At 43.7% G+C, this 122,067-nt stretch overlaps 3 protein-coding genes across 7 annotated transcripts; 1 reads left to right on the top strand and 2 right to left on the bottom strand.

Annotated features, from left to right (window-relative positions):
- Window positions 1–792: 792 nt before the first annotated feature.
- LOC141145383 (granzyme A-like) lies at window positions 793–18,692 on the bottom strand. The gene is given in 6 exon segments (XM_073632045.1): window positions 793–1,160; window positions 8,358–8,457; window positions 11,512–11,687; window positions 17,998–18,053; window positions 18,056–18,135; window positions 18,664–18,692. Coding segments are annotated over 6 exon segments (642 nt in total). The 3' UTR covers window positions 793–959.
- Window positions 18,693–39,779: 21,087 nt separating this feature from the next.
- LOC141133271 (uncharacterized) lies at window positions 39,780–81,776 on the top strand. Of its 5 annotated transcripts, XR_012243038.1 has the most exons (5): window positions 39,780–40,472; window positions 43,053–43,154; window positions 44,099–44,216; window positions 72,386–72,448; window positions 79,545–81,776. XR_012243038.1 is itself a non-coding variant. In XM_073622548.1 (3 exons), exons 1-3 carry the CDS (start codon window positions 39,893–39,895, stop codon window positions 44,689–44,691), a joined length of 1,275 nt encoding a protein of 424 aa, XP_073478649.1. In that variant the 5' UTR covers window positions 39,780–39,892; the 3' UTR covers window positions 44,692–45,040. The 5 variants fall into 5 exon arrangements, 1 of the variants encoding a protein (XP_073478649.1); XR_012243036.1 differs by lacking the exon at window positions 79,545–81,776 and having other exon boundaries at window positions 72,386–73,505; XR_012243037.1 differs by lacking the exons at window positions 44,099–44,216; window positions 79,545–81,776 and having other exon boundaries at window positions 72,386–73,505.
- LOC141133291 (granzyme A-like) lies at window positions 46,898–82,165 on the bottom strand. Its single transcript, XM_073622570.1, has 5 exons — window positions 82,028–82,165; window positions 73,118–73,259; window positions 69,997–70,135; window positions 51,974–52,237; window positions 46,898–47,602 (listed from the first exon to the last, which is right to left on the bottom strand). Exons 1-5 carry the CDS (start codon window positions 82,077–82,079, stop codon window positions 47,432–47,434), a joined length of 768 nt encoding a protein of 255 aa, XP_073478671.1. The 5' UTR covers window positions 82,080–82,165; the 3' UTR covers window positions 46,898–47,431.
- Window positions 82,166–122,067: the final 39,902 nt, after the last annotated feature.

Below are 122,067 nucleotides of genomic sequence, written 5' to 3'. Positions count from 1 at the left end.
TGTGGAAAAAAATTTACAACTTCAAAAAACTCACCATGTGACTTACTAAATACCTTGGGATGTCTACTTTCCAAAAAGGGGTCATTTGGGGGGTATTTGTACTTTCCTGGCTTGTTAGTGCCAGTTCACACAGGGGCGACTTGTCAGACGACCTAGTCGCCTGACAAGTCGCCTCCCATTCTGTACAATGGAACCGTTCTAATAGGAGCGACACAAGTTCCTGTACTTCTTTTGGGGCGACTTGAGGCGACTTGCATAGACTTCTATACAGAAGTCGTTTTGCAAGTCGCCGTGGATGTCGTGTGCAGGTCGCCTCGGTGAGGCGACCTGCAAGTCGTGCCGCCCCTAGTGTGAACCGAGCCCTAGTGTCTCAAGAAATGAGATAGGCCTTCAGTACATCAGGTGTGATCAGGTGTGATGAATTTTCAATGACTGGCACCATAGCTTGTAGACTCTATAACTTTCCTAAAGATCAAATAATATACACTAATTAGGGTTATTTTTACCAAAGGTATGTAGCCGTATACATTTTGGCCAAGGTTTATGAAGAAAAATTACTAATTTGCAAACTTTTATGACAGAAACAAAGAAAAAGGCATTTTTTCACCAAATTTTCAGTCTTTTTTTTTATTTATAGCACAAAAAATAAAAAACCCACTAGTGATTAAATACCACCAAAGGAAAGCTCTGTTTGTGTGAAAAAAAGGACGCAAATTTTATTTTGGTAAAGTGTTGCATGACTGAGTAATTGTCATTCAAATTGTGAGAGCGCTGAAAGCTGAAAATTGGTATGGGCCGGAAGGGGGTGAAAGAGCCCTGTAGGCAAGTGGTTAAAATCGTATTATCACTTGATATAATGGGGTCATACATGGGTTAACTTTTAAGCATTAGAAATTCTTATCACTGCCCACAAATATTTTTCAGCTAATTGCAATCTGAATTAAGCACAAGCATGGAGATTACATTATTGTGAAGACTGTGCGCAGGTCTTGGTTGAACATACACTCTATTTTAAATGGTATTTCTGCCTTAATCCAATCAATATATTTTTTTGTCAGAGTGTAGATGCTGGCATTACCAGGAATCCCACAGTGTTCATCTCCATAAGATAGAACTCCACTGAAATCTCCATTGCAGATCAATGGTCCTCCAGAATCACCCTACGAATAATAAGAAAAAAGCAGTTGTTTATATGTGTAGCACCCTCCTAGTGTAGGATGCTAGGCAAGTTTAGTTTTTGGCTTCTTCTATTGTCAGGGGAGCAATGTTTGTCCTGGTCTGTTTAAAGGATATGTTCACCTTTAAAAAAAATAAAAATAAATGCACATTATTTTGCAGGTAATTAATGTGCATTTATTATTTTTTTTACTTGGGGCCTGTAAAGCATTGCACCCGCGATCAGCAGATAAGGCAGTCAGATGCACAGGAGGAGGTGGCTGTAGGACTTCACCGTAAGGGCACTGGTCTGGAGATGGATTGTCTCCCTCACTGGACTGTGTCCAGAAGAAACTAGAAGGTCAGTCATTCTGGGAACTTATGAGTAATCACCCTGAATCATTTTCTGGTGACTGTGTGCTTTGGGATATAAGTGCCAGAGGTACTGGCACATAAGTGGTCAGAGTACAGGCCATTCCCCTGTCCTCAGCAGAACTCTGGAGTGTCAGCCTTGAGAAAAGTGTCCTCCTGTTACTGTGCAAGTGTTTTGTAGTATCTCATGCCCTAACTCCTCTCCTATTTAAAGCAATAAATATCAAAAAGACAGTTACTAATTACTGAGTTATTGAAGTCGGTGTGTATGGACTGTATTTGTGGTGGTGGGTTGCCTCTATACTATTAGGGAAGAACTAGCTATTACCAGGGGCCCCTACAGGGGTAGCACTACATATGTAACTGTAATTGGTTGCAGAACATGCAAAATAGAATTATAGTTGACTTTATAAATATATATTTAATTGAATTGTACATTCTAGAGTAGCATCTTCTGGATTGAATGGTGTCCAGACACCAGCCTCATCCAACCCACTTCCTGTAGGCCCAGGCCATCATAAACACATGGTCTAGGCCAGGGATAGGCAACCTTAAAGAGGTGGAGCTATACCTGAACAACACAGGAGAAGTCAAAGATCACAGGGCACAGTATCACGCCTCCTCACACCTGATTTAAACTTCCCAAATGCTGTACTACCTTGTCGTAATCACGTGCATTGCACGGCAATCATGGGTTTAGATCAGGTGGTGAGGAGGCAACATAGCGCAGTGCATTTGCAACTTTTTGAAAGCGCACCAAACCTGCAGGATCTACAGTATCTCACAAAAGTGAGTACACCCCTCATATTTTTGTAAATATTTTATTATATCTTTTCATGTGACAACACTGAAGAAATTACACTTTGCTACAATGTAAACTAGGGAGTGTACAACTTGTATAACAGTGTAAATTTGCTGTCCCCTCAAAATAACTCAACACACAGCCATGTCTAAACCACTGGCAACAAAAGTGAGTACACCCCCAAATGAAAATGTTCAAATTGGGCCAAAAGTACCAATAGTTTGTGTGGCCACCATTATTTTCCAGCACTGCCTTAACCCTCTTGGGCATGGAGTTCACCAGAGCTGCACAGGTTGCCACTGGAGTCCTCTTCCACTCCTCCATGACGACATTACGGAGCTGGTGGATGTTAGCGACCTTGCGCTCCTCCACCTTCTGTTTGAGGATGCCCCACAGATGCTTAATAGGGTTTAGGTCTGGAGACATGCTTGGCCAGTCCATCACCTTTGCCCTCAGCTTCTTTAGCAAGGCAATGGTCGACTTGGAGGTGTGTTTGGGGTCGTTATCATGTTGGAATACTGCCCTGCGGCCCAGTCTCTGAAGGGAGGGCATCGTGCTCTGCTTCAGTATGTCACAGTACATGTTGGCATTTATGGTTCCCTCAATGAACTGTAGTTCTCCAGTGCCGGCAGCACTTATGCAGCCCCAGACCATGACACTCCCACCACCTTGCTTGACTGTAGGCAAGACACACTTGTCTTTGTACTCCTCACCTGGTTGCCACCACACATGCTTGACACCATCTGAACCAAATAAGTTCATCTTGGTCTCATCAGACCACAGGACATGGTTCTAGTAATCCATGTCTTTAGTCTGCTTGTCTTTAGCAAACTGTTTGCGGACTTTCTTGTGCATCATCTTTAGAAGAGGCTTCCTTCTAGGACGACTGCCGTGCAGACCAATTTGATGCAGTGAGCGCCATATGGTCTGAGCACTGACAGGCTGACCCCCCACCCCTTCAACCTCTGCAGCAATGCTGGCAGCCCTCATACGTCTATTTCCCAAAGACAGCCTCTGGATATGATGCTGAGAACGCTCACTCAACTTCTTTTGATTGACCATGGTGAGGCCTGTTCTGAGTGGAACCTGTCCTGTTAAACCACTGTATGGTCTTGGCCATCGTGCTGCAGCTCAGTTTCAGTGTCTTGGCAATCTTCTTAAAGCCTAGGCCATCTTTATGTAGGGCAACAATTCTTTTTTTCAGATCCTCAGGGAGTTCTTTGCCATGAGGTGCCATGTTGAACTTCCAGTGACCAGTATGAGAGAGTGAGGGCGTTAACACCAAAGTTAACACACCTGCCCCACATTCACACCTGAGACCTTGTAACGCTAATTGGTCACATGACACCGGTGAGGGAAAATGGCTAATTGGGCCCAATTTGGACATTTTCAGTTTGGGGTCAACTCACTTTTGTTGCCAGCAGTTTAGACATTAATGGCTGTGTGTTGAGTTATTTTGAGGGGACAGCAAATTTACACTGTTATACAAGCTGTACACTCATTACTTTACATTGTAGCAAAGTGTCATATTTTAAGTGTTGTCACATGAAAAGATATAAAAAATGTTTTTCAAAAAAGTGAGGAGTGTACTCACTTATGTGAGATACTCTTATATAGCAGTCTATGGCTAAACACAGCAAACCCGCAGGAGAGCTGCAGGTACACTGCACTGCACCTGTGGCGTGGGTAAACTGCAGCACATCAGTGTGAAAGCAACCCTATACTATTATGCCCGATGTATTGCTTTACACTGACCTGAAGATCTCTTCTGCTGGCACCACTCTGGAGACCGCTAGCCGGGACAAGAAGTGGAGTGCAGTTGGTATTACTCCGCATGGGACAGAAGCCAGCACTACAGAGGAGGCATCGGCTTATGCGGCTCTTGCTCCCAGCCACAGCTCTAACTTTACAAGTTCTCCCTCTGCATTGCACTGTTTGATGCTCTGAAATAGTGGGTCAGCGTGCCCAGCCTGCGATCTACCAGGCACCTGTCTGTGATCTACTGCTTGCTGACCCCCAGTCTAGGCTCTGTCAGGAACCTCATGCTGGCTGGCTCATTTTTGTGTGCATAGGTGTTTAACAAGGTGTGCAAGGATGAGAATATGCGTGCGCAAGTGCACGCACACACCAGGGCACAAATGTACACGCACAAGAGCGCTCACAGATGCTGCCAATCCGACGGCCTATTTTAACCTGAGGTCTGCCTAGCATTATCCCTGGATGTATCCTGGTTTTTATTCCTAAAAACCTGCTGATCTTGCTACTGGAACAGCTGCATCGGAAGCATTTTTTCTGATTTTCCTTGCCTCTTATGCCTGCTCTTCATCTGTGTTACTGACTCCGGCCTGGACTTTTGACCGTTTGACTTTGTACCTCACTGCCAGCATATTGCTGACCCTTAACAAACAAATGGCCCCTGCCCCCACCTATAACTGGCCTTCACAGAAAAGAGCACATGGAAGGGCAATCACATGAAAGACAAAAACAGAACATTCCATAGCTCAACTCTCCAACCAGTCTGCGAACTGACCAAATTAACCTGTCCAATAGGGATGGGCTTTATGTTCGGGTCGAACATGAGTTCGACTAAAACATTGGCTGTTTGCCGAACAGCGAACAATTTGGGGTGTTCGCGGCAAATTCGAAAGCCGCGGAACACCCTTTAAAAATCTATAGGAGAAATTAAAAGTGCTAATTTTAAATATATATGCATGGTATTGTCATAAAAAGTGTTTGGGGACCTTGGTCCTGCCCCAGGGGACATGTATCAATGCAAAAAAAAGTTTTAAAAACGGCCGTTTTTTCAGGAGCAGTGATTTTAATAATGCTTAAAGTGAAACAATAAAAGTGTAATATTCCTTTAAATTTCATACCTGGGGGGTGTCTATAGTATGCCTGTAAAGGGGCGCATGTTTCCCGTGTTTAGAACAGTCTGACAGCAAAATGACATTTCTAAAGGAAAAAAAGTCATGTAAAACTATTATCCGGCTATAATGAATTGTCAGTCTGGCAATACACATAAAAGTTCATTGATAAAAATGGCATGGAATTTCCCCACAGGGGAACCCAACCAAAATTAAAAAAAATGCATGGGGGTCCCCCTAAATTCCATACCAGGCCCTTCAGGTCTGGTATGGCTATTAAGGAGAACTCCGCGCCAAAATTTTTTTAAAAAATGGCTTTGGGGTCCCCCTCAAAATCCATACCAGGCCCTTCAGGTCTGATACGGATTTTAAGGGGAACCCCGCACCAATTTTTTTTTTAAAAATGGCGTGGGGTCCCCAAAAAAATCCATACCAGACCCTTATCCGAGCATGCAACCTGGCCCGCAGGAAAAGAGGGGGGATGAGAGAGCACCCCCCTCCTAAACCGTACCAGGCAACATGCCCTTAACATTGGGAGGGTGCTTTGGGGTAGCCCCTCAAAGCACCTTGTCCCCATGTTGATGGGGAGAAGGGCCTCATCCCCACAACCCTTGCTTGGTGGTTGTGGGGGTCTGCGGGCGGGGGCTTATTGGAAACTGGAAGCCCCCTTTAACAAGGGGACCCCCAGATCCCAGCCCCCTGTGTGAATTGGTAATGAGGTACAAATGTACCCCTACCATTTCACAAAAAAAGTGTCAAAAAGGTTAAAAAACACAAGAGACGGTTTTTGACAAGTCCTTTATTAATTTCTTCTTCTTCCATCTTCTTTCTTCTGGTCTTCCTTCTGTGTTCTTCTTCTTCTCCATCTTCTTCTTCTCCATCTTCTTCTTCCTTCCGCTCTTCTCGTTCCGCATCTTTCTCCGGCTTCTTCTCCGCTCCGTCCACACGATCCGCCTCAGTGGGAGTCTTCTGCCGTGTGACGCTTCGGTTCTTCTGACACTTCTTATATAACGGAGGGCGGGGCCACCCGGTGACCCCTCTCTCCTCTGACGCACGGAGACTTCACAGGAACTTCCCTGTGGCTTTCCCCGTGTTGTCAGAGGGGGGCGGGGTCTTCCTAACCGAAGAAATTAATAAAGGACTTGTCAAAAACTGTCTCTTGTGTTTTTTAACCTTTTTGACACTTTTTTTATTTTGTTTTATTTATTTATTTCAGGTACTTATATAGCGCCGTCAATTTACGCAGCGCTTTTACATTATACATTCACATCAGTCCCTACACCCTCAAGGAGCTTACAATCTAAGGTCCCTAACTCACATTCATACATACTAGGGCCAATTTAGACAGGATCCAATTAACCTACCAGCATGTCTTTGGAGTGTGGGAGGAAACCGGAATACCCGGAGGAAACCCACGCAGACACAGGGAGAACATGCAAACTCTAGGCAGGTAGTGTCGTGGTCAGGATTCGAACCAGCGACCCTTCTTACTGCTAGGCGAGAGTGCTACCCACTACACCACTGTGCCCCCCGTTGTGAAATGGTAGGGGTACCAATTCACACAGGGGGGCGGGATCTGGGGGTCCCCTTGTTAAAGGGGGCTTCCAGATACTGATAAGCCCCCCACCCGCAGACCCCCACAACCACTGGGCAAGGGTTGTGGGGATGAAGCCCTTCTCCCATCAACATGGGGACAATGTGCTTTAGGGGGCTACCCCAAAGCACCCTCCCAATGTTGAGGGCATGTGGCCTGGTACAGTTCAGGAGGGGGGCGCTCTCGTCCCCCCCTCATTTCCTGCAGCCTGCCAGGTTGCATGCTGGGATAAGGGTCTGGTATGGATTTTTGGGGGGACCCCACGCCATTTTTTTTTAAATTTTGGCTCGGGGTTCCCCTTAAAATCCATACCAGACCTGAAATTTTAAAATTTTGGGTCGGGTTCCCCTGTGGGGAAATTCCATGCCGTTTTTATCAATGAACTTTTATGTGTATTGCCGGACCGACAATTCATAATAGCCGGCGGCGGCGCTAGCTATAGTAGTTTTACATGACTTTTTTTGAAATGTCATTTTACTGTCAGACTGTTCTAAACACTGGAAACATGCGCCCCTTTACAGGCATACTATAGACACCCCCCAGGTACGAAATTTAAAGGAATATTACACTTCTATTGTTTCACTTTAGGCATTTTTAAAATCACTACTTCTTCAAAAATGTCCATTTTTGCAACTTCTTTTTGCATTGATACATGTCCCCTGGGGCAGGATCAAGGTTCCCAAACACTTTTTATGACAATAACTTGCATATAAGCCTTTAAAATTAGCACTTTTGAATATGCATGTTCGTGTGCCATAGACTTTAATGGTGTTCGCGTGTTCGAACAAATTTTTTGCCTGTTCGCATGTTCTGGACGCGAACTGAACCGGGGGGTGTTCGGCTCATCCCTACTGTCCAACAGTCTGCGTTAAAAACAGGGGTTTAGTTCTCCACAATGGAAGCATATTGCTGACCCTTGCCTGTCCCTGCTCTGGAACCTGAGCTATTGCTGGCTTTCTCTTTAGAAAACTTTGAATGCTTTGCAAATCCAGAATTTTCTTTAAATAATTTTCAAAAAATTGAATAAAAGTGCAAACTACTACAGCTTCATTAGTGTGCGTGTAAAGGTTAGGGGAGGGTTAGGAATTTTGGTCTGCTTTAGGCCCCATTCACATTTCACTTAGCACATTCTTGGTCACATTATTTTGTTGACAATTTACACACATTTCCACATGCCGTGCGAAGGGCAGCCCATTCACTTAAAAAGGCTGCCGTATACACATTTGTCACACAAAGGAAGCTCCTGCACTTATTTGTGCAACAAGCTTCAAGAGATTGTTTTCACGCATGTTTTGCTGCAATTGCCATGCGTTTTTGTCACACAACAATTGCGGAAAAATCACACCGCAATTGGGGTACCATTAAAAATGAATGGCACCCAAACATAAGTCAGGCAATTGACCGCAATTTGGAATCGCGGGCAGAGTCGCGCTGATTCCAAATTGCTAGGAGTGAATGGGCCCCTATTTTTAGAGAAGGGTCAAAGGTGGGTGGTAGAAGATAGTTGTTTTTGGCCCCAGAACTACAGATCTAAATAACAGCGCACCACATTTGTCCACAGCTAACTTACAACACACGTGTCTTTTCCATCTTCGTCCACAAGGGTACACAACATGTTTTTTGTTATTTTTAGGTTCCTCTTTTTCCACATGGCTTTACACTTTTGATTGCTTTGAAGATGGCCAAAAAGTTAGAGGGGTTTTTAAACTAGGCGATGTTGGGGAGGGTCCAGAGACAGTGATAGCCAGCGCGGAAGATATTCCAGAGGGTAGTATTGGGGGCATTAGTGGTAGGTTAACCAAAGCACAAAAACACAAGGTGAGTATAGTAGCAAGTCCAAGTTGCAATCTTGAAACACCCAATACGAGGACAATATGCGACCGGTCTAAACTATGTGGCATGTTCACCAATGCCAGGAGCCTGGCGGACAAGATGGGTGAACTAGAGATACTGTTGTACAAGGAGGATTTGGATTTTGTGGGAATTTCAGAGACCTGGTTCAACAGCTCTCATGATTGGCTGGCAAACATTCAAGGGTATACCCTATACCGCAAGGATAGAGAGGGTAAAAAAGGGGAAGGGGTATGCCTATATATCAAGAATAATGTACAAGTGAATGTGAGAGATGACATCACTGAGGGGGCTAGGGAGGAGGTGGAATCTTTATGGGTAGAGCTCCAAAGGGATGAAGCTAAGGGGAAAATAATACTGGGAGTATGCTATAGGCCCCCTAACCTGAGGGAGGAAGTGGAGACGGATCTCCTATCACAAATTGGATTAGCAGCAAGGATGGGAAGTGTTATCATAATGGGGGATTTTAATTATCCAGACATAGACTGGGCGGAGGGAACCGCGCATTCATTTAAGGCTCGCCAGTTCCTTAGTGTCTTGCAGGACAATTTTATGGGTCAGATGGTAGACGCACCAACTAGAAATAAAACATTACTAGATCTACTGATTACCAACAATACAGACCTGATAACACATGTGGAAATACGGGGCAATTTAGGTAACAGCGATCACAGGTCAATTAGTTTCAGTATAAATCACACAAATAGGAGACATGAAGGGAACACAAAGACACTGAATTTCAAAAGAGCCAACTTCCCTAAACTACAAACCTTGCTAAAAGGCATAAATTGGGATAAAATATTAGGAACAAAGAATACAGAGGAGAGATGGGTTTGCTTTAAGAGCATATTAAATAAGGGCATTAGCCAATGTATCCCATTGGGTAATAAATTTAAAAGAGCGAACAAACATCCTGGATGGCTTAACTCCAATGTAAAAATGCATATAAAAGCAAAGGAGAAGGCCTTCAAAAAATACAGGGTTGAGGGATCATCCACAGCATTCAGAATTTATAAAGAATGCAATAAGAAATGTAAGGGTGCAATTAGGATGGCTAAGATAGAACATGAAAGACACATAGCGGAGAAGAGCAAAAAAAATCCCAAGAAATTCTTTAAGTATGTAAACAGTAAAAAAGGGAGGACAGACCATATTGGCCCCATAAAGAATGAGGAAGGACATCTGGTTACAAAGGATGGGGAGATGGCAAAGGTATTGAATTTATTCTTCTCCTCAGTCTTCACGAGTGAATCGGGGGGCTTCAGTAACCAAAACTGCAGTGTTTATCCTCATGACACAACACAGGAAGCACCTACATGGTTAACAGAGGACGGAATTAAAATTAGACTTGAGAAACTTAACATTAATAAATCACCGGGACCAGATGGCTTGCATCCGAGGGTACTTAGGGAACTCAGTCAGGTGATTGCCAGACCGTTGTTCCTAATTTTTACAGACAGTCTATTGACTGGAATGGTACCAGCTGATTGGAGAAAAGCCAATGTAGCACCAATATTTAAAAAGGGCCCAAAAAACATCCCTGGGAATTACAGACCAGTTAGCCTAACATCAATAGTATGTAAACTCTTGGAGGGGATGATAAGGGACTATATACAAGATTTTAGTAATAAGAATGATATCATTAGCAGTAATCAGCATGGATTCATGAAGAATCGTTCTTGCCAAACCAATCTATTAACCTTCTATGAGGAGGTGAGTTGCCATCTAGATAAAGGAAGGCCTGTAAACATGGTGTATCTGGATTTTGCAAAAGCATTTGACACAGTTCCCCATAAACGTTTACTGTACAAAATAAGGTGCATTGGCATGGACCATAGGGTGAGTACATGGATTGAAAACTGGCTACAAGGGCGTGTTCAGAGGGTGGTGATAAATGGGGAGTACTCAGAATGGTCAGGGGTGGGTAGTGGGGTTCCCCAGGGTTCTGTGCTGGGACCAATCCTATTTAATTTGTTCATAAATGACCTGGAGGATGGGATAAACAGTTCAATCTCTGTATTTGCAGACGATACTAAGCTAAGCAGGGCAATAACTTCTCCGCAGGATGTGGAAATCTTGCAAAAAGACCTGAACAAATTAATGGGGTGGGCGACTACATGGCAAATGAGGTTCAATGTAGAAAAATGTAAAATAATGCATTTGGGTGGCAAAAATATGAATGCAATCTATACACTGGGGGGAGAACCTCTGGGGGAATCTAGGATGGTAGGCTCAGCAATGGCGTGCAATGCCAAGCTGCTGCTAATAAAGCAAACAGAATATTGGCATGCATTAAAAGGGGGATCAACTGCAGAGATAAAACAATAATTCTCCCGCTCTACAAGACTCTGGTCCGCCCGCACCTGGAGTATGCTGTCCAGTTCTGGGCACCAGTCCTCAGGAGGGACGTACTGGAAATGGAGCGAGTACAAAGAAGGGCAACAAAGCTAATAAAGGGTCTGGAGGATCTTAGTTATGAGGAAAGGTTGTGAGCACTGAACTTATTCTCTCTGGAGAAGAGACGCTTGAGAGGGGATATGATTTCAATTTACAAATACTGTATTGGTGACCCCACAATAGGGATAAAACTTTTTCGCAGAAGAGAGTTTAATAAGACTCGTGGCCACTCATTACAATTAGAAGAAAAGAGGTTTAACCTTAAACTACGTAGAGGGTTCTTTACTGTAAGAGCGGCAAGGATGTGGAATTCCCTTCCACAGGCGGTGGTCTCAGCGGGGAGCATTGATAGCTTCAAGAAACTATTAGATAATCACCTGAATGACCGCAATATACAGGGATATGTAATGTAATACTGACACATAATCACACACATAGGTTGGACTTGATGGACTTGTGTCTTTTTTCAACCTCACCTACTATATATTATTGGCACATTCACTTCCATTCGAAATATAGAACTGTATTTATCCTTGTATGAAGTTTTTCCCCATCCAGCTGTCTCACAAACTGTTCCTGGTTTGATGTTTTTAATTTTCTTCGGCAATGGCATACAGTTGACAGATCTGTCCAGTCGGGCTTCTCCAGATAGCTTAAAGCAACAAAAATATTCTTTACTCCTTAGAGCGTGTCAAACTCAAATGCAATAGTGAACCACATTCAGTGGAATTATTCTTTAACCTAATATAGAAGTGGTACAATTATTTTGCATGGAAATTTGGCGTTTTATATCGTAAGCCTGTAATTCTTAGGAATAACTCACTTAAATCTGTCCAAACCAGAGTCTAGTAGACATCCTGGGTATGATAAAGTTTTAAAAACGAAAAAATAAATTATAATATAATAAATAACTATAAATAATTATACCAAATAATAATATAATAAAAATAAAAATTATTCAATAATGTAATCAAATCAAAAACACTGAAATTTGCTCAGTTGCAGAATTGTCACTTTCATTACTTTTCAGTGTTTGATGACGAATCTCCCCACAAATCACTATCGCTCAATTCTGCGAGTGATTCTAATTTATTATCGCTGTTTTCTAGCTGGTCTAAAACCGCTTTTGATGTAAAGGGACGGTTTTGGTTGCTATGGACAATCTCCAGTTTCCAGGCAGAAAGAACTGTTTTTATGATATAAAACTGCATGCAGGGCACTGGACAGACCACTAGGGACAAAAAGGATGTGAAATAATTTCATACAGTAATGTAATCTGTAAGATTACAGTATACTGTATGTATAATGTGTGTTTCACTTTTTGAATTTGGCGCCGTTCTCCATCCCCGTGTGTCTCAACGCTCGCAGGGAATGGAGCCCGGCTCTGTGATGAATCGAGCGGAGGACGAGCCGCTCACACTGCAGGGAGGCATCGCAGGATCCAGGGGACAAGGTAAGTAAGCTCTTCCTGGATCCTGAGATGTAATCCCAAGTCTGGCTCGGGGTTACCGATTTTGGTTCTGAAATTCCACCCTGAGCCAGACTCGGGAATACCGCCAGGGAGGTTAAAGGGCCACATTGGAGGGAATTGATACAGAGGGGTAGATTTACTAAATGAAAATAGTCTGTGAACTTGGCAAAGTGCAAGTGCAGTTGCTCCAAAGCTTAGTATATAAGGTAAAGCTTCAATTTATAAAGAATACCCAATCACAAAAAAGGAAAATAAAAAATAAAAAAAACAACTTTTTTAATTGCATATGATTGGATGAAAGTCAGCAGAGCTACTGCTCATTTACTAAGCTCTGCACTTAAATGTTTAAATAAAACCTTTACTTTTTTGTTACATACCTTTTTATTTAAACACAGTGATGTCATCACTAGGTCTCTGTGATTCTCCGTGATTCTCTGTGCAATACAGGCAGAGGGCCAGTAGGGTGCTGCACATTTCCTAAAAACATCACTGCACATGCCCTAATGGGTAAGTGCCAGTCTGCAGGAGTGTGCATTCCTATGCAAGCAAACCATTCTAGGTAATACCAATATGTGATGCTGAGCCTCCATGAAAAAACTGAAATCCAAATAAGTAACAGGGCAGGCCAGAGGCAGCCAGGCTGGGGGAAAAAAAAGAGTCAGATGATGCTGGATGTCCTCCAGCCAAGACATGAGCGGACGGCCTAATGTATACTGTAAGACGCTTACAGCGTGCAGTGAAATCAGAGTAAACAATTTCAGTAGAGGAGAGGAGCGTGTACAACAAACTGAAGGTATGGCTGGAGTTCAGCTTTAATGCATAAACTATTGTACATAAATAATATTCCAAAACAAATTTTAAACATTTTCACTAAATAATTTTCTCATATTTTACAGTACAGAAGCCTTAAATTGGAACTCCAACCAAAAGGGGAAGTTCCACTTTAAGTCCTCCTCTCCCTCTCTACTCCTATGTTTGGCAAGTAATTTTTTTTTTTGGAGGGGTACCTGGTTTTAACAGGTACCCGCTCCCACTTCCACTTGGATCGCCTCGGATATCCAAGCAGAATTTCCGCCGTTCTTCCTCGCAGTCTTCTGGGAAACATCACAGGTCCCAGAAGACTGTGAGACCATTCACAGAACACAGCACATGTGCAGTAGGCATCTGGTTGTGGAGCCGAAAGCTGCATAGCGGCTACCCCCAGTTAGGATGCCAGTGCCAGGAATCCGAAGTCTAGTGAAGAACTAGCCTGGGTGAGGACATCACTGGATCCCTGGACAGGTGAGTGTCCTTATATTAAAAGTTAGCAGCTACAGTATTTGTAGATGCTGACTTTTTTTTTATTTGCCCAATCTAGACAACCACTTTAAATATTTGTTTGTTCCGATGCATACATCAATGCTGTATGGTTAACCACTTGCTGACCGGTTCAGGCAGATATATGTTGGCAAGGTGGCACGGGTGCGCAAAACAACGTACCCGTACGTCGCTGCGTCATCTGTGGCTAGCGGGCGCACGCCGTCGCGGGTCCCACGGACTCAATGTCCGCCGGTGAACCCGCAATCGTGGCACGGAGAGGCAGAACGGGGGGAGATTCCTATGTAAACAAGGCATTTCCCTGTTTGGCCTAGCAACATGACAGGGATCTACTGCTCCCAGTGATCAGGAGCAATGATTTCTGTCATGTTCTAGTGAGCCCATCCCCCTACAGTTAGAACATGCCGAGGGAACACAGTTAACGCCTTGATCGCCCCCTAGTGTTTAATCCCTTCCCTGCCAGTGACATTTACACAGTAATCAGTGCATTTTTATAGCACTGATTGCTGTATAAATGCCAATGGTCCCAAAATGGTGTCAAAAGTGTCCAATCTGTCCGCCGTAATGTTGCAGTCATGATAAAAATCGCAGATCGCCGCCATTACTAATAAGAAAAAAAAATATTATTAAAAATGCCATAAATCTATCCCCTATTTTGTAGATGCGATAACTTTTGCGCAAACCAATCAATATACGCTTATTGCGATTTTTTTTTTTATGTAGAAGAATACATATTGGCCTGTGGAAGAAATTTGTTTTTTATATATTTTTTGGGGATATTTATTATAGCAAAAAGTAAAAAATATTGCTTTTTTTTCAAAATTGTCATTCTTTTTTTGTTTATAGCACAAAAAATAAAAACCGTAGAGGTGATCAAATACCACCAAAAGAAAGCTCTGTTTGTGGGAAAAAAAGGAAGTCTATTTTGTTTGGGTACAACATCGCATGACCGCTCAGTTGTCAGTTAATTAGACGCAGTGCCGTATCGCAAAAAAGGGCTTGGTCAGGAAGGGGGTAAATCCTTCCGGGGCTGAAGTGGTTAATAACACATGTAAATTTTTGTTTTGTTTTGTAAATATAATGTATTTTTCATTGCAATGGCTGTAATTTGCCAGACCTCCCTGGGAGGATGTTATTATATAGAAGGACTGTTGTAAACTGATTCAATTAGAAAGAAGAGACTGTCAAATTAATAATTAATAAATATTGCAAGGCTCAAAATAATGTGTTTGCTAAATAGTAAAAAAATTATGATATCCAAAATTCTAGTTAGGCAAAGCTTGAAAAAGCCATTGACGAACCTAAGGCTCCATACGCATGGGCGATTAGCGCACCCTGCAATTTCCAGCAGCAAGAATCTGCAGCTGGAATGAGAGGTGTGTGCGAATAGATGCGCCTTAACAAAACAATGACAGGCTGACAGCTGCTGCAGCTATTCATGACTGTTCATAGAGCCAGCAATTACCCGCAGCGATCCTGGCTGGACACATCTTGTGTGCACCAAGCCACAATCACCGCATATGGTGCCACCTCTGGTTACACACTATTGTTGTTTACATGCCAGCCCTGAATGAACTATTCATGTGGCAATGGTATATGTGCAGAATGGCCTCAGTCTTCAGTCATTCAGAATGGTCCAAGGTCAATTTGCGCAGGTGCCGCAGAATGAATGGCTCATTTAGAGGGAGATATGAACATCAATAGTGTGTAATACGTTGCAATGGCACCACATTGTTAATATTTACATGTTGGACTTGAGAAGTGGCTATGGTCAGTGGGGTGCATGTATGCTGTATGCACATAAACGTTAGCACAAATGTGCAGACAACTTTTTACACAGGATCTTGCTGCCAGCAAGATTCTGCATGAACACAATACGCCTGTGTGCATGTGCCCTGGGACTAAGAAATCACTCAAAGGTGTGCTGTCAGGGAAGGCTTTACCATAGGAGAACTGCCATTATGACCATCAAGACTCAGTTCTTCAGAAATGTCTGCAGGTTTGGCCCTTCTACTGAGAAATGGAAAATGCTTGAGACTGCTATTTTACATAACCTGCCATTGCTTATCAGTTAAGGGACTTAGGCTGGCCATACACGGTGCACATTTCTTAGGGGAAAATAGCAGCCGCTAGCGATAATCGCAAGAGAATCCGACAGTCTGGTTGTACCTACCCATTAATGGTTAGAATCTTGGCAGGCCTAAGTGACTAGTATTTTAGCAGTGGTGGCCCATAATGCAGGGCGTAGGCGCACTGCCCCTCTATCCATGCGTCTGACCCCCTAATCTACATGCGGGGCAGTGGACGCATGGATTCCAATGGGTTTGTTTTTTTTGAAGCACGTGATTAGAGCCAGAGGCTCTAATAGGCTTCAAAAAGGGTGGAGTTGTGTGACAATAGCAAATGAATATTTGCTATTATCTTCCGATCCGATTACCCTCCTGGCCAATCAGGAAGTGGGTCTTGAGACCCGTCACCCGATTGGCCGAGGGGAGAAGCGATTCTATTGGCCACCTAGGAGGAGGAGGGAGGAGACCCATGGCGCAAGCTGCCATGATGCAGAGGAGGAGGAGACACAGGGGAAGCAGTCGCCTGGAGGAAGCGTTGCCTGCGACCTAGAAGGGGTAAGTATGGGGCTGGTGACTGACCGACCGGGGGGGTGGCTGTGGGTGCATTGTTTGCAAGAAGCTTGGTGAGAAGGAGACAACTGTTGGAGGGATTATTCACAAATGGAAGAAATAGAAAATAACCATCAATTGCACTCGGTCTAGAACTCCATGCAAGATTTTGCCTCATGGGGTAAAGATGATCATGAAAAAAGTGAGGGATTAGCCCAGAACTACACAGGAGGAGCTTGTGAATAATCTCAAGGCAGTTGGGACTACAGTCACCAAACAAACCATTGGTACCACAATACGCCACCATGGATTGAAATCCTGCAGCGCCCGCAAGGTCCCTCTCCTCAAGAAGCACATGTACAGGCCTGTCTGAAGTTTTAGGGATTGGGAGAAAGTGCTGTGGTCAGATGAGACCAAAATTGAACTCTTTGGCATGAACTTGACTTGCCACGGAGGAAGAAAAATGCTGACTATGATCCTAAGAATACCATCCCTATGGAGGATAGGGATGGAGGTGGAGACATTATGCTTTGGGGCTGTTTTTCTGCTAAAGCTACAGGCCAACTTTGTCACATTGAGGGGCCAATGGACAGGGCCATGTATTGTAAGATTTTGGATGAGAACCTTCTTCCCACAGCCAGAACACTGAAGATGGGTCATGGATGGGTCTTCCAGCATGACAATGACCAAAAACATATCGCCAAGGCAACAAAGCAATGACTTAAGAAGAAGCACATTAAGGTAATGAAGTGGCCTAGCCAGTCTCCAGACCTTAATGCTATAGAAAATGTATGGAGGGACCTGAAACTACGAGTTGCCAAGCAACAGCCAAGAAACCTTAAGGATTTAGAGGAGATCTGTAAAGAAGAGTGGACCAAAATCCCTCCTGAGATGTGTGCAAACCTGGTAACCAACTACAAGAAATGTCTTACCTCTGTGCTTGCCAACAAGGGTTTCCCCACCAAGTACTAAGTCATGTTTTGCTTGGGGATCAAATACTTATTTTATTCACTGAACCGCAACTTAATTTATAACATTTGTATCGTGTTTTTTTTCTCGATTTCTGGTTGATAATCTGTTTCTATCATTTAAAATACACCTATGATAAACATTATAGACCCTCCATTCCTATGTAATGGGCAAACTCACAAAATCTGCAGGAGATCAAATAATTTTTTTCTCCACTGTACATAATTGACAGCTTTTTCTAACACGCACCAACAATAGGGCAGCTGTAAACCCATACTTTAATAGTTAGAGGGCTGGGTTATTCATTCCTTCAGCTCAGATGACCAAGGAAGGGCAATGCACAGCATTATTGGTTGTTCCTTATTTCTAGGGGTGAACCTGAGAAGTTTTGATACAAACGTTTGCGGTTCATGAAATTTGCAAACCCAGTGAATTCACTGAAAACCCATAGTAGCACTGAACCTGAACCTTATCTAAAGCCTAGTATTCTGCATTATCAGATATTTTAATTTCACAGCACATGAATTTCAGTACAATTACTGGGCATGAGATTACATCTAATGTCTGTGGAGGATTAATACACCTACCTCTAAGATCTGGATATCATTATCATTTGTACTTGGATCAATTTTTTTATTAGGAATTTTAAAACATGGAACTTTTGTGTGTCCTTATTTGGTTTTGTCTGTGATAAAGATCCTAAAGTAACTGTCGTAGACAAATCCCTAAGACAGAAAATATGTGTTAAAAGGTTAAAGGCATAGATAGTAATAAACATCTGCTTAAAGTACATATAATTCTTATGAAAGACATGTGGGCCTATCCAGTAAATAAGTGTTTCTTAAACTTTGAGTGAGGAGTCGGACCCAAACTGGATCACAAATATGTTTGTGATGGGTCACCATAGGATTTGTAACAAAGGAAGCCTACTTTGTCAAAGTACAAAATCAGGGGTAAATGATATAGCACATTTTATTTATCTATGTTTCAAATCATATACTATAGTGATCTGAGACATAAACTTTATAAACAATGCAGTTGTAATCACAGAGTGCATTTATTTTAATGAGTTGAACATATAATAGATATTCCTGCACATGACAACACCACCCTTTTCAAAGCCTGTGAAACAGTTAAACCTATATGATTGACAGCACAAAAACATAGAGTCTAGTTTCATACAATTTGCATAATTAAAGCTATGATGGTACAATATTGAAAACAAGCATTTGCACAAATGTATAAAACAATACCCAATCAGCTTGATGCCAAACATGCCCATGCTATAATGTACAGAAGGCTAAGTGGTCACATTAAATCTTTTAGGTTACAGTATATAGACATCCAATTCATGTCATGTTTAGTCTTTATCAAATCATTATTTCATTCTGTTCAATAATCTGTTGGTTATCAGATTGTAAAACTGTGTCTTCTGATGTAACATTAACCACTTCCGGACCGCCCGCCGTACATATACTGTGGCAGGGCCGCCCTGCTGCGCAAAATCACGTACCTGTACGTGATTTTGTGAACGAGGTGTAGGGGGTGCACGCGGGGTGTCCAATCACAGCAGGAGCCAATCAGCAGCGGGTCCGATGGCCGCAATGGCTGCCGTGACCCACCGATCCTTCACAGGAGACACAGAGCAGTGGTGTGCCTATGTAAACAAGGCACACTGCTGATCTTTCAGTGAGGAAAAGAGAGATATTCTATTTCAGCTAAGCTGAAACAGTATGGGGGTTATTTACTAAAGGAAAATCCACTTTGCACTGCAAGTGCACATGAAAGTGCACTAAAAGTGCACTTGGAAGTGCAGTTGCTGTAGATCCGAGGGGGACATGCAAGGAAAATAAAAAACAGCATTTTAGCTTGCACATGATTGGATAATAAAATCAGCAGAGCTTCCCCCCATTTCAGATCTACCCCTTAGATTCAGAGCGACTGCACTTCAAAGTGCACTTTCAGTGCAAAGTGGATTTGCCTTTTGTAAATAACCCCCTATGTCTCTTTTCCTCCAGTGTAACACTCCCCCCCACACAGTTAGAAAGAATCTCCCTAGGACACACTTAACCCTTTGATCGCCCCTAGTGTTAACCCCTTTTCTGCCAGTGTCATTTATACAAGGATCAGTGCATCTTTTTAGCACTAATCACTGTATTGGTGTCACTGGTCCCCAAAAAGTGTCAGATTTGTCCGCCACAATGTCGCAGTCCAGCTAAAAATCGCTGATCGTTGCCATTACTAGTAAAAAAAATAAAATAAAAAAGATAAAAAGAAATGCCATAAATCTAACCCATAGTTTCTAGAGGCTATAACTTTTGTGGAAACCAATCAATAAACGCTTATTGGGAATTATTTTTTACCAAAAATATGTAACAGAATACATATTGGCCTAAAATGATGAAGAAATTTGATTTTTTTAATTATTTTATTGGGAATTTTTTATAGCAGAAAGTAAGGAATCTTGTTTTTTATTCAAAATTGTCAGTCTTTTTTTATTTATAGCGCAAAATATAAAAACCGCAGAGGTGATCAAATACCACCAAAAGAAAGCTCTATTTGTGGGAAAAAGGGACATACATTTTATTTGGGTATAGCATCACATGACCGGGCAATTGTCAGTTAAAGCAACACAGTGCCGTAGCTCAAAAAATGGCCTGGTCAGGAAGTGGGTAAAACCTTCTTACATCAGAACCCTGAGCTCTTTTAATTGGGCGGGGTTTGCTCTGGGGCAACGGTGGCCAACTTGAAAATTATAGAGAACCCCAAGTGTGTCCTTAACTCTTCCAGAGGACTGAACAATTGCAGCAAGTTTTTATGCCTTGAGTTGCATTGCATCAATTAGGCAGCCCATTCAAATTAATGGGCCATAAGGTGCCTCAATGCACAAATATTTTAGCCCTGCTGCATTGTTTGCAGTTTATCACAATGCGCACTTTAGAAGTTGGATTACAATGACCCCAGCATTACTAGTGTCAGTGGCAGTTATTATAACCCCCGGCATTGGTTTTCTTGAATGCAATAATAACTCCCAGCATTGGTGTCGGCAGACAGAATGGTAAACCCCCTTTATAGGTGTCAGTGGACACAATAACAACAGTATTGATGTCAGTGAGTGCAATTATAACCCTCAACATTTGTGTCAGTGGATGCAGTTATAACCCGACAACATTGGTGTCAGTGAACACAACGATAACCCCTCAACACTGGTGTGAGTGGATATAATAATAATCCCCCAACATTCATGTTAGTGGATGCAATAATAACCCCCAGCATTGGTTTCAGTGCATGCAATAATAACCCCCAACATTGGTGTCAGTGATCACAATAATAACTCCCAACATTGGTGTCAGTGAATATAATAATAACCCCCTAACATTGATGTCAGTGGATACAATAATAACCCTCAGCATTGGTGTCAGTGGTGTCATTGGTGTCAGTGGATGCAGAGCTTGCAAAAAATTAACTTGTAGCTTATTTAGCTGCCTGCGGTAGTGATGGGATCAGGAAAATACCACCAACCTTCTACAGGTAGCTTTAGCTGAACACTGTGCAGAGCTCGCACTACACTAACTTGTAGTTTTAGCTGAACACTGTGCAGAGCTCGCAAAAAACTAACTTGTAGCTTATTTAGCTGCCTGCGGTAGTGATAGGATCAGGAAAACACCACCAACCTTCTACAGGTAGCTTTAGGTGAACACTGTGCAGAGCTCACAAAAAACTAACTTGTAGCTTATTTAGCTGCCTGCGGTAGTGATAGGATCAAGAAAACACCACCAACCTTCTACAGGTAGCTTTAGGTGAACACTGTGCAGAGCTCGCACTAAACTAACTTGTAGCCCTTTTAGCTGCCTGCGGTAGTGATAAGATCAGGAAAACACCACCAACCTTCTACAGTAGGGATGAGCCGAACACCCCCCGGTTCAGTTCGCACCAGAACCCGCGAACGGACCGAAAGTTCGCACGAACGTTAGAACCCCATTGACGTCTATGGGACTCGAACGTTCGAAATCAAAAGTGCTCATTTTAAAGGCTAATTTGCATGGTATTGTCCTAAAAAGGGTTTGGGGACCCGGGTCCTACCCCAGGGGACATGTATCAATGCAAAAAAAACTTTTAAAAACGGCCGTTTTTTCGGGAGCAGTGATTTTAATGATGCTTAAAGTAAAAAAAAAAAGTGAAATATTCCTTTAAATATCGTACCTGGGGGGTGTCTATAGTATGCCTGTAAAGTGACGCGTGTTTCCCATGTTTAGAACAGTCCCTGCACCAAATGTCATTTTTAAAGGAAAAAATCTCATTTAAAACTGCTTGCGGGTTTAATGTCATGTCGGGTCATGGCAATATGGATGAAAATCAGTGAGACAAACGGCATGGGTACCCCCCAGTCCATTACCAGGCCCTTTGGGTCTTGTATGGATATTAAGGGGAACCCCGCACCCAAATTAAAATAAGGAAAGGTGTGGGGCCACCAGGCCCTATATACTCTGAACAGCAGTGCAAACAAGACAGGGACTGTAGGTTTGTTGTTAAGTAGAATCTGTTTGTAATTTTGAACATTTTTAACGTGTTTAGCTCCAGCCAAAAAATCTTTTCTAAGCTTTTTGGAAAACATAGGGAAGGGTTATCACCCCTGTGACATTTGTTTTGCTGTCTTTCCTCCTCTTCAGAAGATTTCACCTCACTTTTTTGTCCCAATGAAAAATGTTTTTTGAAAATTTGGGTTTTTTTGTGGAACAAGGATTGGAAAGCATCAGTGGAAAGGAGAAATTGTTTTCCCATATTAACTCTTACAGGAGAGAATTTCCCTTCCTAGGGGTAGATTTCATCTCACTTCCTGTTGTCTCCTTCCGTTTGCAAGTAGGAGTCATTTGTAAGTTAGATGTTTGAAAGTAGGGTCCTGCCCTATATACTCAGCAGAAATTTGGGCCTTAGGTATTGCTGTGGCCACAACACTGTAAGCCCTCACAGGGCCCTGCTGTGAAATATTAGATCAAGAATTGTAATTACATGCCCCTGTTGAACAGGAGCTGAAAAATTAGGCCTTAGGCACTGGTGCTGGTGCCACAACACTGCAACCCCTCACAGACACTCTAGTTGGAACGCAGGAATGAGCCCTGCTGCAAAGTATTGCTTCAAAAATTGTAATTACACGCCCCTGTTAGACAGGGGCAGAAAAATTGGGCCTTAGGCACTGGTGCTGGTGCCACAACACTGCAACCCCTCACAGACACTCTAGTTGGAATGCAGGAACGAGCCCTGCTGCAAAGTATTACATCAAAAATTGTAATTACACGCCCCTGTTAAACAGGGGCTGAAAAATTGTGCCTTAGGCACTGGTGGTGGCGCCCAGAACCAAAAATGTTCTTACAAGCTATCAGCGTGATGATTGAGGAGGAAGAGGATAATTACTCAGGGATAGTCACTCAGCATCAGCATAGGCAGTCTTTGAAGGGATCTGAGATTTCAAAAAAAATTATTCGGTTACATCAGCATCAGGTGCTTGGTAGCTGGTGGTGATCCAAGACTCATTCATTTTTATGAAGGTCAGCCGATCGACCGAGTCGGTGGACAGACGCACCCTGTGATCGGTTACCACGCCTCCAGCAGCACTGAATGTGCGTTCCGAAAGAACGCTGGATGCAGGACAGGCCAGTAGCTCAATTGCATACTGTGCAAGCTCTGGCCAGTGATCCATCCTCAAGACCCAGTAACCCAGAGGATTTTCGGTGGGAAAGGTGTCCAAGTCTGATCTTGCCCCTAGGTATTCCTGCACCATATAAAACAGACGCTGGCGATGGTTGCTGGAACCGATCATACCTTGGGGCTGCGGACCAAAAAATTGTCTGAACGCATCGGTCAGACGGCCACCTTCTCCACCGCTCCTTCTTTGACTGACCGAAGCCTCAGCAACACGTTGTCCAGAAACAGGAGTTTGTAACCTCCCAGTCTCTGGGAACGCGTTGCACAGACCTTTCTGCAAGGCCTCCCGAAGATGTTTCATCCTCTGCTCCCTCTGCGATGGCAAGATAAGGTCCGCAACCTTACCCTTGTAACGTGGATCAAGGAGGGTTGCCAGCCAGTATTGGTCCTTCTCCTTGATACCACGAATACGAGGATCCTTACGCAGGCTTTGCAGGATCAGGGAGGCCATGCAGCGTAGGTTTGCTGAGGCATTCGGTCCGGAGTCCTCTGGGTCACTAAGAACGACATGGTCCGCAGCCACCTCCTCCCAGCCACGTACAAGTCCATGTGTTTCTTGGGACTGATCCCTTAAAGACTGCTGCTGATGCTGAGTGCCAGGCTCCACCTCCATACTGACACAATCTTCCTCCTCCTCCTCTTCCTCCTCGTCCTCTTCCTGTGTGATCGGCGGGCACGCAGGAACACTGTCTGGATAAAGGGGGCCTTGAGAGCTAAGGAAGTCCTCCTCTTCCTGCCTCTGTTCTGCCTCAAGTGCCTTGTCCATTATTCCACGCAGCGTGTGCTCCAACAGGTGGACAAGGGGGACAGTGTCACTGATGCATGCACTGTCACTGCTCACCATCCTCGTGGCCTCCTCGAATGGTGACAGGACAGTGCATGCATCCCTGATCATGGCCCACTGGCGTGGGGAAAAAAAACCAAGCTCCCCTGACCCTGTCCTGGTGCCATAGTCGCACAGGTACTCATTGATGGCCCTCTGCTGCGTGTGCAGCCGCTGCAGCATGGCCAACGTTGAGTTCCACCTGGTGGGCATGTCACAGATTAGGCGGTTCTTGGGCAGGTTAAACTCCTTTTGGAGGTCCGTCAGCCGAGCACTGGCATTATATGACCGGCGGAAATGCACACAGACTTTCCTGGCCTGCCTCAGGACATCCTGTAAGCTCGGGTACCTGCCCAAGAACCGCTGCACCACCAAGTTAAGGACGTGAGCCAAACAGGGCACATGGGTCATTTGTCCCTGTCGGAGGGCAGAGAGGAGGTTGGTGCCATTGTCGCAAACCACCATTCCTGCCTTAAGTTGGCGTGGCGTCAACCACCTCTGAACCTGCCCCTGCAGAGCTGACAAAACCTCTGCCCCAGTGTGGCTCCTGTCCCCCAAGCACACCAGCTCAAGCACCGCATGGCATCTTTTGGCCTGCGTACTTGCGTAGCCCCTTGAACGCCTACGGAGCACCGCTGGTTCCGAGGAAGAGGCCATAGAGGAAGAAGAAGAGGAGGGGGTGGAGGAGAGAGGTGTGTCACAATCAGCATTTTGGAGGCGTGGTGGCGGAACAACCTCCAACACTACTGCACCTTGTCCTGCATCCTTCCCAGCTGCCAGCAGAGTCACCCAATGCGCCGTGAAACTTAGGTAACGTCCCTGTCCATGCCTGCTGGACCATGAGTCAGCGGTAATATGCACCTTACCGCTGACCGCCCTGTCCAGCGAGGCATGGACATTGCCTTCCACATGCCGGTAGAGAGCCGGAATCGCCTTCCGTGAGAAAAAGTGGCGTTTGGGTACCTGCCACTGAGGAACCGCACATTCCACAAACTCACGGAAGGGGGCAGAGTCTACCAACTGAAAAGGCAGCAGTTGAAGTGCTAGCAATTTTGCCAAGCTAGCATTCAACCGCTGGGCATGTGGATGGCTGGGAGCAAACTTCTTTCGGCGGTGCAGCAGCTGGGGCAGGGAAATTTGCCTGGTACAATCTGACGTCGGTGTACCAAAAGCAGATTGCCCACAAGTACTTGGCTGTGACACACCTAATTCTACACCTTCATTCCTCTCACTGCAGGTCTCAGAGAGGACTGAAGGTCTAGTGGGGTTGGAAATCTCAGCTGATGAGGAGCAAGGAGAGATCCTCTTTGTTCTTTGGTGTGGGTCTTTTAGATACGCTTGCCAACGAACTGCATGGCAGGTCAACATATGTCTGGTCAAGCATGTGGTACCCAAGCGGGAGATGTTTTGGCCACGCGAGATACGCTTGAGACATATGTTGCAAATAGCAGCGGTGCGATCTGATGCACTCGTCTCAAAAAAGGCCCACACCAAAGAACTTTTTGAATAACGCGCAGAGACTGCAGCGCCCTGCACATGTGGAGCTTTGGGGTGTGATGCAGTCAATGTGCTGCCCTTAGGCTGGCCCCTGGAGGGCATCCTGCCTCGTTGGTGATGTGCCGACCGCCTCCTCCTCCTCCTCCTCCTCCTCCTCCTCCTCCTCCTCTCTCCTATCAGGCACCCACGTTGAGTCAGTGACCTCATCATCCCCTCCCTCCTCATCACTGGAGCAAACCTGGCAGTATGCTGCAGCAGGGGGAGCATGACTGCCAGATTGCTGTCCTTCTTGGGCACCCCCTCTGTCCGTGCTCATGTTACTGCCTTCATCGAGCTCAGTATCGTCATCAGAGCCTTCCAAACGCTGGGCATCCTCCTGGAGCATGTACCCAACACTGTGGTCAAACAGTTCGAGGGAATCCTCATGAGGACATGGTGGAGCTAGGGAAGGAGTCACTGATGACATTGAGCTGAGGGAAGAGGCCGCTGCTTTGCCAGACAAAGCACCCTGGGCATGGGTGAGAGAGGATGAGGAGGATGAGGACGGCTTGGTCATCCACTCGACCAAGTCTTCCGCATGTTGCGGCTCAACACGGCCAGCTGCCGAAAAAAAGGCCAAGCGTGTCCCATGGCCACGTGCTGATGAGGATGCACCGTCTCCACGACCAGCACTAGACACAGAGCCTGCTTGCCCTCTCTTATTGGCTTGTGACTGTCTGCCTCTCCTTCTTGGCCTTCCAGACATACTAATGGCCTGTAGCTGCACTAAGCTGGGATAGAACACCTGTAATTTTCTTCAAGTAGCTTTATATACTGTAACCAGACAAGCCTGCCTGTCAGTAGGAAGATAACAGGAACGGATCTAGCTGAACACTGTGAGCAGGACGCACTGTACTAAATGTAAATAGTCTAGCTGCCTGACCGTGGTACTAATAGGATCAAATAGAACACCTGTAATTTTCTTCAGGTAGCTTTATATACTGTAACCAGACAAGCCTGCCTGTCAGTAGGAAGATAACAGGAACGGATCTAGCTGTACACTGTGAGCAGGACGCACTGTACTAAATGTAAATAGTCTAGCTGCCTGACCGTGGTACTAATAGGATCAAATAGAACACCTGTAATTTTCTTCAGGTAGCTTTATATACTGTAACCAGACAAGCCTGCCTGTCAGTAGGAAGATAACAGGAACGGATCTAGCTGAACACTGTGAGCAGGACGCACTGTACTAAATGTAAATAGTCTAGCTGCCTGACCGTGGTACTAATAGGATCAAATAGAACACCTGTAATTTTCTTCAGGTAGCTTTATATACTGTAACCAGACAAGCCTGCCTGTCAGTAGGAAGATAACAGGAACGGATCTAGCTGAACACTGTGAGCAGGACGCACTGCACTAAATGTAAATAGCAGGAACGGATCTAGCTGAACACTGTGAGCAGGACGCACTGTACTAAATGTAAATAGTCTAGCTGCCTGACCGTGGTACTAATAGGATCAAATAGAACACCTGTAATTTTCTTCAGGTAGCTTTATATACTGTAACCAGACAAGCCTGCCTGTCAGTAGGAAGATAACAGGAACGGATCTAGCTGAACACTGTGAGCAGGACGCACTGTACTAAATGTAAATAGTCTAGCTGCCTGACCGTGGTACTAATAGGATCAAATAGAACACCTGTAATTTTCTTCAGGTAGCTTTATATACTGTAACCAGACAAGCCTGCCTGTCAGTAGGAAGATAACAGGAACGGATCTAGCTGAACACTGTGAGCAGGACGCACTGCACTAAATGTAAATAGCAGGAACGGATCTAGCTGAACACTGTGAGCAGGACGCACTGCACTAAATGTAAATAGCAGGAACGGATCTAGCTGAACACTGTGAGCAGGACGCACTGCACTAAATGTAAATAGCAGGAACGGATCTAGCTGAACACTGTGAGCAGGACGCACTGCACTAAATGTAAATAACAGGAACGGATCTAGCTGAACACTGTGAGCAGGACGCACTGCACTAAATGTAAATAGCAGGAACGGATCTAGCTGAACACTGTGAGCAGGACGCACTGCACTAAATGTAAATAGCAGGAACGGATCTAGCTGAACACTGTGAGCAGGACGCACTGCACTAAATGTAAATTGCAGGAACGGATCTAGCTGAACACTGTGAGCAGGACGCACTGCACTAAATGTAAATAGTCTAGAAGATAACAGGAACGGATCTAGCTGAACACTGTGAGCAGGACGCACTGCACTAAATGTAAATAGCAGGAACGGATCTAGCTGAACACTGTGAGCAGGACGCACTGCATTAAATGTAAATAGTCTAGATAGAAGATAACAAGAACGGATCTAGCTAAACTGAATACAGTGTATATATATATATATGCAACACCTGGGATGCATATATATACACAATACACTGTAAGTGCAGCTAACTGACTGACTGTTCTGCCTAATCTATCTAACTCAAATCAAATGACACTGTCTCTCTCTCTCTCTATCTCTCAGCACACCGGAACACACACTACACAGGGCCGCCGTGCAGGCGGCCTTATATAGTGTGGGGTGTGTACTAAATCCCCTGAGCCATAATTGGCCAAAGCCACCCTGGCTTTGGCCAATTACAGCTCTCTCTACTGACGGCGCTGTGATTGGCCAAGCATGCGGGTCATAGTGCATGCTTGGCCAATCATCAGCCAGCAATGCACTGCGATGCCGCAGTGAATTATGGGCCGTGACGCGCCACACGAATTTAGCGCGAACGGCCCATAACGTTCGCAATTCGGCGAACGATCGAACAGCCGATGTTCGAGTCGAACATGGGTTCGACTCGAACACGAAGCTCATCCCTATTCTACAGATAGCTTTAGATGAACACTGTGCAGAGCTCGCAAAAAACTAACTTGTAGCTTATTTAGCTGCCTGCGGTAGTGATAGGATCAGGAAAACACCACCAACCTTCTACAGGTAGCTTTAGCTGAACACTGTGCAGAGCTCGCACTACGCTAACTTGTAGTTTTAGCTGAACACTGTGCAGAGCTCGCAAAAAACTAACTTGTAGCTTATTTAGCTGCCTGTGGTAGTGATAGGATCAGGAAAACACCACCAACCTTCTACAGGTAGCTTTAGCTGAACACTGTGCAGAGCTCGCACTACACTAACTTGTAGTTTTAGCTGAACACTGTGCAGAGCTCGCAAAAAACTAACTTGTAGCTTATTTAGCTGCCTGCGGTAGTGATAGGATTAGGAAAACACCACCAACCTTCTACAGGTAGCTTTAGGTGAACACTGTGCAGAGCTCACAAAAAACTAACTTGTAGCTTATTTAGCTGCCTGCGGTAGTGATAGGATCAAGAAAACACCACCAACCTTCTACAGGTAGCTTTAGGTGAACACTGTGCAGAGCTCGCACTACACTAACTTGTAGCCCTTTTAGCTGCCTGCGGTAGTGATAAGATCAGGAAAACACCACCAACCTTCTACAGATAGCTTTAGATGAACACTGTGCAGAGCTCGCAAAAAACTAACTTGTAGCTTATTTAGCTGCCTGCGGTAGTGATAGGATCAGGAAAACACCACCAACCTTCTACAGGTAGCTTTAGCTGAACACTGTGCAGAGCTCGCACTACACTAACTTGTAGTTTTAGCTGAACACTGTGCAGAGCTTGCAAAAAACTAACTTGTAGCTTATTTAGCTGCCTGTGGTAGTGATAGGATCAGGAAAACACCACCAACCTTCTACAGGTAGCTTTAGCTGAACACTGTGCAGAGCTCGCACTACACTAACTTGTAGTTTTAGCTGAACACTGTGCAGAGCTTGCAAAAAACTAACTTGTAGCCTATTTAGCTGCCTGCGGTAGTGATAGAATCAGGAAAACACCACCAACCTTCTACAGGTAGCTTTAGGTGAACACTGCGCAGAGCTCGCAAAAAACTAACTTGTAGCTTATTTAGCTGCCTGCGGTAGTGATAGGATCAGGAAAACGCCACCAACCTTCTACAGGTAGCTTTAGCTGAACACTGTGCAGAGCTCTCAAAAATATAACTTGCAGCTTATTTAGCTGCCTGCGGTAGTGATAGGATCAGGAAAACACCACCAACCTTCTACAGGTAGCGTTAGGTGAACACTGTGCAGAGCTCGCAAAAAACTAACTTGTAGCTTATTTAGCTGCCTGCGGTAGTGATAGGATCAGGAAAACACCACCAACCTTCTACGGGTAGCTTTAGCTGAACACTGTGCAGAGCTCGCACTACACTAACTTGTAGCTTTAACTGAACACTGTGCAGAGGTCGCACTACACTAACTTGTAGTTTTAGCTGAAAACTGTGAGGACGCACTACACTAACTTGTAGCTTTAGTTGAACACTGTGCAGAGGCCGCACTACACTAACTTGTAGTTTTAGCTGAACACTGTGAGGAGGACACACTACACTAACTTGTAGCTTTAGCTGAACACTGTGAGGAGGATGCACTACCCTAACTTGTAGCTTTAGCTGAACACTGTGCAGTACACTAACTTGTAGTTTTAGCTGAACACTGTGAGGAGGACGCACTATGCTAACTTGTAGCTTATTTAGCTGCCTGCGGTAGTGATAGGATCAGGAAAACACCACCAACCTTCTACAGGTAGCTTTAGGTGAACACTGTGCAGAGCTCGTAAAAAACTAACTTGTAGCTTATTTAGCTGCCTGCGGTAGTGATAGGATCAGGAAAACACCACCAACCTTCTACAGGTAGCTTTAGCTGAACACTGTGCAGAGCTCGCACTACACTAACTTGTAGTTTTAGCTGAACACTGTGAGGAGGACGCACTACACTAACTTGTAGCTTTAGCTGAACACTGTGCAGAGGTCGCACTACAATAACTTGTAGTTTTAGCGGAACACTGTGAGGAGGACACACTACACTAACTTGTAGCTTTAGCTGAACACTGTGCAGAGGTCACACTACATTAACTTGTAGTTTTAGCTGAACACTGTGAGGAGGACGCACTACACTAATTTGTAGCTTTAGCTAAACACTGTGAGGAGGACGCACTACCCTAACTTGTAGCTTTAGCTGAACACTGTGCAGAGGTCACACTAAACTAACTTGTAGCTTTAACTGAACACTGTGAGGAAGACGCACTACACTAACTGTAAATAGTCTAGCTGCCTGACTGTGGTACTAATAGGATAAAAAGAACACCAGCAATTTTCTTCAGGTAGTTTTAAATACTGTAACAAGACAAGCCTGCTTGTCAGTAGGAAGATAACAGGAACGGATCTAGCTAAACTGAATACAGTGTATATATTTATATACAACACCTGGGATGCATATATATATACACAATACACTGTAAGTGCAGCTAACTCACTGACTGTCCTGCCTAATCTATCTAACTTAAATCAAATGACACTGTCTCTCTGTCTATCTCTTTCATCGCCGAAACACACACTACACAGGGCCGCCGTGCAGGCGGCCTTATATAGTGTGGGGCATGTACTAAATCCCCTGAGCCATAATTGGCCAAAGCCTCCTTGGCTTTGGCCAATTACGGCTCTCTGTTCAGACGGCGCTGTGATTGGCCAAGCATGCGGGTCATAGTGCATGCTTGGCCAATCATCAGCCAGCAATGCACTGCGATGCCGCAGTGAATTATGGGCCGTGACGCGCCACACGAATTTAGCGCGAATGGCCCATATCGTTTGCAATTCGGCGAACTGGCAAACAGACGATGTTCGAATCGAACATGGGTTCGACTCGAACACGAAGCTCATCCCTACTGCCCAGATACCCCTCCTGTAATACTGCCATGGTACCCCCCCCTGTAATACTGCCCAGGTACCCCCCTCCTGTAATACTGCCCAGGTACCCCCCCTCCTGTAATACTGCCCAGATACCCCCCTCCTGTAATACTGCCCAGATACCCCCCCTTCTGTAATACTGCCCAGGAAACCCCCTCCTGTAATAGTGCCCAGGTACCCCCCTCCTGTAATACTGCCCAGATACCCCCCTCCTGTAATACTGCCCAGTTACCCCCCCTCCTGTAATACTGCCCAGTTACCCCCCTCCTGTAATACTGCCCAGATACCCCCCTCCTGTCACACTGTCCAGGTACCCCCACTCCTGTAATATTGCCCAGATACCCCCCCTCCTGTAATACTGCCCAGATACCCCTCCTGTAATACTGCCATGGTACCCCCCCCTGTAATACTGCCCAGGTACCCCCCTCCTGTAATACTGCCCAGGTACCCCCCCTCCTGTAATACTGCCCAGATACCCCCCTCCTGTAATACTGCCCAGATACCCCCCTCCTGTAATACTGCCCAGATACCCCCCCTCCTGTAATACTGCCCAGGAAACCCCCTCCTGTAATAGTGCCCAGGTACCCCCCTCCTGTAATACTGCCCAGATACCCCCCTCCTGTAATACTGCCCAGTTACCCCCCCTCCTGTAATACTGCCCAGTTACCCCCCTCCTGTAATACTGCCCAGATACCCCCCTCCTGTCACACTGTCCAGGTACCCCCACTCCTGTAATATTGCCCAGATATCCCCCCTCCTGAAATACTGCCCAGGTACCCCCCCCCCCTCCTGTAATACTGCCCAAAACATGGATTTTGTTGTTGGAAAATCTTATCGTGTGTACAGAGCATAAGAGAAAAAACAACCTGAGGAGCGGGGGGGGGGGGGGGGGGGTGGGCGGGTTGAGGGGGGAATTCTGAGCATTCTTTGTGATCACACTATGTGTTGTGTGTGATGATCGAGTGAAGGCCGGTGCCAGCATAAGACACAGTGAGAGAGAATAGTGTGTCCCCTCCACGTGTCCCCCTGTCACACTGTCTGTCCTCCTTATGTTAGTCTGCCCCCTCCTCTTGTTATCCTGCCCCCTCCTGTCACACTGCCCAGGTACCCCCCTCCTGTAATACTGCCCAGATACCCCCTCCTGTAATATTGCCCAGGTACCCCCCCTCCTGTCACAGTGCCCAGGTACCCACCCACTCCTGGTAAAAAAGCAGGAGTAGTATGGCGCTGCCCTTATGGAGACAAAAATTTTTTAATTTTTTTTCCTTCTTTGTAGTGAATGTATTGGCTAGTATCCTTATAGAATTGCTTCTAAAACCTGTATATGTTCAAAAATTGAATAAAACTGACTGGTGGTGAATATTTCTATTCAAAATGAAAATACAACAACTGGTGCTCCAATTGTTCAACAAAGGTGCATTGTGCCCTTTAAGTTAAGTAATAAAGTAGTTGTGGATATAGATATAATATCATCTAGGTGGAAAGTGTTAAAAAAAAAGAAAAAAAAAAAAAAAGAAAAGGAAAACAGGAATAGTATGGCGCTGCCCTTATGGAGACAAAAAAAAAAAAAAAAACCTCTCTTTAAAATGACTTTATAATTCCTAAAGTGTGTGTACCAAAAATGAATAAATATGTGACTGGTGCCAAGTCCTTACTGTTAAAGGTACAATTGCAACATAAGGTGCTTCAATTATTCAACAAAAGTGCATAGTGCAGCATCACTAAAGTGACCAGTGTTAAATCATACAAATCCATACAACATTGTGCAAAATATCCATCATAAATAGTGACTCTTGTGCTGTGACCAGTATTGGTTGGATAGGAAAAGTTCCGTTTATGAAAAAAACAAGTTCTTTTTGGAGTATTTTGTAGTGTTCAATCTTTGAGGGTCAAATATCTGTAGGAAAGCTTCTTATCCAGGTGCTGGTTTCTTTAATTAGTGCCTTGTCTGCATGCTCTGACAATGCTTGCACTCACCGGATTCTCCTTTCCCCTGCAGGGGTATGCGCGGTCACAGTGTCTGCCACTGTGCAGCAATCAAGGATATCCCCCAAACTTTACTTGCGTATTGTGGTGTAGTAATTACATGTAAAGGAAAGAAGGTATGCCCATCGCGTAAAACCATAGGAGAACTTTTATTAAAACTTAATAGACAAATGTACTCACATTTCAAATGAACAAATCAAGCATGCCAAAAGTTAGCGAATTCCCTTTGTTAGAGGTGCTGCAAGACGTTCGTAACCTGCCCTACGCACGTTTCGTCGTCAGACTTCTACTGGGGCGTTCATCTTGCTGTACCTCCTGAGTTTAAATAGTGTGGCCAGTAATAAGTGCAATTGGATCGGCGGCCATTTTTGCTAGGATTTTGAAGACCGAAGCCTAATAGGACTGTGCATTAGGTTGTTAGCAGCCATTTTCTTGTGGATATTACAGACCGAAGCCTAGTAGAACTATCCATTGAGTCCTTATGGCGGCCATTTTCTTGGGGATTTTGTAGACCGAAGCCCGGGTAGCGCGCCTGCGCTTTACTGTTAGTGGGGGAACGTCGAGTCAGAGCTGTCAGCAAAGAACGTCACCCTTGACGCCCGGCCGCATTCTTTCTTCCCCCACTTCATATTGAAATCTAAGCCGACTTCCGGGTAGGTGACACCCCCAAGCCACTGCTAATCGTTTTTTGGAAAAAAGTATATGCACATACTGGTCCCACTATTACTCTATGTTCTAAGGTTTAAACATACATGTCAAAAATTAGATATTATAAACATATTAAAAATTTAAAAATATAAAATAAATTAAAATATGAAAGTACACATATGTGAATCTTATATATATATATATTTATATACCTACATATAACCTGGAGAGGTTGTCCTATATGTGTGTTTTAAAACTAAGATTAAAAGCAGGGAGGGAAGAGGGTGTGTGTATTACCCATAGTCTATGTATAGTTGGGGGCTTTAAAATCAAATCTGTATATGTGCCCCTAAGTGACCTTATATTGAATTAGAGTGGGGATTGGGGAGTTTCTTAGGAGGTTAAAGTGCATGTTTCAGGTCTCATGGACAGTGAGAAATAGACAATCCAAGGAACAAGAAATAAAAATAATTGATTGTTAAAAAAATTCTTTGGTTGCTAAGAAATTTTTTCTAGAAGTTTGTGAGAAAACAGTTTAGATCCACGTCTATGTTCATTCCTGCCGGTTGGAGGGTGTCCATCAGGAAAATCCATTTGGTCTCATTTTGTGAGATTTTGATTTTTTTATTCTCACCTCTCCAATGTCCTTTAATTTTATCGATCCAATAGAATACCATACATGACGGGTCCTTATTGTGATAATACTTAAAATGTCTTGAGACGCTGTGTTTAGGATATCCGTTTTTGATGTTTGTTACGTGTTCCCTGATTCTAACGTGTAGCTGTCTTGTCGTCCGACCCACGTATTGTATATGGCACGGACATTCCAGTACATAGGTCACATGAGTACTGTTGCAGGTTATGAGCTCTTTTATGTTATATTCTTTGCCATTAGTTGCTGATCTGAATGTTGTTATTTTCCTATTAGTTTTTTTGCTGCTTTTACACGGTAGGCATTTTCCGCACTTGAAAAAACCTTTCAGGTTTTTTATTATTTTAATCTGTTTTGGTGGGTCCAGAGCGTTATGCACCAATTTATTTCTGAGTGGAGGGGCTTTTCTGTAGATGAAACAGGGCTTTTTTTGGTAATATGGAGTTCAGAATTTTATCTGATTGTAAAATGGACCAGTGTTTCTTGATTATGGACTCTGTGATTTTATATTGTCTATTGTAGCCCGTTAAGAAGGCCATGCCTATGTTTTTGTCCTTTTTCTTGATGTTACCGGCTGGTTTTCCTTCTGACAATTGATTAAGGAATTAATAGATTTTAAAGTAGAACAAGAAGATTTTTTAGTGACCATAGACGTTGACTCCCTGTATACAAACATCAGACAAGATGACGGCCTTAGCAGTGTTGAGTGGGCTCTGCACAAGCAAACTGATCTAAAAGGAGAGCAAATTAAATATATCACGGAAGGCTTAAAAATGGCCATGAGCCATAATTATTTTTGGCATAAAGGGGACTACTACACCCAAACCAAGGGAGTAGCCATGGGGGCAAAATATGCCCCGAGCGTAGCAAATATTTTTCTCAACAGATGGGAGGAAGAACAAGTTTTCAGCATAAGGAGAAAAAACCTGAAACTATTCCGTCGATATATAGACGACATAGTCATTGTGTGGAGGGGTACCGAGGGAGAACTACAAGCCTTTTTCGATGAAATCAACTGCAATGCATATGGAATTTCCTTTTCCGGTAGCTGGAACAAACAAAGCATTAACTACCTAGATTTACAGATTTACAAAGAAAATGGAAACCTGAACACAAGGACCTTCTTTAAAAGTACTGACAGGAATGGGTACATCCCAACCAGCAGCTGTCATCATCCACAATGGATAGGAAACATTCCAAAGGGACAACTAATGCGGATACACAGAAACTGTAGCAATGCAAACGATTATGAAGAACAAGCAGATATCATAATTAAGAGGTTTGTTGAAAAAGGCTATAACAAAAGGGAGCTAAGAAACCTGAAGGAAAAGGTGAAAAAAATGGACAGAAATACACTAATAGAAGGAAAACCAGCCGGTAACATCAAGAAAAAGGACAAAAACATAGGCATGGCCTTCTTAACGGGCTACAATAGACAATATAAAATCACAGAGTCCATAATCAAGAAACACTGGTCCATTTTACAATCAGATAAAATTCTGAACTCCATATTACCAAAAAAGCCCAGTTTCATCTACAGAAAAGCCCCTCCACTCAGAAATAAATTGGTGCATAACGCTCTGGACCCACCAAAACAGATTAAAATAATAAAAAACCTGAAAGGTTTTTTCAAGTGTGGAAAATACCTACTATACATAGACTATGGGTAATACACACACCCTCTTCCCTCCCTGCTTTTAATCTTAGTTTTAAAACACACATATAGGACAACCTCTCCAGGTTATATGTAGGTATATAAATATATATATATAAGATTCACATATGTGTACTTTCATATTTTAATTTATTTTATATATTTTTTTATATTTTTAAATTTTTAATATGTTTATAATATCTAATTTTTGACATGTATGTTTAAACCTTAGAACATAGAGTAATAGTGGGACCAGTATGTGCATATACTTTTTTCCAAAAAACGATTAGCAGTGGCTTGGGGTTGTCACCGACCCGGAAGTCGGCTTAGATTTCAATATGAAGTGGGGGAAGAAAGAATGCGGCCGGGCGTCAAGGGTGACGTTCTTTGCTGACAGCTCTGACTCGACGTTCCCCCACTAACAGTAAAGCGCAGGCGCGCTACCCGGGCATCGGTCTACAAAATCCCCAAGAATATGGCCGCCATAAGGACTCAATGGATAGTTCTACTAGGCTTCGGTCTGTAATATCCACAAGAAAATGGCTGCTAACAACCTAATGCACAGTCCTATTAGGCTTCGGTCTTCAAAATCCTAGCAAAAATGGCCGCCGATCCAATTGCACTTATTACTGGCCACACTATTTAAACTCAGGAGGTACAGCAAGATGAACGCCCCAGTAGAAGTCTGACGACGAAACGTGCGTAGGGCAGGTTACGAACGTCTTGCAGCACCTCTAACAAAGGGAATTCGCTAACTTTTGGCATGCTTGATTTGTTCATTTGAAATGTGAGTACATTTGTCTATTAAGTTTTAATAAAAGTTCTCCTATGGTTTTACGCGATGGGCATACCTTCTTTCCTTTACATGTAATTACTACACCACAATACGCAAGTAAAGTTTGGGGGATATCCTTGATTGCTGCACAGTGGCAGACACTGTGACCGCGCATACCCCTGCAGGGGAAAGGAGAATCCGGTGAGTGCAAGCATTGTCAGAGCATGCAGACAAGGCACTAATTAAAGAAACCAGCACCTGGATAAGAAGCTTTCCTACAGATATTTGACCCTCAAAGATTGAACACTACAAAATACTCCAAAAAGAACTTGTTTTTTTCATAAACGGAACTTTTCCTATCCAACCAATACTGGTCACAGCACAAGAGTCACTATTTATGATGGATATTTTGCACAATGTTGTATGGATTTGTATGATTTAACACTGGTCACTTTAGTGATGCTGCACTATGCACTTTTGTTGAATAATTGAAGCACCTTATGTTGCAATTGTACCTTTAACAGTAAGGACTTGGCACCAGTCACATATTTATTCATTTTTGGTACACACACTTTAGGAATTATAAAGTCATTTTAAAGAGAGTTTTTTTTTTTTTTTTGTCTCCATAAGGGCAGCGCCATACTATTCCTGTTTTCCTTTTTTTTTTTTTTTTTTTTTTTTTTTTTTTTTTTAACACTTTCCACCTAGATGATATTATATCTATATCCACAACTACTTTATTACTTAACTTAAAGGGCACAATGCACCTTTGTTGAACAATTGGAGCACCAGTTGTTGTATTTTCATTTTGAATAGAAATATTCACCACCAGTCAGTTTTATTCAATTTTTGAACATATACAGGTTTTAGAAGCAATTCTATAAGGATACTAGCCAATACATTCACTACAAAGAAGGAAAAAAATTAAAAAATTTTTGTCTCCATAAGGGCAGTGCCATACTACTCCTGCTTTTTTACCATTTTTAATACTTTCCACTTAGGTGGTATTGTATGTGTAGAGGCAGCAGCCATATCCATAACTAAAACATTCAATTCATTGCACGGATTTACCCCATACACCTACCCACCCACTCCTGTAATACTGCCCAGATACCCCCCTCCTGTAATACTGCCCAGGTACCCCCCATCCTGTAATACTGCCCAGGTACCCCCTCCTGTAATACTGCCCAGGTACCCCCCTCCTGTAATACTGCCCAGATACCCCCCCTCGTGTAATACTGCCCAGATACCCCCTCCTGTAATACTACCCAGGTACCCTCCCTCGTGTAATACTGCCCAGGTACCCCCCTCCTGTAATACTGCCCAGATACCCCCCCTCTTGTATTACTGCCCAGATACCCCCTCCTGTAATACTACCCAGGTACCCTCCCTCGTGTAATACTGCCCAGGTACCCCCCTCCTGTAATACTGCCCAGATACCCCCCTCTTGTATTACTGCCCAGATACCCCCTCCTGTAATACTACCCAGGTACCCTCCCTCGTGTAATACTGCCCAGATACCCCCCTCCTTTAATACTGCCCAGGTACCCCCCTCCTGTAATACTGCCCAGATACCCCCCTCCTGTAATACTGCCCAGATACCCCCTCCTGTAATACTACCCAGGTACCCTCCCTCGTGTAATACTGCCCAGATACCCCCCTCCTTTAATACTGCCCAGGTACCCCCCTCCTGTAATACTGCCCAGATACCCCCCCTCCTGTAATACTGCCCAGATACCCCCTCCTGTAATACTGCCCAGGTACCCCGCCTCGTGGAATACTGCCCAGATACCCCCCTCCTTTAATACTGCCCAGATACCCCTCTCCTGTCACACTGCCCAGGTACCCCCCCACTCCTGTAATACTACCCAGATACCCCCCTCTTGTAATACTGCCCAGGTATCCCCCCTCCTGTAATACTTCCTGGGTACCCCCGTCCTGTAATACTGCCCAGGTACCCCCCTCCTGTAATACTGCCCAGATACACCCCCCTCCTGTAATACTGCCCAGATACCCCCCTCCTGTAATACTGCCCTGGTATTCCCCTCCTGTAATACTGCCCAGATACCCCCCTCCTGTCACACTGCCCAGGTACCCCCACTCCTGTAATACTGCCCAGGTACCCCCCCTGTAATACTGCCCAGATACCCCCCTCCTATCACATTGCCCAGGTACCCCCCCTCCTGTAATACTGCCCAGGTACCCTCTTCCTGTCACCCTGCCCAGGTACCCCCCCGTCACAATGCCCGCCTCCTATCACAATTCTAGGTCCCCCTCTCGAATTAAAATGCCAAGGTGCCATCTGTGTCCTAGCAAAGAGTCACGCCAGTTCCTGTGCTTCACCCTGTGTGTTCAGCTCATACTGCACACTGGGACAGAGATCACCTTGCTAATCCTTCTGGCACCCAAAGAGAGAAGAGCAAATGTTTTACATGGGACAGTGCACAGTGTACATATAGAGAGGCACGGAGCTGAGTGAAACGATCGGTGCAGGGCCGGCATGACAGTGCTGGGGATTGCACAGTTATCAGGGGAATAAGGATTCTGGCCCCTTTAAGGATAAGGGAGGGGCTGAGGGAGCAGTGAGGGGAAGTAGAGCAGGAGGGGGGAAGTGATGTCATTCTGAGAAGCGGAGGTGGAAGAAGATTATCACAGCTCCTCACCGCTCTGCAAAAACCAGGTTTTTTACCCCTTATTAGGCTGAGATTAGACGGGATGGCAGCGATGGAGGGATTTTTGGAGGAATTGAGAGCGGCGGTTGCCGCTCACGGCGCGGACTGGCTGCAGCAGCAGCTTATAGGGATAGCTGGAGAGAGAACAGCGGCGAGCGGGGGAGGGGGCCGCCCCCACCTCGTGCTCGGCGGTCCCGGCCTCCTGAGAGGTATAGCCCAGCTTCAGGCCCAAGTGAGTCCCGGGGGAGGGGAGGCCAGGAGGACAACAGGTATCCCCAGAGTATGGTCAGTGATCGGCCCCCTGTGACCAGAGCAGGGGAAGCCAGGGGAGCCAGTCGCAGAGGCAGAGGGACAAGTGACAGGACACCCAGCAGACCACGTGGCTCTTCATCCCCAGCGCGTCGCAGGTGTATGACACTCAGGGATGGAGCAGCAGGGATGGAGAGGAGGAATGACACCAGAGAGAGGGGAGCAGCCTGCCAGGAGACAGAACAGATGGCTGGGTCGGCTGGCAACACTCGGCAGCATAGGAGTGGGTCAGCGAGGAATGCAGGGTCGGGTGCCAGTGCAGCCAGCAGCCAAGTGTTAAGTACCCCACCACGCGGAAGCCGCAGAGGTTCAGCTAAGGGGGCATCTAACAGGTCTGGCGGTACTCCTGAAAGAGAAGGCCGTCCACAGCACCGCAGACCCTCGGCACCCAGAGCAGTCTCGCCTGGGGTGCAACAGGCGATCGCCAGGAACGAACCCATTGATGACCGATCTGAAGGGGAAGTGTCCGGGTCGGATGGAGGAGAAGACGAAAGACTCCCTGCGGCGGTGGTTCCAAGAGTGGCGGCTGTTGGGTCCGGTCCAGGTCAGCCCGGTGAGTCAGATAGTTCAAATTCTTTTACAGCTTTATTACATGCCTTATTGGGTCAAGGAAAACAGGGGGGACTACAGCATACAGGGGGGAAAACAGGGTCGGGGGTAACTGGGCCTACCTTGGCCACACCGACAGTGGGGGTACCCGGGTCTGGGAACATGGGATTAAGGGAGCTGTTAGTCGGGCTGAAGGAGCTAGTGACACGGTTTGAGGCAGGGACGAGTGGTAGTCCCGCGAGTGCATGGACGGCACCTACCCTTCCGCAGACAGCGGGGGACACGCAGGTCACAGGCGTTCTACCTGTGACACCGGTAGAGGACGTCAGCGCGACAGTTGTGGCCACGACTTCGGGGGATCAAGGTAAGACGGGCGAAAAAAGGCCTGATTCAGTTAGGTTGGCAGATGCGGCTAGGAGCGAAGTGTACGTGTGTTTTGAGGGACCTTTGGGAGCCCATTTAAAGACGGAAATAAAAGAAAAGATATGGAAGGGCGAATACGTGGAAATTTTCACGTTATTGCCGTTGGAAAAATTTAACCTGGATAGGTTAAAACCTGTGGAAGGCAAGAAGGAGGATGAGGAAAAGCGGAGATATCGCTTAATTCCACGTACATTTGCTAATTGGCTGCAGGCGTTTGCCATTTTAGCGAGTGTGGTAGGTGAAAAGGCACCAGAGAATTGCTCGGCGTTATTTGTTTATTTGGAAGCCATTAGCGAAGCTCACAGGACGTATGGTGGTATGGCTTGGCTACGGTATGATGAACAATTTCGTCAGCGGATGGCGGTAAGACCAAGTCTGCTCTGGGACCATAAAGACATAAGCCTATGGATGAGGTTGATGACGGCGGCGAGGGCCCCAAATCTGTTTTTTCAGGCAGGGGTCGGAGGTTCCGCAGCTCCAGGACAACCGGCCGAAAAAAGATGGGGTTACTGCTGGCAGTTCAACGAGGGCACCTGCAGATTCGGATCCAATTGTCGCTTTAAACACATGTGCTCCGGCTGCGGGGGATCTCATGCGCTGTCCAAATGTTTTAAAAAAGGAAAAGGTCGGGTTGGAGATGCTTCGGGTAAGAGGGAGGACTCCGGTGCGGGTGGAAAGGATGTTTCCTTTCCTCAATAGATATCCTGATCGTACAGCGGCTGCTGTATTAGAAGCTGGATTTACGAACGGTTTTCGGATTCCGTGTTCTTTGGCAACAACACCACCAGAGGCTCAGAATCTGAAGTCGGCAATGCAACATCCAGCGATAGTGGCCGAAAAATTGGGGAAGGAGGTAGCTTTGGGCCGCTTGGCGAGCCCATTCAAAGAATTGCCAATGCCGGATTTAGTGGTCTCCCCTTTGGGAGTGGTTCCCAAAAAGGAGCCCAACAAGTATAGACTCATACACCACCTCTCTTTTCCAAAAGGGGGATCGGTCAATGATGCCATTGCTCCAGAAGAGTGTGCGGTGACGTACACATCCTTCGATGCGGCGGTGGCGTGGGTACGGAAGTATGGGCAGGGTGCCCTAATGGCTAAGTCTGATATAGAATCGGCTTTCCGGCTATTGCCGGTGCACCCAGACAGTTTTCGGTTACTGGGCTGTACTTGGGAAGGGTCTTATTATGTGGATAGATGCCTGCCCATGGGATGCTCTATATCTTGCGCCCTGTTTGAGACATTCAGCTCATTCCTGGAATGGGCAGTTAGGGACGTCGCGGGGATCAACTCAATCATCCATTATTTGGACGATTTTTTATGTGTAGGACCGGCGGGTTCCAAAATTTGTGCGGTTCTGTTGGGTACACTGCAACACCTGGCGGAGCGTTTTGGGGTGCCCTTAGCTCCTGAAAAAACGGAAGGTCCGACGGTGACTAACGTTTTTGGGCATTGAGATAGACTCAACTAAGATGGAGTGCAGGCTTCCGATGGACAAGCTGATGCAGTTGCAGGAAGAAGTGCGTGGGACCAGAGGGCTTAGAAAAATACAGCTGAGAAAACTTCAATCGTTACTTGGAAAGCTGAACTTTGCTTGCCGAATCATGCCGATGGGCAGGGTTTTTTGCAGGCGTTTGGCGGCTGCTACAGCTGGGATCAGGGCGCCAACACATTTCGTCAGTCTTACTCGGGAACATAGAGAAGATTTGCGTGTATGGCAGGTTTTCTTAGAGTCTTTCAATGGAAGGGCTCTTTGGATGTCGGGTCCCGTTAGCAACTGTGACCTGGAGCTATTCACTGATGCGGCCGGCTCCACAGGGTTTGGGGCTTTCTGCAAAGGTCAATGGTGCGCGGCCAGATGGCCGGAGGCATGGCAGGAGGCAGGGTTCTTGAAGAACCTTGTTTTATTGGAACTATTCCCTATTGTGGTGGCTTTGGAACTGTGGGGAGAATCCTTCAGGAACCAAAAAGTACGCTTCAATTGTGACAATCTGGGAGTGGTCCAAGTGGTTAACCGGCTGACGGCGGCATCAGTGCCAGTGGTCAGGTTGTTAAGACACTTGGTGCTTCGCTGTTTGCAAGTGAACGCATTTGTTTATGCTGTACACTTACCCGGGGTTGACAACACTTTGGCTGACGCTTTGTCTCGTTTTCAGTGGGACAGGTTCCGGACGTTGGCGCCAGAGGCGGAACAACAAGGGATCGCCTGTCCCATCTGGATGTGGAACATTGCTTTGGAATCGCAGCAAAGTGGATTCGGCAATCCGTGAGTATGGCTACGTGGAATGCCTACTCTAAGGTATGGAGAGCCTGGTTTACTTGTTTAAACGAACTGGGTGTAGCCGCAGATGATCCGACAGTCGGACATGCTGTTCTGTATTTCATCGTTCAGGGTTTTGAGAAGGGTATCTCGGCAGCTGCCATAGACCGCGAGTTGGCAGGTTTGACCTTTCTTTTCAAATGGCAAGGGATATGCGATTACACCAAGGAGTTTTGGGTAAGACAGGCTGTCAAGGGGTATAGGAAGTCACACAAAAGCAGGGATGGGAGGCGACCGGTATCGTTTGACATGTTGAGAAGGATGTTTAGTTGTTTGGAAAGGGTATGTATATCCGTTTACGAACACAAGTTATTTCGGGCAGCTTTCGCTTTGGCATTTTTTGGGGCACTGCGCATCAGCGAGTTGGTCAGCCCATCTAAGACAATACCAGGGGGCCTCATGGTGGGAGATTTGGAGTTGTGGCATGAGTCGATTAGAGTGTGGATCAGAAGGTCTAAGACTGATCAGGCTGGCAAAGGCAGGTACTTGGAGGTTGGCAGGATTGATGAGGTAAGTATCTGCCCGGTGACTGTCGTACAATCCTTTTTGGAGATTAGATCAGAGTTTGAAGGGCCCCTGTTAATACATGAGGATTGCGGGTTTTTATCGAAATTCCAGTTTGTAGTGGTTTTTAAAAAATGCGTGGTCAGGGTGGGGTGCGACCCGCTACAATTTTCTTCCCATTCCTTCAGGATTGGGGCGGCCACAGAGGCGGCTAGGGCAGGTTTGAGCCAAGACGTCATTCGACGGATTGGAAGGTGGGATTCGGATAGATTTAAATTGTACATCCGACCACAGTGGTTGTAAGTATAGTTGGTTAAGTTAAAGGGCATGTTGGTGGATACTGTATGTTCATTGGCGTTTTTTCGTATTGTTCTTCTTGTTTACAGGTGAAGTGGGCCTGGTATGGATACTCGGCCACTCGTACGTTTTTTGGGGGGCAAAGAGAGCCGACGTTCGGCCGAACGGCAGACAATTAAGGATCCCCAGGCAAGAAGCACTCGTCAGGTGGATTGGGGTCCCGGGTATGAGATGGAACAGGGTGTTAGGGGAGGTACATAGATTTGCCAGATTTGATAGAGCCCCTGATGTACTACTTCTGCACGTAGGTGGGAATGACATGGGAGCCAGATGCATGAGGGACCTTATTAGAGACATTAAATGTGATTTTTTACGTCTAAAAGCGGCATACCCTAATATGGTATTAGTCTGGTCTGACATGGTGGGCAGGTTGTCATGGCGTTGGGCATGGTCAGCAAAGAAGGTGAACAGAGCAAGGATCAAAGTGAATAAAGAAGTGAGTAGATTCTTTGTGAAGAATGGGGGCTTAGCCATCAGGCATAGAGAGCTAGAAATAGATACTTGGAGATATCTACGGAGTGACGGGGTACATTTGAATGAGCTGGGGACTGATCTGTGGGCCCTGGGTGTGCAGGAAGGGATTCAGAGAGGCCTGAGGGTGTGGAGGTGCGCTCAAGGGTAAGGGGTTACCCCTTTCGTGCTGTGGCAGTTTGTTTGGTTTCCTTTAATAGGATTGCTCTAGTTACATGTATGAAACATGTTGTACCCATCCAGGGGATGGGGGTTGGTTATGGTACCCATCCATTGGATGGGGAGTTGTTGATGGTACCCATCCATGAAGGTTGGGATTGAAGTGGTGTACTTTCAGGCTATGTAGGGCTTGGAGGAGGTAAAATGGTTTCGGTCACCGGAAGTTAGGGTACTGCCGAGTCAGGGGTTCCCGACTGGTAGGTTCAAGGAAAGAATTGTTTACAGTGACCATGGTGACAGTTGTTTACGTATAGTTTCACAATAAAGTATTATTAAAAGTTACGGTTATTTATGTATATATTTATGGTATTTTATATTTAATAAAGAAATTTAAGGCCGTGAGGCCATTTACTCCAAAAACTAGTTCGAGTCATTTATATGTTTTTGGAGGGAGGGTAATGTGGGATAATGTAAAATGGTAGGAGACTGGGCTTATACCCCTACAGTGTCAAGCAAGTCTGTACTGTACTGTAAAAAAAATATATACATGTGAGTAGAAATGCTAAATCTTTGCAATTTTTGTGAGACAACTTTGTGATCAGGGATGTACACCTGCTGTTTATTCGTAGTCCAGCAAAAGGCATGACATTTTGTTTGAGCTGCCCTTCACCATTGACATGCAGGAATATGTACTGTAGGGGCTCATTCACATGTGCATTTGAGAGGTAGTGAGATCTTGCAGCTTCATTGGAATTTGTCACTCTCAGTGGGTACTACACTTACTAAAAGCAACAGAGGGTGTAATTGAATCTGTGGCATGTAAATGTATAAAAAAAAAGTATATATATATATAGATATATACATATATCTATATATATAGATATATGTATATATCTATATATATAGATATATATATATATATATATATATATATACGCACACACACGCATGTGTGTTTAAGCTAATGCAACAGCCTGCGCACGCCCATGCAGCTACTACTGAATGCAATCAGTTCCATTGGCCAAGCAAAATGGAGCAGCAGTTAGGAAAGAGGACTACATGCTGATGGGGAGTAAAATGACCCTGTTTCTTTTCCCTGCATAGGCAAAGGAATTGGATACTGTAAGCTAGTGGTTGAGGTATAGGGGGCTTTAACTGTCACCTCTGACATCACAAAAGGGCCACACATAAGGGTTGATTTACTAAAATTGGAGAGTGCAAAATCTGGTGCAGCTGTGCATGGTAGCCAATCAGCTTCTAACTTCAGCTTGTTCAATAAGGCCTTGACAAAAACCTGGAAGCTGATTGATTTCTATGCATAGCAGATTTTGCACTCTCCAATTTTATTAAATCAATCCAGTATTTAGTATATGCAGTGCTTTGGAAAACTTTCAGAGAATGCAGACTTAATAAAGGAGACTGTGAGAGACTGGACATACTACAGGTGTGGTTAGGACATGTTGTAGGAGACAGTAAAGATAACAAAGACACGTTACATGAGACTGATAGAGATCATTACCATTACAGCCCCTTTACAGATCAATGCTCCCACTCCTGACTGCTGGGTTCCAATAAGGTAGAATTCCCCTTTTTGCTATACAGTAAAACCTCGGATTGCAAGTGAAGTGGTTTACGAGCGCTTTGCAATACGAGTTTTTTTTTTTTTAAATCCTGACTCGTGTTTGCAAGCGTTGTCTCCCAAGACGAGCAGAATTCAAGCCTCCGGGTGTGCAGTACCGCATGTGGCCAGAGGTGCGGGGAGGCCGGTGACGCTCGGAAACACTCCGTTCTCGAGTGTCTCAGAGCGTCTCCGAGCGCCTCTGAGCGCCGCCAAGTGGTCTCTGAGCGTTTCCGAGTATCTCCGGTGCCCCCCCACCTCTGACCACATGCGGCACTCCATACAATAGCAGTGAAACTGGATCTAATTATCCGAGTTTCCATTAATTCCTATGAGGAAACTCGCTTTGATATACAAGTGCTTTGGATTACAAATATGCTTCTGCAAGGTATTATGCTCGTAATCCAAGGTACTACTGTATTTGTATGGCAACAAAATGAATTTCAGTTAACGATAATCAGACATGTGTAAGGTGTAAGATGAATTCTAATAGCTTGCTATATATTGTTTAGCTATGTATGTTGCTTTTTTAGCTTAGTAAATAGGCAGGTTATTAAGAAAACAATAAACAAAAAGAGGATGACTATAAGGTAAAACTTTATTGTCAAGCCAGCATGAGAATTGGTTGCTTTGATTAAATGGACACATTTCTCTCCACCTGTTTTATTTACACCTGGATACATCTAACATTACTATCAGTAATTGTAAATGAAAAAGCTCCAAAGTGGCAGAGATACAATGTAAAGGCAGTAAAATGTCAACATTCCACAAATTACAAACAAAGCAAGTACAGAGTCATATAAAATAACCAATGATGAAACAACAAAAATAACCATAATTTGTGTTCATAGTATAAAGAGTCATCTTGAGTATGTGGTGGGATCAGGATAATAGAAAGAATTATGCATCTGCTGTTTGCTAATATATAATATATAGGAACCCTGAATGCTAGAGATCCCTATTTCAAATTAAGGAAATTTTAAGAATTTTGAAAACAGGTAAGATTGGAAAAGGGGTATTATATTATAGTAAGCAGAGGGGGAAAATGAGCTATGAGGAAGAGGTTCAGAAAAGAGGAACTAGCAGTATTTTTAGATATAAAAGCACACAAGGGCTAGTTAATAGCATTTGTTTTCTTATTTATTTCGTTTTTAATCCATTTGATATAGTCTTTGGTGAGGAATGTGTAGACACCTGGTCGTTCAGGGTTTGCACATGTCACTGGACCAAAAGAAACAATTCCCCGAAACATTTTCTCGCATATTAAAGGTCCTCCAGAATCACCCTGAAATATATAAAACAAAATAATATAAACAAAAACTACTAGACTAGGCAGACATGATGACCAGTGGCTACGCAGAGCCAGATCATCCACAAGGCAAGGATGGCAGGAGCTTAGAGCCTGGTGGATGTGCAGGGGCCCAGCCACAAACTACATGCTCCTGCCAGGGAGATAGCACACTGTTGATCAAAGCTGTGAACTTGTCTGCCACTTAGGGTTGCCACCTGTCCAGGATTCACCCGGACAATTCGGGTTTTGAATCATGTGTCCGGGTTTTAGTCTGCCTGACACATTATTCAGACTGGGCTGTGGGTTAGACACACACAAATCTGTTCCTGTCCGGGAGCTGCAGCGTCTGTCTGGGGGCAGGTTTTCATACCTCCAACTTTTTGGGAGATGGGAATGAGTGACACCTATTAGTAAAAGTATGTAGGCATAGGACACACCCCAGGCCATGCACCTGCCCTGCCCCCTTAAAGGAGAATTACACAGAAAAATGATTGGTTAAATCCACCCATGCTTTTTTTAACCACTACTATTCCTTTATATTGGCTTTTCAAATTTACAAATGCAGCAATTTAGAAATTAGATAAAAGGTTTAGCACTGGGAAAGACTTTTTGAAAGATAAAAAGTGCATTTTATATACAACTGTGTAGATCAGACCAAAAAGAGGGACAGAGGGACTTTGTTCCATATCAGGGACAGTCCCTTGAAATCAGGGACAGTTGGGAGCTATGGGTTCGGCATCACTGGGGACGGGCCAATGATGTCAGCAAGAGCTGTTTGTCCACTCCCACTGTTTGCCATAGCGCACATAGTTACTACTCTCCTTGGGGCACCTAAAGGTGTCCTTGGTCTTTCATAATCCTGTAGTGTATACTACAGAAAAATAAATGTTCTATGTGCCTCTAAAGTGTCCGGGTTTGGCTTGAAGAAAAGGTGGCAAACCTACTGCCACTTCACAAGAGACAATACACTTGTAAGCAGTTGGTGCTATTGCAAACCTTATCACTGTCAATCAAAGGGATATGGAAAGGGGGGGGGGGGGCGAGGCTGCTACCTTGTCTAGGGACCTAATCTGACTTATTCAGTCTCTGAGTATAAATCTGGCCATACACAGTGTTTTTTTATTCAGCCAGTGGGCTTAATGGAAAAAAAAATTAATAGATTCCTCCATTCACACAAATGAGGTGTATAGAGGAATCCCCACTACTGGGATATTGTATTCTGACTGCTGCTAGGTTGAATTTTGTTCAGTGTATGACCAGTTTAAGTGAATTACCTGTTACATTTATTTTAGATTTTTACCTTTATTTACAATAAATTATATTTGGAACTCTGGATATGATAATTCATCGATGGCAAATGTCAGTGGAATGGCTATTCCAGGCAAGAGCAATCCATGAACTGTAAATGATGAGATCAGGCAAGACTTCTCCCTACTGTGAGGATAAATTGTTAGATGCCCCATTTACGTTTTTTTTACACCGTTTGTATTAAAATGAAAATGGTTTGAGCTTAGTATGTTTTGTTAACCTTCATAACCCAACATATTCATTGTCATGTTATTGTTGGTTGCTTGGGAATAATGATAAACCGAATATACCTGAGTTTAGAATGAATGAAGCCCATTTTTAAAGTGAGTGTAAAGGTTTGGTTTTTTTTTAAATAAAAAGCATGTTATACTTACCTGCTCTGGGCAAGGGTTTTACACAAATCAACCCCAATCCTCCTTTTCTGGGGTCCACCGGCGTCACTCTTGGCTCCTTCTCCTCATCAAGTGCCCCCACAGAGAGCTGCTTTCCATGGGGGCACTCGTGCGGGCACGCTCTCGAGTCCTGCTGCTGCATCTATTGACATAGACAGCAGGACTCAGCCCTGCCCCCGGCTACCATGTCCTTGAATTTAATTGATAGCAATGGGAGCCAATGGCTCCTGCTGCTATCAATCTGTCCAAAGAGGACCCGAGACAGCGGCTGGAGCTGCTGGGCTCGTTGTCCTCACGGGAACGATCAGGTTCAGGTAAGAAAAAAGGGACCTCTGGGGGGCTGCTGGAACACAGACAACCTCAAACAACTACGCCCCCCCAGGCAGCCGGTGGCACTCCCCGCCCACTCGCTGTCTGCTGGTTGGTCTGGTACTTACCCCATCTAGATGGTGGGTGGCAGGTGGCGGGCTGCGGGCATTGGCTCCTGTGTCCTCTCGTCCAGCATGGCAGCTTCCGATCTCCTCCTCCTAGGCGCTAGGCATCCAATAGGATCGCCTGTCCTTTCAGCCAATTGGGTGACCGATCTCACAATCTGCTTCTTGATTGGCCGGGAGGAGGATTAGTGTGAGAATAGCGAATATTAATTCGCTATTCTCACACAATTGGGTGGGCTTGGAACACAGTGCTCTGCGCCCCGAGCCTACCCTTTATTGAAGCCTATTAGAGTCTCTGACTCTAATCACGTGCTTAAAAAAAAAAAACACGCCCCATTGGAATTCATGGTCCGGCACCCTAATTGTAGTTTTGGGGGCCAGACACATGGATGGGGGGGTGGCGGCGCTCATGCTCCCCCAATGGACAGGCCGCCACTGGCTAATAGGGATGGGATTGTCAAACAAATGGTTTGGGAGCTGATCCGGAAAACATGTACCAACGAGAATTAAAACTTTCTGGTCATGATCCATACACTTGGATACGCTCTGAAGAGGGTCCTGTGATCTGGATAGAGGGGATAAATGTGAGCTTATGATGACTACATACCTCTGATGACCAGGATCTTATCATATGCGTTTTGGCTGTTCTATTCATTAGCCAGCAACTATATCTGGTGAGTGCTTTTTTCTGACATTGGTGGAGGTCGCGCTGGGTGATTGAAGCACTAGAGGAGTAGATCACCTGAATCATATCACTTGATATTTCTTCATAAGAACTATTCTATGTTTGATTCTTTTGAATAGGTTCAATGTTGGACTCACTTTCATAACACTTCAGGTGTTTTGTGTTTGTTGATATTGTGCTGAGCGCTGCAATTTTTCTTTGTTATTGTTATCACAGTGTTTTGTATATCCACACTAATTGCTAGCAGCTATATACCATTAAGCACTGACACCATTTTTTTTAAAAATGCTGTTCAACAAGGAGCAGCATTTTTATATAGGCTTAAAAGGTAATATTAAAAATGCACAATTATTTCAAAAAACAAGCTTGGGGAATACTCCAAGGCCCCTTTCACACGGGGCGGATCCGTTTGACGTACTCCACTTGCTCAGAGGGGCTTGCTCTGTTGATCCCCGCTGAGCAGCCGGGTGACAGGTCTGTCTCCGCTGTCTCCTTTATGGGGAGATAAGATGAAAACAGACCACCTGTCTGTTTTCATCCGATCCCATCCAATCCACCAGATGGATAGCAAATAGGACCACCATCGGTCTGGATTTGGGCAGATCGGATATCAGCAGATGTCAGAGGACTTCTGCCGATCCATAGGGGCAAATGGATGGTCCGATCAGGTCCACCTGTCCGTTTTTCAGGTTCGGGCAGCCTGTGTGAAAGGGGCCTAAAGCTGCCTGTGAAATGGCACACCTGTATAATATATTAAAGCAAAAGTGACATTTACAAAATAACAAAAGCCATTTAAATTGCTGATTAATATATAAAGACAGACACTTAAATTGTGTTGTAAACCACCCACAGGAGATTCCTTTCAACATCTATCCAGGATAAGGGTCTGGTATGAATTGTAAGGGGGACCCCGCCTAAAAAACTAACACCATAGGGACCCCCCAAATCCATACCAGACCTTTATCCAAGCATCCAGCCTTGCTGGCCAGGAAAGGGGGGGGGGGGCAGCAAGCAATGTGCTCTCTTCTTAAACCATTTCAAGGGAGTTCCCAGGCAAAGCACCCTGTCCCCGCACTGATGAGGACAAGAATTCTCCCCACATCCCTGGCCCCATTCACTTCTATCCAGGAGATTACCCAGCCAGCAACTGAATGTAAACAAAGGATTTGGTGATGTTAGCTGACATCACTGACCAAATATGGCCACATGTCTCTATATATGGTTAATGATGTCAGCCAACATCCCCAGCCCTACTGTTAACATTCAGCTGAATGGGGATGGGATGTAAAATAGTTGCTAGGAATAGGGCAACCACCAGCATTTTAGAATCTACAGTGCTGAGCAGGAAGCCGTCGTTCGTTGATGGAGGTAGTACTAGTGCTACTAATGAATGACTTCCTGCACAGCTGGAGGTCAACAAACAGGCTATTTAATTAAAAAGTCTCAAACAGCTAGAGTTTAGGATGGAGCCTACATTGCCCGGAACTTGTCCTTCATCCCAACTTGGAAAACTTATCTTAAATGACAATATCTATTCCATACTTACACCGCATGCATCTTTCTTTCCACTCGCATCAAGGGTGCACATCATGTTTGGGGTGATTTGGTAAGGTTGCCACATTGCAGCACATTTCTCTCTGCTTAATGCTGGAAGGCAGACTTCCAACAGCTTGTCTGACAGTTGCGTGTTATTTTTTTGGGTTGTACCCCACCCTGCTGTGTTACACAAAGTCCCATCTTTGACATCATTAAATTTCTTTGGTAATGGCAGAATCTTCACAGCTTTGTTACGTTTTGCTTTGCGAGACAGCTGAAAGAGATTTGGAAAGCCACATTCATTTTTTTTTTCAGATAATTAAATTCTGATGTCTCATCTAAGTGGAAAATGATCATGAGAAGCAAACATAAATCATATTTAGAGATGAACAATATTGGGAGAGTTCCCTTTGCCAAAATATTGGCAAAAATTGGGTCATTTTGCCAAAATGTCTCCAATTTGGTGAAATACAGCAGAGTAAATAGAGAAGGCAAATTTGTAGGAGTGCGGTGGATTTTAACAGGCTCCAATGAGTTGGAGAATGTCCTTTAAATTATCTTTGACCTGTTCTTGCGTTAAACAACCCTAACCCTTGTGAAAGAAATATTCAATTCTGTATTAAACTGTACTCCATTTTGTATGCTTTACTTATGTTTTGCACACTGCACTCATATTCTGCACACGGCACTAATAATGTATTGCACATGATCATACTATTCTATCAGGTATTTGCATTCCTTAGACCCTAATAAGAAACTAGCCTGCCTATGTACTGCTTCAGTTACACCCCTTGTTAGCTTAAAGTGGTTGTATACCCAAATTTGACATTTTTACCTACAGATAAGCATATAATAAGGCTTACCTGTAGGTAAAATTAATATCTCCTAAACCTGTACGGTTTAGGAGATATTCCCTTTGCATACAGCCACTGACGTCAGCGGCGCATGCTCTCTGAATGCCGGCTGAAGGTCCGGCAGACGCTGCTGGACCTTGCCGGGATGAAAACTCCCGTGCGAATGCCCAGGAGTGATGTCATCCCGGCTCGTCCACTCACAGCGCCAGAGCCGCGAACTTGGAAGACGCGCCGAGGGCAAGGTGTCAGCTCCCTCGGCGTGGACCGGGCTCCGAAACGGGGGCTTTGTTCTGAGTTAAGCATTTCATAATGAGCTAGTATGTGCTAGTTATACTAGCTCATTATGCCTTTGCCTTGCAGGGTTTTTTTTTTTCTCTTTTTTTTTTTTAATGTGCGGGTATACAACTGCTTTAAGTAAATACAAGTGTATGTGTTTAAGTACAATTGTCATATTATTCTGATACCTACGTAAGCATGGTTATAAAAAAAAGGCACGGAATAAACAGAACAGGTATTTGGAATGATGGTGGGTGTATTTTTTTGCTTCTGTTCCTACTGCAGAAGTTATTGTTGATTTGAAGCCACTAATCAATATTGGGATAGGAGCTGACTTTCTAAAAATTTCCAAATACACCTTAAATCCAGCAGTAACCCTAACCACACAGTAAAACAAAGGCTTTGTTTATAGGGAAGTGCCGTGGCTTAGTACTTCTGCCTTAAAGCACAAGGATCATCAGTTTGCATCCCAACCACTGCACTACCTGCATTCAGTTTGCATGTTGTTCCTATACTTGTGAGGGTTTCTTCCCACACTCCAAAAAAATGCTTGTAGGTTCTGTGTCTCTTGTTTATATTGGTCCTAGGGGCACTGGATTGTAAGCTCCTGAGGCCAGGGACTGATGTGAATGTACAATATATATGTAAAGCACTGCATAAACTGTTGGCACTATATAAATGTATGTAATAAATAAATAAACAATGCCATGTTGATAACATTAATAAAATCTCCTTTCAACTATCCTAGACATACTCGTGCGCAATATATATAGGAGAAAAAGAGTAAGGGATTTTTAAGGTACCAGAAATAGCCAAAGTGCATACAGTATAATACAAATATTTAGTTTTGTAAAATAGCACATAATCATGCCTGATACAACAATAATCACACATAGTAAAAGATTACATAACCATGCTCATAATCCCCATGTTGTCTGTCTATTTTTCTAAATAATGAGAACACTTTATTCTAATACAGTATTAGAATCCATATATAGCTTAATGGCAACATTATTGGGGAGAGATAATCAATTGACTACACGTTTCATTGATTTCCAACTTCTTCAGGAGTTAATGGTGTGTAATCAATAAACACAATAAAACCCATCCATATGCCATCATGTGGAGATCAGAATTAACAAGGCAGAAATAAGAGGAGGCACTCCCAGGGAACTCAGGAGAACACTACCCCAAAGGTCTATGTATCAAGAAAGTGTAATGAGCTCCAAATAGTTATCCCGGAAATCGACTTTATACAAAAAATTGCAATTATGCTATAAATGGACCTGTAGAAGACAGTGTTGTCATTATTTAGAATAATAGGCAGGCAACATGGGGAATGTGAGCATAGAAGGTTAGTATTTAACAATGTGTGAGTCTTACTATATTGAGCTCAATTATTTAGTCTTTTATGACTGTCTAAATAAACAGTACACAGAACATGGACAATTATTTTAGTAAATATCAACTGCTAAATACCTTTTCTCATCAGCAGTATATAGCAGTCTTGTGACTTCTAACAGTGTCTGGTTACAGCTTGTAGGAGGAGTTTTCATTCTCCTCTAACTGTTCTATGAGGCTGCAGGACCCCTGAACCTCTGTCTGGACAGTGCTGATAACATGCCGATCCCATACACCCTCCAAAGAAAGAAAGAAAAACTCTCTAGCAATACATACCAAACTAAGCATGTGCAGAGTGCCCCCAAGGTTCTGTATTATCAGGAGATGGATTGAGGATTGTGGAAGAAGGGGAGGATCAGAGAAGACAGGCTTTTTACACTATGCGCGAGATTAGCCTCTTAGGTTCCATAGTGAGTAAAACAAGCATGCTTTACTGCAAATACAGATTGGTTTTACGGTTGCGGGTTTAGTAACACTTTTAAAATCCCTTACTCTTTTTCTCCTATATACAGTATATTTTTATAATGAGGATTAGGGATGAGCCGAACACCCCCCGGTTCAGTTCGCACCAGAACCCGCGAACGGACCGAAAGTTGGCACGAACGTTAGAACCCCATTGACGTCTATGGGACTCGAACGTTCGAAATCAAAAGTGCTCATTTTAAAGGCTAATTTGCATGGTATTGTCCTAAAAAGGGTTTGGGGACCCGGGTCCTACTCCAGGGGACATGTATCAATGCAAAAAAAACTTTTAAAAACGGCCGTTTTTTCGGGAGCAGTGATTTTAATGATGCTTAAAGTAAAAAAAAAAAAGTGAAATATTCCTTTAAATATCGTACCTGGGGGGTGTCTATAGTATGCCTGTAAAGTGACGCGTGTTTCCCATGTTTAGAACAGTCCCTGCACCAAATGTCATTTTTAAAGGAAAAAATCTCATTTAAAACTGCTTGCGGGTTTAATGTCATGTCAGGTCATGGCAATATGGATGAAAATCAGTGAGACAAACGGCATGGGTACCCCCCAGTCCATTACCAGGCCCTTTGGGTCTTGTATGGATATTAAGGGGAACCCCGCACCCAAATTAAAATAAGGAAAGGTGTGGGGCCACCAGGCCCTATATACTCTGAACAGCAGTATACAGGCGGTGCAAACAAGACAGGGACTGTAGGTTTGTTGTTAAGTAGAATCTGTTTGTAATTTTGAACATTTTTAACGTGTTTAGCTCCAGCCAAAAAATCTTTTCTAAGCTTTTTGGAAAACATAGGGAAGGGTTATCACCCCTGTGACATTTGTTTTGCTGTCTTTCCTCCTCTTCAGAAGATTTCACCTCACTTTTTTGTCCCAATGAAAAATGTTTTTTGAAAATTTGGGTTTTTTTGTGGAACAAGGATTGGAAAGCATCAGTGGAAAGGAGAAATTGTTTTCCCATATTAACTCTTACAGGAGAGAATTTCCCTTCCTAGGGGTAGATTTCATCTCACTTCCTGTTGTCTCCTTCCGTTTGCAAGTAGGAGTCGTTTGTAAGTTAGATGTTTGAAAGTAGGGTCCTGCCCTATATACTCAGCAGAAATTTGGGCCTTAGGTGTTGCTGTGGCCACAACACTGTAAGCCCTCACAGGGCCCTGCTGTGAAATATTAGATCAAGAATTGTAATTACATGCCCCTGTTGAACAGGAGCTGAAAAATTAGGCCTTAGGCACTGGTGCTGGTGCCACAACACTGCAACCCCTCACAGACACTCTAGTTGGAACGCAGGAACGAGCCCTGCTGCAAAGTATTGCTTCAAAAATTGTAATTACACGCCCCTGTTAGACAGGGGCTGAAAAATTGGGCCTTAGGCACTGGTGCTGGTGCCACAACACTGCAACCCCTCACAGACACTCTAGTTGGAACGCAGGAACGAGCCCTGCTGCAAAGTATTGCATCAAAAATTGTAATTACACGCCCCTGTTAGACAGGGGCAGAAAAATTGGGCCTTAGGCACTGGTGCTGGTGCCACAACACTGCAACCCCTCACAGACACTCTAGTTGGAACGCAGGAACAAGCCCTGCTGCAAAGTATTGCATCAAAAATTGTAATTACACGCCCCTGTTAGACAGGGGCAGAAAAATTGGGCCTTAGGCACTGGTGCTGGTGCCACAACACTGCAACCCCTCACAGACACTCTAGTTGGAATGCAGGAACGAGCCCTGCTGCAAAGTATTACATCAAAAATTGTAATTACACGCCCCTGTTAAACAGGGGCTGAAAAATTGTGCCTTAGGCACTGGTGGTGGCGCCCAGAACCAAAACTGTTCTTACAAGCTATCAGCGTGATGATTGAGGAGGAAGAGGATAATTACTCAGGGATAGTCACTCAGCATCAGCATAGGCAGTCTTTGAAGGGATCTGAGATTTCAAAAAAAATTATTCGGTTACATCAGCATCAGGTGCTTGGTAGCTGGTGGTGATCCAAGACTCATTCATTTTTATGAAGGTCAGCCGATCGACCGAGTCGGTGGACAGACGCACCCTGTGATCGGTTACCACGCCTCCAGCAGCACTGAATGTGCGTTCCGAAAGAACGCTGGATGCAGGACAGGCCAGTAGCTCAATTGCATACTGTGCAAGCTCTGGCCAGTGATCCATCCTCAAGACCCAGTAACCCAGAGGATTTTCGGTGGGAAAGGTGTCCAAGTCTGATCTTGCCCCTAGGTATTCCTGCACCATGTAAAACAGACGCTGGCGATGGTTGCTGGAACCGATCATACCTTGGGGCTGCGGACCAAAAAATTGTCTGAACGCATCGGTCAGACGGCCACCTTCTCCACCGCTCCTTCTTTGACTGACCGAAGCCTCAGCAACACGTTGTCCAGAAACAGGAGTTTGTAACCTCCCAGTCTCTGGGAACGCGTTGCACAGACCTTTCTGCAAGGCCTCCCGAAGATGTTTCATCCTCTGCTCCCTCTGCGATGGCAAGATAAGGTCCGCAACCTTACCCTTGTAACGTGGATCAAGGAGGGTTGCCAGCCAGTATTGGTCCTTCTCCTTGATACCACGAATACGAGGATCCTTACGCAGGCTTTGCAGGATCAGGGAGGCCATGCAGCGTAGGTTTGCTGAGGCATTCGGTCCGGAGTCCTCTGGGTCACTAAGAACGACATGGTCCGCAGCCACCTCCTCCCAGCCACGTACAAGTCCATGTGTTTCTTGGGACTGATCCCTTAAAGACTGCTGCTGATGCTGAGTGCCAGGCTCCACCTCCATACTGACACAATCTTCCTCCTCCTCCTCTTCCTCCTCGTCCTCTTCCTGTGTGATCGGCGGGCACGCAGGAACACTGTCTGGATAAAGGGGGCCTTGAGAGCTAAGGAAGTCCTCCTCTTCCTGCCTCTGTTCTGCCTCAAGTGCCCTGTCCATTATTCCACGCAGCGTGTGCTCCAACAGGTGGACAAGGGGGACAGTGTCACTGATGCATGCACTGTCACTGCTCACCATCCTCGTGGCCTCCTCAAATGGTGACAGGACAGTGCATGCATCCCTGATCATGGCCCACTGGCGTGGGGAAAAAAAACCAAGCTCCCCTGACCCTGTCCTGGTGCCATAGTCGCACAGGTACTCATTGATGGCCCTCTGCTGCGTGTGCAGCCGCTGCAGCATGGCCAACGTTGAGTTCCACCTGGTGGGCATGTCACAGATTAGGCGGTTCTTGGGCAGGTTAAACTCCTTTTGGAGGTCCGTCAGCCGAGCACTGGCATTATATGACCGGCGGAAATGCACACAGACTTTCCTGGCCTGCCTCAGGACATCCTGTAAGCCCGGGTACCTGCCCAAGAACCGCTGCACCACCAAGTTAAGGACGTGAGCCAAACAGGGCACATGGGTCATTTGTCCCTGTCGGAGGGCAGAGAGGAGGTTGGTGCCATTGTCGCAAACCACCATTCCTGCCTTAAGTTGGCGTGGCGTCAACCACCTCTGAACCTGCCCCTGCAGAGCTGACAGAACCTCTGCCCCAGTGTGGCTCCTGTCCCCCAAGCACACCAGCTCAAGCACCGCATGGCATCTTTTGGCCTGCGTACTTGCGTAGCCCCTTGAACGCCTACGGAGCACCGCTGGTTCCGAGGAAGAGGCCATGGAGGAAGAAGAAGAGGAGGGGGTGGAGGAGAGAGGTGTGTCACAATCAGCATTTTGGAGGCGTGGTGGCGGAACAACCTCCAACACTACTGCACCTTGTCCTGCATCCTTCCCAGCTGCCAGCAGAGTCACCCAATGCACCGTGAAACTTAGGTAACGTCCCTGTCCATGCCTGCTGGACCATGAGTCAGCGGTAATATGCACCTTACCGCTGACCGCCCTGTCCAGCGAGGCATGGACATTGCCTTCCACATGCCGGTAGAGAGCCGGAATCGCCTTCCGTGAGAAAAGTGGCGTTTGGGTACCTGCCACTGAGGAACAGCACATTCCACAAACTCACGGAAGGGGGCAGAGTCTACCAACTGAAAAGGCAGCAGTTGAAGTGCTAGCAATTTTGCCAAGCTAGCATTCAACCGCTGGGCATGTGGATGGCTGGGAGCAAACTTCTTTCGGCGGTGCAGCAGCTGGGGCAGGGAAATTTGCCTGGTACAATCTGACGTCGGTGTACCAAAAGCAGATTGCCCACAAGTACTTGGCTGTGACACACCTAATTCTACACCTTCATTCCTCTCACTGCAGGTCTCAGAGAGGACTGAAGGTCTAGTGGGGTTGGAAATCTCAGCTGATGAGGAGCAAGGAGAGATCCTCTTTGTTCTTTGGTGTGGGTCTTTTAGATACGCTTGCCAACGAACTGCATGGCAGGTCAACATATGTCTGGTCAAGCATGTGGTACCCAAGCGGGAGATGTTTTGGCCACGCGAGATACGCTTGAGACATATGTTGCAAATAGCAGCGGTGCGATCTGATGCACTCGTCTCAAAAAAGGCCCACACCAAAGAACTTTTTGAATAACGCGCAGAGACTGCAGCGCCCTGCACATGTGGAGCTTTGGGGTGTGATGCAGTCAATGTGCTGCCCTTAGGCTGGCCCCTGGAGGGCATCCTGCCTCGTTGGTGATGTGCCGCCGCCTCCTCCTCCTCCTCCTCCTCCTCCTCCTCTCTCCTATCAGGCACCCACGTTGAGTCAGTGACCTCATCATCCCCTCCCTCCTCATCACTGGAGCAAACCTGGCAGTATGCTGCAGCAGGGGGAGCATGACTGCCAGATTGCTGTCCTTCTTGGGCACCCCCTCTGTCCATGCTCATGTTACTGCCTTCATCGAGCTCAGTATCGTCATCAGAGCCTTCCAAACGCTGGGCATCCTCCTGGAGCATGTACCCAACACTGTGGTCAAACAGTTCGAGGGAATCCTCATGAGGACATGGTGGAGCTAGGGAAGGAGTCACTGATGACATTGAGCTGAGGGAAGAGGCCGCTGCTTTGCCAGACAAAGCACCCTGGGCATGGGTGAGAGAGGATGAGGAGGATGAGGACGGCTTGGTCATCCACTCGACCAAGTCTTCTGCATGTTGCGGCTCAACACGGCCAGCTGCCAAAAAAAAGGCCAAGCGTGTCCCATGGCCACGTGCTGATGAGGATGCACCGTCTCCACGACCAGCACTAGACACAGAGCCTGCTTGCCCTCTCTTATTGGCTTGTGACTGTCTGCCTCTCCTTCTTGGCCTTCCAGACATACTAATGGCCTGTAGCTGCACTAAGCTGGGATAGAACACCTGTAATTTTCTTCAGGTAGCTTTATATACTGTAACCAGACAAGCCTGCCTGTCAGTAGGAAGATAACAGGAACGGATCTAGCTGAACACTGTGAGCAGGACGCACTGTACTAAATGTAAATAGTCTAGCTGCCTGACCGTGGTACTAATAGGATCAAATAGAACACCTGTAATTTTCTTCAGGTAGCTTTATATACTGTAACCAGACAAGCCTGCCTGTCAGTAGGAAGATAACAGGAACGGATCTAGCTGAACACTGTGAGCAGGACGCACTGCACTAAATGTAAATAGTCTAGAAGATAACAGGAACGGATCTAGCTGAACACTGTGAGCAGGACGCACTGCACTAAATGTAAATAGTCTAGAAGATAACAGGAACGGATCTAGCTGAACACTGTGAGCAGGACGCACTGCACTAAATGTAAATAGTCTAGAAGATAACAGGAACGGATCTAGCTGAACACTGTGAGCAGGACGCACTGCACTAAATGTAAATAGTCTAGAAGATAACAGGAACGGATCTAGCTGAACACTGTGAGCAGGACGCACTGCACTAAATGTAAATAGCAGGAACGGATCTAGCTGAACACTGTGAGCAGGACGCACTGCACTAAATGTAAATAGTCTAGAAGATAACAGGAACGGATCTAGCTGAACACTGTGAGCAGGACGCACTGCACTAAATGTAAATAGCAGGAACGGCTCTAGCTGAACACTGTGAGCAGGACGCACTGCACTAAATGTAAATAGCAGGAACGGATCTAGCTGAACACTGTGAGCAGGACGCACTGCACTAAATGTAAATAACAGGAACGGATCTAGCTGAACACTGTGAGCAGGACGCACTGCACTAAATGTAAATAGTCTAGAAGATAACAGGAACGGATCTAGCTGAACACTGTGAGCAGGACGCACTGCACTAAATGTAAATGGCAGGAACGGATCTAGCTGAACACTGTGAGCAGGACGCACTGCACTAAATGTAAATAGCAGGAACGGATCTAGCTGAACACTGTGAGCAGGACGCACTGCACTAAATGTAAATAGCAGGAACGGATCTAGCTGAACACTGTGAGCAGGACGCACTGCACTAAATGTAAATAACAGGAACGGATCTAGCTGAACACTGTGAGCAGGACGCACTGCACTAAATGTAAATAGCAGGAACGGATCTAGCTGAACACTGTGAGCAGGACGCACTGCACTAAATGTAAATAGCAGGAACGGATCTAGCTGAACACTGTGAGCAGGACGCACTGCACTAAATGTAAATAGTCTAGAAGATAACAGGAACGGATCTAGCTGAACACTGTGAGCAGGACGCACTGCACTAAATGTAAATAGCAGGAACGGATCTAGCTGAACCCTGTGAGCAGGACGCACTGCATTAAATGTAAATAGTCTAGATAGAAGATAACAGGAACGGATCTAGCTAAACTGAATACAGTGTATATATATATATGCAACACCTGGGATGCATATATATACACAATACACTGTAAGTGCAGCTAACTGACTGACTGTTCTGCCTAATCTATCTAACTCAAATCAAATGACACTGTCTCTCTCTCTCTCTATCTCTCAGCACACCGGAACACACACTACACAGGGCCGCCGTGCAGGCGGCCTTATATAGTGTGGGGTGTGTACTAAATCCCCTGAGCCATAATTGGCCAAAGCCACCCTGGCTTTGGCCAATTACAGCTCTCTCTACTGACGGCGCTGTGATTGGCCAAGCATGCGGGTCATAGTGCATGCTTGGCCAATCATCAGCCAGCAATGCACTGCGATGCCGCAGTGAATTATGGGCCGTGACGCGCCACACGAATTTAGCGCGAACGGCCCATATCGTTCGCAATTCGGCGAACGGGCGAACAGCCGATGTTCGAGTCGAACATGGGTTCGACTCGAACACGAAGCTCATCCCTAATGAGGATGTTGGTACCATTAGACACAATGAATAACCCAAGGCCTATATACACCCTTTTTGGTCATTGTTCTTGAACATAATAATAAACTTAAACTTAGCATCTCGGTGAGTGCACAATTGGCTCTCTAATTCTTATGCATATACTTGATATAACACATGAGGTCATTGGACCCTTTTTATTGGTTATTACAGTTGTGGTTTTTCTTCGACTATTTGAAGACATTTTCAATAAGTCTGTTCTGTGTGCTTGACATTTAAATTGTGTGCACAGATGTGCCCTTTCCCCTCTCTGACAGTCTTCTCCTGTTTAAAATCTACAGTAGATAGAGAAGATTGCAATATTCAATATCTAACTTAACTTAACTAACTTATCTAACTTGACATCTGACGCTCCATAGAGCTTAATGGATGGTCCAATCAGGTCTGCCTGAAAAACTGACAGGGGGACCTCTTCAGTTGCAGAAACCTGCAAAGTGAAAAAAGTTCTTATTTAACGCCCATATTAAAGCATTCATTCTATTTAGTTAAAGTGATATTAAGCCCTCAGTTTTTAAAGCACCTTCAGCAGCTGATATAACCACTTGCAATCCACCCTATAGCTGTTATACTGCTACAGGGCAGCAGTCGTGTGCTCGATTACATATACAGTATATACGTGATCCTGCACTTCCGGGTACTTGATGTCCGCCGCTGCCCGCCGATCATCAGACAGAGACACAGAACTGAGATCTGCCTATGTAAACAAGAGGATCTCAGTTCTGACAAGGCAGAAAGAGGTGGAGTTTTTGCCCCTTCAAAGCAGGGAATACATTCCATCTCTCCCCCTAGTAAAAGCACCTCCCACAGTATCAGGGCTTTTTTTTTCTCAGAGAATACATGCAGGAACTCCCCCCTTTGGAGTCACTTCTTGTCTCCGTCCCCTTCCCACCTCTGAGCAACATTCCTTGGTTCCACCCCCTACCCACCTCCCAGTACCGCCTCTTTTAAAGAATACAGAACCAAGTATGATTCAGTATCAATAACAAGAAAAGTAGTAAAGTAGATCCCCTGAAGCCAACAGTAATAGACCCTTCCCAGCAACAATAGACCCGAACAACAATAGATCCCGGCAGCAACAACAGATTTTGCAGCATCAATAGACTCTTCAGCAGTCAGCAACAATAGATCCCTTTCAGCAAACAATTGATCCCCCAGCAACATAACCCAAACCAACAATAATTCCCCCACCAGCAACAATAGACCTCTCCAGAAACAATAGACTACCACGCAACAATAGATCCCCTCAACAGCCAGCAACAATAGACCCCACCAGTAACAAAAGATTCCCCACCATGCAAAAATAGATCCCTTCCAGGAACAATAGATCCCCCAGCAGCCAGCATCAATAGATTTTTCAGCACACCCTAGCACCCCTTGCCATCACATACATTCAGTGCTGAAGGTGCCAGTACGGTGTCAGTTAGTGTGAGAATGTCCGTGGCAACATCACAGTCCCGCTATAAGTCGCTGATCACCGTCATTACTACAGTAGTAAAAAAAATTAAAAAATATATAAAAATATCCCATAGTTTGCAGACACTATTATTTATTGCGCAAACCAATGATTGGGAATTTTTTACCAAAAATATATATCAGAATACATTTTGGCTAAAACTGAATATGAAGAAATTTGATTTTTTTCAGTGTTTTTATTGGGTATGTTTTATGGCAGAAAGTAAAAAATATTGTTTTTTTCTTCAAAATGGTTGGTATATTTTTGTTTATAGCGCAAAAATTAAAAAACGCAGAGGTGATACCACAAAAATAAAGCTCTATTTGTGGGAAAAAAATTATATAAATTTTATTTGTGTACAGCGTTGCACGCCTGCGCAATTGTCAGTTAAAGTAACGCAGTGCCGTATCGCAAAAAATGGCCTGGTCATGAAGGGGGGTAAATCTTCCAGAGGTCAAGTGGTTAACCAGGTGGTTCAGTTATCTTGACTGGGCACCATATGATGTCAAGTAGGATAAGCCACGATCGCGTGCCAGGGGGGGCGCACAGCGATCGGTGGTGCGGCGAGTCAGTCTGACACACCGCATCACCGATCACAGTAAAGAGCCTCTGACGGAGGCTCTTTACCACGTGATCAGCCATGTCCAATCACGGCTGATCACAGTGTAAACAGGAAGAGACGTTTATCGGCTTTTCCTCTATCGCGTCTGACAGACGCGAGTAGAGGAGAGCCGATCGGCTGCTCTCCTGACGGGGGGGTCTACGCTGATTGTTAGTGCAGTGACATTTTTACAGTAATCAATGCATTTTTATAGCACTGATCACTGTATAAATGCCAATGGTCCCAAAAATGTGTCAAAATTGGCCGATGTGTCCACCATAATGTCGCAGTCATGATAAAAATCGCAGATTGCCACCATTACTAGTAAAAAAAAATAATAATAAAAATGCTATAAATCTATCCCCTATTTTGTAGACGCTATAACTTTTGCGCAAACCAATCAATATACGCTTATTGTGATTTTTATTACCAAAAATATGTAGAAGAATACATATCTGCCTAAAATGAGAAAAAACTTGCTTTTTTTTAAAAAAAATGGGGATATTTATTATAGCAAAAAGTACAAAATATTGTGTTTTTTTTTTTAAATTGTCGCCTTTTTTTATTTATAGCGCAAAAAATAAAAACCGCAGAGGCAATCAAATACCACCAAAAGAAAGCTCTATTTGTGGGAAAAAAAGGACGTCAATTTTGTTTGGATACAGCGTCGCACGACCATGCAATTGTCAGTTAAAATGACACAGTGCCGAATCGTTCTCGTCGTTCAGCAGCCAAATCTTCTGGGGCTAAAGTGGTTAAATGTTCTGTCTTTTTTTATTTGTTTAGCAAAAAATAAAAACCGCAGAGGTGATCAAATACCACCAGAAGAAAGTTCTATTTGTGGGAACAAAATGATAAAAATGTTGGCTGGGGCAGGAAGGGGGGGAAGTGCCCAGAATTGAAGTGGTTAATCAATTACTGAGTATGCAGATTCTTCATCTTTTAATTCTTGCCTAGGTTCCACCCTAAAAAAGAAAGGGCACCTCTCCAAGCTTGATCATACAAAAAATACATCTATGACTAAGCCTGTGGGAGGGTGAAATGCGTCAGTGTGGCATACCTTGGAAGGAGACATGCTAAAGCTGATTTCTCATACATTGCAACTGAGCTAATATCTGGTGTCCATCTCCTCACCCTCATAGACAGTCAGTTGTCTATGTTCCAGTTTAAGCTTGTGTAATGATCACTGCCCCAGTTTTTCTGTTTCAGCGTAGCTCCTTTCTCTAACAGAATCTTATAGAGACTCCCTTGCATGCATGAACTATAGTTGTGTCTCCCTACACTGTGTCCATCAATAGAAAACCACAGCCTCGTAGCCTAGGATGACCAGAAACTCTCCTGCAAGACAACCCAACCACTTAAAGTGATTGTAAAGGATACTTTCTTATTTTTTAAAAATAACAAACATGTCATACTCACCTCCACTGTGCAGCTCCTCTATTGGGGTCCCCCGGCAGCTCTCCTGGCATCAGATAACCCCCTAGGAGAAGCGCTCTCCCGAGGGGGTTACCTTGCAGGCACACTCCCGAGTCTAGCATTTGCGTCCACAGACTCGAATGCCGGACTTGGCCCCGCCCCCGGGCGCCCGCGTAATTGGATTTGATTGACAGCAGCGATAGCCAATGGCTGCGCTGCTATCAATCTATCAAATCAAGAGCCAAGATCCCGTGGAGAGAGGGACAATGCTTCCCCGCCGAGGAGATGAACGGGCTCTGGTAAGTTAAACGGGGGGCCAGGTGTTTTTTCACCTTAATGTATAGGATGCATTAAGGTGAAAAAACACAAGGGTTTACAACCCCTTTAAGGACCAAGCCTATTTCTGACACTTGTTGTTTACAAGTTAAAATCAGTATTTTTTCAAGAAAATTACTTAGAACCCCAAAAAATTATATATATTTTTTTTTTTAGCAGACACCCTAGAGAATAAAATGGAGATCATTGCAATGCTTTTTGTCACAGTATTTGTGCAGTGGTCTTACAAACGCAATTTATTTGGAAAAAATAAACTTTTGAATTAAAAAATAAGAAAACAGTAAAGTTAGCCCAATTTTTTTCTATGATGTGAAAGATAATGTTACCCACGAGTAAATTGATACCCAACATGTCATGTTTCAAAATGGTGGAATGGCGACAAACATTTGCACTTAAAAATCTCCATAGGCGACGTTTAAAAATTTCTACAGGTTACCAGTTTTGAGTTACAGAGGAGGTCTAGTGCTAGAATTGCTCTCGCTTCACTGATCGCGGTGGTACCTCACATGTGTGGTTTGAATACTGTTGACATATGAGCGTGCGAGCTCGGAGGGACGGGGCGCTTAAAATTAAAAAAAAAAAATATTTATTTTACTTTTTATTTTTACGCTGTCCCTTTAAAAAAAATGTTGGATCTCTTTTATTCCTATGACAAGGAATATAAACATCCCTTGTAATAGAAAAAAAGCAGGACAGGGCCTCTTTAATGTGAGATCTGGAGTCAAAAGACCTCAGATCTCATATTTACACTTAAAAGCAATAAATAATAAAAAATAAAAGAAAATGTAATTTCTTTTTTTTTCTATAAAAAAAAATTGTCCCTTTAAGGCCGGAGGGGGGAAATTATGTTTGAAGTTGCTCCGGTCATCTTGCCCTCACTCGACTCAACGCCCATCCATCCCAGGGATCGGATCTTTCCGTCACTTCCAACGGCTCCGGTAAGCGGCGGAGACACCCAGGAAGCGGCGGGGGGCACCTCTTCCTCCACCTATAAAAGTGATCTTGTTGCAAATCTTCTGCTGAGACCACTTTTATATGAAAGAGGATCGCCAGCCGTGGATAAAAATACTGGGGTTATGGCAGTTATCTGCTGCCATAACAACGGTACTTAACATTAAAGTAGTGGGAAGTCAGGCAGTGAAATGAAAGGTAAAACATTTTTGTATACATTTAAAAAAACATTATAAATACCTTTTTTCTTTTTTATAAGTGATCACATACACTGTTCTCAGCTGCATAAGAGCTGGGGGGAGGAGAAGCAGCAGCACACTGAGCTTGTCACTGAGTGGGCACTGTGCAGCGGGCGCATGTCAGGACAAGTCTGCTCATTGGAGGAGAACACACTTCATACCTGGAGAACTGACCATGGTGTGCTCTCCTGCTTAGTGTGGCCAGTTTTTAATAGGAAAGCAGATCGACTGACAGAAACACCAGGGATTTAACATAAAGGAAGCAATACAAAAAGAACAAAATGCTTAGGGTTCATTACTACATTAAGTTAGATACTGTATATGCCCACTTCTCTCTTTGGCTATTTTTTTTATGTTGCTAGTTTTTTCACTAGTGCTATGTTAAAAAAATGTGCAACATAAAAAAAAAAATCCTTTAGTTCATTAGCAAGTTACTCCAACATGATTTGTGCAAGAAAAAATATTTAGGGCTGTGATAAATGGAACAAATGAGAGAATACATTTTGGACTTATAGCAACAATAGTTGTTATAACCCTGCTAAAATTGCTGGTAAAAAAAAAAAAACAGTTTTTCTTCATTTGGCTACTTTTTTAAGCTTAAAAGTAAACATTATTTGAAAGAAAATACCACAAAAAACGTTTTTAATTTGATCCTGCTGGAAATATCAAAGTATATCTAAATCCAAAAATAAAAATATAATATATTGCAGCTTATTTATTCTTAGATGTAGTGGCCGCATGAATTTCCTTTTTCATGCTAAGAACACTTTACTTAAAGTGGTGTTCCACCCATAAAACAAAAAATGCTTGACTGTGCTGGAAATCAATCATAAATAATTAATTGGATAAAAAAAAATTTTTTACTTACCTTGTTTTCCCTGTTGCTATGCGGTCCCTCGAAATCTGCCTCTTCCAGTGCCTGGGTTGAAGACGTCACTTTCCCCACGGCACAGGAAGGGCTCTGTTCCCTCCCACTTGTCAATTATCTGGGACCCATTACAGGTCCCAGGTGACTGAGCGGCCAATCACGGCGCGCGGCACCGCTCGCGCATGCGCAGTGGGCGCCGGGCTGTGAAGCCACAGCCCGGCGCCCACAGTTGCAATGCCGGCGCCGCCAAACGGAGGGGGAGATGAGCGGGGCTTCGATACCCCGCATCGCTGGACCCTGGGACAGGTAAGTGTCCAATTAAAAGTCAGCAGCTGCAGTATTTGTAGCTGCTGACTTTTAATTTTTTTTTTTCATGGGCCCTCCTCTTTAAATACAGAAAATACATGATTTTCCCAAAAATCTTTGTCACATCCTGTAGTCTTAACAGATCGTATAAACAATGATATCTCCATCTTTTGCATCAACCCATCATGTAGTGGAGATGAAGAATGCCAGGTTTAAAAAGAATGAAGGTGGCAAGAATGGTTTAAAATCCAGCCAGTGTAACATTAGACATGTGCAGAACAAAAAAATGTGTTTTGTTTCATTTTAATTCAATTTGTTATTTACATAAATTTGTTTTGTTAAATTCGTTAAATTCATTTCATTTCATTTAATTCATTTTTGGAATTTGTTTAGTTTATTTGAATTCGAACCAAAATTGGAAAATTTGAATGGAATTCAAATTTATTCTATTTAAAATTTGAATTTTGGAAGATGGCTATATTCTTTCTATTCCATTCTATTCTGTTGTTTTTTCTATTCTATTCTAGTCTATTATTTTCTATTCTATTCTTTATTTTCCATTCTATTCTTTTCTATTCTATTTGAATTCGAATGTATTCTATTTGAAATTTGAATTTCGGAAGATGGTTATATTCTTTCTATTTTATTCTATTCTAGTTTATTCTATTCTGTTGTTTCTTTCTATTCTATTCTTTTCTATTCTACTATTTTATTTTCTATTCTATTCTATTCGAAATTTGAATTTTGAAAGATGGTTATATTCTTTCTACAGTATTTTATTCTATTCTATTCTATTGTGTTTTTTTATATTCTATTCTAGTCTATTATTTTCCATTCTAATCTATTCTTTTCCATTCTAATCTATTCTTTTATTTTCTACTCTATTATATTCATTTCTATTCTATTTGAATTAAAATTTATTCCATTCAAAATTTGAATTTTCGGGAAGATGGTTATATCCTATTTTATTGTATTGTATTGTTTTTTTCTTTTCTTTTCTTTTTTTCCTTTTCTTTTCTATTCTATTCTTTTCTATTCAAATTAGAATGTGTTCTATTCGAACTTTGGGAAATGATCTTTCTATTCTATTCTATTGTTTTTTCTATTCCAATTTTAATTGATTCCATTTGAATCTGAATTTATATTATTTAAAATTCGAATTTTGGAAGATGAGTATATTCTTTCTATTTTATTATATTGTTTGTTCTATTTACATTTTTATTCTATTGCAATCCAAATGTATTCTTTTTGAAATTAGAATTTCAGAAGATTGTTATAGTCTCAAAAGAAGTACAAAAGCTTCTTTTGGGCGGCAGGCGTCCCGTGATTCTGTTTGTGTGATTTTACCGCAATTGTCGCCCGCTGAATCGTGATAATATCGCGCCGCGATTGGGGTGCCATTGGAAGTCACAGGGAACGCACAGGCTTCCCGCGATTTGCTGCCATTTTGAATCGCGGGCGTAATAGCGGCAACTCCGTCCACGATTGTGAATGGAGCCTTAAAAGAAGCAAGCCTAATGAAAAAAACATAATGCAGCCACCACATCTAAGAACTGGCAAACTGCAATATATTTGTTTTTGTTTTCTTGGAGTGAAATACTTGGAGTGATTTTTGTTATTTTCATGATGTGCTTACCTGTACAAGCTCGATGTCATTATCCAGTGTATTCTCATCATAGTTGTGTCTTATGCTTCTTAAGACCTTGAACTTCTGTACATATGTATCTTCTGCTTTTATTGAGTGGACACCCAGTTTGATTGTAGTTGAAGAATTGCTAAAAATTAAATATGAGCAAAACAAATGTTTTTTCTACTATTAATGTAAATGCAAACTCCAGCTGGACAACATTTAGTGATTATTCCATAAAATATTGTTTTCATTTTTTTTTTTTTTGCATTTCAGCTCCGCTGATCTCATCCTTTTTCAGCTATTTCCTGTCTCGATACCCCTGACCTAACATTAGCTGCACCTCGTTGTTCTAGATGACCATACTCATAGTAAAATAGTGGAGCGTGTCTAGGCAATGTGTGTTAGCATGGCTGCCTGTAGTCTCAAGTAGAGGTACATGTGACAGGGTGCAAACAGAGACACAGAGACAGTTGTCACCCCATAACAAGTACTTTTATGATAAGATCACTAAGATTTGAAAAGACTGAAATCTATTTTTGTTACATCAAAATAATAAAGTATATATCAAATCAAAAATGTTTCTAGTTTTGGATAGATAGGGAAGACTGCTATGTGGTGCTCATCCTTACACACTCTATCCAAAACGAAGGAAAAAGTTTTGGTTGCACAAACACTTTAATGCCCTGTATACACGGTCGGACATTGATCGGACATTCCGACAACAAAATCCATGGATTTTTTCCGATGGATGTTGGCTCAAACTTGTCTTGCATACACACGGTCACACAAAGTTGTCGGAAAATCCGATCGTTCTGAACGCGGTGACGTAAAACACGTACGACGGGACTATAAATGGGGCAGTAGCCAATAGCTTTCCTCTCTTAATTTATTCTGAGCATGCGTGGCACTTTGTGCATCGGATTTGTGTACACACGATCGGAATTTCCGACAACGGATTTTGTTGTCGGAAAATTTTATAGCAAGCTCTCAAACTTTGTGTGTCGGAAATTCCTATGGAAAATGTGTGATGGAGCCTACACATGGTCGGAATTTCCAATAACAGGGTCCTATCACACATTTTCCATCGGAAAATCCTATCGTGTGTACAGGGCATAAGGCTGGCCATACATTATAACATTTTCTTGTACAACTTTCCTTTAGATTTACCAAAACCATATAATATGAGGTCAAACCTAAACACTTTCAATTTGTATGCAGTCAGGCAGGCCCTTGCACTACATAGTTGAAGGTAAATCTAAAGAAAATGAGAAATGAGAATGAGAAAATTAGGTAGTGTATGGCCAGCTTAAGGGTCAACTTGCATTTGTTTGCTTCAAGTAGGTTTTGCATTCTGCTACACATCTTTGGACATGCAGCACTCATTTGAAGCCGGTCAAATGCACCTGTCAGTAAATTCTGAAAGATCTCAGAAGTGTCTTAAACTGATGTCAAACTGATGCCATTGACGAAGACCTACAGAGGTTTCCCCGCATCCAAATGCATGACAGGAGAGTGTGACCGGTTCTCAATGGATCCAGTTCACAGAGCTCGGGGCGGCCGCGGTCTGCACTGGAAAAGGGTCCTGTGCGTCTTTGGCTCTGTTTCAGGTACCAATTCAGGAAAAAAATTCAGACCTGATTCGCACCTGATTTATATTTATTTTAGTATAAATAATTTGTAACTTTGGAAAAATTTGTATTCATTACATTCACTAACAACCAAAATTCCAATACCTATAATTTAATATTTAGTTATTGTTAGTTAGTTAGTTAGTTAGTTAGTTAGTTATTATTTCGGATTTTCGAATTTTCAGATTTTTGGATTTTCGTTCTTATTTTCGGATTTTCATTCTTTCGAATTTTCGGATTTTCCTTCTTATCTTTGGATTTTCAATTTTTTGAATTTCCGAATTCCTGAATTTTCGAAATTCCGAATTTTCAAATTTTCGAATCATAATATTTTTCCGATGTTACGAATTTCGATTATAACGAATGAAAAAAAAAAGAAAAAAAAAAACGAATGAAACAAAAATGAAAACAAACTAATTTCGGCGGTGCACTTGTCTAGTGCTCTATTGGCTTTTTTCTGCTTGTTTAAGTTTACTTTTATTGTCACAATTTGTAGCTTTAATAAGATGTTATCTTCACAGACCACGAAATGTGCAACACATTAATGATCAGTTTATCTATATCCATATCAGGGATGTGCCATGTTGGGTCTATGCACACATGTTTTAGGGGTATAAAGCAGTTGCATATATAGAAAGCACCAAATTGTTTATGGTTTTTCCAGTTCATTTGTTTGTGCTTTTTATGAATTCCAGTTACATATAGGGAGAACATTTACAGTTTTTCTTTCTCTAAAATGTTGGTGAATTCTTTTCTTTCATTCCTAGTCACATGCATTTGGAATTTGGAGAGAATGTTTGACTTCCTTCAAGCAATTTAAAGTTCAACAGGTAGACTAAAAAAGCACTATTTAAAGTGTAAATATAACTAATCAAGCATCCTGGAAAAATGGAGATGGAGGTATCTATGTCCAACAAGAGCCCTGACACCGCATCGCTGAGGGGAGTCGATTGACTGGTAGACCTGCCATAATGTGCTAATATGTTGCATACTAGTAAATAATGGCATAGAAAAAAAAAATCTTGGAACATTTTTATTTTGCTTTAACTGCAGCAGATAATAGTGAGGTCACCAACCTGTTGTACTGTCTGGCAGGGCTGTGCAAATCTCAGAACTGGTTGGACTACATTACAAACCTTGCCACTTACAACTATCAACACTGCATATGCTTAAATTGTTTCACATTTATTATATAAAAAGTTAAAACACATATAAGAACCATAACCTAATTCCCAGGTAGAATACATATCTTGCTTCTGCAGGATCCTCCCTGATGCTAGACCAGTCCCTGCAGCTTCTTCTTCCCTGCACTCCAGTAATCTAAGGTGCTTTGACTTCATCAGGTTCCATGCAGAGACATGAGGATGTTGCGGGACAGTCCAGTCCACTGCCAGAGTGGAAGGGATGGCTGCAAGGGATCCTTTTTGTTTTCCAGGGTTTTACTTTAGGAAACAATTTTAACAGTTTTAATAAGCACAGAGAATCTGATATTTACTTACACTTTGCAGTGAGCTGCAGTTAACACCCAGTCAGCTTTTATTAATGTTCCAGCACATCGGTATCCATTTGTATTCAGCAGAGCCATATATGGTCTAGAGTGAGGAGCAGCTTCCTGTCCTCCAATGATGTCACTGCATTCACCTGTACAATATTAGGAACACATTATGAAGAAAACAAAAAACAATCAAAAACATTGTAAATAAATCTGTCAGAAACATGGGCACCTTAAAACATGGTCAGCCCTACTGACCAACAGCTAGACTCAGAAAGTGGTATGTAAGAAAAGGTCAAACCAGCAACCAGGCAAAGTTGCAAATATTTTGTACTTTTTGACTCAGAAAAATATTAAATACTGTATCTGAATATTTTCTATGTTCATTTTCACTTAGCTGTAGGCTCCTTTTTAGATGTTTACCAGATTAGTAGACTTAGTTTCTTTGCTAAAATAAAGTCCATTGTTTACAGAACTCAATAGTTCAAGCTAAAATGTTCTCTACTGCGCATACTTCATAGTGTCATACTCTTGGTACAGCCCTCCTGAACATACTACCTTATGTCCCTGAGCAGTTATCTGTTGCACATTCTGCCTGCTGGCATACCCTCTGGGATCCTTTTCTACACATACTGGCTGCTAACACTCTTTTTTTAGCATTGTTTGTTTTATCCCACACCTTCTCATTATGGAACTACCCCAGTAATAATAATGATGCACATTGCAATGGTCCTGGTAAGCTCTCCACAACAGCACTGCTGGTCAGCTCTAAATCTAAACTGCCTTCTAAATGATTGCCTTACACATTTGATTCAACATTGTATTCCTTATTTACTTGAAGCTTGTCAGTATAATATATATAATATATATAATGAAGCATCTAAAGCTTTGTTGGTACAGTCAGAGAGGTATACAGGGGCACAAATACAGTTCCTTTTGGACCTGTGTTAGTTCACGTTTACGGAAAAAATGTAATGGTGAACTAACATTGGACGCCCTCCTGACTCTCCTAGTCCCTGCTGTTCTTACCTCCAGGGTTGCTGAGCTGTCAGCACCCCTGCATCACTCCAGTGAATTTGAAATGGGGGGGTAAGTACAGCAGAGACCTGGGAGGGAAGGGGGATAGTGTCCGCTGTTAGCTCATCTTTAAATTTTTTCTGTAAAAGTGAACTAACCCTTTAAGGATCACTTTGGAAAATAATTTTTATCATTCAAACAGGATTATTATTTACAGTTATGTGGAGCTGCAATGGGTTCAAATTAGGGTTGTCCCGATACCACTTTTTTAGGACCGAGTACAAGTACCGATATTTTTTTTCAAGTACTCGCCGATACCGATACTCTTTTTTTTAATGTCATGTGACAATGTTTTTTTTAACAATGCTTTCTCTTTTTTCGGGGGGGGGGGGGGGGAGGGGGTGAACAGTGTCTGTGTGTTTTTTTTTATTTACAATTTTTATTTTTTACAATAATATTTTTTTATTCTTTATTGCAATATGTGTTTTTTTTTTTTTTTTTAATCAGCCCTGTTTGGGGGCTTTGGTGAGATATCAGAGGTCTTAACAGACCTCTGATATCTCCCCCTTGAGACAGAGAAAGAGACCAAGGATAGAGATTCCCCAGTCCCTTTCTCAACAGCCTGAGCTGCACTGAGAATGAATGGAGAGAAGACAGCGGCTCCTCTCCATTCATAAACTGAGACATCGTAATCACAGGAGATTACAATGTTTCAGTTATGTGAATGGACAGAGTCGGCTGACTCTGTCCATTCACAAAGAAAGGAGGAGGAGGACAGCAGAACAGAGGGGACAGCTGAGAGGGACAGCAGAACGGAGGGGACAGCTGAGAGGCACAGCAGAACTGAGGGGACAGCGGAGAGGCACAGCAGAACGGAGGGGACAGCGGAGAGGCACAGCAGAACGGAGGGGACAGCTGAGAGGCACAGCAGAACTGAGGGGACAGCGGAGAGGCACAGCAGAACGGAGGGGACAGCGGAGAGGCACAGCAGAACGGAGGGGACAGCGGAGAGGCACAGTAGAACAGAGGGGACAGCGGAGAGGCACAGCAGAACGGAGGGGACAGCGGAGAGGCACAGCAGAACAGAGGGGACAGCGGAGAGGCACAGCAGAACGGAGGGGACAGCGGAGAGGCACAGCAGAACGGAGGGGACAGAGAAGGGGAGGGGGATAGAGGAACAGAGGGGGCATGGAGGAGGATGCAGTGACAGTCAGCGGTGATCGCGTGTGGGGGAGTTACAAGCACCGATCACTGCTGTATGTCACTAAAGGCGCTGAAAGCCGCGGGGGGAGAAGCTTGTAACTCCCCCACGCGCCGATCACCGCTGACTTCCAGGTATCGGCGGAAGCATCGGGAGCATTTGCCCGAGTACAAGTACTTGGGCAAATGCTCGGTATCGGTGCCGATACCGATACTAGTATCGGTATCGGGACAACCCTAGTTCAAATGCTGCTCTATCTAACGCAAATGATTTATGACATATAGTGAGGGAAAAAAGTATTTGATCCCCTGCTGATTTTGTACATTTACCCACTGACAAAGAAATGATCAGTCTATAATTTTAATGGTAGGTTTATTTTAACAGTGAGAGACAGAATAACAACAAAAAAAATCCAGAAAAATGCATTACAAAAAAGTTATAAATTGATTTGCATTTTAATGAGTGAAATAAGTATTTGATCCCCTTCGCAAAACATGACTTAGTACTTGATGGCAAAACCCTTGTTGGCAATCACAAAGGTCAGACATTTCTTGTAGTTGGCCACCAGGTTTGCACACATCTCAGTAGGGATTTTGTCCCACTCCTCTTTGGTAACTAAAACCTTCAGTTTGGTAACTAAAACCTTCAGCTTTCTCCACATATTTTAATGGGATTAAGGTCTGGAGACTGGCTAGGCTACTCCAGGACCTTAAAGGTAAGGGAAAGCTTTGTTTAAAAAAAATAAAAAATAAATAAAAAACATGTCATACTTACCTCCACTGTGCAAGAGTTTTGCTTAGAGTAGCCCGATCCTCTTCTGGGGTCCCCCAGCAGTGCTCCTGGTTCCTCCCCGCATCGAGTGCCCCCACGGAGAAGCGCTTTCCCTGGGGGCACTGCGTCCATTGACACAGACAGCAGGACTCGGCCCCGCCCCCCGGCTCTCGCGTCATTGGATTTGATCGACAGCAGCGGGAGCCAATGGATCCTGCTACTATCAATCTATCCAATGAGGACCCGAGACACTGGCTGGAGCTCATCTGACCACAAAACTTTCACCAGTTCTTATCTGAATCATTCAGATGTTCATTAGCAAACTTCAGGCTGGCCTGTACATGTAAATAAAAAGAGAGAAGGGCGCACCAGCCATGTGCATTATCTTTTGTAAAACATTTATTAAGTAAAATGATAAAGGAAATTACTCACAAGCAGTAGAGAATCATGTGCCATAAACCTTGGACATCAACTTGCAACAAGTGGTAAAAATGATGAACAAAGCCTTCCAAAGGTATTTCAGAGGAATATATAACACTGCTCGCTTACGCGTTTCGAAGGGCTCGTCCCTTCTTCATCAGAGCTCAGCAGTGAACCCTCCTTCAGTAGGCCCTGTATATATAGTGAATGCCAAAAAGGCACAATCAATGGATGGGGCAGGGCACATAAGGCTCCTCCCTTTCTGGGAGATCCTCCCTCCTACACTCTTTGCCTGTACAAATGGATAGCCCATCATGGTTTAATTGGTTAAAAAATAAATAATAAATAAATTGATGAATAGATTCATTCATTAATAGATATAGTAAAGTAAAGTAAAGAAACTGGTGAGTGTCGCTGTAGTGTAGTACAGTTAGAACCCAGCAGGGGCTAACCATAGGGGTGCATGATCAGCAGTGATAGATGTGTGCATGTATACACACACACATATATATATATATATATAGAGAGATGGGCGCAGAAAGGTGCAGAGAGGCATGGGATGGATGCATCTGTTTGGCAAGGAAGGAAGTATCATGTTAGTAAGCTGATATACATAGAGATGGACACTATACCTTTGATGTTCAATACACTCTGATCGCTGTGTAGCTGCAGTGTGTGTGAGAGAGCGGCCCGCCGGTCCTATCCGGATGTACAATCGGTGTTGGAACGCACGCCAGTGCGTTTGCGTTCCAGACAGGAGGAAGGGGCGGTGCGCGTCATTTCCTCTGTGCCCACTGCCGCTTACCGATGACGTAAGCGGCAGGGGATAGCGCGGCGCCATACTGCTAGAGGCAGACGCTCGAGGGGGCGAGGCCGGCACTATGTAGATCACGGATCTGCCCTGCAGACAATAACACGGAAGCAGTGTAAAAATAAACCGGCTGTCGCACATTGAATCACAGGGGCCACTGCATACTGACAAGCAGTGAACATATACATGTCACATATATTTACCAAACGTCAATAGTGACTAGTGGATGATATATAGCTTGTATAGTGTTGTACTAAATAGCATTTAGGATTGTCAGCAATACTAGTAGTACATGTATATGTGTATAGAGATATATTCACAGTATTACAGGATGCACAACCCATATGCCCATCTGCACATAACGTGAATGCCCATATCACTGTATACCATGAGACGCCCGAGGTAGCAAAGAAAAATTATTATATAGATGAAGGACTAATCCAGGCCAGACCAAAATGTAAGAATATTACATTTATAAAACAAATTGTGTAAAAAGTAAGAATTAAAAATCTTCTTAATTAATATAAAAAAGATGATTGGATACACCGGGATGGTACTGAAGGAGTGGATACATGTGGCACGAACAGTAACTGGCATAATGACTACTTAGTGCTAATGTGCTCATGATAGTCATCATATACCCCACAACGAAGGGTGGGGGGATTGAAAAGGATGTATATGTAAATATATATATTTTTTATTATTATATAATATAATATTATAATATAATATAATATGGCCTGTACATGTGCTTTCTTGAGCAGGGGGACCTGGCGGGCGCTAGAGGATTTCAGTCCCTCACAGCGTAGCGTGTTGCCAATTGTTTTCTTGGTGACTATGGTCCCAGCTGCCTTGAGATCATTGAAAAGATTCTCCTGTGTAGTTCTGGGCTGACCTGTCACCATTCTCATGATCATTGAAACTCTGTGAGGTGAGACCTTGCATGGAGCCCCAGACCGAGGGAGATTGACAGTTATTTTGTGTTTCTTCCATTTGCGAATAATCGCACCAACTGTTGTCACCCTCTCACCAAGCTGCTTGGCGATGGTCTTGTAGCCCATTTTAGCTTTGTGTAGGTCTACAATCTTGTCCCTGACATCCTTGGGCAGTTCTTTGGTCTTGGCCATGGTGGAGAGATTGGAATCTGACTCATTGCTTCTGTGAACAGGTGTCTCTATACAGGTAACAAGCTGAGGTTAGGAGCATCCCCTTTAAGAGAGTGCTCCTCATATCAGCTCGTTACCTGTATAGAAGACACCTGGGAGTCAGAAATGATTGATAGGGGATCAAATACTTATTTCACTCATTAAAATGCAAATCAATTTAAAACTTTTTTGAAATGCGTTATTACTGGATATTTTTGTTGTTATGTCTCTCACTGTTAAAGTAAACCTACCATTAAAATTATAGACTGATCATTTCTTTGTCAGTGGGCCAACATACAAAATCAGCAGGAGATCAAATACTTTTTTGTAGGTGGTGGAGAAATGTATTAATTCTCAATAATTATTTCAAGGATATTGCCTGCAGTGGGGTCACTTCATAGATGATACATCGCCATATGGCATAAGAATGCATTGTCCCTGGAGTAATTCCATAGTAAGCTAAATATATGGTGGAAATTTAGAATATAATATGCAATACAGTGAACTACATATTCCGTTTATAGATACATAAATTCAAATCAATAGTGGAGGATTAATAAGTGACATACGGTATGTAGTTTTACATTTTTGGTTTTGGGGTCAATACCTCTTTAAGGCCGCATTGCAAGGCATAAATATGCAGTTTGTGATAAAAGAATTGAAATACCATTAGTTAGACACTTGATAATGGCCATGCGGTTTTACAGTTAAAGTACTATATATGGCCATTAATCATTTCCCTATATTAAAATGAGGTGGAGATAGGGAATTTGTATAAAAAGAGAGAGAGATTAACCACTTGCTTACTGGGCACTTTAACCCTCTTCCTGCCCAGACCAATTTTCAGCTTTCAGCGCTGTCGCACTTTGAATGACAATTGTGCGGTCATGCAACACTGTACCCAAATGACAATTTTTATAATTTTTTTCCCCACAAATAGAGCTTTATTTTGGTGGTATTTAATCACTGATGGGTTTTTTTTTTTTTGTAAAAAAAAAAAAAAAAAAAAGAGCAAATTTTGAAAAAAAAAAAAAAAGATTTATATTTTGTTATAAAATTTTGCAAACAGGTACTTTTTCTCCTTCATTGATGTACGCTGATGAGGCTGCACTGATGGGCACTGATAGGCGGCCTCATAAAGAATGAGGAAGGACATCTTGTTACAAAGGATGGGGAGATGGCGAAGGTATTGAATTTATTCTTCTCCTCAGTCTTCACGAGTGAATCGAAGGGCTTCAGTAACCAAAAATGCAGTGCTTATCCTCATGACACATCACAGGAAGCACCTCCATGGTTAACAGAGGACAGAATTAAAATTAGACTTGGGAAACTTAACATTAATAAATCACCGGGACCAGATGGCTTGTACCTGAGGGTACTTAGGGAACTCAGTCAAGTAATTGCCAGACCATTGTTCCTAATTTTTACTGACAGTCTACTGACTGGAATGGTACCAGCTGATTGGAGAAAAGCCAATGTAGCACCAATTTTTTTTTTAAAAGGGCCCAAAATACATCCCTGGGATTTACAGACCAGTTAATCTAACATTAATAGTATGTAAACTCTTGGAGGGGATGATAAGGGACTATATACAAGATTTTAGTAATGAGAACGGTATCATTAGCAGTAATCAGCATGGATTCATGAAGAATCGTTCTTACCAAACCATTCTACTAACCTTCTATGAGGAGGTGAGCTGCCATCTAGATAAAGGAAGGCCCGTAGACGTGGTGTATCTGGATTTTGCAAAAGCATTTGACACAGTTCCCAATAAACACTTACTGTACAAAATAAGGTCTGTTGGCATGGACCATAGGGTGATTACATGGATTGAAAACTGGCTACAAGGGCAAGTTCAGAGGGTGGTGATAAATGGGGAGTACTCAGAATGGTCAGGGGTGAGTAGTGGGGTTCCCCAGGGTTCTGTGCTGGGACCAATCCTATTTAATTTGTTCATAAATGACCTGGAGGATGGGATAAACAGTTCAATCTCTGTATTTGCGGAAGATACTAAGCTAAGCAGGGCAAAACCGCAGGATGTGGAAACCTTGCAAAAAGATATGAACAAATTAATGGTGTGGACAACTACATGGCAAATGAGGTTCGATGTAGAAAAATGTAAAATAATGCATTTGGGTAACAAAAATATGAATGCAATCTTTACACTGGGGGGAGAACCTCTGGGGGAATCTAGGATGGAAAAGGACCTGGGGGTCCTAGTAGATGATAGGCTCAGCAATGGCATGCAATGTTAAGCTGCTGCTAACAAAGCAAGCAGAGAATTGGCATGCATTAAAAAGGGGATTAATTCCAGAGATAAAACGATAATTCTCGCTCTACAAGACTCTGGTCTGGCCGTACCTAGAGTATGCTGTCCAGTTCTGGGCACCAGCCCTTAGGAAGGATAAAATGGAGCGAGTACAAAGGAGGGAAACAAAGCTAATAAAGGGTCTGGAGGATATTAGTTATGAGGAAAGGATGCGAGCACTGAACTTATTCTCTCTGGAGAAGAGACGCTTGAGAGGGGATATGATTTCAATATACAAATACCATACTGGTGACCCCACAATAGGGATAAAACTTTTTCGCAGAAGGGAGTTTAACATGACTCGTGGCCACTCATTAAAATTAGAGGAAAAGAGGTTTAACCTTAAATTACGTAGAGGGTTCTTTATTGTAAGAGCGGCAAGGATGTGGAATTCCCTTCCACAGGCGGTGGTCTCAGCGGGGGGCTTCAATAGTTTCAAGAAACTATTAGATAAGCACCTGAATGACCGCAACATACAGGGATATACAATGTAATACTGACATATAATCACACATAGGATGTGTCTTTTTTCGAGCTCACCTACTATGTAACTATGTAACTTGTAGAAAGCCAGATGTGTCATAAAAAATAACCTCAAATTTAGGTGGATGTTTTCCAAAATAGAAACATTATTTGCTAAACTTACAAAGCAAACATGAGTCAGGTCTGTACTAATTTCTCTTTCATAGGTCTAACTTACCCTTACTACATAAACCACCTCTGAGCTTTAGAAAACCGGAGAGAAAATTGATCTCTTATTTTTTTGGCCACCCGACAAACTATTGCTAAAGCCTGGAGAACTCCATCCCTGAATGTTATAGAAGTGAAATAAAGAATTATGGGCACCATGGTTCATGAAAAATTAACATCTATCCTACTTGATAATTATTCTAAATTTTTACAATTCTGGTTTCCATCGCTCGACTTTACCAACACACTTAATATTGATCATTCTTTACTTTTGCTCTAAAATGATACATCCACCATTAATATAAAATCCAGCATATCTTAATCCACCTCTTCCTCTACTCTTCTTTATTTCTTCTTTTGTTTATTCCTTTCTTCTTTTTATTTTTTCATTTTTTCTTTCTTTTTTTCTTAACTATTCCCAATATATTTAATTGTATATTCATTGATGTTATTTTATATAACATATCTGTATTACCTTGTTTTCTATCTTAATCTTCTATCTTAATCTTAATCTTCTTAAAAAAAAAATTATGTAACTCATAGGTCAAACTTACCATTTGGAAGCAGAAGGGAAGCTAACAAACATGTTGAAATCCAACAGAGCATCTTCTTTTTGGTTTGTCTAAACAGCAAAGATAGCAACTGGAGATTTCATCGTAGTTATATACACTGTGGGCAGACACCACCTTGTTTGCAGTTTCCTTTTACTACGTCTACCAACCAAATCGACCCTCTGATTCCTCCTGTATTGAATTGTATTGTAACTGTACTGTCTGCCCTTGTGTTGTAAAGCACTGTGCAAATTGTTGGTCCTGTATAATAATAATAATAATAATAATAATAAAAAATAATAATAGGCACCTAACAAGGTAGTGTGTTAAAGGGCATTACACCTCACTCATGTAATGCATGCAGTAAGTACATGCCGTATGCATACGCTTTTTGTTTGAAAAACTGGAATTGGTAAATTACATTTGAAATATTAAAGTGTGTAAGCCATTTTCAAAGACTATAAGGCATTCTGTGACTGGGCAAGGGGACATTACAACATTCAAATGTCCCTTGTCCAATTATAGAACACTGTGAAATCTTCAAAAAGAAGACAAGACGTTTTCTGAATGGATGAGCTGCACAGCAAGAGACTCGCTGTGATCCCTGTGTTCCAGCCCTGAATGTCTATTTCACTACCAGAATTTTAACGGTGATATCAATGTCAGGGGTTGCATGCAATATTTTTCATGAAAGCAGCAGCCACCAGTGGGGAATGCAATAATTGAGGTACCTTACTGAAATGTAGCTAATGCCTAAATAAAGTTTTTTTTCCCCACACTTCAGCTTTAATGTAAATTAAATTATTAAAAATTTTCAGCTTTAATTAGAATACTTGATAACCCTGACTGACACTGTCCAATATTGTCACCATCAGGAAACCTGCGTGAGAAATACTAAGTAGCCATCACTGGAGTATGTGTAGATAGAAAGTGACTGCAAAGAAACTGCATGATATTAGCAGCATTGAAATGTGACAAAAGATGTATTAATATCGAATGTCGTTACCCGCTTGCTGACCATCCGTCGCAGTTATACTGTGGCAAGGTGGCTCGGCTGCGCCAATCACCGTACTAGTACGGCAATTCGTGGACTAGCTTCTGTGGGGGTGCGTGCGGATTGGCCAACGGGGGAGCCAATCAGTGGGTCCAGCGGACTCAATGTCCACCGGCCGCCCGTGATCGTTTCCCACAGAGAAAGAACGGGGAAGTAAACAAGGCAGATCTCCGTTCTGACAAGGGATTACACTGAGATCCTGTCTTTCTGCTATGCAGGAAGAGGATCAATGTGTTATCCCAGGCATACCGTTAGTATTGTTAACACACCCAGGTAACACAGTTAACCCCGTGATCGCCCCTGATGTTAACCCCTTCCCTGCCAGTGTCATTAGTACAATGTCAGTGCATATTTTTAGCACTGATCACTGTAATAATGTCACTGGTTCCCAAAAAAGTGTAAAAAATGTCAGTTAGGTGTCCGATCTGTCCGCCGCAATGTCACAGTCCTGCTAAAAATCACTGATCGCCATTACTAGTAAAAAATAATAATAATAATAAAAATGCCATACATCTATCCCCTATTTTGTAGATGCTATACCTTTTGCACAAACCAATCAATATACGCTTATTGTTTTTTTTTTTTGTTTTTTTTTTCCAAAAATATGTAGCAGAATAAATATTGGCCGAAGGCCTCATGTACACTGCTGCTGGTAAACGGACATTTAGGAGAACTTGGGTTTTTTTCAGCTACCCCTGAACTCTCCTCTATGTTATCTTATCAGTACATATACACAGGGTCGTTTATAGTCATTTCTAGGCAGTTGAGTTTAGAAGCATTTTTTGGAAAGCAAAAAAATGCATTCAGGAAATGCCAAATGCCTGTAACAGCTTGTAAACGTGTATAAACGCGGTAACTCGCATGTGGCTGCATTTTGTTAACAGGCATTTTTCATTTTTGACAATTTAAAAAAAAAGAAAAAACGCTTCTAAACGCAAACGCGGCAAAACACGGCATGTAAACACGGCAAAATGGGCGTTTTTATACGTCGGTTACTATCTGTCAAGTTAAATCGTTCAGGAGAGGTTTTAAAACGTCCGGTGTACATTAAGCCTAAATTAATGAAGAAATTTGATTTTTTAAATGTTTTTATTAGATATGTTTTATAGCAGAAAATAAAAAATATTGCTTTTTTTTTTTTTTTTAAATTGATGGTCTTGTTTTGTTTATAGTGCAAAAAATAAAAACCGCAGAGGTGATCAAATACCACCAAAAGAAAGCTCTATTTGTGGGAAAAAAAGGACATCAATTTTATTTGGGTACAACATCGCACAACCGCGCAATTGCCATGCTAAAATAACGCAGTGCCGTATCGCAAAAAATGCCCTGTCATTAAGGGGGTAAAACCTTCTGGGGCTGAAGTGGTTAAACAAAGCAATTGTTTACAATTCATGGGGGGTTATTTACTAAAGGCAACTCCACTTTGCACTGCAAGTGCACTTGGAAGTGTAGTCACTGTAGATCCGAGGGGGACATGCAAGGAAAATAAAAAACAGTATTTTAGCTTGCACATGATTGGATGATAAAATCAGCAGAGCTTCCACTCATTGCAGATCTCCCCCTTAGATTTAGAGCGACTGCACTTCCAAGTGCAAAGTGGAGTTGTCTTTCGTAAATAACCCCCAGGGCGCTTTAACAAACTAATGTAATTCAGTTAGAGTTTACGTCTACTTTAACATTGCTGCAATCAGAGAAGTATCAGATGCAAAATGATTCTCACCTCATCCTCTAAAAAAGTATTTAACCTCCCTGGCGGTATGATTCTTTCTGATTTTAGGTGCTGAAAGCGGTACAATTATTTTGCATGGAAATTATGCGTTTTATATTGTAGGCCTGTAATTCTTAACAATAACACACTTAAATCTGTCCAAACAAGAGTCTAGTAGATATCCCGGGTATGATAAAGTTTGAAACACAAAAACATAAATTATAATATAATAAAAAAAAAATAATAATTAAAAAAAATAAACATAAATAGTAATAAAATAAATTTCCCCACAATTCACTATCGCTCAATTCTGCAAGTGTTCTAATTTACTATCGCTGTTTTCTAGCTGGTCTAAAGCCATTTTTGACATAAAGGGACACTTTTTGGTTGCTATGGACAATCTCCAGTTTCCAGGCAGAAAGAACAGTATATGCAATATAAAACTGCAAGCAGGGCATGGGCCAGAGCACTGGGGACAAATGGGATGTGAAATGATTTCATACAGTACTGTAATCTGTAAGATTACAGTACTGTATGTGTTATGCTTTTTACATTTTTTTGAATTTGCCGCCAGGCTCCACCCCCCGTGCGTCAGGACGCTCGCAGGGAACGGAGCCTGGCACAGAGAGGCTTCGGAGGAGGACGGAGCCCATGGACACTGCGGGGGACATCGCAGGATCCCGGGGACAAGGTAAGTAAGGAGGCACCAGGATCCTGCGATGCAATCCCGAGTGTGGCTCGGGGTTACCGCTAATGGTGTTGAATTTTAACCCCGAGCCACACTCGGGAATACCGCCAGGGAGGTTAAAGTCAAAACTTTTTTTTTTTTCATTTTTATAGAGTGGTGAGGGGTCACTTTGCAGACAGAAAGGGGTCAAGTTGCAGATAAAGTGTTAAAGCAGTTTCAATACCACTTCTATTACTTTCTCATGATGTCTCTCTGCTCCTTCACAGGTAAATGACTGCTGCTTGGAATATCCATGTGTGCAATCCCTATGCCATGTATGACTGATAATTGACACATTGGGGTTGATTTACGAAAGGCAAATCCACTTTGCACTACAAGTGCACTTGGAAGTGCAGTCGCTGTAGATCCGAGGGGGACATGCAAGGAAAATAAAAAACAGCATTTTTGCTTGCACATGATTGGATGATAAAATCAGCAGAGCTTCCCCTCATTTCAGAGCTTCCCCTCAAATCTACTGCGATCTACAGCGACTGCACTTACAAGTGCACTTTCAAGTGTACTTGCAGTACACTTGTATTGCAGATTGGATTTGCCTTTAGTAAATCAACCCCATTGTGTTGATCTATCGTAGATGCCCTAATATCCTTTAACTGCTTCCCATCTGCCCATTGCCTACAGACAGCAGATGGGAAGTAGTGCTGATGCGGGCTAACATACATGTACAATAGTACAACCTGTGCAATATTTACCTTTACATTTATTAAATGGTTTATGGAATTACACTATGGAGGCTTTTTATTAGCCCTACCTGATACCCTTATGACAAAACACTCAAAGAGTGAGGCAACCGCAGAAAGACTTGTATACAACTGTGAATGTGTGCTACCCCTTAAGTGGGGAGTTTTAGATCACATAAAGGGGGAACATGAGGGACACGCGGACACCGCCCACTTCTGTGGATATTGCAGCACTGTTTTCCACATATTAGTATTAAAGACTCTTTGGTTCTTGATCACGTTTTTTTCACCAACTTTATATCAACTATATCACTTATGTATATTTTTGATTTTATGCATATGTAATTTCTTTATACAATATATGTTTATGAATTTAATTGTTATCTTTATTTTTTATGTATTTTTGAATACTGAGGAATTTCTTAGAATTTATTCATGAATTATATAGTATGTTTATTTTAGGTTAATATTGGTTTATTTGCACTGTGTTTGCTTATTTGCACAGATTCTGGCTTTAAAGGGGTTGTAAACCTTCAAGGTTTTTCACCTTAAAGTGGTTGTTAACCCTTTACAACCACTTTAACCTACAGGTAAGCCTAGATTAAGGTGCTTGAAATATCTCCCAGACCTGCACGGTCTAGGAGATATTTGCAAATCGACGTAGGACGATTTCTTCTGCGCATGCGCCGGTGTTAGAAAGGGCACGCTGTGCCATTTCTAGCTTGGGTCATGCTGTTAAAGGCGGCTCCCGCGCACATGTGCATCACATGACATCAAGCGACTCCGGCCAGTCACAGAGCGGAGTTCGCGGCCCCGGACGGAAGAGAGGTGAAGAATGGACGCTCGCTACTAGCGAGGAAGACGGGGACATCGCGGGCTTCTCCTGCAGGTAAGTTTCACATAATGGGCTACTATGAGATGCATAGTAGCCCATTATGCTTTACCTTTGCAGGGAAACAAAGAGGAAGTAACACCTATCAGGGTTTACTTCCTCTTTAATGCATTCTATTTTTGAATACTGAGGAATTTCTTAGAATTTATTCATGAATTATATAGTATGTTTATTTTAGGTTGATATGGGTTTATTTGCACTGTGTTTGCTTATTTGCACAGATCCTGGCTTTAAAGGGGTTGTAAACCTTCAAGGTTTTTCACCTTAATGCATTCTATGCCCCTACCCGGTGTCTCGGGTCCCGATTGGATAGATTGATAGCAGCGAAGCCATTGGCTCCCGCTGCTGTCAATTTAAATCCAATGACGCTGGAGCCAGGGGGCAGGGCTGAGTCCTCATATCTGTGTCAATAGACGCAGCAGCAGGACTCGGGAGCGTTCCCGCACGAGTGCCCTGAGAGAGAGCGCTCTCCAACAGGGCACTCAAGAAGAGGAGGAGCCAGGAGCGCCACTGAGGGACCCCAGAAGAGGAGAATCGGGACCACTCTGTGCAAAACCAACTGCACAGAGGAGGGAAGTATAACATGTTTGTTTTTCTTAAAACGGACCTTAGATATACTTTAATGTATTGTATTTGACGACAGTAGTTTTTCATTTGCATATACATTGCAGTTTTTGCACATTTTCATGGCATATGGTAATATTTACCTTTTTTTGTTTGTCACCTATTTGCACAATATTTATTCAACCTCATTAGCAGGGCCACACTCACTCCTATTACTTCCATTATAATAACATGTACGTCACCCCACATCGGCAGCTCCTGCAGGCTAACAAAGTGTGCCCCCTGGAGCCCGGGGTTCTGCATATCACTTGGATACAGCAGATCACAGTACCGCTGTGTCCGGGTAATTACATGGTGTTTTGCCATGTGATTACTATGTCCATTCACAGCAATCACGTAGTACACAATGGAAGGTGAAAGTAAAGATCGGTTCTCTCTACTCTCAGTGAGAGAGCAAAGAGAACTGATGCTGCAGTCTGTGAGTGTACAACGGACTGTCAGGCTGCTTGTACACTCAGACTGCAGTGCCATCCACCCCCGTGTCCCTTCTTGGATGCACATTAAAAACATGTAACCCTAGATTTATTTATTTTTGTTAGTAGCTATGCTACCGGCTACTGGCATATGTTTTATATGCAGATCAGCAAAACACCAGGCAAATAGCGTATAGCAAAGTTCTGAAGTGTAACAATTTAGTTGGAAGTAAGGTCCCAGGTGAACACAAGTAAAACATTTTTAATTCATTTAAGTAAATGTCTTCAACTGTGATGTGCTCCAGTCGGAAAGTTTGCCAGTTCTATTTTAACTTTTTTCTACATGTAGTTACGGTGTTAGCACTACTGACAAACAATCCGCAAAATCACCCCACTGCCAGACTTCAAGACTTCATGCATCCTTTCTAGAGACAATGAACAGTCTTTTGCAAGATTTGTTTTTGTTGTTTTATTGGGGTGGGGGTACAACTTGGATAGGGATTGGGATATGGGATGCCCATAGAATTAATCATTGCCATCATATTTACTGAATTCAATATACTTTGATCATAGTTAGAGCCTGAAGAATGAATGTGCACACTTGACTAAGTAGAAATCTTCTCCTGGAAAAATTTATTTATGGGGAAGTGGCACTGTTCAAAAGTGATAAATTGTATGTGAACCCACTACACTAATTAATCTGAACAACTCTCCATAAAATTGCTAAGTGCTTCCGATAAATATAAAGTTAAAAATAAATATAAGTGTAAAAAAAATGTGAATGCATGGAAAATAAATAAATATATAAATATAACAGTGATAGTACCCCACATCAAATAATGATATAATGTGCAGTGCTAAAAACAGGGGGATGACTTAATGAATAAGAAAAATGAGGAACAAAAGTGCCCCCAAGTGAATTCAAAAAACATGATTCAAATAAATAAATGCCAAAAAATACCACGATCAAAAAATAAAAAGAATATAAACATAAATAAAAAGTGACAATGGACGATATAAAAAAAAAAAAAAAAAAATTATTATAAAAAAGTCCAAACACATGTCCGTGTGTATATTGCTATACACTTAAAAGTGATAGTCTGTGAGTAATTAGCAAAAAGCATGCAGTGGTGAGTAGATAGCAGAGGTGAGCTGTTATTGGCTGGTTCATGCTGGAGGTTCCAATCTTGCATGTGATTGAACTGTGCATAATATGGAGACTTTACCCTGTGATACTTATAAATACCCCACAGATCTGTACATTGCAACTACCAACCTTATCTCGGCAATCTGTCTTTTTGATACACATCTCTGAACGGTAACTCTTTCACAATTATCATGGTTGAATCATTTTTAACTGGAAAGTGTACACTAAAAATAATTAAACAGAAAAAATGAGGAACAGAATGTCTATGATAGGATTTGGGCTATTGATATTATTTTTATTTTTATACCTTTTCTGCAAAGCATTATACAGTAGGGTTTACAGTAAATGTATACAGTATAGCATCATAAACAGTGTAAAAGGGTGTAAAGGTTACATCTTATTCACATATATATTAATGCACTTTGATAATGTATGCTAAATGTGGTGGTATGCTGCAGTGCCATTCATTATGAATGGTACCCCAACGTACTTTTGCAACCCACCTGTGCACCCCCTAATTATTTACCTGAGCCCCTTCTCTCTGCAGCGATGTCCACGGGTGTCTTAGCTGTCCCAGACACTCCTCCTGATTGGCTGAGACACAGCAGCGGTGCCATTGGCTCCCACGGCTATCAATCAAAATCGGTCAGCCAATCAGGGGAGAGAGGATACACGGAGCTCTGACTCGGCTCGGGTGCCCCCTGTAGCAAGCTGCTGGCTGAGGGGGCATTCACCAGAGGGAGGGACCAGGAGAGCAGAAGAGGGACCCAAGAAGAGGAGGATCCAGGCTGCTCTGCGCAAATCCAACTGCACAGAGGAGGTAAGTATAACATGTTGGTTATTTAAAAAAAAAAAAAAAAACAGATTTGACAATCAGTTTAAATGCTACTGCAAGCGCATATGCCCCACTTCAGACCTTTGTGGTCCATTGCATGTTAGCCGGATGCATGTTAGTGTGTGGTATATAGCTCTTAATTAGGGATGAGCCGAACACCCCCCTGTTCGGTTCGCACCAGAACATGCGAACAGGAAAAAAGTTCGTTCGAACACGCGAACACCGTTAAAGTCTATGGGACACGAACATGAATAATCAAAAGTGCTAATTTTAAAGGCTAATATGCAAGTTATTGTCATAAAAAGTGTTTGGGGACCTGGGTCCTGCCCCAGGGGACATGGATCAATGCAAAAAAAAGTTTTAAAAACGGCCGTTTTTTTAGGAGCAGTGATTTTAATAATGCTTAAAGTCAAACAATAAAAGTGTAATGTCCCTTTAAATTTCGTACCTGGGGGGTGTCTATAGTATGCCTGTAAAGGGGCGCATGTTTCCTGTGTTTAGAACAGTCTGACAGCAAAATGACATTTTGAAGGAAAAAACTCATTTAAAACTAACCGCGGCTATTGCATTGCCGACAATACACATAGAAGTTCATTGATAAAAACGTCATGGGAATTCCCCAAAGGGGAACCCCGAACCAAAATTTTAAAAAAAAAATGACGTGGGAGTCCCCCTAAATTCCATATCAGGCCCTTCAGGTCTGGTATGGATATTAAGGGGAACCCCGGCCAAAATTAAAAAAAAAAAATGACGTGGGGTTCCCCCTAAATTCCATACCAGACCCTTCAGGTCTGGTATGGATTTTAAGGGGAACCCCGCGCCAAAAAAAAAAAAAAAAAACGGCGTGGGGTCCCCCCAAAAATCCATACCAGACCCTTATCCGAGCACGCAACCTGGCAGGCCGCAGGAAAAGAGGGGGGGACGAGAGTGCGCCCCCCCCTCCTGAACCGTACCAGGCCACATGCCCTCAACATTGGGAGGGTGCTTTGGGGTAGCCCCCCAAAACACCTTGTCCCCATGTTGATGAGGACAAGGGCCTCATCCCCACAACTCTGGCCGGTGGTTGTGGGGGTCTGCGGGCGGGGGGCTTATCGGAATCTGGAAGCCCCCTTTAACAAGGGGACCCCCAGATCCCGGCCCCCCCCTGTGTGAAATGGTAAGGGGGTACAAAAGTACCCCTACCATTTCACTAAAAAACTGTCAAAAATGTTAAAAATGACAAGAGACAGTTTTTGACAATTCCTTTATTTAAATACTTCTTCTTTCTTCTATCTTCCTTCATCTTCTGGTTCTTCTGGTTCTTCTGGCTCTTCTGGTTCTTCCTCCGGCGTTCTCGTCCAGCATCTCCTCCGCGGCGTCTTCTATCTTCTTCTCCTCGGGCCGCTCCGCACCCATGGCATGGGGGGAGGCTCCCGGTCTTCTCTTCTTCTTCATCTTCTTCTCTTCTTCTCTTCTTCGTTTTCTTCTCCGGGCCGCTCCGCATCCATGCTGGCATGAAGGGAGGCTCCCGCTGTGTGACAGCGCTCCTCGTCTGACAGTTCTTAAATAACGGGGGGCGGGGCCACCCGGTGACCCCGCCCCCCTCTGACGCACGGGACATGACGGGACTTCCCTGTGGCATTCCCCGTGACGTCACAGGGAAGTCCCGTCAAGTCACCGTGTGTCAGAGGGGGCGGGGTCACCGGGTGGCCCCGCCCCCCGTTATTTAAGAACTGTCAGACGAGGAGCGCCGTCACACAGCGGGAGCCTCCCGCCATGCTAGCATGTGTGAGGAGCGGCCCGGAGAAGAAAATGAAGAAGAGAAGAAAAGAAGAAGAGAAGAAGATGAAGAAGAAGAGAAGAGCGGGAGCCTCCCCCCCATGCCATGGGTGCGGAGCGGCCCGAGGAGAAGAAGATAGAAGACGCCGCGGAGGAGATGCTGGACGAGAACACCGGAGGAAGAACCAGAAGAGCCAGAAGAACCAGAAGAACCAGAAGATGAAGGAAGATAGAAGAAAGAAGAAGTATTTAAATAAAGGAATTGTCAAAAACTGTCTCTTGTCATTTTTAACATTTTTGACAGTTTTTTAGTGAAATGGTATGGGTACTTTTGTACCCCCTTACCATTTCACACAGGGGGGGGGCCGGGATCTGGGGGTCCCCTTGTTAAAGGGGGCTTCCAGATTCCGATAAGCCCCCCGCCCGCAGACCCCCACAACCACCGGCCAGGGTTGTGGGGATGAGGCCCTTGTCCTCATCAACATGGGGACAAGGTGTTTTGGGGGGCTACCCCAAAGCACCCTCCCAATGTTGAGGGCATGTGGCCTGGTACGGTTCAGGAGGGGGGGGGCTGCACTCTCGTCCCCCCCTCTTTTCCTGCGGCCTGCCAGGTTGCGTGCTCGGATAAGGGTCTGGTATGGATTTTTGGGGGGACCCCACGCCGTTTTTTTTTTTTTTTTGGCGCGGGGTTCCCCTTAAAATCCATACCAGACCTGAAGGGTCTGGTATGGAATTTAGGGGGAACCCCACGTCATTTTTTTTTTTTAAATTTTGGCCGGGGTTCCCCTTAATATCCATACCAGACCTGAAGGGCCTGGTATGGAATTTAGGGGGACTCCCACGTCATTTTTTTTTTTTTTAATTTTGGTTCGGGGGTTCCCCTTTGGGGAATTCCCATGCCGTTTTTATCAATGAACTTCTATGTGTATTGTCGGCAATGCAATAGCCGCGGGTAGTTTTAAATGAGTTTTTTCCTTCAAAATGTCATTTTGCTGTCAGACTGTTCTAAACACAGGAAACATGCGCCCCTTTACAGGCATACTATAGACATCCCCCAGGTACGAAATTTAAAGGGATATTACACTTTTATTGTTTGACTTTAAGCATTATTAAAATCACTGCTCCTGAAAAAACGACCGTTTTTAAAACTTTTTTTTGCATTGATCCATGTCCCCTGGGGCAGGACCCAGGTCTCCAAACACTTTTTATGACAATAACTTGCATATTAGCCTTTAAAATTAGCACTTTTGATTTCTCCCGTAGACTTTTAAAGGGTGTTCCGCGGCATTAGAATTTGCCGCGTACACCCCAAATTGTTCGCTGTTCGGCGAACTTGCGAATAGCCAATGTTCGAGTCGAACATGAGTTCGACTCGAACTCGAAGCTTATCCCTACTCTTAATGTGCCCTGTACACTCTTTTTAAAATAAAGTGCACCAACACATGGCATGTGTACTAAGTTCAGGTCATTCTTAGTGCCCAAAATGCATAGGTCTGAAAGGGCCTTAGTGTGAAAAGTTACTTAAAGCGGAGCTAAACTCTTAATCAACTATTTTTAATCCTTATGCTGCTAGCATTTGTAAACAGATAGGAAGGTATACTACGTTTACTTGTTTAAAACTTTTTTTTTACATTTCTTCATTTCTTCATTTGCTTCCTGGATTCGGGCCTAGGCCAAAATTATGTCATGCATCCCATGAGTCTTTATGGGCATTTTTGCATCGGGGGGGGGGGGTTTCTCAGCTAAGCACACCCTCCTGCCTGGCTGTACCTAGAAATGCTGAGGGGTGTTTTCCCAACAAAATAAAGCATGAAGACATGAGTGAATGGGTGAATTTGCTTGGAATATTAAAAATTAATTAAACAGCATTTTCAGTTTGTGGTGTTCAGATACAGTTAAGTTCTGCTTTAAATGCATCTGCTACACATTTTAAAATGCATGATCTTAACCATTTGACGACCGCCTCACGCCGGTGTACGTCGGCAAGGTGGCACGGACAGGCAGAATCACATACATATACGTGATCTGCCTTCCGCGGGTGGGGGGTCCGATCGGACCCGGCAGTCGCCATTTCTTCCCGGGCGATGAGAGGTGAGGGGGAGGCCATCCATTCATGGCCACCCCCTCCCGATCGCTCCCGGCGAATGAAAACGCTTCCTTTCCCTCTGTAATGTAAACAGAGGGTGAGGAAGTGATGTCATCCCTCCTCGAGCCGGTCTTTTCGATCCGGCGCCGAGGAGAGAAGACATCCAATTAAGTGCACCAACACTACACTTCCAGTAGAACACGCCAGGCACACTTTTCACCCCCCATCACCCCCCTGTACCCCCTGTCACACTGACACCAATAGCAGTTTTTTTTTTTGCATTGGTGTCAGTTTGTGACAGTTATAAGTGTTAGGGCAGTTAGGTTAGCCCCCTTTAGGTCTAGGGTACCCCCCTTTAGGTCCAGGGTACCCCCCTAACCCCCCCTAATAAAGGTTAACCCCTTGATCACCCCCCGTCGCCAGTGTCGCTAAGCGATCGTTTTTCTGATCGCTGTATTAGTGACACAGGTGACGCTAGTTAGGGAGGTAAGTATATAGGTTCGCTGTCAGTGTTTTATAGCGACAGGGACCCCCATATACTACCTAATAAAGGTTTTAACCCCCTGATTGCCCCCTAGTTAACCCTTTCACCAGCGATCACCATATAAGTGTTACGGGTGACGCTGGTTAGCTAGTTTGTTTTTTATAGTTTTAGGGCACCCGCCGTTTATTACCTTATAAAGGTTTAACCCCCTAATTGCCCGGCGGTGATATAAGTTAAGTTTTTAGGGTCAGATAAGGTCTGCGTCGCCCCAGGCAGCGTCAGGTTAGTGCCAGTACCGCTAAAACCCACGCACGCAGCATACACCTCCCTTAGTGCTATAGTATCTGAGCGGATCGATATCTGATCCGATCAGATCTATACTAGCGTCCCCAGCAGTTTAGGGTTCCCATAAACACAGTGTTAGCGGGATCAGCCCAGATACCTGATAGCACCTGCGTTTTGCCCCTCGGCCCAGCCCTGCCCAGCCCACCCAAGTGCAGTATCGATCGATCACTGTCACTTAAAAAACACTAAGCACGCATAACTGCAGCGTTCGCAGAGTCAGGCCTGATCCCTGCGATCGCTAACAGTTTTTTGGTAGCGTTTTGATACAGTCGCTGACAGTCAGGAGCTTTTTTGCCTGTGAGTCTCACTAGTGTACCCCTAAATTTAAAGCCCAAAATGGCAAATCAAAGGTACACTAGTGAAGAGGCCTACACGTTTCTGAGCATGACAGATAGTGAAGAGGAAGTCACTCATCTGCCAGATTCAGGCTCAGAATACGATCCTGTAGAGGACAGCGGCTCCATGACAGATAGCTCTGACGACGGAGTTGTGGTCCCTGCCAAGGTCAGGCGTACCAGAACCCAATCTTCTTCTTCTGTCCTTGAAGTGCAAGAACCGCAGGGCTCTCGTATGGAGCAGAGAAGTACTAGTGCCGCTATTCCTTCTGGTGAACTGGCAAGCACCAGCGGCCTAGTACACCCTGGTCTTACATCCAGCACTGCAGTATCACGTGGTGACGTGGCGAGTCCCATAAGTGCAGTTCAAGCTGGCGAGGTGGCAAGCACAAGTAGTGTCCCGCTGACACCAAGAAGACAAAGACAGGCCCATCGTGCCCATAGTGCCCTTCCTGCTGCATTTACCAATCCGAATTGGGAACCCACCACTTCTGCAGCACCCGTACTTCCCCCATTCACTGGCCAACCCGGAATTCAGGTGGAAACAGTTGATTTTAAGCCACTGGATTTTTATTCGCTGTTTTTCACCGAAGATCTCTATAGATCTATTGTGGACCAAAGCAATTTATACGCTAATCCCCAGTCCTCCCTTGCCAGAGATTGGAGACCAATTACGGTCTACGAATTTAAGATCTTTCTGGGCCTTTCCCTCAACATGGGCATAAATAAAAAGGGTAAGTTGTGTTCATATTGGTCCACTGACCCAGTTTACCATATGCCCGTGTTCTCTGCTTCCATGGCCAGGGCACGATACAAGCAGATTTTGCGGTTCATGCACTTCAATGACAATGAACTCTGTCGTCCTCGTGGAGACCCTGGATACGATCGGCTCTACAAAATTCGGCCCCTCATAAACCACTTCAACCAACGTTTTGCAGACTTGTTTACTCACCATCAAGTTGTCTGCGTTGATGAGTCCCTGATTAAATTTTCTGGCCGCTTGTCATTCAAACAGTACCTTCCCAGCAAGCGTGCCAAATACGGGGTCAAGATGTATAAGCTCTGTGACAGGGCCACAGGCTATACATGTAGTTTTATGGTTTACGAGGGCAAAGATAGTCACATAGAGCCGACAAACTGCCCTGACTACATAGGAAGCGCTGGCAAGATAGTGTGGGACTTGGTGTCACCCTTATTCGGAAAGGGGTACCACTTGTACGTGGAAAATTATTACACGAGCGTGCCACTTTTTAGTCACTTGTTTGATCAACAGATCGGAGCATGTGGCACCGTGCGACCTAATCGCCGGGGCTTTCCCCAGCGGCTTGTAGATTCCCATCTTAGGCTGGGGGAGAGAGCCTGCTTGAAGTGTAATAACTTGCTCGCTATGAAGTGGAGGGATAAGAAGAATGTTTTCGTTCTCACCTCCCTTCATGCAGACACAACGACCCAAATTACTACGGCGACTGGTGTTGTGGAGAAACCCCTCTGTGTCCATGAATATAACCAAAATATGGGAGGGGTGGACCTCAACGACCAGTTGTTGGCGCCGTACCTAGTTGCCCGTAAGGCCAGACACTGGTACAAAAAAGTGTCTGTTTATTTATTTCAATTGGCTTTGCTGAATGCTTATGTGCTATACAGAGCTTCAGGACAGACTGGATCCTTCCTTAAATTCCAGGAAGAGATCGTCAGAGACCTCTGTATCCAGTCGGTGCTCCACCTCACCATCCCCTACCAAATGCAGTAAGCCGGCTGCATGAGAGGCATTTTCCTTATGCCCTCCCGAGTACCCCTACCCAAAGAGCCCCCCAAAAAAGATGTCGTGTCTGCAGCAAGCGCGGATTTAGGCGTGACACCCGGTGTTATTGTCCCTCCTGTCCTGGCAATCCTGGTCTTTGCATGGGTGAATGTTTTGAACGCTACCATTCACTTGTTGCGTATTAGCATAGGGTACAGCACTTCACAGACTAGGACACTTTCACAGGGTCTCCCAAGATGTCATCGCATTTTGAGAGACCCAAACCTGGTACCAGTTACAAAAGTTAAAAGTTACTAAAAAAGTGTAAAAAAAAACACAAAAAAAAATAAAATAAAAAAACCAAAAATAGTTGTTGTTTTATTGTTCTCTCTCTCTATTCTCTCTCTATTGTTCTGCTCTTTTTTACTGTATTCTATTCTGCAATGTTTTATTGTTATTATGTTTTACCATGTTTGCCTTTCAGATATGCATTTTTTTTTTATACTTTACTGTTTACTGTGTTTTGTTGGTAACCATTTTATTATTTTCAGGTACGCCATTCAGCTGCAGAGTGGATTTATTTATCTTGACAGCAACAGCGTTTGCTCCCACGATACATAAAGCCGTGACTCCAGCGCTGTCGGAGGTGATCTCACCACCACAGTTACATACTTCAGCATATATGCCGAAGCGTGGGGGCAGCAGTGGGTGGAGGAGCGATTTGCTCCTTCCTTTTGTGGGAGGATGCCCCCATGCTTCGGCATATATATATATTTTAGGCACAGGTTGCGTTAAATGTTTTATTTTTTACTATGTTTTTTTTTGTATTTGCTTTGCAGGTATGGTAAGTCTTACTGTTATACTGTAATGTTACTTTGATTGTTAACCATCATTTGCTTAGCAGGTACGCCATTCAGTTGCAGCGCAGATTTACCTATCTTGACAGCAACAGCGTTTGCTCCCACGATATATAAAGCCGTGACTCCAGCGATGTCGGAGGTGATTTCACCACCACAGTTACATACTTCAGCATATATGCCGAAGCGTGGGGGCAGCAGTGGGTGGAGGAGCGATTTGCTCCTGCCTTTTGCGGGAGGATGCCCTCATGCTTCGGCATATATAAATGGTGCATGTATGCCCATCATTAGAAGTGGGTGGATGAAGGGAGGTATTCTAATGGTGGGCATACCCACCGATCAATCTCTTTTTTTCGTTCAGCTCACAGGCTGCATGAAAAAAAAGTTTACAATATATGCCCAATAAGGACCAGCAACGTACTGGTATGTTGCTGGACTTTGAGTGGTTATACCAGAATGATGCCTGCAGATTTAGGTTTCATCTTGGTATCATTCTTTTCAGCCAGCGGTTGGCTTTCATGTAAAAGCAATCCTAGCGGCTAATTAGCCTCTAGCCTGCTTTTACAAGCAGTGGGAGGGAATGCCCCCCCCCCACTGTCTTCCATGTTTTTCTCTGGCTCTCCTGTCCCAACAGGGAACCTGAAAATGCAGCTGGTGATTCAGCCAGCTGATCATAGAGCTGATCAGAGACCAGAATGGCTCCAAACATCTCTATGGCCTAAGAAACCGGAAGCTACGAGCATTTCATGACTTAGATTTTGCCAGATGTAAACAGCGCCATTGGGAAATTAGACCCCAATTTTTTAAAAAAAGAGTACCTGTCACTACCTATTGCTATCATAGGGGATATTTACATTCCCTGAGATAACAATAAAAATGATTAAAAAACATAAAAATGAAAGGAACAGTTTAAAAATAAAATCAAAAATCAAAAAAATAATAAAGAAAAAAAAAAAAAAAAAAAGCACCCTTGTCCCCCCCTGCTCTCGCGCAAAGGCGAATGCAAGCGTCGGTCTGGCGTCAAATGTAAACAGCAATTGCTACATGCATGTGAGGTATCACCGTGAAGGTCAGATCGAGGGCAGTAATTTTAGCAGTAGACCTCCTCTGTAAATCTAAAGTGGTAACCTGTAAAGGCTTTTAAAGGCTTTTAAAAATGTATTTAGTTTGTCGCCACTGCACGTTTGTGCGCAATTTTAAAGCATGTCATGTTTAGTATCCATGTACTCGACCTAAGATCATCTTTTTTATTTCATCAAACATTTGGGCAATATAGTGTGTTTTAGTGCATTAAAATTTAAAAAAGTGTGTTTTTTCCCCAAAAAATGCGTTCGAAAAATCACTGCGCAATTACTGTGTGGAAAAAAAAAGTGAAACACCCACCATTTTAATCTGTAGGGCATTTGCTTTAAAAAAATATATAATGTTTGGGGGTTCAAAGTAATTTTCTTGCAAAAAAAAATAATTTTTTCATGTAAACAAAAAAGTGTCAGAAAGGGCTTTGTCTTCAAGTGGTTAGAAGAGTGGGTGATGTGACATAAGCTTCTAAATGTTGTGCATAAAATGCCAGGACAGTTCAAACCCCCCCCAATTTTGGAAAGTAGACACCCCAAGCTATTTGCTGAGAGGCATGTCGAGTCCATGGAATATTTTATATTGTGACACAAGTTGCGGGAAAAAAGACAACTTTTTTTTTTTTATGCACAAAGTTGTCACTAAATGATATATTGCTCAAACATGCCATGGGGATATGTGAAATTACATCCCAAAATAAATTCTGTTGCTTCTCCTGAGTACGGGGATACCACATGTGTGAGACTTTTTGGGAGCCTAGCCGTGTACGGGACCCCGAAAACCAAGCACCACCTTCAGGCTTTCTAAGGGCGTAAATTTTTGATTTCACTCTTCACTGCCTATCACAGTTTCGGGGGCCATGGAATGCCCAGATGGCACAACCCCCCCCAAATGACCCCATTTTGGAAAATAGACACCCCAAGCTATTTCCTGAGAGGTATAGTGAGTATTTTGCAGACCTCACTTTTTGTCACAAACTTTTGAAAATTGTCCTTGGGTCTTGGATCCCTCCAGCTGGTAACCTGTGTTACGAGAGCTACCCTTGACTTCACTGAGAGGGATGTTGTTTGAGGATAATCACAAGTAGCTGTTTGTGTTTTGAACTGTTTTACAAAAGTAGTGAATCTGAGCTAGACACTCTGCTGTTATAGGGGACTATAGAGGCTAAACTTAAGGCACTTTGCCATCACTGTTAAAATTATATATATAGTTGGGCAGACTGACAATGAGATAGATAGATAGATAGATAGATAGATAGATAGATAGATAGATAGATAGATAGATAGATAGATAGATAGATAGATAGATAGATAGATAGATAGATAGATAGATAGATAGATAGATAGATAGATAGATAGATAGATAGATAGATAGATAGATAGATACCCTCAAAGGCTGAACGTCATTATGGTAGTATTTCCAGTTGAAATGCTTATGTGTTATAAATCTTTTTACACCAATAATCTGTAAATGAGATACACAGTCTCTGTAATATGCAACCAGGGTCACTGTGGTTTTAATTTAATTTCTGGAAACAAGAAGAACAAAAAATGCATTTTTCTTTGTTTCTGTTATAAAATTTTGCAAATTAGTAATTTTTCTTCATATATTTTGGCCAAAATTTATACTGCTACATATCTTTGGTAAAAATAATCCAAATCAGTGTATATTATTTGATCTTTGTAAAAGTTATAGAGTCCACAAGCTATGGTGCCAAGCTCTGAAAATTGATCACACTTGATGCACTGACGGCCTATATCATTTCTTGAGACCCTAACATGCCAGGAAAGTACAATCCCCCCCAAATGACCCCTTTTTGGAAAGTAGACATTCCAAGGTATTTAGTTAGAGGCATGGTGAGTTTTTTGAAGTTGTAATTTTTTCCCACAATTCTTTGCAAAATTTATTTTTTTTTCACAAAATTGTTATTTTAGCAGGTTATTTCTCACACACTGCATGCATAGCACAAATTACACCCCAAAACACATTCTACTATTCCTCCTGAGTATGGCGATACCACATGTGTGAGACTTTTACACACTATGGCCACATACAGAGGCCCAACATGCAGGGAGCGCCATCAGGCATTCTTGAAGTATAAATTACACATATCATTTCTTGACTACCTCTTGCACTTTTGAAGGCCCTGGAGAGCCAGGACAATGGAAACACCCCAAAAATGACCCCTTTTTGGAAAGAAAACACCCCAATGTATAATCTATGAGGCATAATGAGTCTTTTGAACATGTCATTTTTTTCTACAAGTTTTTGGAAAATGCGTAAAGAAAATGAAAACACATTTTTTTTTAAACAATGTTGTCCATTTACACAATGTTTCTAACACATAGTATGTACATACCAAAAATTACACCCCAAAATAGATTCTCCTACTCCTCCTGAGTATGGCGATACCACATATGTGAGACTTTTCCACAGCATGGCCACAAAAAGAGGCCCAACATGTAGGGAGCACCGTCAGTTGTTCTAGAAGCATAAGTTTCAAATCTAATTTGACTACCTATTACACTTTTGTGAGGCACTGTAGTGGAATGGATGAGAACTGATGTGGCATGGATGAGCCGTGGATGGGGATGGCTGAGTATGGATGGGATGACTGAGTATGGCTGAGTGTGGCCTTGTACGGCTGATTACGGATGGGTACGGCTGAGTATGGCTGGGTATAGATGGGATGGCTGGGTACGGCTAAGTATGGTTGGGTATGACTGAGTATGGCTGGGTACGGCTGAGTATGGCTGGGTACAGCTGAGTATGGCTGGGTACGGCTGAGTATGGCTGAGTATGGCTGAGTACGGCTGGGTATGGCTGAGTACACCTGGGTACGGCTGGGTACTGCTGGGTATTGCTGGGTATGGCTGGGTACGACTGGGAATGGTATGGATGGGTATGGCTAATTATGGATGGGGGTGGATGGGATGGCTAAACATGGATGGATGGATGAGTATTGCTGAGGATGGAACGATGGCTGAGCATTGCTGAGGATGGATGGATGAGTATGCTAAGTATGGATGGCTGAGCATGGATGGATGGATGAGTATGCTGAGTATGAATGGGTATCCTGAGTATGAATGGCTGAGTATGCTGAGTATGGATGGCTAGGCATGGATTGATGGATGAGTATGCTGAGTATGGATGGCTGAGCATGAATGGATGTGTATGCTGAGTATGGATGGGTATGCTGAGTATGGATGGCTGAGTATGCTGAGTATGGATGGCTGAGCATGGATGGATGGATGAGTATGCTGAGTATGGAGGAGTATGCTGAGCATGGATGGCTGAGTATGCTGAGTATGGATGGGTGAGCATGGATGGATGGATGAGTATGCTGAGTATGGATGGGTGAGCATGGATGGATGGATGAGTATGCTGAGTATGGATGGGTGAGCATCGATGGATGGATGAGTATGCTGAGTATGGATGGGTGAGCATGAATGGATTAATGGATAAGTATGCTGAGTATGGATGGGTCAGCATGCTGAGTATGGATGGGAATGCTGAGCATGGATGGCTGGGTATGGATGGATGGCTGGAATGGACGCATCAGCGCTGTGGGCACTACACATCCAACTCACAGTGCTGCTGCCACAGATCTCTCCTCTCTCCCCTCGCACTGTACAGATCTGTACAGAAAGGGCAGAGAGGAACTGGACGTGATGCCGGTTTGTTTACAAGTGATCGCTCCATCACTAGCATGGATTTTGTAATAGTTGCAGGATTATTAGGTGAAAATAAAGCAACAAAAAAGAAAACAAATGCAGCCACAACATCTAAGGACTGGTAAGCTGCAATATATCACATTTTTTGTTTTGGGCTAAAAGGCACTTTAGTTGTTTTTGCATTCCTGTTGACTTGTATTAGGGGAAAACCAATCCCAGTGCAAGAACATGCTTATGTATCTGCTTCTCTGTAGCGCATTGGGGTGAAAGTAGTCACCAGCAGGAATAGAGAGGGTTAATCTCCTCAGCACAAAAACAGACATTAGAAATTGGCAGAATGGCCTTAAAGGGGGCCACAGATTGTATGTCCACCATCATGTGTTTTCTGCCACTGCCCATCTGCTTGCTCTTTAAATGCACAGGTGAGGTTACCTCAGGTTTTTGGGGCTATTGCCCCTTTAAGATTTGTCTTACCTGTTCCCCATTGCCCCATTGCCAAAAAAAGAGGGGTGGCAATGTGGGCCAAGTACACCCCCTCAGTTGCCAACTTGTTCATGAGCTACTGGGAAAAAGATGCCATCTTCAGTAGTAATCTACCTCAGCTTAAGTTTTATAAGCGTTATATTGATGACATCATTATTATTTAGGCAGGATTAAAAGAGTAATTTTCACATTTTTGTTCAAAAAATTGGTAAGAATAGTTTTGGTATTTCCTTTTCGGCAATTTCTGACAATCAAAGTATCAATTTCTTAGACTTAGTAATTTTTAAGGAAAATCATCAACTGTCAACTAAAACTTATTTCAAGGAAGTGGACAGAAATGGCTATATTCCGCTGGGAAGTTGCCATCACCCCTGATGGCTTAGTACAATCCCCAAAAGCCAATTCATGAGAGTGAGGCGGAATTGTGCTAGCATTGAAGATTTTGATTTACAGGTGAAAGTTTTGTTTGACAGATTTGTTGAAAAGGGTTACTCCCGTTGTGAGTTGAATAAAACTTTAATAGCAGTATGAGGCATTAATTAGACATGTGCGATTAGTTTCGTTCGAATCGAAAATTCGTACGAATTTCCGTAAATTCATACATTCAGGAGGATCCGAAATACAAATTACTATGCTTCTGAATTTTGTACAAAATATGAAATTTCGTTTACAAATTTCAGATCCAAATTCCGTTACAACGGAAACGAGAATGTTCGTTAATTACGATTATTCGTTATGATGAAGTTAAATAACCCAGGAAGTCAGCACAGCACAGGGATGGTGGGAGCCCCTCATAATAAAATCATCATAATGAACATTCGTAATTGTTACGAAAAGTTATTGAACCTAAAAGTTAGAAACCCAGGAAGTCAGCACAGCAAAGGGATGGTGGGAGCCCCTCATAATGATAAATTTATCATAACGAACATTCGTAATTGTTCTGAAAAGTTAACGAACCTAGTGAAAATTCATATTTCGTACAAATCCAAATTGAATTTCGGACACGAATTACGAAATACAAATTAATTCTAATACGAAACGGAACAGAACGAAACAAATTTATTGACGGCGCACGTGTCTAGCATTAATAGAGACGATCTGTTTAAGAAAAAAGAGGTGGGCGATAGAGATTTTGGTGTTTCTTTTATGACAGGTTTTACTCATCAGCATAAAGAAGTAGAAAAAATAATTTGCAAACATTGGCATCTTCTGTTAAAGGATGATGATTTTGCTAAGTTGTTACCGAGTAAACCACAGTTCATATACACAAAACCCCCCCACTTTACAACTTAAACTGGCACCCAATGTTGTTGATTCGCCCAGAAAACATGCACCTTTTTAGATCAAGTTGGTTTTTTCAGCTGCGGGAAGTGTGTAATGTGTATAACATCTAAACATAGGGTAAGGAAAACAACGGAATTCACAGCATTTTCCTCTGGTGAGTCCTTTAAAATCAACAAGCTCATCACGTGTGGTACCACCCACGTCACGTATCTGTTGTCTTGTCCCTGTGGACTACAGTACGTGGGCAGGACCACCAGAGCATTGGGAGTTAGACTACGTGAACATGTCAACAGGTTTAAAAAAAGGGTTTTAAACATCACAGTTTATCCAATCACTTCAGGTTGGTCCACGGAAGGGACCCGAGTGGTCTTACCTTCTGTGGCATTGATAACATTGAAGGACACTGGAGAGGAGGTGACCTCAAAAGAGCTATTTCTCATAATGAGACCCAGTGGATCCATCGTTTAAAAACGATGAGCCCCCAGGGGTTAAACATCGAGCTAGATCTGAATTTTTTCTTGTACAATTTTTAGTATGGGAGTTTTAATGTCCTTTCTAGATTGTTTTCTATTTTTCTAATTATTTTTATTTTCATTTATATTTATTTTCAATGTACTTATTTTTCTTTCTTTCTTTTTCATTTTTTCATTTTTATTTATTTTTATTTTATTTTTATTTTTATTAATTTTTTAATAAATTTTTTGTATATTTATATATTTTTTGGTATTTTGCCTGTATTTTGTGTATATCAGCATTATAGAAGGTAGAGTTTTTTATGTTTTTTATGTTTGTATATGCCATTAGTTCCATCATGTTATCGGAATTGACGTCAATCATTTTTCTAAGTTCATTGGATTTTATCCAACCAGTTCTATGGCGGTCTTGTCTCTCCTGTGGGTTGTGTCCTATCCCTAGGAGCGACAGTCTTACCTAACCAACAAGATGGCCGCAATGCCATTCTGATTGATTCTATTTAGCTGAGTTTCTCTCTCTCCCAGTATTTAAGGATGGCCCAATCAGCCGGAAATGAGGTCCTTGATGATGCCCTGTGGGAGGGCGAAACGCGTTGACGTAATTTTCGGTTCCGATTGACGTCACTTCCGGTCTCATTGAACGCACGCTAGAGACGGCGGTTTCTGCATCTACAGCTCTATGTTTATGCCTGTTTTTATCGCAATTTTTGTAAGTACCGATCCCCTTGCACAATAAATCTTTTTTATAACAGTACTTCACTATTAGTCCATCCTCTTTTCATTTTGGGTACCTGTCTGTCCGGATGAGAGCCTCCATTTGGAAATTTGCAATCTGATGACCTGACCAAATCCGCTATTCCAGGTTATCATTTACAAGCTTGAAGTGACCCCTAGACTTAAAAGCTGGGAGTCGTTCCGATCCGGTGAGTGGGGACACATGAGGGGGTGCTATTTTACACCTGAAAATTCTTGGAACACCACCCTTAGTCTGTCCAGGTCTACCGGTCCAGGGCCGTTCAAGGAGCAGAAAGTCATCAAGATAAAGAATGACCATCTGGCACTGGGCCTGGTGTAATAGGATCCAGGTAAGGGACTGGACGAAGATATCAAAGAGCCACAGACTGCTTTTAGAGCCGAAGGTCAACTTTAGTGGCAAAGTAATATGAATCTTTCCATTTGATATCATGCCATCGCCAGAGGGACGGCTTGATGGGCAGGAGTTTAAACATGTCTGAAATGTCTACTTTAGACAGCCAGGCGCTTGTACCTATGTTAATAATGGCCTGAATAGCTAGGTTAACCGATGCATACTTCAAGGAGAATTCCTTGGAAGGAATTAGGGAATTTAGATTTGGGATGTGGGAAGAATGAGGCACAGACAAGTTGTACACCAACCAAAGTTTATTTGAGAACTTGCCCTCGACAAGCCCAATAGGGCTGACTCTCCAGGTAGTAAAAGGAGACTGTGTGAAGGGGCTGATGATGAACCCTCAGTCCAGTTCAGCCTGCAATAGAGTGTCTATAGCCTATTGTTTTATGGTGGCTATCAGGAGATCCTTGCACTCGTGAGTCGAGTGGGGTAAGGTGATAAGGCCAGTGTGAAATCCTGATGTGAACCCGTGTATCAGGAAAATGGCCAGTGAGGGAGTGGGGTGTGCAGAGAGGTAAAACCCCAACCATCGGACATCTATTCGGCCTAGTCAGGATGTGTTGAGCTGTTTAAGATGGCACGTAATCTTAGGATGAGCCTTGTGGCACGTCACACAAATATGGAGCAGCTGGCATTGACTATAGTTGCATGATCCATAGTTGAAGTTGTTACAGATCGATGCTCCCTCTACTGACAGGACGGGCCGTCCCTACTTGTCCACCTGACGCAATTGTGTGGGGGCCGGCATGCCCTGACCGGTACTGGAGGTAGAGGGGCATCTAGTGGCTGCGTTGGAGCACCAGTTAGCCGTATGGGTGGAGGGCTGACAGAGCAGGGAGCGAAGACCGGTAAAGTGGCAGCAGAAAAGCTCTGTGTTGATGACCCTCCAGTTTGTACTGGCCTGAAACTGCGCGAACCTGGCTGCTCCTTTTTTCCAAAAGGATCGGGGGTAGTCATAGAACTAATATCCCCCATACTTATAGCCTAGGTCAACCACTGCGTGGAGGTACAAGTCCAGCTCTTTCCTCCTGCCGGGGTTGGCCGAGCAAAGGACGTCTCTCCACATCCTGAAAGCCAAAACAAATTTAGTGACTGTCAGCTTGTGGTTGAGCCTGGGGTCTTTGGACTTGAGGACCACTGAGACGTCCCCCCAGGTGTATAACTTATTCTTGTCCAGGTCATGGACTGATATAAGGAGGGAAGCCAGATTGATGTCCTTGCCACCCAAGATGTCCTTCCTGATACTGGCTGGGACAAGATGGGTGGGGAAGATGGTAGGACTCATCTCTGGCATACCTGCGGAAGGAGGTGCCAAGACCAGAACAGCGACCGAGTCTGGGAGGGCCGCAGCTGGGCGCACTTCCAGGACTCCCACTCTGGTTTGGACGTCCGAGACTGCTGTAGACAATGAGGTCACCATGGAGTGGGGCTGGAAAATCGCCATGGAGATTGACTGCAGGGGCGCCTGCTGGGTGCTGGGCCCCGCTTCCGCTGGCGGTGGGAAGAGAGCCTGAAGAGCTTGGCTTTCCTGGCTGTAGCAGGGTAGGAAATGCTCCTCCGCCTCAGCTTTGCTGTAAGATTGGGGATGGTCCATCCCCTGAGGACTGCATGCTGCCGCTCTGGGTGACAGAGGGGCGGATGTGAAGTCTTCATTAGGGAATCGGAAAAACTTTGGTTGTTCGGATGTTCTGCGACAATATGCGGTGTTCGGGGCAAATTCGAAAGCTGCCGGAACACCGTTAAAGTCTATGGGACGGGGGGCGTGTCTGGACGTGCACGGGAGAGGACGTGTCTCAGCTGAGCTCCTTCAAGGCCTGGTCAATCCAGCACCATCCAGGCTCCAATCCTCCCTGGGAGCCTAGTCTTACACCTGGGCGGCATCCTGGGCTATCCTGCTGCACAGCTGGAGAACTATTTCCCGGATTGCTTCTCTCTCTGAGTCCCGGGCCTGCAGACTGCTCCGCGCCGGAGAGGCCCGCCGCCATCTTGGGGCCTACGTCCCGATCGCTGCCTCTGGCAAGCCTCCCCCTGTGAACCGGGCATTGTGTGACTGATCGTCCCGGTCGGGCAACCCTCCGTCCCCCCAGGATAATAAAGGGAGAAAGCGCCAGCGATCCCGGCCCTTCTGTCCGGCTCCACGGAGGCCTAGTCCCATCCCGCGGCCTGCAGACTATCAAAAGCTTCCAGAAACATCCGATCTGCTCCATCAGCATATCGGAGCTAGCGCACAGTGGATCTGCATCGCTTTGGGCCGCAGTGAGTAGCAGTTTCCCCCCTTACTCACTCCACATTCTCTAATAACAGCGGCGCTCACCCGGCCGGTTACAGCCATTAGGAAAGTCCCCGGCTTCGGCCTACCTCTGGAGGACGGCGGCCATCTTGGTACTCCAAGTACCCCTCCAGCCTCTCTGCTCCACTGATTTATTAAATCTCTCCCTCTACACTCATCCTACAGCAAGATCCTTTATACACACAGCTTTGTTGTTAATCTAAATCTGGATACTTATAATATCTTAATAGGCCTGTGTGGGGACGAGATTCTATACACACCTTACCTGTCTTGCTCTGCTTGCAATATACCCCTGCACTATTTAAATGGTGATCTGAGCACATCTTACACCACAGTACCTCAAACACTCCACCCTACAGTGTCTCAAGCAGATGTAATTAACGAACGAATGATGGCAGTTCCGCTGAGAATGAACTATGTGCATTAAATGAGCTTGGAGACCCGTTTGCTCACCGAAACCTCTGCTACGCCATATTAAGCACCTATAGATTCAGAGGTAAGCTAGATTTCCTGCCACAACTCCTCCTTATTACATGGGCAAAGTTGGCCAACAACAGCGAACATATAAACCCCTATTCGGGTCACGTGAAGGTCCAAATATGGAACGCTATGTCACCAGAACACAACTTATGACCTCAAATACCCCCTCAGACCCCTCTATGGGGATGGACATACCCATGGGAGCAGAAAACACTGTAAACTTATCTACTGTTGCTCAAGGTCCAAATCTCGACTCTTCTACCCCACGTGAATTCTTACCCCAGACATACTAGACGCCAAGCTTGATGCCAAGTTACAGCTCCTGTTACAACAAATTACAAATAATGTCTCGTTAGAGGTAAATAAGTTAGCTACGGAACTAAGAGGAGAGATCGATCAAATCGGTGAACGCACTGATACACTCGAAAATAAATTTGATGAGATGATAAATTATGTGCAAGCAATTGAAGAAGAAAACCACAATTTGCGTCTATCAGTTTCTCAATTGCAGTTACAGCAGGAAGATTTGGAAAATAGAGAAAGGAGACAAAACTTACGCTTTCGTGGTATCCCGGAGACGGTGGGAGACTCAGATCTACGTACCTACCTTCTGGGTCTCTTTAATACTCTGGCCCCTACAGTGGTGGATATTGACTGGCGCCTTGATAGGGCACATCGGTCCCTGGCCCCCAGACCTCCGGTGGGAGCCAGACCCAGAGATGTCATAGTGAAATTTCATTATTTCGAAAGCAAAGAAACACTCATTATTGCCACCCGCAACAAACCCCAACTTACATACAAGGGGGCAAAACTTCAAATTTTCAGCGATCTGTCTCCCATTACCCTTGCCAAACGTAGGAGCCTACGCCCAATCACACTCCACCTACAACATCACAAGATCCCATATTATTGGGGCTTTCCATTCCGTCTCACCGTATCAAAAGATGGAGTACAGCATACTCTACGTGAGTTATTGGAAGGTGAGGCATTTTTGAAAAGTCTGGGCCTGCCACCGCTCCCGGAAGAGGACTTAATCCCCCCAAATAATCAGGCTCGTCCTCCTCCCAATACACCCAGCCGCATCTGGACCCCGGTGAGAGACAGGTCCAGGAAACGCTTCTCTACACCTCAGCGTCTTCGTAACTCCAAGCAACCTCCTTGAAAGCACAACACTTGTTTTCCATGGATCCATACCCACTGCACTACTCGGAACATTTTACATGTTTTTAGAGTGGTAGAAATTAATACTCTGATCTGTTATGATTCTTTTGGCACTCACCCTGCTCCCTTTGGTTTTTTTTTTTTTTTTCTCGTAAGTCTTATAGCTAATTCTCATTTTTCTTCCCGGTCATGAGTGACTCAATTGACATACCGTTTAATACACCTCGTTAATTTGCTAATCACTTTAGTAATGGCAGAATCTATTTTTACGCTAACGAACGCATAGGGTGAGCGGCGGGTACTTCCTGGTTCTCTACCTGGAATCTCCTGATGGAAGTCCGTATACGCCCCTACCTGGCCTTGACATCTGTTCAAGGCCTCCTGAGACACAATTGCCTCTCAGGCCTGAGAGAATTTTTGTTTTTGTTTTTACTGTTTTTCCAGTTGGTTCTTGTTTTTTTTTTCTTTTCTCTCGTTTTTTTCATGTTCAAGGATATCACTCTGGTGCTAAGGATACAAATGTTTCGTTCTTACTTGTCTAACCAAATGCAGTTTTATTATAGGTTATGTCTGCTGACATGTGAGTGTGTCTCTTTACCCCTTGGTGTCTGCAACCTTACAAAAGCGAATCTATTGGGTCTATATATATGGCTTTGAAAATTATGTCGTATAATGTCAAAGGTCTGGGTTCTGTTCGCAAGCGCTGGATGGCCCTGAAGGATTTCAGGGCCTCTGACGCAGATGTGGTAATGGTTCAAGAGACCCATTTTAAGTCTACTGGTACGCTTAAATTTGCCTCAAGGTTTTTCCCCACTTCCTTCCTTGCCTCGGATCACTCGGGCAGGGCGGGAGTGGCGATTTTGATTAGGAAGGCATGTCCCATTAAGGTAAAAAGATCTTATGCTGACCCTCTCGGTAGATATCTTATCCTAGATTGTGATTATGCAACTACATCGTTTTCTCTCATTAATGTATACGCTCCTAATACTGGCCAGATTGAATTCCTTAACACATTATTTGATTCTCCTCACTACCCATCGCAACCTTTCATGATTATAGGAGGGGATTTCAATCTGGTTATGTCCCCCAATAGAGACAGACAAACCCTTTTTAATACCGTGCCTTCTAAAAAGATTTTATCCCAAGCTAACTCTTTTCGCAAATGCATTAGATCTCATGGGTTGTTCGACTCATGGAGGATCCGACATCCCTCCTCTAAACAGTTCACCTTCTATTCCCCAGCCCACAAAATGTATTCACGCCTTGACCATTTTTTTATATCGGCCCCACTCATATCTTATGTGACTGAGGTTGATATATCACCTATTACATGGTCAGACCATGCCCCCATCATGTTACATCTTGCGCTTTTTCAGGCCCACCCTAAGTCATGTCATTGGCGTCTAAATGACCATCTACTACAATCTGAAGTTTCACGTAATATACTGGCAAAAAATTTAGAAGAATTTTTCCAACACAACATAGGATCAGTTTCAGACTTCTCCACACTTTGGGAAGCACATAAAACTGTCTTTCGCGGTGCCTGCCTATCCGAAAGCTCTAGGATAAAGAAAGATAGAAACAGTCTTTTACAGTCTCTTACCGCTGCTCTGGTTGCTGCAGAGCAGAGATTGTTGAGAGGCCCTACAGTATCAAAATTACGAAGGGTAACCTCTCTTAGGGAGCAAATCAAATCACTTCATCTAGGTAGGGCAGTCAGATCTTTGCTATGGACAAAACAGAAGTTTTACGAGTACTCAAATAAACCGCATAGAATGCTAGTTAACAAACTCCGTCCACGCCCTTTCAACTCATTCCCTGATTTCCTTCAGCAGACAGATGGATCTAGAGTTTACTGCCCCCGTGGAATGTCTAGTGTCTTTGGCAATTTCTACCATAAATTATACAACTGCCTCACTCCTGAGCATGGTTTTAACTTTACTCAAGAAAAATTTAAAAAATTTTTTTCTAAGATAAAACTCCCGAAGCTAACTTCTGCAGACTTAGACAGTTTGAATACAGATATAACGACTGAGGAACTTCTGTCCGTAGTTAAGAAACTCCCACTACATAAATCGCCCGGCCCTGATGGTTTACCCTACTTTTATTACAAATCTTTTTTTGATATTCTATCTCCACATATGCTAACCCTCTATGAATCCCTGCTCAAAGGTATATCCCCTATCTCACAATTCTCTCATTCATTTATCTCTGTCATTCCAAAGCCAGGTAAGGATCCCTCTATCCCAGATAATTATAGGCCGATAGCTCTTCTAAATTCAGATTATAAGATTTTTACAAAAATTCTTGCATCCAGGTTATCTAGGATTATCCCCAAATTGATCCATGGGGACCAGGTGGGTTTTGTGCCTGGCAGGCATGCGGGGGACAACACCCGTCGTACAATAAACTTAATAGACCTTCTAGATAGAACCTCTAGACAAGCGTTGATCTTGAGTTTAGATGCACAAAAGGCCTTTGATAGGTTAAGCTGGCCCTATATGTTCAATGTTTTAGAGATGTATGGCTTTCGGGGTCCTTATCTGAAGGCTTTGAGGGCTATATATTCAACAATCACAGCTCAAGTACAGATGTCATCCTTCATGTCGCCAAGCTTCCCTATGACTAACGGTACTCGACAGGGCTGTCCTTTGTCGCCATTACTTTTTATTCTCTGCCTGGAACCCCTGGCCGAGTCCATTCGCACCCATCCGGATATTCAGGGGGTGGTTATGCGACAAGGGGAATATAAACTATCACTCTTCGCAGATGACATCTTTCTCACGATCACTAATCCAATGATTTCCCTCCCCTCTCTACACAAACTGTTGTCTTCCTTTGGGGCCATCTCGGGCTATAAAATTAATACGTCTAAAACTGAAGCTCTGCCCATACATATCCCATTACCCATACTATCACAACTCAAAGAGTCCTATCCCTATAAATGGTGTAAAACCTCTCTCAAATATTTAGGTATCCTTCTCACCCCATCCTACTCTTCTCTATACTCTGCTAATTTTCCTCCCCTGGTTCTGGAAATTAATAAATCCTTGAGGTCTTGGACTAAATACCCATTATCCTTATTGGGCAGGATAAATGTTTTAAAAATGTCTATTTTACCTAGACTATTATACTATTTTGAAACTTTACCAATTGCTTTACCCTCATCCCAATTAAAGACACTTCAACGTAACTTTCTAAAGTTCATATGGGGCGGAGGGGCTCATCGTATAGCCAGTTCAGTGGTGTTTGCTCCGAGGTCCAGGGGTGGAATGGGTGCCCCGGACATTTTCAAATATTATTATGCTTCACATTTAAGGCCTATTATTTCTTGGACATCCCTCTTTGCTCCAAACCAGTGGTCCGCTATTGAGAAGGGTGTGATATACCCGGTTCACCCATGTACCTTGGTTTGGGATGATTCCCTTCCTATAGATCCCACTTTTAGACACCAGTGCACTGGCCCAATGAATTTTACTATAACTATTTGGCGTAAATGTTTCAAAAAATACCAACTCATCTCACCCTGCTCTCCGCTCATCAATGTACTGTTAAACCCACTCATACCAGATAGTCTCTCCTTGAGCAGGATCTTCCCATGGCTCAACGCCTCCCTTTTTCAACTTCGAAATTTAGTAAACCCGGTTACGCGAAAGCTACATTCCTTTGATACCTTACGTGAGAAATGTAATATCCCCAACCAACTTTTTTACTTCTACCTGCAGGTCAGACACTTTTTCCACTCCAAATCTTCATCATTATCACTCGAAAGTCCAACTAATTTCGAATACATATGTGCTCAGGGACCCCACCAGTTACACCTAATATCCTCCATCCATCGTGTCCTTCATGAGTCGACACCTCTGACTGAGACCACACATCATTATATGGGAAAATGGTCCCATTTATTGGGCAGAGCTATATCAATTCAACTATGGGACAAGATTTGGTCTTCTGTCTCCAAATCTTCTAAGTGTGTGACCCAACGGGAGACTTCTATGAAAATTCTTATGTTCTGGTATAGAACCCCTGATGTTATTCATAAATACGACCCCTCAGTCCCGCCGCGCTGTTGGCGTTGTGGGATTGACACGGGTTCTTTATTCCATATATTTTGGCAGTGTTCAAAGATACAACCTTTCTGGGGGGAGGTGGGGCTCCTGATACAGAAAGTGCTGGATAAATCTCTCCCATTGGACCCATTACACTATTTGTTGGGCCTCCCTTTCCCTGACTTAACCAAAAGAGCTAACCGGCTTCTTTCTTATATACTATTAGCTGCCAAACGACTTATCCCCCTTTGTTGGCTGTCCGGTGCTCCTCCCCCTTGGCCCAAATTTTTACAATTAGTAACTGATATCCGAAGGATGGAATATCTAACGGCCTCAGTACATGATACTATCCCCCAATTTGAAAAATTGTGGAAACCCTGGGATGAGTCGGAATTTGGGATTCCTATGCCAAACACCGTTCTTTAAGTTATGATATCCCACCCCCCCACCCCCCCACCTGCCACCTGCCCCATTTTCATATGTTTTACTTAGAACTTAAAATCACGTACCACATGTCCTCCATAGAATCTATGTTCCTCTCTCTTATGTAACTAAATTTTACACTTCTGATCCTGCACTTTTATTTTAGGAATAATATTTTTCTGTATCCTGGACAAAAGTACAGAGCGGTTTATGCTCTGTAATTCTGAACTTTGTTCTTATGTACTTATTTTGTTTTTGCTATAAAGATACTATCAAAACTTTATATTTTATATTTTATATTGTACAACACTACTGCTGTACTTGTTCATTGTATATTGTTAAAATCTAATAAAAATACAATTATAAAAAAAAAAAGTCTATGGGACATTAACATGAAAAATCAAAAATTTTAATTTTAAAGGCTTATATGCAAGTTATTGTCATAAAAAGTGTTTGGGGACCTGGATCCTGCCCCAGGGGACATAAATCACTGACATTTAAAAAAAAAAAAAAAGCAGTGATTTTTTTAATGCTTAAAGTGAAACAAAAACATGAAATATTCCTTTAGGTATGGGGGGTGTCTATAGTATGCCTGTAAAGTGATGCATTTTTCCCATGTTTAGAACAGTACCACAGCAAAATATAATTTCTATAGGAAAAATTGTCATTTAAAACTAATTGCGGCTGTAATGAATTGTCGGGTCTCGGCAATATAGATAAAACTCATTGAAAAAAGAGCATGGGATCCCTCTCCCCTGACCATTACCAGGCCCTTTGGGTCTAGGATGAATATTAAGGGGAACCCCGAACCAAAATTTAAAAAAAAAATCGGGTTTGATATGGAAATTAAGGGGAACCCTGTGCCAAATTTTTTAAAAAATGGAGTAGGGGTCCCCCCAAATTAAAAAAAAATGGCGTAGGGGTCCCCACCAAAATCCATACCAGACTTTTTTTTTTTTGGTCTGTCGCAGGGAGATAGAAGAAGATGAATGGACATTGTGGTACATTTTTTTTTTTAATAAAGAACTTGTCCCTAAGCTGTGTCTTGTCGTTTTTAACATTTTGACACTTTTTTTTGTGAAATGGTAGGGATAATTTTATACCCCGTTACCATTTCACACAGGGGGAAGGCCGGGATCTGGGGGTCCCCTTGTTAAAGGGGGCTTCCAGATTCTGATAAGCCCCCTGCCCGCAGACCTCCACAACCACAACAACAAGGGTTGTGGAGATGAGGCCCTTGTCCCCATCAACATGGGGACAAGGTGCTTTGGGGGGCTACCCCAAAGCACCCTCCCCATGTTGAGGGTATGTGGCCTGGTACGGTTCAGGAGGGGGGCACTCTCTCATCCCCCCCTCTTTTCCTGCAGCCTGCCAGGTTGCATGCTCAGATAAGGGTCTGGTATGGATTTTTGGGGGGACCCCTACGCCATTTTTTTTTACATTTTGGAACAGGGTTCCCCTTAAAATCCATACCAGACCTCAAGGGTCTGGTATGGATTTTTGGGGGACCCCTTTGCCATTTAAAAAAAAAAAAAATTGGCGCAGGGTTCCCCTTAATTTCCATATCAGACCCGAAGTGCTTGGTATGGATTTTAGGGGGACCCCCACGCAATTTTTAAAAAAAATTTTGGTTAGGGGTTCCCCTTAATATTCATACCAGACCCAAAGGCCCTGGTTAATGGACTGGGGGGGGATCCCATGCTCTCTTTTTCAATGAGTTTTATCTATATTGCCGAGACCCGACAATTCATTACAGCCGCGATCAGTTTTAAATGACAATTTTTCCTTTAGAAATGTCATTTTGCTGTGGTACTGTTCTAAACACGGGAAAATGTGCCACTTTACAAGCATACTATAGACACCCCCCAGGCACGATATTTAAAGGAATATTTCATTTTTATTGTTTCACTTTAAGCATTAAAAAAATCACTGCTCCCAAAAAAAGGCCGTTTAAAAAAAAAAACATTTGCATTGATACATGTCCCCTGGGGCAGGACTCGTGTCCCCAAACACTTTTTATGACAATAACTTGCATATAAGCCTTTAAAATGAGCACTTTTGATTATTCATATTCGTGTCCCATAGACTTTAACGGTGTTCGTGTGTTCTGCCGAATGTTTTGCCTGTTCTGTATGTTCTGTTGCGAACCGAACCGGGGGGTGCTCAGCTCATCCCTAGTCTTCACTGCCAGCCTGCAACGTGGCTCCAGCTATAAGACAAGACAAAGGGGGGTGCATGTGTTAAGAGAAGTCGTAGAAGTGGGATAGTGAGCGTAGTTGTATACAGAAAGTTTATATAAGAAGGAAAAAACGAGAAGGACAGGAAAAGGAATGACAGGCACAGTTAAAGCCAGTTTGTGTTCTGAAGCGTTGAACGCTGTTAAGTGGAAATTTAGAAAACTCAAAAGAGTGCGCGGCAACCGAGGTGAGCCAGGAGGTGACTGGCCAGGTCACCGATAGCTTGGGTGCCTGTCTGTGCTGAGAACAAACCTGTGGACCAAACCCCCAGGGCAAACTGGGGCGAGAAGCTGAAGTCTGTTGCGGCCTAAGTAGGAATATTGCGATCTGTAGTTCGTGACTAGGGATGAGCCGAACACCCCCCTGTTCGGTTCGCACCAGAACATGCGAACAGGAAAAAAGTTCATTCTAACACGCGAACACCGTTAAAGTCTATGGGACACGAACATGAATAATCGAAAGTGCTAATTTTAAAGGCTTATATGCAAGTTATTGTCATAAAAAGTGTTTGGGGACCTGGGTCCTGCCCCAGGGGACATGGATCAATGCAAAAAAAAAAGTTTTAAAAACGGACGTTTTTCAGGAGCAGTGATTTTAATAATGCTTAAAGTCAAACAATAAAAGTGTAATATCCCTTTAAATTTTGTAGCTGGGGGGTGTCTATAGTATGCCTGTAAAGGGGTGCATGTCTCCTGTGTTTAGAACAGTCTGACAGCAAAATGACATTTCAAAGGAAAAAACCCATTTAAAACTACTCGTGGCTATTGCATTGCCGGTCCGACAATACACATAGAAGTTCATTGATAAAAACGGCATGGGAATTCCCCACAGGGGAACCCCGAACCACAATAAAAAAAATGACGTGGGGGTCCCCCTAAATTCTATACCAGGCCCTTCTGGTCTGGTATGGATATTAAGGGGAACCCCGGCCAAATTTTTTTTTAAAAATAACGTGGGGTCCCCCTAAATTCCATACCAGACCCTTCAGGTCTGGTATGGATTTTAAGGGGAACCCCGCGCCCAAAAAAAAAAATGGCGTGGGGTCCCCCCAAAGATCCATACCAGACCCTTATCCAAGCACGCAACCGGGCAGGTCGCAGGAAAAGAGGGGGAGACGAGAGTGCGGCCCCCCCTCCTGAACCGTACCAGGCCACATGCCCTCAACATTGGGAGGGTGCTTTGGGGTAGCCCCCCAAAACACCTTGTCCCCATGTTGATGAGGACAAGGGCCTCATCCCCACAACCCTGGCCGGTGGTTGTGGGGGTCTGCGGGCGGGGGGCTTATCGGAATCTGGAAGCCCCCTTTAACAAGGGTACCCCCAGATCCCGGCCCTCCCCCCTGTGTGAAATGGTAAGGGGGTACTTACCCCTTCCATTTCACTAAAAAACTGTCAAAAATGTTAAAAATGACAAGAGACAGTTTTTGACAATTCCTTTATTTAAATGCTTCTTCTTTCTTCTATCTTCCTTCATCTTCTTCTTCTGGCTCTTCTGGTTCTTCCTCCGGCGTTCTCGTCCAGCATCTCCTCTGCGGCATCTTCTATCTTCTTCTCCTCGGGCCGCTCCGCTCCCATGGCATGGGGGGAGGCTCCCGCTCTTCTCTTCATCTTCTTCATCTTCTTCTCTTCTTCTTTTCTTCTCTTCTTCTCTTCTTCATTTTCTTCTCCGGGCCGCTCCGCACCCATGCTGGCATGGAGGGAGGCTCCCGCTGTGTGACGGCGTCTCCTCGTCTGACGGTTCTTAAATAACGGGGGGCGGGGTCACCCCTCTGACGCACGAGACATGACGGGACTTCCCTGTGGCATTCCCCGTGACGTCACAGGGAAGTCCCATTAAGTCACCGTGCGTCAGAGGGGGGCGGGGTCACCGGTGGCCCCGCCCCCCCCGTTATTTAAGAACCGTCAGACGAGGAGACGCCAGCATGGGTGCGAAGCGGGCCGGAGAAGAAAATGAAGAAGCGAAGAAGAGAAGAAAAGAAGAATTCCAGATTCCGATAAGCCCCCCGCTTGAACGGCCAAGGTTGTGGGGATGAGGCCCTTGTCCTCATCAACATGGGGACAAAGTGTTTTGGGGGCTACCCCAAAGCACCCTCCCAATGTTGAGGGCATGTGGCCTGGTACGGTTTAGGAGGGGGGGTGCACTCTCGCCCCCCCCTCTTTTCCTGCGGCCTGCCAGGTTGCGTGCTTGGATAAGGGTCTGGTATGGATTTTTGGGGGGACCCCATTCCGTTTTTTTTTTTTTATTTTGGCCGGGGTTCCCCTTAATATCCATACCAGACCTGAAGGGCCTGGTATGGAATTTAGGGGGACCCCCACGTCATTTTTTTTTTAAATTTTGGTTCAGGGTTCCCTTGTGGGGAATTCCCATGCCGTTTTTATCAATGAACTTCTATGTGTATTGTCGGCAATGCAATAGCCGCGAGTAGTTTTAAATGGGTTTTTTCCTTCGAAATGTCATTTTGCAGTCAGACTGTTCTAAATACGGGAAACATGCGCCCCTTTACAGGCATACTATAGACACCCCCAGCTATGAAATTTAAAGGGATATTACTCTTTTATTGTTTGACTTTAAGCATTATTAAAATCACTGCTCCTGAAAAAACGGCCGTTTTTAAAACTTTTTTTTGCATTGATCCATGTCCCCTGGGGCAGGACCCAGGTCCCCAAACACTTTTTATGACAATAACTTGCATATAAGCCTTTAAAATTAGCACTTTTGATTTCTCCCATAGACTTTTAAAGGGTGTTCCGCGGCATTCAAATTTGCAGCGAACACCCCAAATTGTTCGCTGTTCGGCGAACTTGCGAACAGCCAATGTTCGAGTCGAACATGAGTTCGACTCGAACTCGAAGCTCATCCCTATTCGTGACGTGTGCTCGGCCTGCCAATGCTTGCACTGTCAGCAAGCTCAATCGTTTTAGCTATGAGTAAGCGCTTGGGATAAGCGTGAAACGCGTTAGCTGATTGCCTGTACTTTCTGCCACAGTGCTTTGTATGCTGTATGCTCAAGAATTTATTATAATAAACAACTTTTGAAATACATCTTCCTGGAGTGCGGCTGTCCGGATTTTCTCATTTTCTTCAGCAAAGCTCAATTGTTTGGTGACCTTGTCTGCGTGGGTGAAGGGTCTCCCTTCAAAAACAGAGTGTAATGCAAAGAAACATGTGACAGTAACTAACGCCAAATGTACAGTAAACGTTTAGTGAAAGGGTGTTGCAGAATGATGTCAGAGAGGACCTGTGTACTACACACCTGACTGGCACCCTAGTAGCGAAGTCCTAGTTGAGGTCGAGAACTCAGTCGACCGGGAACCTGTAGTGAGGTGTCAAAAAAGCCCAGTTTTTTTTTAACCTGTTAAAAGGATCTGTCCCACCCCTGCTATGCGACTGGCCCTGGTGAAGATGAGATCCCTGTGGGTTTTTTTTTTACCTGATGAAATAACGTCCAACCTGGTGCAGGGTGGAACATGAACTCGACTGATCTAAAGGAGAAACGACAGACAGAAATAGCGAGTGGCTTGATTGTATGCCATTGGAGATGATGAGTGGCCAGATTGGGTGCAACTAGAAATTATGTGTGGCTGGATTGTGTCTGTACAGTTTATGAAATGAATCCAATACGAATCGGCTGTAGAGTGTATGAAATTAAATCGATACGAATCGGCTGTAGAGTGTATGAAATTAATCCAATATGAATCGGCTGTGAAATGAAACCGATACAAAACGGCTGTAGAGTGTATGAAATGAATCCGATACGAATCGGCTGTAGATTGTATTAAATTAATTCGATACAAACCGATATGCCGCCGACGTGACTAGATTCAAATCGGACTGTAACGTGTATGAAATGGATCCGATATGAATCGGCTGTAGAGTGTGTGAAATGAATCCGTTACCAATCGGCTGTAGAGCGTATAAAATGAATCCAATACGAATTGTTGTGCCGCCGCCGCGACTAGATTAGAATCGGACTGTAATGTGTATGAAATGGATCCAATACGAATTGGCTGTAGAGTGTATAAAATGAATCCGATACGAATCGGCTGTATGAAATTAATCCGATATGAATCGGCTGTAGAGTGTATGAAATGAAACCGATATGAATCGACTGTAGAGTGTATGAAATAGATTTGATACGTATCGGCTGTAGAGTGTATGAAATAAATCCGATACGTATCATAAACAAAGGTATGTGGCGCTACCTAACCTGAGTGAAACATCTTGTGAACCAAACAATATAAATAAAAAATATTGCATAAAATAAAATAAAACTACCGTATTTATCGGCGTATAACACGCACCCCAAGTTTAGGAGGGAATTTTAGGGAAAAAACTTTTTAAGGAAAAAAACTTACATTTAAATGCCCATCAATACAGCCTTATCAGTGTCCATCTGCAGCCTTGCACAGAGTCCATCTGCATGCTTGTCCAGTGTCATTTGCAGCCTTGCAAGTGTCATTTGCAGCCTTTGCAGCCTTGCCAGTGTCATTTGCAGCCTTATCAGTGTCCATCTGCAGCCTTGCAAGTGTCCATCTGCAGCCTTGTCAGTGACATTTGCGGCCTTGTCCAGGCTGCAGTTAAACTGCAGTGACTTGTCAGTGTCACTGCAGTTTGAAAATGACGCCGCCGGCGCCGAGATACACAGAGCCGGTCCACGGCTCTTCTCGGCTCATCTCATAGTCCCGCCCAGTCTATGATGGACATAACACAGGTCCAATGGCGGGACTGGGCGTGACTGTGAGTGGAGCCGAGCGCCTCCCATATACATACATAGCCGAGTGTACTCGGCTAGGTTCGGCAAGCTCCGCTCACAGTCACGCCCAGTCCCTGTGTTATGTCCATCATAGGGCGGGGCTGGGCATGACTGTGAGCGGAGCTAGCCAAGCCTAGCCGAGTACACTCGGCTATGTATGTATATCAGCGGCCGGCGCTCGCTCCGCACAATCAGCGGGGGGGAATAGCGGGGGTCGGCGTATAACACGCACCCACGATTTTCCCCTGATTTTAAGGGGAAAAAAGTGCGTGCTATACGCCGATAAATACGGTAAATATAAATATCAAATTCAATCAATGCATCAAATACAATTCAAATTGCATAAATAAAATAAAATAAGTGCAAAATAAATTGATAATATAGTGCAAAAGTGAGTGAATCTAAATAATCCGGATAAGTGCAATATGTAATAACCAAGTGCAATGGTAAGTGTAACAAACAGATCAAGCAATGCGTATATAAATAACTGCAATAAGATAATATCATGACACACCTATGCGTGTGATTAATGTCCAAAAACAGCAAGAAAAATGTAAGTGATGGATACCATCCAGTGAACCGTATGCTGTGACTCCCAGTAACAAAGGGGTCAGATCTTCTGATAGCCGTTCAAAAAAATAAAAATAAGAATAAAAGAAAAGTGCAATATGCAATCGATGTGGCGGAAATGTCTATGATGTATGTTCCATCCAACTACAATCCAGAGTGCACCACCTGTTTCCCCCAGCCTCTCACCTAGCAGTGGCCCCCAATGGGCCGAATCAAGCAATAACCAGCAATAGGT

Source organism: Aquarana catesbeiana, linkage group LG01 (genome assembly GCF_042186555.1).
Source record: "Aquarana catesbeiana isolate 2022-GZ linkage group LG01, ASM4218655v1, whole genome shotgun sequence".
NCBI classification, from domain to species: domain Eukaryota; kingdom Metazoa; phylum Chordata; class Amphibia; order Anura; family Ranidae; genus Aquarana; species Aquarana catesbeiana.
The sequence above is the reverse complement of the archived record's forward strand: the minus strand, read 5'-3'. Positions and strand labels throughout refer to the sequence as shown.

What these genes read in the sequence shown, in the direction of transcription:
- LOC141133271 (XM_073622548.1), top strand. Translation starts at nt 39,893, where the DNA reads ATGGTCAGTGATCGGCCCCCTGTGACCAGAGCAGGGGAAGCCAGGGGA. An exon ending in GTCCGGTCCAGGTCAGCCCG is followed by an intron (nt 40,473 to 43,052) that starts GTGAGTCAGATA and finishes TCAGTGGGACAG; the next exon opens with GTTCCGGACGTTGGCGCCAG. An exon ending in CAAAGTGGATTCGGCAATCC is followed by an intron (nt 43,155 to 44,098) that starts GTGAGTATGGCT and finishes TCTTGTTTACAG; the next exon opens with GTGAAGTGGGCCTGGTATGG.
- LOC141133291 (XM_073622570.1), bottom strand. Translation starts at nt 82,079, where the DNA reads ATGCTCTGTTGGATTTCAACATGTTTGTTAGCTTCCCTTCTGCTTCCA. An exon ending in TTCCCTTCTGCTTCCAAATG is followed by an intron (nt 73,260 to 82,027) that starts GTAAGTTTGACC and finishes AATATTGTACAG; the next exon opens with GTGAATGCAGTGACATCATT. An exon ending in GAAAGAAAGATGCATGCGGT is followed by an intron (nt 47,603 to 51,973) that starts GTAAGTATGGAA and finishes TATATATTTCAG; the next exon opens with GGTGATTCTGGAGGACCTTT.